Source organism: Salmo trutta, chromosome 40, assembly GCF_901001165.1.
Source record: "Salmo trutta chromosome 40, fSalTru1.1, whole genome shotgun sequence".
Classification (NCBI taxonomy): domain Eukaryota; kingdom Metazoa; phylum Chordata; class Actinopteri; order Salmoniformes; family Salmonidae; genus Salmo; species Salmo trutta.
In genome coordinates this window covers 6220467-6364645 of record NC_042996.1, presented here as the reverse complement: position 1 = coordinate 6364645, position 144179 = coordinate 6220467, and positions in this window count along the sequence as shown.

The window sequence follows — 144179 nt, the reverse complement described above, 5'->3', positions numbered from 1 at the left end:
TATGTATTATTAAACATTAACACAATACCACACCCTTCCATTAGATATGTATTATTAAACATTAACACAATACCACACCCGTCCATTAGATATGTATTATTAAACATGAACACAATACCACACCCGTCCATTAGATATGTATTATTAAACATGAACACAATACCACACCCGTCCATTAGATATGTATTATTAAACATTAACACAATACCACACCCTTCCATTAGATATGTATTATTAAACATGAACACAATACCACCACACCCGTCCATTAGATATGTATTATTAAACATGAACACAATACCACACCCTTCCATTAGATATGTATTATTAAACATTAACACAATACCACACCACACCCGTCCATTAGATATGTATTATTAAACATGAACACAATACCACACCCGTCCATTAGATATGTATTATTAAACATTAACACAATACCACACCCGTCCATTAGATATGTATTATTAAACATTACCACAATACCACACCACACCCATCCATTAGATATGTATTATTAAACATTAACACAATACCACACCACACCCGTCCATTAGATATGTATTATTAAACATGAACACAATACCACACCCGTCCATTAGATATGTATTATTAAACATTAACACAATACCACACCACACCCGTCCATTAGATATGTATTATTAAACATTAACACAATACCACACCCGTCCATTAGATATGTATTATTAAACATTAACACAATACCACACCCGTCCATTAGATATGTATTATTAAACCTTAACACAATACCACACCGTCCATTAGATATGTATTATTAAACATTAACACAATACCACACCACACCAGTCCATTAGATATGTATTATTAAACATTAACACAATACCACACCCTTCCATTAGATATGTATTATTAAACATTAACACAATACCACACCACACCCGTCCATTAGATATGTATTATTAAACATTAACACAATACCACACCCGTCCATTAGATATGTATTATTAAACATTAACACAATACCACACCCTTCCATTAGATATGTATTATTAAACATTAACACAATACCACACCCGTCCATTAGATATGTATTATTAAACATTAACACAATACCACACCCTTCCATTAGTAATGTATTATTAAACATGAACACAATACCACACCCGCCCATTAGATATGTATTATTAAACATTAACACAATACCACACCCGTCCATTAGATATGTATTATTAAACATTAACACAATACCACACCACACCCATCCATTAGATATGTATTATTAAACATTAACACAATACCACACCACACCCGTCCATTAGATATGTATTATTAAACATTAACACAATACCACACCCGTCCATTAGATATGTATTATTAAACATTACCACAATACCACACCCGTCCATTAGATATGTATTATTAAACCTTAACACAATACCACACCGTCCATTAGATATGTATTATTAAACATTAACACAATACCACACCACACCCGTCCATTAGATATGTATTATTAAACATTAACACAATACCACACCCTTCTATTAGATATGTATGATTAAACATTAACACAATACCACACACTTCTATTAGATATGTATTATTAAACATGAACACAATACCACACCCGTCCATTAGATATGTATTATTAAACATTAACACAATACCACACCCGTCCATTAGATATGTATTATTAAACATGAACACAATACCACACCCATCCATTAGGTATGTATTATTGAACATTAACACAATACCACACCCGTCCATTAGATATGTATTATTAAACATGAACACAATACCACACCCGTCCATTAGATATGTATTATTAAACATTAACACAATACCACACCACACCCGTCCATTAGATAGGTATTATTAAACATTAACACAATACCACAACCGTCCATTAGATATGTATTATTAAACATTAACACAATACCACACCCGTCCATTAGATATGTATTATTAAACCTTAACACAATACCACACCGTCCATTAGATATGTATTATTAAACATTAACACAATACCACACCACACCCGTCCATTAGATATGTATTATTAAACATTAACACAATACCACACCCTTCCATTAGATATGTATTATTAAACATTAACACAATACCACACCACACCCGTCCATTAGACATGTATTATTAAACATTAACACAATACCACACCCGTCCATTAGATATGTATTATTAAACATTAACACAATACCACACCACACCCGTCCATTAGATATGTATTTTTAAACATTAACACAATACCACACCCGTCCATTAGATATGTATTATTAAGCATGAACACAATACCACACCACACCCGTCCATTAGATATGTATTATTAAACATTAACACAATACCACACCCTTCCATTAGATATGTATGATTAAACATTAACACAATACCACACCCGTCCATTAGATATGTATTATTAAACATTAACACAATACCACACCCGTCCATTAGATATGTATTATTAAACATTAACACAATACCACACCCGTCCATTAGATATGTATTATTAAACATTAACACAATACCACACCACACCCGTCCATTAGATATGTATGATTAAACATTAACACAATACCACACCCTTCCATTAGATATGTATTATTAAACATTAACACAATACCACACCCGTCCATTAGATATGTATTATTAAACATGAACACAATACCACACCCGTCCATTAGATATGTATTATTAAACATGAACACAATACCACACCCGTCCATTAGATATGTATTATTAAACATTAACACAATACCACACCCTTCCATTAGATATGTATTATTAAACATGAACACAATACCACCACACCCGTCCATTAGATATGTATTATTAAACATGAACACAATACCACACCCTTCCATTAGATATGTATTATTAAACATTAACACAATACCACACCACACCCGTCCATTAGATATGTATTATTAAACATGAACACAATACCACACCCGTCCATTAGATATGTATTATTAAACATTAACACAATACCACACCCGTCCATTAGATATGTATTATTAAACATTACCACAATACCACACCACACCCATCCATTAGATATGTATTATTAAACATTAACACAATACCACACCACACCCGTCCATTAGATATGTATTATTAAACATGAACACAATACCACACCCGTCCATTAGATATGTATTATTAAACATTAACACAATACCACACCACACCCGTCCATTAGATATGTATTATTAAACATTAACACAATACCACACCCGTCCATTAGATATGTATTATTAAACATTAACACAATACCACACCCGTCCATTAGATATGTATTATTAAACCTTAACACAATACCACACCGTCCATTAGATATGTATTATTAAACATTAACACAATACCACACCACACCAGTCCATTAGATATGTATTATTAAACATTAACACAATACCACACCCTTCCATTAGATATGTATTATTAAACATTAACACAATACCACACCACACCCGTCCATTAGATATGTATTATTAAACATTAACACAATACCACACCCGTCCATTAGATATGTATTATTAAACATTAACACAATACCACACCCTTCCATTAGATATGTATTATTAAACATTAACACAATACCACACCCGTCCATTAGATATGTATTATTAAACATTAACACAATACCACACCCTTCCATTAGTAATGTATTATTAAACATGAACACAATACCACACCCGCCCATTAGATATGTATTATTAAACATTAACACAATACCACACCCGTCCATTAGATATGTATTATTAAACATTAACACAATACCACACCACACCCATCCATTAGATATGTATTATTAAACATTAACACAATACCACACCACACCCGTCCATTAGATATGTATTATTAAACATGAACACAATACCACACCCGTCCATTAGATATGTATTATTAAACATTAACACAATACCACACCACACCCGTCCATTAGATAGGTATTATTAAACATGAACACAATACCACACCCGTCCATTAGATATGTATTATTAAACATTAACACAATACCACACCCGTCCATTAGATATGTATTATTAAACATTAACACAATACCACACCCGTCCATTAGATATGTATTATTAAACATTAACACAATACCACACCACACCCGTCCATTAGATATGTATTTTTAAACATTAACACAATACCACACCCGTCCATTAGATATGTATTATTAAACATTAACACAATACCACACCACACCCGACCATTAGATATGTATTTTTAAACATTAACACAATACCACAACCGTCCATTAGATATGTATTATTAAGCATGAACACAATACCACACCACACCCGTCCATTAGATATGTATTATTAAACATTAACACAATACCACACCCTTCCATTAGATATGTATTATTAAACATGAACACAATACCACACCCGTCCATTAGATATGTATTATTAAACATTAACACAATACCACACCCGTCCATTAGATATGTATTATTAAACATTAACACAATACCACACCCGTCCATTAGATATGTATTATTAAACATTAACACAATACCACACCACACCCGTCCATTAGATATGTATGATTAAACATTAACACAATACCACACCCTTCCATTAGATATGTATTATTAAACATGAACACAATACCACACCCGTCCATTAGATATGTATTATTAAACATGAACACAATACCACACCCGCCCATTAGATATGTATTATTAAACATTAACACAATACCACACCCTTCCATTAGATATGTATTATTAAACATGAACACAATACCACCACACCCGTCCATTAGATATGTATTATTAAACATGAACACAATACCACACCCTTCCATTAGATATGTATTATTAAACATTAACACAATACCACACCACACCCATCCATTAGATATGTATTATTAAACATGAACAAAATACCACACCCGTCCATTAGATATGTATTATTAAACATTAACACAATACCACACCCATCCATTAGATATGTATTATTAAACATTAACACAATACCACACCCGTCCATTAGATATGTATTATTAAACATTAACACAATACCCCACCGTCCATTAGATATGTATTATTAAACATTAACACAATACCACACCCTTCCATTAGATATGTATTATTAAACATTAACACAATACCACACCCGTCGATTAGATATGTATTATTAAACATTAACACAATACCACACCACACCCGTCCATTAGATATATATTATTAAACATTAACACAATACCACACCCTTCCATTAGATATGTATTATTAAATATTAACACAATACCACACCCGTCCATTACATATGTATTATTAAACGTTGACATAACGTTATCCTCAACCACAGTAGATTACTTTTTGAAGTGCTATGAGTGTTGATTGATTTCTAGATGTATTTGCTGATCAATCAGGGGACAAGAGGAAGTGACTCATTGTCCAATGAGGGGGCAAGAGGAAGTTACTCACTGTCCAATGATGGGGCAGGTAGTAGTATCCTGATGAGATGCGGGGGTCCTCTGCAGATACTTTTTGGGGTAAGGGCTTCCTGGCTACTGCCTTATGAACAGCAAGCCCAGACCGCAAAAAGACCCGCAAAGGACAAAACGTACAGACCATACAGCCACTGTTCACCGATCTCAGGCCTGTCCCTACCTGTAAGCAGAAATGAGAAACATGATCCAGGGTGACTTTTTAGACTAGAGATCAACACTGGTGGGCTGCACAATGCACACCTAACCATTGGTTGATGACAAATCATAAGGTAGTGGAACAGTGCTGGAAATGAATTGGCTTTCAGGTGTTCCTTTTTATCTGTCAGTTTAATTTGTAATTAGAATTTGGAAATGTTTCTGTATGGTTCTAAATTGGTTGTTAATTTTCAATGTTTAATCAAACATGACCTCAAAGGAATATGTTCTCATTAGATTATATTATTGTTGCCCTGGCCGGCTAGAAATGTTGTAATAATGTCTTTCCTGCATTTCCCCTTGAAAAAAACCTAACAAAACACATTTGAAAAATGGGACAAATGTAAATACATTTTGGGGGCTATATAACTGTTTGATGTAATGTCATCTCTGCCAATGATTTGATTGACCCCTTGCAATTTCACTGTGTGTGTGTGAGTGTGTGTGTGTGTGTGTGTGTGTGTGTGTGTGTGTGTGTGTGTGTGTGTGTGTGTGTGTGTGTGTGTGTGTGTGTGTGTGTGTGTGTGTGTGTGTAAATGTGTGTGTGTAAATGTGTGGCGCACGGGCATGTGTGTGTTTGTTTGTTCACCCCAAAGGCATGACCCATTTCTCCCTCTAAATGTATTTCTACAGCTACACTGTATTGTGCCACAATAATGTGTTAGGCCAACAAATCACTACTAAACAAACAGGAGAACCAGGAATCTGCCTCACAGCAGTCCATACAGACACATCTTTCAAATTGGTTTATCTACAAGTTGTGACAAAAGTGTTTTCTCTTGACTTTACAGATTATGTTCATGTGGCTAGGATCCGTGACTCTTTCCACTTTGCTAAAAAAAAAAAAAAAAAAAAACGTATTTGATGTTCAGGCATTGACATTTAGATATAATTAGATTACATAATTAAATTCATGTGCAATAAATATATTTATCAAGACGTTTTAAAAGGCGGGCCTCAAAGTTGTTTCAGGGATGCACATTAGGGCACATCTGGAGAATGTGTCCTTGTGTGTGACGACAAGTCAAAGGCAGTCGAGGAACGCAAGAGCAGGCCATCTGTAGACATAGGCATCTGCCACGCTTACCTCACCACATTCGTCATATGTGGAAAAAGTGTCATATCCCCTACCGCTTCGCTTCTAAATATGTCCTGGTTGCGTCCCATTTTATTACGTTCTACTGACTTTTTTCTGTTGTGCCACGGGTGAAGTGCAATTTTTCATTCATTTTCGAGTTAAATAAACGACATTTTATATCTCTAAACAATCCCTTTACTTAATGATATGATAGTGGCTTCATGACGTTACACCCAAGCGCTCTAAATCAGTACCACAAGCCCCCGAAGTAACTTAGTTGGTTGTACTTGTGTTTAAATGCATTTTTTGCTGTTGAACGATGAGCACATAATATTGCTTATTACTAGCCAACTAAGGAGAACGCTGTCCATGGTGCTGAAACGTAATGGCCTTAGCTTCGAGGCGCTGCCGGAGCTGTGGGAGTTGTTCATGGTGCTGAAACGCAATGGCCTCGGCTCCGAGGCGCTGACGGCGCTGTGGGAGTTGTCCATGGTGCTGAACAGTGGAGCGCTAAATCCGCCGCGGTGAACGCCCTCGCCCTGCTGAAGCCCAGTTTGTGAATGAGGAGAAACATGGAGTGCAACAATAATAATAATAACAACAACAACAATAATAATTTAACAATAATAGGCCCCTAATAATGTATTTTGTATTTCATATTAAGTTGGCTTTAGTGCAATCAACAAGTATGTGTGTGTGTGTGTGTCTGTGTGTGTGTGTGCGTTGTATTAACATTGTATAAATGACAATGGAATCTGTCGATAAGTATTATAGGCTATAGGCTATAGCACTTGTTGCTTACGCATTTGTGCTCCTCGGATCGGTAATGCTATATGATTGGGTTTAGGTAAGAGTATGCATACTGGTGTGTGTGTGTATGTGCGTGTGTGTGTGTGTGTGTGTGTGTGTGTGTGTGTGTGTGTGTGTGTGTGTGTGTGTGTGTGTGTGTGTGTGTGTGTGTGTGTGTGTGAGAGAGAGAGAGAGAGAGAGAGAGAGAGAGAGAGAGAGAGAGAGAGAGAGAGAGAGCGGGTGTTTGAGCCCAGATAGAATAGCCTAATCTTCTCTACTCCACGCGCACGACTGCCCCCCCACCCCAGCCGTAAAGTATATCTCAGCACCACATACCAGACACTCGATTAAAACAGATTCAAAGGATTTACATAGTCATGAATAGTTTAATAGTTCAGAAATAGACAAAAAACGATATAAAATGGAAAATACAATCGATTATTGATCATTTTTTGTGTAGCCTATGGGACGACAATAGACATTTACATTTTCATTAACAAGATTATGATTGATCTACAAAAGGATGAACACAACCATATGTTTTGTTATTGAAATCGTATAGTATGCTGGAAACAAAGTAGGCATTGAGGCTTTGCAAATGCATCGAAATCTAGACGGAGCACGTCCTGGCGTTATAACCACTTATGCACGTTTACAAGCGGTGGTCACTTCAACTCAAATTAAGAGGAGTTTGAGATCTGATATTTTTATTTTACCTTTATCTGTTCAGTTCATTATCGCGGGAGAAGCAAAAACAATCCACTCACGCTTCACCATCAAACTCGGAAAAAACATATATCTTAATGGTCCTATCGCACAAAAACAGAACCGCACGACACGAAACGCGCATTTCTATTTCTGAATGCACTAATCTGTGAAAAAAAATGAAATAGGCTCACCCAATAGCCACTGATCCGAAGTGTGCATCATTTCCCAGCTCTCTCCTCCTGTTTTTGCATAATCCCCGGGAATTTGGACGAACACATCCCAGTGACATGCAATATTTAGCTTTTCTTGAGATGTCCGTCGTTGACACTCCCTATTCACTCTATTGTTTATATTTCTATGCATTTTCAACTAATCCATTTGGTCCTTTCCGCGTTTCTGGAAAATACTGCAAAATCTAATGGAAGCACTCAATTCCTCCAGTCTACTGGTGACCTGCATTGACGTCATTGCGTCATTAGGTTTCCCCTGGAAACACAGGAGATCCAAAAATAGTAACACATTAATTCAACTCGGGCTGGGGTTGGTGCGAGTGACTATTTGTATCAATCCATAATCTTCAGTTTTTTCCCTTCATCTCTCTCATTTTCATACAATGCTAGCCTCCGAAGGACGTGTTACTCACGGCATGCAACACTATTTTAAGACTAGCAGGCCTACCAGGTTATAGGAGAGAGAAATATGGTTAGAGAGAGAGAGACATAGAGAGAGGGTGGGTGTCTTAGTTTTATTTGATCCCTTCCTGCAATATAAAAAACGTTCTAAGAGGAGAAACAGCGCCACGGGGATAAAAATAGAAAGTGCCGAGCAGTCATCTGTCAGCCACAGGAGCTCGTGCTATTGGGGTAGTGCGCCACGCGAGGTAAAATTCCGGGCATACCGACCCCGCACACCGCTGCCTGAGCATCCAATCCCGTACGGGAATATGGTAGCAGTAATATGTTCGTAATATTGGCACCCGTTTAAGAACCATGTCTGGTGAACACCTAACTGGGCAAAATGTGAAGTGGAATTGTTCATTCAAAATAAAACTATGGCGATGCCCAAGATCTCAACACCTACATAGTCAAACCACCAAACACGTCTCATAGAAATAGGCATGGCTCATCTGTCAAGCTACACTCATTGTTTCCTCAAGTTCAAGTTTAGAATCGCCTGGCTTACAAAACCGCTGCTCTACTTCTACCCCACCGACTCAAGCATTCGTTCATTCATTCATCCTCCATTCATCGATCTAGTCATTCATCCACTCTTTTAATCTATTCACCCATCCAGCCACCCATCCAGTGGTGATGCATAGCCTCCCTAGCGATCTATCTGCGGCATCTTTAGACTTCCGGGCTGCCTATGAACCAACCAGTCCGCACTGATGTGGCGAGATATCAGATGACATGCGCCATATGCACTCTGGACCGCACACTCCCAATGCCTAGTGACTCCAAAAGCAGGCGCTCGCTCACATAAGCGCCATGGGCTCCCTAATAGCCTCGCAACCTGGTCTCAGAGGATTTCATATTATTCTGTACTTAAATCCGAAACATTCCATTTAGTATGATATGTTACAAATCACAATTTGTGTTTTATGTTATCAATTTGTATACCGTACAATATGTTACGAATTTACAAAAAAGCATTTTAAGTTATGAATTTGCAAAAGGTACAATATGTTACGAATTCTCAAAACCTATGAAATGTTACAAAATCTAGCTAGGTGGCAAACATATGGGTTAGGCTAGGCTATGTGTTAGGGTTAGAGGTTAGATTTAAGGTTAGTGTTAAGTTTAGGAGTTAGGTAAAAGGGTTAAGGTAAGGGTTAAGTGAAGGATTATCTAAAAGAGTTAAGGTTAGGTTTAGGTGACAGGGTAAGGTAAAGGTTAGGTGAAGGGTTAGCTAAAAGAGTTAAGGTTAGGTTTAGGTGACGGGTTAAGGTAAAGGTTAGGTGAAGGGTTATCTAAAAGAGTTAAGGTTAGGTTTAGGTGACGGGTTAAGGTAAAGGTTAGGTGAAGGGTTATCTAAAAGAGTTAAGGTTAGGTTTAGGTGACAGGTTAAGGTAAAGCTTAGGTGAAGGGTTATCTAAAAGAGTTAAGGTTAGGTTTAGGTGACGGGTTAAGGTAAAGCTTAGGTGAAGGGTTATCTAAAAGAGTTAAGGTTAGGTTTAGGTGACGGGTTAAGGTAAAGGTTAGGTGAAGGGTTATCTAAAAGAGTTAAGGTTAGGTTTAGGTGACGGGTTAAGGTAAAGGTTAGGTGAAGGGTTATCTAAAAGAGTTAAGGTTAGGTTTAGGTGACGGGTTAAGGTAAAGGTTAGGTGAAGGGTTAGCTAACATGCTAAGGAGTTGCAAAGTATCTAAAAAGTAGTAAGTAATCGAAAAGTTGATAATTAGCTAAAATGCTATAGTTGTCCGTGATGAGATTCAAGCTCGCAACCTTTGGTTTCTTAAAATGTTTCGTTATACACCCACCCACCCTAACCATCATGTAACCATACCAAACTTAACATATCATACTAAATGGAGTGTCTTGGTTTTACGTACAGAATAATACAAAATTATCTGAGACCAGGCTGAGCCCCCACAATATGCCCACCCCATCCAGCGCTATATATTAATTACACAAGAAGGATGAAATAGTGGAATAGTATAATTAAAATATACTATTGATTTCATTTTGACTATATACTTAATACTTTATGTTCAAACAGGGTACGAGTTTGGAGTGGGCACAAATCGGCATACTGTATTTCCATTGCACCAGATGCGGGTTATGATTTAGGAATGAACAGAGTCAGTGGTGCACATGCGCGGGGTCGGAGTTCACAGATACTGCAGCCGTTTAAAAAAATAGAGGAGACATTCGATAGACAGAGGCATGGAACGGACAGACGGACGGACGGACGGACGGACGGACAGACAGACAGACAGACAGACAGACAGACAGACAGACAGACAGACAGTAAGGCAGGGTTTGACCCCATAAGTAAGATTGAATCCAAAACTAAAATGCGACATTTGAACAGATAACCCCAAATGAACAATGCTAAATGCAAAGTTGATCTAATAGACTTTATTTCACATTTTATTTTACTTGTGAAGTTAAACTAAAGGCAATGTTCCATCCCTGGACTGGCATCATATTCTATTCTAGTCTATTGTAGTGTAGTTTAGTCCATTCTGTTCTAGTCCAGTCTAGTATTAGGAGTGATTGTATTCTGTTCTATTCTAGTCTATGAAACAACTACTCACTGTTTACTGCTCACAGTAAGTGATCATTAACCAGCTACCATGATATAATAACCATGTTTCAGCAGCATGGTCTTAGTCAGGAGAATATTAGTAATTGGGTTCTGATGGGTATGACAGTTGAAATAAGCTCATGAGGCATTAATAAGTTATATTCTTCAAGAATCAATGAGTACATATCGTTCATTTATAAGTCTAAAAATGGATGCAGCAACTGCAGATAGGAAAATCACTTGAGTTTGCTTGTTGCAGGTGCGTAGGAGTAATTAGATCATATGTTGAAAAAACTTGCTTACTGCTCTTGCCAGTATCACTTTAGTTGACTAAACTTAGGTATCGGCCTCTCAACCTTTGGTCGGAGCTTTACTTTACCTTAGATGATCCATTGTTTCTGACGTTTCCATCCAAGTATTCCCACAGTCTCTGCAAACATACCAGAGTTGTTCAATACTCTTATAGGAGGAAAACAGGAAGTGCAGGCTTTTGTCTTAGCCCAGGACTAACACCCCAGATTTAATCAACTAGTCATCAATCCCTTGATTAGTTGAATCAGGTGTGTTAGTGATGCTGGTCTGGAACAAAAGCCTGCACAGTGCACACCCTGCCGATCCAGAGAGTCACGATACAGGCTTGAAGAATAAGTCAGCTCTCGGGGGCTAACTCACGGCGTGAATAGAAACTGCTGGGGAATGGGAAGAGTTAGTGTGGGCTAGTATTTTAGCACCTCAGGCTTCAATTACAGGAACATTGACCACACTTGGACTATTTCTCATCTATCATGTTGTCAACTATTTTGTAGAAAACATTTGAGATGCCACGCGGTTCTTAGGGGTGTTGAACCCACATGTGTACTGCCGGTAGGGCAACGTTTCAACCGAAGCTGTCGATCACTACGCTTGAATTGGATTCTTTCAGAGGATTGATATTGCCGTCATTACAATAATTGTTTTGATGTATAACCCCAGGCTATTTATCATGTCCATACCTAAGCACCATGCTGTGAGGCAGTTCCATCACAATCCCAGTGCATTCAGTAATTGAACTGAACTCTTGAATGGAGGCCTTCCTTGCCTTACTCAACACCCAGGGATTGAAATGGAATTGAGCCCAACTCTGGTAACCCTTTTGTCTGTGCGTTGGTAATGGCTGTGTCTCCACCTCACTATGGTCTCATTGTTCCCCTAGTCTCCAGTGTTGAGTGGGGTGTGGTGGAAGGGGGTGAGGACAGTGGGTGCGTTCCAGGTCGTTTTGTTTGGAGTTGCACAACACCTGGAGAAGAGGTAGACAACTCAGGGACTATGTTGATATGATATAGCGATCTTCTCAGATGAGAAGGTGGACTGCTAAAAATAGTTATTACTTCAGTAGGAGGTCATTGTTTACCGTAGGCCACGGTGTTGACTGGGGAAAGTCCAAAAGGGGATTGTGGTAAAGATGGCCACATCACTTTGTTGATAGTTGGTTAGTTGTTGTGAGTTGAATTAAACAAGTGGTCCCTAGCATAGCTTTAAACTCTGTATTGTTGGAAAATGACCCGTAAGTAAACATGTCACTGTTAGTCTACACCTGTTGTTTACAAAGCATGTGACGAATAAAGTTTGATTAGATTTTTTTATTAGATTTTATTTGATTTAGATTTAAGTTGTACAGGCTTTTGTTTCAGCCTGGCACTAAGACACCTGACTCAACCAATCAACTAATCATCATCAATCCCTTGATTGTCTTAACCTTTTACTGCAGTGGGCTAAATCAGGGTCACACAGAGTGTTTCTTGGTAGTTTTAAACAAATCTACTTTGAAACCAAAGTATACACCTCACACACCTGGTTATGGGCTTAACAAAAGAAGACACCTGTACTATGTCAGATATAGAGTTGAAATATATTACATTTTGAGTTTGCATCCCAATATGAGACTTTATATACATCACAGAAGACTGAAATATAACAAAACTGTTTGATATAGAAACACCGGATTTCTGGCATTAAAAAAAGTTATGTTTATTAATTATGAAATGATGAAAAATATGAATAACATACAAGCCATGAGGCCACTAGAGGGTGTTTTGGTCCTTTGACTGTACAGTACTGTAGGTACTGCTGGGCTGGAACAAAAACATGCACATCCTATAGGGCCACAGAACCTGTTCTGAAGAATGCTGCATATCATCTAGATATATTGGGGGAAAAAGTATTTGATCCCCTGCTGATTTTGTATGTTTGCCCACTGACAAAGAAATGATCAGTCTATAATTTTAAAAGTAGGTTTATTTGAACAGTGAGAAAAGCATGTCAAAAATGTTATAAAATGATTTGCATTTTAATGAGGGAAATAAGTATTTGACCCCTCTGCAAAACATGACTTAGTACTTGGTAGCAAAACCCTTGTTGGCAATCACAGAGGTCAGACGTTTCTTGTAGTTGGCCACCAGGTTTGCACACATCTCAGGAGGGATTTTGTCCCACTCCTCTTTGCAGATCTTCTCCAAGTCATTAAGGTTTCGAGGCTGACGTTTGGCAACTCGAACCTTCAGCTCCCTCCACAGATTTTCTATGGGATTCAGGTCTGGAGACTGGCTAGGCCACTACAGGACCTTAATGTACTTCTTCTTGAGCCACTCCTTTGTTGCCTTGGCCGTGTGTTTTGGGTCATTGTCATGCTGGAATACCCATCCACAACCCATTTTCAATGCCCTGGCTGAGGGAAGGAGGTTCTCACTCAAGATTTGACGGTACATGGCCCCGTCCATCGTCCATTTGATGCGGTGAAGTTGTCCTGTCCCCTTAGCAGAAAAACACCCCCAAAGCATAATGTTTCCACCTCCATGTTTGACGGTGGAGATGGTGTTATTGGGGTCATAGGCAGCATTCCTCCTCCTCCAAACATGGCGAGTTGAGTTGATGTCAAAGAGCTCCATTTTGGTCTCATCTGACCACAACACTTTCACCAGTTGTCCTCCAAGTCATTCAGATGTTCATTGGCAAACTTCAGACGGGCAAGTATATGCATTCTTGAGCAGGGGGACCTTGCGGGCGCTGCAGGATTTCAGTCCTTCACGGTGTAGTGTGTTACCAATTGTTTTCTTGGTGACTATGGTCCCAGCTGCCTTGAGATCATTGACAAGATCCTCTCCTGTAGTACTGGGCTGATTCCTAACTGTTCTCATGATCATTGCAACTCCACGAGGTGAGATCTTGCATGGAGCCCCAGGCCGAGGGATATTGACAGTTCTTTTGTGTTTCTTCCATTTGCGAATAATCGCACCAAATGTTGTCACCTTCTCACCAAGCTGCTTGGCGATGGTCTTGTAGCCCATTCCAGCCTTGTGTAGGTCTACAATCTTGTCCCTGACATCCTTGGAGAGCTCTTTGGTCTTGGCCATGGTGGAGAGTTTGGAATCTGATTGATTGATTGCTTCTGTGGACAGGTGTTTTTTTTTTTACAGTTAACAAGCTGCGGTTAGGAGCACTCCCTTTAAGAGTGTGCTCCTAATCTCAGCTCGTTACCTGTATAAAAGACACCTGGGAGCCAGAAATCTTTCTGATTGTGAGGGGGTCAAATACTTATTTCCCTCATTAAAATGCAAATCAATTTATAACATTTTTGACATGCGTTTTTCTGGATTTTTTTGTTGTTATTCTGTCTCTCACTGTTCAAATAAACCTACCATTAAAATTATAGACTGATCCTTTCTTTGTCACTGGGCAACCGTACAAAATCAGCAGGGGATCAAATACTTTTCCCCCCCACTGTATGTTACAGAAGCACGATTGCAAATCTGTATCATAGGATAGTTTAGAGTCCAATCTAGGTATCTCTGCTCCATGGGTGTTCTGGGTTAATTGGCAGAAATGGGGAGAGAGGAAGCACAGGGGTTATTGCTTTTAATAGTTTGCCTTTTGCTTCACTATTGAAACACCAGCGTAGACGTAAGCCCCACAGCACATGCAGACACTGATGCAAGCAACCTCACACTTGGCTACAGGCTACAGTACACAAACACTCACCCAAATACACACTGAAATATCAACCCATAACACACCACTTCAAGGCACTCATGTAGACATATGGAATCATATCATTCATGATTATTACACATAACCTCCATGAACACACACACACACACACACACACACACACACACACACACACACACACACACACACACACACACACACACACACACACACACACACACACACACACACACACACACACACATACACATACACACACACACACACACACACACGCAAACATTTCTTATCTACTGAAGGGTGAAAAATGCCCCCCAGGTTTACATGGCCCCATGTAACTACTCAGAGATGAAATCACTAGTTGGCCAAATAGCATTTTTCCACCCTCACTCCATTACCCAGGTCAATATTGAATCTTTTTTTGCCGTGTTCATATTGATTCCAGAGGCATGTTTTACTAGGATGCTTTAGCATGTGTGTCAATGGTGGATAGATCCACTGGCAGGGTACAGGGACGATGAAAGGCACGTTCACACCTGTAGGACAGAGAGGGATGGATCAAGTGTGTGTGTGTGTGAGAGAGAGAAAGAGAGAGAGAGAGAGAGGTGTAGGGTGAGATGGAGAGATGGAGATAATTAGAATGTGGGTAGAGAAGGTTGTAAGATATAACCTACAGTCAAGAAGGTGAGAGAAAAGAGAGGGAGAACTTATCAGAGAGAGAAATAAGTGAGACTGATAGCAAGTGTGTGTGTGTGTGTGTGTGCGTGTGTGTGTGTGCATGTATGTGTGTGCGTGCGTGTGTGCGTGTGCGTGCGTGCGTGTATGTGTGTGTGTGTATGTGTGTGTGTGTGTGTGTGTGCGTGCGTGCGTGTATGTGTGTGTGTATGTGTGTGTGCATGTATGTGTGTGTGTGTGTGTGTGTGTGTGTGCGTGTGTGTGTGTGTGTGTGCTGTATATTCATGAATATGTGTTTGACTGAACAGATCAATGACGAACCACTACACACTACCACAGACCAGACAGACAGCAGGTTGGGTGCATGCTGCGCTTTAACTGTTAACGCCATCTACTGGGGCAAAAGACAAACTACATACAGACACCACACTCCAATCAGATCCTTTAGAGAGGACACTGAGTGCATCTCAACGCTCTGAAGTGGTTTCCTCTTCTCGTCTCCTTTCCTTGTCTCCTTTCCCCCACCCACATTTATTCAGAGAAGTGAACAGGTGAAATCACATAATCTAGCTGGTTTCCAGTAGACACTGAGGGGACAAAACATTAGGAACACCTGCTCATTCCTTGACATAGACTGACCAGGTGAATCCAAGCTATGATCCCTTATTGATTTGTTAAATCCACTTTAATCAGTGTAGATGAAGGGGAGGAGACAGGTTAAAGAAGGATTTTTAAGCCTTGAGACAATTGAAACGTGGATTGTGTATGTGTGCCATTCAGATGGTGAATGGGCAAGACAAAAGATTTAAGTGCCTTAGAACGGGGTATGGTAGTAGGTGCCAGGCACACCGGTTTTTGTCAAGAACTGCAACGCTGCTGGGTTTTTCAACACTCAACAGTTTTCCATGTGTATCAAGAATGGTCCACCACCCAATGGACATCCAGCCAACTTGACAGCTTTGGGAAGCATTGGAGTCAACATGGACCAGCATCCCTGTGGAATGCATTCAACACCTTGTAGAGTCCATGCCCCCATGAATTGAGGCTGTTCTGAGGGCAAAACAAAGGTGTTCCTAATGTTTTGTACACTCAGTGTACGTCTACCCTTCCAACAGAACACAGCCACTCTTTTCTTCACCAGAGATGGTCCTAGTTGTTCACCACTGTAGTGACTATCACTATCACGACAATAGACAACACACAACCATAGATTAATGCAACAAGATCAGCATTTTGGTAATGTCCCTAAAGTGACCCAACAAGATAGTATGAAGAGCATCCAAAGCATCAAGATTCCCCAATATTTGAAATACATAACAAATACTACATGTTGGCACAATGCATCTTTCATCTTTCTACTTTTTAGTTTTGAAATGCAAAATGAGAAAATCCCCATGGGTGTGTCGTCTTTTCTTTTTTCTTTTTCACCAGATCAAAGTGCCGATTGAGGCGACTGAGGTGGTGCAATAAGGAGAAATTCCCTGTTCTTGAGTTACTTCAGCGCTTGACTCAGTTCAGCCCAGCTCCTACTGTGATGGTGTTGTTACAAATAGCCACCAGGGGGCAGGAGTGGTCATTAAGAAACCAGAGGCTTTCTCTCTTCAACTAGCTTTTTTCTACGGTATCTGCTTCTCTATATCTCTTGTGGGGCGAATACTTATATACACACACACACACACACACACACACACACACACACACACACACACACACACACACACACACACACACACACACACACACACACACACACACACACACACACACACACACACATTTGAATTACTTTATTTGAATCCACCAATAAAATGTTTCCAAAAAAAGGATCCAAACCTTTCAAAGGCCCCTGTATGCATGGCCCTCAAGGGTACAGAAAGCACCACCTTCTCCAAACAAACACACACACACACCCTTGAGGGGCCAGGATGACACTGTTTGTTTTTCCGAAGTCACATCACTGGAAATGCACAACTCATTCTCCCAACACATCTAAACTACTCTCTACATAAATCCCAGCTGTGGCATCACAAGTTCACGACCTCTCCACTCATCACAGTTTATCTCACAACACCACCAGTTCAGAGTTCGCCCCGCATTACACGCCCAGAGCGGCCCAAAGTCACATGTTTACAGGCGTTCGCACACAAACTGGGAATTGACTTCCCCTTCATCTCATCTGGGGCGAGAGAGCAAGGCTTAATTCTCTGTAACTGTACACATATGGGGCTCAACCTTCAAAAGATTCTACAATGGGGGTTTTAGCAACTCAGCCGTAGCCTCAGAGGATGGAGAGAAAAGAGAGCGCTAGAGAGAGAGAGAGTAATGGAGGGAGATGGAGAGTGAGAGATCAAGAGAGAGAGAGAGTGATGGAGATAGATGGAGAGTGAGAGAGCAAGAGAGAGAGAGAGTGATGGAGGGAGATGGAGAGTGAGAGTCAGAGAGAGAGGCAGGGAGATGGAGACAGAGAAAAAGAAAGAAAGAAAGAACGAAAGAGAGTCTAGGAGAGAAAGGGACAGAGAGGGAGAATTAAATTATATCAAAGAGGTCTTTCTTCCAACCTCCTTGAGCAGCCAGTGGATCAGACATGGAGCAGCGGACCTTGAGGACCTTGAGAGGGGAATTGAATGCTTACCATGCAGAACGCTATCTTCAAGGCTCTTTGCCTCAGACTTTTCTGTTTTATCATTAATTAATTCTTGCTAATTGCCAGGATTAGGAAAAGAGAGAGAGAGCGAGAACACGGTTCTCTAGTCCCAGAGTCTCTCGACCGCAGTGTGTGTCAGTGTGTGTGTCTGTTTGTGTCAGTGTGTGGGTTGGTGTGTCTGTGTGTAGGTTGGTGTGTATGTGTCTTAGTATCTGTGTGTATGCACACCCTTGACCCTGATAGGGAGTGAAATGAGAATTGAACCCTCCTGGTCAGCAAGGTCGTCAGGCCTTAAGTATTTCCATTACACTCGGGAAGGTGGCCCAAGCTGTTTAACATTCCTATCTGTGGTCGAGTTGCGGTAGAAATGTTTTATGAATGCTTTATGTGTTCCTTTACGGTTCACTCGGCTACGGAGCTCGTTTCATGCAGTTGTCAGAGGCAGAGCCTGAACAAGGAATTCCAAGGAAACTTTCCATCATTATTTTATGTAAGCGTGTGAGTTACACAAGCTGTTGCCCTATGGGCCCTGGTCAAATGTAGTGCACTATATAGGGAATAGGGTTCTATAAGGCCCTGGTCAAAAGTAGTGCACTATATAGGGAATAGGGTGCTATTTGGGACACAGACACAAACCGCAGTGCAGCGCCCAGGAGCAGTTTAGGGGTTATGTAAGTGCCTTGCTCAAGGGCACAATGGCAGATGATGGCATTAGACTGGTACATACTGCACTATATATGAAGTTAGGATCATGGCCCATAGCGATAGAGCAAAGAATATGAACTGATTATCAAGTCCAGGGAACCATAAGCAACCAATGAAAAGTAGTCTGTATTCGATGCTTATTTTATAAAATGCTGTTTGCCAGTGTGTGTGTGTGTGTGTGTGTGTGTGTGTGTGTGTGTGTGTGTGTGTGTGTGTGTGCGTGCGTGCATGTGTACAAACACAGTTTACTGTTAGCTGGATGAGCAGTAAAGCACAGCCATAGCATTAGCCCCCTACCTGAGCTCTAGACAGGGCTGTGATTTGGGTTAGCTTAGCGTCATGCTCTCCTGTTAGGTATTTCTTTGGCTTTAGCCCCCGCGGCGTGCTGACATTTCAAGATTAGGGCCCCCGTCATAGCACAGGGGAGTCAACCATAATGTCCTTACATTCCATGACAGCACATTGTGGGATTATGTGTGTATGTGTATGTGTATGTGTATGTGTGTGTGTGTGTGTGTGTGTGTGTGTGTGTGTGTGTGCGTGTGCGTGTGCGTGTGCGTGTGCGTGTGCGTGTGCGTGTGCGTGTGCGTGTGTGTGTGTGTGCAGATGTACATGCCCCCTCAGATTTGTTCAAAAATTATAACAATTAATTTTTGTTGTTGTTTCTCTGTAATACAACTAGCCACCTACAGATGTAGAATCTTAATTTGAGCCAGTTTGCTACATCAGGAAAATAATCCTGCAGCAATAGGAAATGTGAATTATTATGTGGATTATAATTAATGGACATTTCTTTAGGGGTTGATCAATTGTTTGTAAGGCAAAATCATGTCTGTAATTTCAAAGTGGAAAATACAAACTTCAGAAACCTTTTAAAACCTCAAATACACAACTGCAACAAATGTAGATCCTATTTTAGAAAGTTCCCAATCTCCCAACCTAGGTTCCCAATCTCCCAACCTAGGTTCCCAATCTCCCAACCTAGGTTCCCAATCTCCCAACCTAGGTTTCCAATCTCCCAACCTAGGTTCCCAATCTCCCAACCTAGGTTCCCAATCTCCCAACCTAGGTTCCCAATCTCCCAACCTAGGTTCCCAATCTCACAACCTAGGTTCCCAACCTAGGTTCCCAATCTCCCAACCTAGGTTCCCAATCTCCCAACCTAGGTTCCCAATCTCACAACCTAGGTTCCCAACCTAGGTTCCCAATCTCCCAACCTAGGTTCCCAATCTCACAACCTAGGTTCCCAATCTCACAACCTAGGTTCCCAATCTCACAACCTAGGTTCCCAATCTCCCAACCTAGGTTCCCAATCTCACAACCTAGGTTCCCAATCTCACAACCTAGGTTCCCAATCTCCCAACCTAGGTTCCCAATCTCCCAACCTAGGTTCCCAATCTCCCAACCTAGGTTCCCAACCTAGGTTCCCAACCTAGGTTCCCAATCTCCCAACCTAGGTTCCCAATCTCACAACCTAGGTTCCCAATCTCCCAACCTAAGTTCCCAATCTCCCAACCTAGGTTCCCAATCTCACAACCTAGGTCCCCAATCTCACAACCTAGGTTCCCAATCTCCCAACCTAAATTCCCAATCTCCCAACCTAGGTTCCCAATCTCCCAACCTAGGTTCCCAATCTCACAACCTAGGTTCCCAATCTCCCAACCTAGGTTCCCAATCTCCCAACCTAAGTTCCCAATCTCCCAACCTAGGTTCCCAATCTCCCAACCTAGGTTCCCAATCTCCCAACCTAGGTTCCCAATCTCCCAACCTAGGTTCCCAATCTCCCAACCTAGGTTCCCAATCTCCCAACCTAGGTTCCCAATCTCCCAACCTAGGTTCCCAATCTCACAACCTAGGTTCCCAATCTCCCAACCTAAGTTCCCAATCTCCCAACCTAGGTTCCCAATCTCACAACCTAGGTCCCCAATCTCACAACCTAGGTTCCCAATCTCCCAACCTAAATTCCCAATCTCCCAACCTAGGTTCCCAATCTCCCAACCTAGGTTCCCAATCTCCCAACCTAGGTTCCCAATCTCCCAACCTAGGTTCCCAATCTCCCAACCTAGGTTCCCAATCTCCCAACCTAGGTTCCCAATCTCCCAACCTAGGTTCCCAATCTCCCAACCTAGGTTCCCAATCTCCCAACCTAGGTTCCCAATCTCCCAACCTAGGTTCCCAATCTCCCAACCTAGGTTCCCAATCTCCCAACCTAGGTTCCCAATATCCCAACCTAGGTTCCCAATCTCCCAACCTAGGTTCCCAATCTCCCAACCTAGGTTCCCAATCTCCCAACCTAGGTTCCCAATCTCCCAACCTAGGTTCCCAACCTAGGTTCCCAATCTCCCAACCTCGGTTCCCAATCTCCCAACCTAGGTTCCCAATCTCCCAACCTAGGTTCCCAATCTCACAACCTAGGTTCCCAATCTCCCAACCTAGGTTCCCAATCTCCCAACCTAGGTTCCCAATCTCCCAACCTAGGTTTCCAATCTCCCAACCTAGGTTCCCAATATCCCAACCTAGGTTCCCAATCTCACAACCTAGGTTCCCAATCTCACAACCTAGGTTCCCAATCTCCCAACCTAGGTTCCCAATCTCCCAACCTAGGTTCCCAATCTCCCAACCTAGGTTCCCAATCTCCCAACCTAGGTTCCCAATGTCCCAACCTAGGTTCCCAATCTCACAACCTAGGTTCCCAATCTCCCAACCTAGGTTCCCAATATCCCAACCTAGGTTCCCAATCTCCCAACCTAGGTTCCCAATCATACAACCTAGGTTCCCAATCTCCCAACCTAGGTTCCCAATCTCCCAACCTAGGTTCCCAATCTCCCAACCTAGGTTCCCAATCTCCCAACCTAGGTTCCCAATCTCACAACCTAGGTTCCCAATCTCCCAACCTAGGTTCCCAATCTCCCAACCTAGGTTCCCAATCTCCCAACCTAGGTTCCCAATCTCCCAACCTCAAAACTAGCTACCAAGAAGACATTGTAGGCTATCAATCAAGTTAGAGTAGCTGGCTTGTCTAACTATCTTAGCTGGCCTGCCTGCTGGCAGTGTTGGTAGACTTTATAATAGCAAGCAATAACTAAATGAACTGAATAAGACTCACATTCCTTTCAATCTTTTACCCAGATTTTAGCAGAGATGCAGAGAAGCATATTTAGTTTCTTTATAATAAGAACCACCAGTCAGGAGGATACAGACAGATCAAGAGGTATGTTTAGAGATGCTGAAAAATTAACATATTTTGAACATAGCGTAACGATTATGGCTCTAGATTGTGGGAAAAAGCTGTTTCAGGTTTTTAAAATGCAAAGTTCTTCAACTTCCAGATGAGGGACTAGTCCCCAAGCCAACCTCACATACTTTGTGCCCCCACAGATTTCCAGGGCACATGGCACCCTTGTGTGTGTGTATGTATGTGTGTGTGTGAGACAGCATGCACGGGTGTGTGTTTGTGACATGCTCTGTGTATCAGTCTGTGTGTATATCACTCCCTATGAGACAGCATGCACAGGAGTGTGTGTTTGTGACATGCTCTGTGTATCAGTCTGTGTGTATATCACTCCCCATGTGTTTCAATGACTGTCGCACTATGGCAGAGGAAGAGGTTTATATACAATACCATCATCTCTCTCTCTTTCTCTCTCTCTCTCTCTCTCCTCTCTCTCTCTCTCCTCTCCTCTCTCTCTCTATCCTTTCTCTCTCTCTCTCTATCTACATTACCAAAGCAAGTGAAATAGATAATAAACAAAAGTGAAAATAACAATACAAATGTACAAATAATTAAAGTACAAAAGGGAAAATAAATAAACATAAATATGGGTTGTATTTACAATGGTGTTTGTTCTTCACTGGTTGTCCTTGTGGTAACAGGTTACAAATCTTGCTGCTGTGATGGTACACTGTGGTATTTCACCCAGTAGATATGTGAGTTTATAAAAATTGGGTTGATTTTCAAATTCTTTGTGGATCTGTGTAATCTGAGGGAATACATGTTTCTAATATGGTCATACATTTGACAGGAGGTTAGGAAGTGCAGTTCAGATTCCACCTCATTTTGTGGGCAGTGCGCACATAGCCTGTCTTCTCTTGAGAGCCAGGTCTGCCAAAGGCGGCCTTTCTCAATAGCAAGGCTATGCTCACTGAGTCTGTACATATCCAAAGTTTTCCTTAAGTTTGGGTCAGTCACAGTGGTCAGGTATTCTGCCACTGTGTACTCTCTGTTTAGGGCCAAAAAGCATTCTAGTTTGCTCAGTGATTTTGTAAATTCTTTCCGATGTGTGAAGTAATTATCGTTTTGTTTTCTCATGATTTGGTTGGGTCTAATTGTGTTGGTGTCCTGGGGCTCTGTGGGGTCTGTTTGTGTTTGTGAACAGAGCCCCAGGACCAGCTTGCAGACTTCTCCAGGTTCATCTCTCTGTAGGTGATGGCTTTGTTATGGATGGTTTGGGAATTGCTTCCTTTGAGGTGGTTGTGGAATTTAACAGCTCTTTTCTGGATTCTGACCATTAGCGTATTACCTAATTCTGCTTTGCATGCATTATTTGGTGTTTTACGTTGTACACAGAGGTAATTTTTGCAGAATTCTGCATGCAGAGTCTCAATTTGATGTTTGTCCCATTTTGTGAATTATTGGTTGGCGGACCCCAGACCTCATAACCATAAAGGGCAATGGGTTCTATAACTGATTCAAGTATTTTTAGCCAGATCCTAATTGGTATGTCAGATTTTATGTTCCTTTTGATGGCATAGAAAGCCCTTCTTGCTCTCTCTCTCTCTCTCTCGCTCTGACGTTCTCCTACCTGACTACCTGATCATTTGTAGTCATAGAGTACACTGAATTCCTAAGCGACTCCTAGCCTCTACCCCCATGAGCACTCCTGTAGATCGGAAACTGTTGGATAGGTGTTAGCAATATGGCAGAATTTCCAGTCAGTCAATCAGAAGGCAAGGTGAAGAAGCATTACTTAAACCTGTGAGAGACAGCAGTTGTACAGGAGTGTCCTGCAAGGTCTGGTAGTTGATTTAGAATTCAGCATTACTCTGATCCTTGGTGACGTCATATATGGTGTCATACAGATGTAGGATCTTAATTTGATCACTCTTCTGTTGCTGAGAAATACAAACTTGTAGTGTATTATTCAAGCTTTCAAAAGTATTCCAAAGTTTGAAATGTCCAGTTTAAAATGTCAGACTTGATTTGCCCTAATGAAAAATGTATCAACCCCTACAAAAAAATGTCCACTAATTATAATCCACATAATAATTCACATTTCCTATTGCTGCAGGATTATTTTCCTGCTGTAGTAAACTGGCTCAAATTAAGATCCTACATCTGTATGGAACCAGCAGTAAGGCCTTGTGGGCCACTTGCAAATCATAGACATTGTGCACGTACAGCGTTCATCACACTAGCACATGCAGCGTTCACGACACTTTAGAGCATGCAGCCTGTGCAGCAAATTAGGTTGAAACACAGAGAGCCCAGATGGCCTTTTGCAGGGCTATGCACACAGCTGTATAATTTAATGTGGTCGTGTGTGTGTTTGTGTGTGTGTGTGTGCGCTCCTCCATCCAGTCAGCTGTGTAATCTAATGTGGTTTAAAGGAGAGAGTGTGTGTATGTGTCTGTGTGCTCATCTATATAATGTACTATGTTAGACAAGTGGGTTCATAAGAGGGGTAATCTGTGTGTGCACATTGCTGGGAAATGCTTAGCTGTCAGAAGAGCAGGAAGACAGTCCCTTGTGACTAGGGACTGTATGTGTTTGTAGTCTTAGGCATTCAATTGCAATGTGTGTTTGTGTGTTTTTGTGTGTGTATGTGTAGTCAGTCAGGTATTAAAGTGTAATGTGTGTGTCAGGAGTTGAAGTGCAGTGTGTGTGTGTGTGTGTGTCAGGTGGTGTAATGTGTTCAGGCACGTGGCCCTGCCTGTCTCCTGTGCTTATTGTCAGGGTGCAGAGTGCCTGGGTAGAGTAGCCTGACATTGGTTGGCATGGGGGGGCATGCCCTCTCTACCCTGCAGGGGCTCTCTAAAAAGCACATATCCCACACAAATGTCACTGTGAATCTGATTGCCATTCTATAGACACACACACACACACACACACACACACACACACACACACACACACACACACACACACACACACACACACACACACACACACACACACACACACACACACACACACACACACACACACACACACACACACACACACACAGCTAGATCCCCAGCCAGAGGCCTGACACATCTCAGGGAAAGGCAAATATAAATGCCATGATCACAACTGGGATGTAACTGCATCACAGTTACACCAGAAAAAATCGAGTTGTTTCAACTAACTGGTTCCACAGCGTTATTTTTGTTTACTCAACTTTTCAGTCCAAGTGTTACCTGAACAACAAAACAATGACTTGGCCCAAACTTAGCTCCAACTTGAGAAAAATGATGTGTTTGCTCAACTAGAATTATACTATACTAAACATACTTGATACAGTATTTATTATTCAAACATGTCCTCAGCAGGGATTTGAACGTACTTTCTTGGTTCATGGGCTCCTGAGCTTCCTGCTCGTCCACCATGTCTGTGACAATTATCAATGAATCTGACTATTGGCTCATCATTGATTTGATTGACTTCTTACAGCAGGTTTAGTTTGTTGTCTAATGTTGCTGGGTCATATTACTATGTTTTAATGGTACTCCTTAATCACTATGATTAATACAATCCTTTTCTTGAGTGTACTTTTAACAGAGTTCAGATTTACTTTGACATGCAAAGGGTAGAAATACAGGTGAAATCAGCTATTTTCTCAGACATGGTGGCGTAGCAGGAAGTTTGGGATGCTGTAAACCAAGCGGTTGTGAGTTCAAATCCCAGGTGAGGATGTGTTGAATAATAGTTATTGTGTACATGAACAATGTAATCATGTACATCAAATATGTAAGTGGAAAGCACTGTGTGTAATAGGCCCACAGCCTTGATTTCAGGTAAAATGTCCAAGTAATAATCTCTGTATCAATCAACATTTGAGTAAAAACATAATTATAAATGTTTACCTACAATTTCTCATGTTGGAGCTAGGTTTGGGCCAACTTAAAATGTTAAGTTCAGGTAACACTTTGACCGAAAAATGTAGTAATCAAAAAAAGCCTGTGGAACCAGTAACTAAATAATATTTAATTAAAACAACTAGATAGAAACTAGATATTTTCACTGTAGTTTTTTACAGTGAAACGTGTTTGGACTGTGTGTATGTTTGTGATGATGTACAGTACATTGTTTTTGTTAATCTTACCATCAGAATGATTGAAGTTGAATCAATGACTCATAAGAACTCATTCATTCAAGCATGTAGCATACCCTGTAAAGTGGTAAGATCCTCAGAGGATCCAACTAAAGGATTCCAATGTTTGTGGAATTGCCTGTATGGGTGTGCCAGTGCCTTCTCGTGTGTGTGTGTGTGTGTGTGTGTGTGTGTGTGTGTGTGTGTGTGTGTGTGTGTGTGTGTGTGTCATAATGCTCATAATCCGTTTATAACCTGCCATTGACAGGAAGTGTGCATCCCAAATAGGCTGTGACCCTATTCCCTACTTAACACTATTTCAGACCAGAGCCCAATAGGGGGCCATTTTGGACAGGACCTATGTGTCTCTGGGGGGAAATGTGACAGTCTGGGCTCTGGGGATAATTTGTCTGTGGACTGGTTAATGCGACCTTATTGGCTGGATGACATCTCTGAAATCTTTTTCATTGGGTCGCTGACAGCTCGTCATCCTGCTGGCTCTGGGCTAATGGCTTTGGTTGGGAGATCTGCTGAGAGGGAATAGATTAGGGAGGATTCTCTCTCTCTCTCTGCGTTAGTGTTCATTCGCTCTTCTCTGTGGGAAGCTGTCAGTCACAGCACTACTTCCTGTGCTTTCAATGGGTGTGCTTTAAAATGTCAACCCTTTGCTTCCTCCAACCTGGTTTCCTCAAGGACCTTGGATTGAACTCCTCCAATGTGCTTTGAAAGGAATTGAGGAAACAAGGTCAGAGGAAGTATGGGTTTGTCGACACAGCCCATGTTTCCTCGTCACAGCGATGGTAGAGGTGCAGCTGGACCACAGTATGTTCACTAACTTCTGTTGCATTCAATTTAGCTCCATTTCTATGCTTATGGACACAATCTATATCCATTTCTATGGTTATGGACACAATCAGTGTCCGTTTCTATGGTTACCAACTCCCTGTCCCTGTAAATTCTATAGTTGCTGCAACCTTGTTCATTTCCGTGGTTACAGTTTAAAGTCCCTCTCCATTTCCATGGTTATGGTTATGATTTATGTCCATTTCTGTGATGACAACTCCATTTCACATCCTATCTCCATGGTAATGGCTATCGTATATCTGTCCATCATATCTGTCCATTCCACGCCATGGCCAGAAAGCTTTGACCCTCAAACCCCAGTCAAAAATCCCTACCCCTATGTCTTTCTATCTGTTATTGGACACTACTTTCTATGAACCAATGTACTGGCCATGCAATTTAAGAAGCAGTTTTGTAAATAGTATTCTGAGCAGTGGAGGCTCCTCAGAGGAGGAAGGGGAGGACCATCCCCCTTCAGTGAAATTCATAATAATACAAATGGTGAAACACTAAAAAAGTTATCATTTTTAGATAAAACTATACTAAACATATTCATATGTCACCAAATAATTGATTAAAATCACACTGTTTTGCAATGGTCAATAGTAACTTCAACAGCACCCTCTGGTATAGCACCATGGTGTAGCCAGCTAGATTCTGTCCTCCTCTGGGTACATTGGCTGCTGTACAAACTCATAAAAGACACACCCTTGTCCACTTACCCTCGCCTTTGGAGGGAATCCCCGTCACCACTTGGAGGGCAGTCCAAATGATTAGCAAAGCAAGGGAAGTTTCCAATATAAGCCCCCTATAAGCCCCCGAGTGTACAATTATGTTCACTCTGGGGCCTGAAAATCCCCATAATTCAATTTGCGACGATTGTACATCCGCTAAGAAAAGTCAGCGAAAACTTTAAAACAACATCAATGGAGAAGTCCACATACAAGTGTAAGTAAAAATGTATGCAAATAAGCTAGAAATTGTGCTACTAATGTACATGAAGGCACAAACACATCTCGTAAAAAGTAAATATGTTTTTGTTTGGTTATCTTTTGGAAATTGTAGAAATAAAACATGTTCCTTCTTCTTCAGTTCCAGCTAGGCAGGCTAATGTTAGTTAGCTAATTAATTTGCTAGCTATCATACAGTAGGGGAATGTATTAATAATTATATGTTTAATATAAGTAGACATGCACTAATAATTGACTGTAGCGCATATAAAGCACCCACAAGCTATCAGTGGCTGAAAACACAATCATTGCGAGATGACCAAGTGCCGAATTTCCTGCCAAGGTGGTCCATTTAAAAATCATTCCTTCCTCCCTCGCCCCTCGCCCTGCAAGTGTATACAGTACTCCTCAGACGTCATGATACGTCATCAGAAGTGTCCACTTCATTTGACGGCTGAGGGGATAGGGTGTCTTTTAAGTGTTTGGACTGCAATCATTGACTTCAATACAAAACCTAGGAGGCTCGTAGGCCTCATCCCCTTCCATAGATCTACATGGTAATTATGACTACATCCGGGGGATGACCTCCAACCAATCAAAGCTTTTCAGTATGTTGTTTTAGGATTGTGCCGCAAAGCATGATGGGGGCGGTGTCACACCCTGACCTGTGAGAGCCGTTTTTCTCTGTTTAGTTAGGTCAGGGTGTGATATGGGGTGGGCATTCTATGTAGTTTATTTCTATGTTTTGGCCAGGTATGGTTTCCAATCAGAGGCAGCTGTCTATCGTTGTCTCTGATTGGGAACCATACTTAGTCAGCCCTTTTTCTTTCCTTGAGTTGTGGGATCTTGTTTTTGTGCAGCTGCCTTTGAGCAGCCCCAGAGCGTCACGGTTCTTTCTGTTTTACCTGTTTATTGTTTTGTTTGGTTTTTCTTCAATAAAGTATGTGGAATTACCTTGGCTGATCTATGACAGGGAGTTTGAGGACAGTGAACGTGACAGGCGATTGGTTATATGCATTGAGAAGCTTGGTGAAAGTATTGGATAGAGATTTAAAAATGATAATTGAGCATTTTTGGGATATTATTCAATTCAAATTAGTTTTTTCAAATTACAGGAGACTGAGGAGGTCGATTATAAATAGTTTTTTTGTTTTTATATCTTTATTTTTGTGTCCAGTTAGTGCAATTTATTTAAATTTGCCATTCTAACTTCAGTAGCAAGTAGAGGAAGCTAGCTAGCTAAATTACCAGCTCGAGTGTGCAGTTTTCACTGCCAACACTACAGCAAATGTTGTTGACTTTTTGTTGAAGAACCCCATTCATTCTCTGGTGTACACGGAAAAGGTGCGAATTAAAACCGAGCGTTGACCTCTGCCTGAGATCAGTTTCATGAAGAAGGATGAAAAGGTGAGGGAGTTCAATACCAACTGGTATCAAAAGTATAGCTGGTTAACAGGGAGCCTTTTATCAAGCTGCCTCAATTGCTGGCCTTGCCTGCTTTTTGGAAAGACTGAACCTTGGGCGAAAGACGGGTACAGTGACTTGAAGAACATTGATCTTTCAGCTAAACGGATAAAACAAAAGCAGGGAGCATAAATGCCCACTTCAGATTCAAGCTTCTGGGAAAAAGCCGCATCGATCATGACGAAGGTCTGCGCATTCTAACGGCGCAACACGACAAGAAAGTAAGAAGAAACAGGGATGTTCTCAAGCGGTTTATCAAAACCACTGCGTTTTTGGGCATGCAAGCATTGGCTTTTAGAGGACACACATCGAGAGGGAAAGTTCCGCTAACAAGTGCAACAACAAGGAGCTTGCAGCGGTAATTGCGCGTTACGAGGCTTTACTTGCTGAACATGTGGAACTTTCTACTGTCTCTTCTGGGATGTCGAAATCAATTCAGAATGATTTGAAAGCTTCCATTGCATCATCCATTAAAAGTTAGATTAAAGAGAGAGGTTGACGCAGTGCATTTTCTCTCGTGCGCTCAAGTAGGCTTTCCACTTTCCTCTGGTATTTATTTAGCAAAGATAACATATAATCACTCCGGACAGACACAAGCAACAACTCATTACATAAATGTTACAGCAGCCTCGGCTACACCTTAACGTTAGCGATCTGACATGCTGAAAACTAGTCGCATTTTCAGTGTGATCAACTGTAGGCTCCTAATAAGAGCAGCTGCATACAGCCTATGCGCCCTGTTCATCTGGTCAGGGTAACTAATTGGTAACGTTATGGATTTATTGTCCATTTGTGTGTCCGGAGAAAATGTGAATGTGATAAAAAAAAGATTATATTCGAATATGTGTTTTCAATCTAAAATTATTAACTGGAATGAATCAATCAACATAATAGTGATGACAGATGTGAGTTAATGTTTTATAAGGCCTACAGCTGCATAGGCCTGCATGATGCAAACACGCACAAAGCAAGCTCAGCCCTGTGAGTTCTATTGTCTACCAGAATGTTGTCTCTGTGTCTGGGTAGAGGGAATCTCCCTCCTAATCTCGTCTAAATGTAATTCATATGATATAAGTATAAGGTTGCTGCAGTTTGGCAGGGTTTTCATCCCCATTGATTAATCACTGTCATATTTTAGAGGGTCCGTAGTTTTCCTGGTTAGGTTAACAGATAAGGAACAACTCCAGGCCCCAGGGGGTAAACACTTTCCCACTGGTCTGGGACCTATGGTGCCACCAGTCAGTTATCGTCAGGTATGTGGATGATCAGGAATTTATTCAGGAACGTTTCTTGGGATACTTTGATGTGTGAAGTGGGCGAGATGCGCAGTCTGTGTTTGACTGTGAGTTTTGAGATGTCTGAGTTTAACTTCATGGAGAAACTTGTTGTTCAAACCTACAATGTCACAGCTGTAATGGAATGTATCTGCTATTTGTATTTCCAGCCAAGTCCCCTCCTGCTCCCTGATTAAGAGGTGATGACCACTCCACTAGCATCGTCAACTCTCTCCTGACATCAACTGAAGCCACGTCTCATGTGCCCTCTCATCCACTGGCACATTGAATGTTTTCTCTCCCAGCACTGTGAGCACCCCTGTCAATTTTCCCTTCCCAACACTGTAAGTAGCCCTCTCATCCTCATTCCCCATAATAGTGTATTATAAATGTCTTTATTAAATGCTTTAAGTTAAATAATAACTCTTTGTCGGTTTTTGACGTCTCCGTGCGTTCCGGGCCTATACCGTGGGTCTCCCATCCTCCTCCATTTTCAAGTCACCAGCCTCCACTGATTCTGAGTGAATATTGAGACATTCTGTTGCTTGTGATCTGCTGGAGGCGAATGAAATGCACACCTGTTTGAAAAATGAAAGGAGAGCCGCACACTCTAGGAGCTCAGATTTAATAATTTAATATCCAACATTTCAACAGACAAGCTGTCTTCATCAGGGTATATGAGATGTGTTAGGAGCAAATGCTGCCGTTAACAGTTCCCATGTGATGTTTTACTTGACTGTCTGTACTGTATATTCAAGGGCGTATTGAAAGCTTAACATTTTTCACCAGGCACAGTTCAAAGCATGTGTGTGAAATTATAATATTCGCTTGAAGTCCCTGATCTCTTGTTTATTGAATTCAAGTGGCCCCCTAGTGTAGCCTTGAGGGCTCCTATCTTTCTGTTCTCACTGTGTGTGTGTGTGTGTGTGTGTGTGTGTGTGTGTGTGTGTGTGTGTGTGTGTGTGTGCGTGTGTGTGTGTGTGTGTGTGCGTGCATGCGTGCGTGCATGCGTGTGTGACCTCTATAGATCTGGTTATTTGCCTGGCTTATTTTAAAAGTGAAACTGCCCTCAGCACTGTGTGTGTGTGAGAGAGAGAGAGTGTGTTTGTGTGTCTGACCTCTATCTGTAAATCCATATGCTTACCTCTTGTCTCCCATTTATTGAGTAAAGTTTGCCTAACAACTTTAAGTGTGTGTGTGTGTGTGACCTCTGTGAATCCATAATGCTCAGCACTGAGTTTCTGTTATTTAAAGAGTGAAGGGGTCTGCAGGACTGGGGAACATTCTGAGATGAATTCAGCACCACCCAGACACACACTGATTGAGATTGGTTTGGAGTTCATTGCCACGCAGACTGACAGTAACACGTTCGTCAGTTATTGGGAACATATTTAAATGCTAATTACACCAACATGTCTCACCCACCCACCCCCACACATACCAATCCATATTCATAAGGAGAGATTGTATCTTGCATGGTTGCACCTCATATGTTTACTGATATCCTTGGAAAGGAGAAAGGTCTTGATGTGTAGATAAAGGCCTTAGTGACATACAGCTAAATGGGATGTCTACTTTTGATCAGCGATGCCCTGCCAAGAGCCTCTCTGTTTATTGGTATGGTAATAAAGGCTTGGTCCAGTCCATGATATCTTGATGATAGAAAATGATAATACTAACTTAAATCCTACAGTGCAGACATACTGTATGCAGTATGATGACGTTACAAAGCATTATAACACTTCCCACTTTCCCTCACTCTCTCTGACAGAGCTCTTCCTCTCTCTCTCTCTCTCTCTCTCTCTCTCTCTCTCTCTCTCTCTCTCACTTCACTCACTCGCTTTCTCGTTCCCTCTCTCAAACCCAAGGTTATACTGTGGCAATTAGTAGCATCGGGGGTAGCTCACTAACGAGTGATTACTTTGCTTATCTCTCGCCGAGTGATCATCGCTTTCTCCCTCTGCTGCCTGCCGCTGACTTCCTCCCTCCCTCTCAGTCCGTCTCTTCTTTAGCTCCCCTTTGCTCTCTCATTCCTAATGATCAATACAATCTAATTACACAATATTTGTATGCTTGGTAGAGTTCCCTGTGATCCTATATCTCTACCTCTATACAAGCAAATATTATTACACTGAAGAAAAGGGGGGTGAAGAAAGGTTTACAAAAAGGTTTATTTAGCTTTATTTTCCTTTAGCCGCAGGCTAGCATCTGGTGGAGATAGGGAGACTGAGGGAGAGGTAGTGAAAGAGAGAGAGAGGTAGAGAAAGATTACGAGAGAGTGAGAGAAAACAGCTGGTGAGGTCTGGGAGTGCTGTGTGTGCAGAAACGGCAGGCAAGCTGCTGACCCAGAAATCCTCTCCTTCTTTCACCCAGGACCTATAGCGGAAGCATTGCTGGGGAGGAGAGGGGCTAGCTATGCACTGTACTACTTTACTGTAGTGGTTGAATTACCTAGAACTGAGGGGGGAAAGCAGACTCAAGAGCTTTAAACGCTTTAAACACAGACGTAAGAGCTTTAAACACAGGCTTTAAACACAGACGTAAGAGCTTTAAACACAGATGCAAGAGCTTTAAACACAGGCTTTAAACACAGACGTAAGAGCTTTAAACACAGGCTTTAAACACAGGCTTTAAACACAGACGTAAGAGCTTTAAACACAGATGCAAGAGCTTTAAACACAGGCTTTAAACACAGACGTTAGAGCTTTAAACACAGACGCAAGAGCTTTAAACACAGGCTTTAAACACAGACCTAAGAGCTTTAAACGCAGACGTAAGAGCTTTAAACGCAGACGTAAGAGCTGTACAGTATTTGTATTGTGTTATCAGAATGGTCTAAAATTGTTTGCTTAGCTTTTACTATTTGATGTTATCACTGGTTCAGAATGTAGGCTGTGCCTCTGTTTCTTTACACCATAGTAATTACCTAAGCCAAACCAATACACAAAATGCAGACATTTAAACTGTCTTGTAACAATGTGATGATCGTTTACACAGCTTCTCCTGTTTGATGGAATTTTGACAGTGAGCAGGAAGTTTGTACAGCACTTACACAGGACCTCAAGTCTACTTTGTACACCACTTACACATCACCTCAACTCTACTTTGTATACAGCACTTACACATCACCTCAAGTCTACTTTGTACAGCACTTACACAGCACCTCAACTCTACTTTGTACAGCACTTACACATCACCTCAACTCTACTTTGTACAGCACTTACACAGCACCTCAACTCTACTTTGTACAGCACTTACACAGCACCTCAACTCTACTTTGTACAGCACTTACACATCACCCCAAGTCTACTTTGTACACCACTTACACATCACCTCAACTCTACTTTGTATACAGCACTTACACATCACCTCAACTCTACTTTGTACAGCACTTACACATCACCTCAAGTCTACTTTGTACAGCACTTACACAGCACCTCAACTCTACTTTGTACAGCACTTACACATCACCTCAACTCTACTTTGTACAGCACTTACACAGCACCTCAACTCTACTTTGTACAGCACTTACACATCACCTCAACTCTACTTTGTACAGCACTTACACAGCACCTCAACTCTACTTTGTACACCACTTACACATCACCTCAACTCTACTTTGCACAGCACTTACACAGCACCTCAACTCTACTTTGTACAGCACTTACACAGCACCTCAACTCTACTTTGTACACCACTTACACAGGACCTCAACTCTACTTTGCACAACACTTACACATCACCTCAACTCTACTTTGTACACCACTTACACAGGACCTCAACTCTACTTTGAACTTAATTACCTTGTGGAAAAGAGGATGAAACACTGCATCATACCAGTTCCACAGTATTTAATTTACTTCATTATTCAATATTGAATGATTAGTGAATTCAACTTTATTAAATACTTTTGTTATTGCTTTATAGATGTTTAAGGTATTTAATAGCATAGATGCCGTTTTCCTGTTTGATCCATCAACATTAGCTTACAGTAAATGTGTTGTTGTAAGGGGTACTGTATTATTCCAGTAGTTAGTATGGCACTGAATGATATTACTTTATATGATCTACATATTATACTTCAGTTCCTAGACCATTTTTTTGTAGTTCACCTCAACGTTGTCAGTAGCTGCATAGGAACTTAACTACGCATGCATGACTTTGTCACCAAATCAAACTCACAAATGTTTTCAACGTTGTGTCATAGCAAAGTGTGCTTCTAATATTTTTTGCCGTTCCCTCGAGGAAACAGAGGGTAAGGAAGAAAGACGAGAATCCTATTGAGACACACAAATAAATGAACCCTTGTGTGGTGTTCGGGTCTGTGGGAACCGTTTTCAATGTTTACTAAAAGAAAAATGATACAATGAATCATTTTTCAACCTGAGACTCATTGTCCTTGGCTCATTTTCTGTGAAGATGTCAGGTCCTGACCAGTAAAGGGGTTATTTGTTATATTAGTTTGGTCAGGACGTGGCAGGGGGTGTTTGTTTAGAGTGTTTCCGGGTTTGTTGGGCCATGCGTTTATGTAGAGGGGTGTTTGTTTAGAGTGTTCCGGGGTTTTTGGTTATGTTCTATGTTAGTATATTTCTATGTTCTGGTCTAGTCTTTCTAGTTCTATGTTTAGGGTTATTGGTTTGACCTTCAATTGGAGGCAGCTGTTCTTCGTTGCCTCTGATTGAAGGTCCTATATAGAGGTTCTTTTTTTTGTAATGGGTTTTGTGGGAAGTTGTTTTTGCATAGCTGTGTGTGTAGCCTGCATTACTGTTCGTTCGTTTTCTTGTTTAGTTTTTTCAGTGTTCTAATAAAAGTTCATATGAGCACTCAACCCGCTGCGCCTTGGTCTTTCTACATACGACGACCGTTACAGAAGAACATGTAAAAAAAACACATTTTCATTGAGTACACACTACATATGTATATTACATCTGAGGTGTTCGGGTCCACTGGACCGAGGGTAATAAAAGTGTGTGTGTGTGTGTGTGAAAACAAGTAAAAATGAAACAAAAAGGTTTGTTGTGTGCCTTCACTCTGTCTTCCTCCTCCCTGGGCCTGTTGTTTCAACATAGCACCAATAACCTGTCTGTCTCCCGCTTTTCTCGCACTTTTTACCCTTTGTAGTGTGTGAAACTACACAATGTCTTGCGGGAACCTGCACAATGTTATTACAATACATTATTACAATACATTATTTTGATACTTTGTAAAAAACGCAGTATTTTCCCACACTCTATGCCAGCCAGGTGCAAATTGGGGGAGGGACACAACAAATAAATAGCTTTGCATGTGTGGCTCTTTACCACAATCAATCAGAATGGCAAAAATAATATCTGCTCATAGGGCCTTACAAATAACTTTTGCAGGGAGAGAAGCTAGTGTGGAAGAAGCGTCTTCAACTTTTGCAGATGAAGAATTTTCAGAATATGAGGATCATGTCTCTGTCAATTCGGAGTCAGACAGTGAGTTGGAAGAAGAGGATGAGATTGACCCTCAGCCAGCCCCAGGAACAGCCCGTCAGCAACCAGCTCCAGGACCAGCCCGTCAGCAGCCAGCTCATCAGCAGCCTGCAGGAGGAGAAATATGGATGTCAAAAAATTGTGAAATTGAATGGTGTTCTTGCCCACGGAATAAGCCACCCCGCATGGCTGCCAATGTGATGAGGATGCAACCAGGGCCGACGCGGATCGTGAATACTCATGTGCAGGACATAAAGTCTTCTATTGAACTGTTCATCCCAGACACCATCCAGAAAATCATTCTGGACTGCACTAATTTGTAGTGAGGCGTGTTTTTGGAGAGAGATGAAAGGAGATGGACCAAACTCATTTACATGCATACTTTGGGGTTCTTATCCGTGCTGGTGTTTTCAGATCCAATGGGGAATCTACAGAATCCCTGTGGGATGCAGAAACTGGCAGAGAACTTTTCAGTGCAACAATGTCTCTGGAAAACTTCCACATTATTTCCAGGATTATCCGCTTCAATAACTGAGACACCAGACCAGCTCGGTGGCAGAGAGACAAGCTAGCTGCAATCAGGTCAGTGTGGGACAAGTGGGTTGACCGCCTTCCCCTGTTTTACAACCCTGGGCCCAGCGTTACTGTTGATGAGCAGGTCGCTGCCCCTTCAGACAGTACAATATAAACCTGCAAAATATGGAATCAAGATCTGGGCAGCCTGTGATGCTGCTTCATCATATGCGTGGAACTTGCAAGTGTATACGGGGAAGCCAGATGGAGGAGACCCTGAGAAGAACCAAGGGATGCAGGTTGTCCTGGACGTGACATAGGGACTCTGTGGCCACAACATCACATGCAATAACTTATTTACTTCGCCCAAGCTGGGACTGGAGCTCCTCAAGAGGAAGCTGACGATGGTAGGAACAGTACGAAAAAACAAGCCAGAGCTCCCACCTCAGCTGTTGAATACACAGAACAGGCCTATCAATTCCTCTAGGTTCGTGTTCACTGCCGACACATCCCTAGTGTCCTACGTACCAAAGAAAGCCTAAAATGTGGTACTCATGAGTACACTGCATAGGGATGGGAGAATCTTGCCAGGAACATCACAAACCAGAAATCATAATGGATTACAATGCCGCAAAATGAGGGGTGGACAATTTAGACAAGCTGGTGACTGGCTACAGCTGCAAAAGAAAAGCCCTACGCTGGCCACTTCTTGGACATCTCGGCGTAGAACGCGTTTGTCATCAGGACGGCGTTGAACCCAGATTGGAACAGAGGGAAGCTCCAGAGGAGAAGGCTCTTTCTCGAGGAGCTGGGCAAGACATTGGTGAGACCTCAAATCCAGAGGCAACATATCTCAAGGACCCCAGCTTCTGCAGCCATCGTGAGGAGGATTCAGGAGGATGCTGGTGCCCCATCCGCCCTACCCACAGAACCAACAACTCCAATACCGGAGGTAAGTGTGTGTGTGTGTGTGTGTGTGTGTGTGTGTGTGTGTGTGTGTGTGTGTGTGTGTGTGTGTGTGTGTGTGTGTGTGTGTGTGTGTGTGTGTGTGTGTGTGTGTGTGTGTGTGTGTGTGTGTGTGTGTGTCTGACTCTCCTACCTTGGCCTGTTGTAACTATATATGTGAGTGATTGAGATGTTAGTAAAATTCCTGAACTAAGTGTTTTCATCATTCTAGATTGCAGCCGGTAGCAACAACAAGAAGCGCTGTGATGTGTGTGGACCCAAGAAGGACAGGAAGACACAGTACACATGCATAAAGTGGAAGATATACATTTGCAACACACACACACAGTAAAACTCTGTCCCTCATGTGGTGTGTAGACCGACCTTAATTTGTGTTCTTTGGGGCTCATTTTGTCACGCCCTGATTTGTTTCACCTGTCCTTGTGCTTGTCTCCACCCCCTCCAGCTGTCTCCCACCTTCCCTACTTATCCCCTGGGTATTTATACCTGTGTTTTCTGTCTGTCTGTGCCAGTTCGTCTTGTTTGTTGAAGTCAACCAGATTTTTCTCAGCTCCTGTTTTTTCCCCAGTCTCTCTTTTCTCGTCCTCCTGGTTTTGACTTTTGCCTGTCCTGACTCTGAGCCTGCCTGCCTGACCACTCTGCCTGCCCCTGAGCCTGCCTGCCGTCCGGTACTTTTGCTTCTACTCTGGATTATCGACCTCTGCCTGCCTTGACCTGTCATTTGCCTGCCCCTGTTGTTACAATAAACATTGTTACTTCAACACAGTCTGCACTTGGGTCTTACCTGAAACTTGATACATACAGTATTTTATGTAAATTATAAATGTAAAATTTGTCCTGCCAATTTGTTCAGTTCAAAGTAATAAACATAAATAGTAAAGAAAACATTGTTTCATTTATATTTGTTCAAGATAAACACGATTTATTTCACCCATGTCTTGATTATAATTAATTTTTATTGACAAAAATCACATAAAAAAAACAAGTAGCGCTTTTATTGATAAATCTGATCTAGCAGAGGTAAATGGGAAATATTAACCATGTATACGGTCTATATTAACCATGTATACGGTCTATATTAACCACGTATACGGTCTATATTAACCACGTATACGGTCTATATTAACCACGTATACGGTCTATATTAACCACGTATACGGTCTATATTAACCACGTATACGGTCTATATTAACCATGTATACGGTCTATATTAACCATGTATACGGTCTATATTAACCATGTGTACGGTCTATATTAACCATGTATACGGTCTATATTAACCATGTATACGGTCTATATTAACCACGTGTACGGTCTATATTAACCATGTATACGGTCTATATTAACCATGTATCCGGTCTATATTAACCATGTATACGGTCTATATTAACCATGTGTACGGTCTATATTAACCATGTATACGGTCTATATTAACCATGTATACGGTCTATATTAACCACGTGTACGGTCTATATTAACCATGTATACGGTCTATATTAACCATGTATACGGTCTATATTAACCACGTGTACGGTCTATATTAACCATGTATACGGTCTATATTAACCATGTATACGGTCTATATTAACCACGTGTACGGTCTATATTAACCATGTATACGGTCTATATTAACCATGTATACGGTCTATATTAACCACGTGTACGGTCTATATTAACCATGTATACGGTCTATATTAACCACGTGTACGGTCTATATTAACCATGTATACGGTCTATATTAACCATGTATACGGTCTATATTAACCATGTATACGGTCTATATTAACCATGTATACGGTCTATATTAACCACATGTACGGTCTATATTAACCATGTATGCGGTGTATATTAACCATGTATACGGTCTATATTAACCATGTATACGGTCTATATTAACCACGTATACGGTCTATATTAACCATGTATACGGTCTATTTTAACCACGTGTACGGTCTATATTAACCATGTATACGGTCTATATTAACCACGTATACGGTCTATATTAACCATGTATACGGTCTATATTAACCACGTGTACGGTCTATATTAACCATGTATACGGTCTATATTAACCATGTATACGGTCTATATTAACCATGTATACGGTCTATATTAACCATGTATACGGTCTATATTAACCATGTATACGGTCTATATTAACCACGTGTACGGTCTATATTAACCATGTATACGGTGTATATTAACCACGTGTACGGTCTATATTAACCATGTATACGGTCTATATTAACCATGTATACGGTCTATATTAACCACGTGTACGGTCTATATTAACCATGTATACGGTCTATATTAACCATGTATACGGTCTATATTAACCACGTGTACGGTCTATATTAACCATGTATACGGTCTATATTAACCATGTATACGGTCTATATTAACCACGTATACGGTCTATATTAACCATGTATACGGTCTATGTTAACCATGTATACGGTCTATATTAACCATGTATACGGTCTATTTTAACCACGTGTACGGTCTATATTAACCATGTATACGGTCTATATTAACCACGTATACGGTCTATATTAACCTCTCACTCTTTATATCCTCTCACTCTTTTCTCTTTTCATCTCTCCTCCTCTCTCTCCTTTCTCTTTTCATCTCTCCTCCTCTCTCTCCTTTCTCTTTTCATCTCTCATCCTCTCTCTACTTTCTCTTTTCATCTCTCATCCTCTCTCTCCTTTCTCTTTTCATCTCTCCTCCTCTCTCTCCTTTCTCTTTTCATCTCTCATCCTCTCACTCCTTTCTCTTGTCATCTCTCCTCCTCTCTCTCCTTTCTCTTTTCATCTCTCATCCTCTCTCTCCTTTCTCTTTTCATCTCTCCTCCTCTCTCTCCTTTCTCTTTTCATCTCTCCTCCTCTCTCTCCTTTCTCTTTTCATCTCTCCTCCTCTCTCTCCTTTCTCTTTTCATCTCTCATCCTCTCTCTCCTTTCTCTTTTCATCTCTCATCCTGTCTCTCCTTTCTCTTTTCATCTCTCATCCTCTCTCTCCTTTCTCTTTTCATCTCTCCTCCTCTCTCTCCTTTCTCTTTTCATCTCTCCTCCTCTCTCTCCTTTCTCTTTTCATCTCTCCTCCTCTCTCTACTTTCTCTTTTCATCTACCTTGCTCTCTGTCTCCCCCTTTCCCCATCCCCCCTCGCTAGGTAAGCATAACTATTTTTGGAGTGCCGTCTGAAAGATTCAGTCTGTCACCAGAATCATTTCAATGCTAATTTCCCTGGCATCTGTGATAAGTAAATTCACTCTGGCAAACACATTGTCATCAGCTTTTGAGGATTGGATTTTTCTCTCCCCTCCTCCATAGCTTGTGCATAAGGATCTGAAGCGAGGCAGGTTTGATGAACACACACACACTCACATACACAAACACACACGTAAGAGTTTAGCGAGTTGGTTTGATGAACAAACAACAAACTGTGAGCACACACCCCCTGTTCTCTATTCTCTCTCTCTCTCTCGCTCTCTCTCTCTCTCACACACACACAGTCTTGTACAGCTAACCTTGTGGGGACACACAATTCAGTCCCATTCAAAATCCTATTTTCGCTAACCTTAATCCAAAAACCTAACTTTAACCCTAAAACTAACCCTAGCTCCTAACCCTTAATGTAATTCTAAACCTAACACTAATTTTAACCTTAACCCTAAACCCCCTAAAATAATATTTGTCCTTGAGGGGACTAATAAAATGTTTGTTTTTTTACTATTCTTGTGCGGACACACACACACACACACACACACACACACACACACACACACACACACACACACACACACACACACACACACACACACACACACACACACACACAGTGGGCAGAAGATGAAAGTCATGCTAATACATGTGTGACAGCTGTCATTTAACACAGCCTGCTGCATAATGTAGAATTACCTTTCTATCGTGATTCATAAGTGACACTTCTATTACAACACAGCCATTTATACACACCCACTTTAGGCAGTCATGATCTGTTATGTGCCACAGCTTGGCTCACTGGAGTGTGTTAGGGCTGTTTAGAGAGAACCCTTCACTGGAGTGTGTTAGGGCTGTTCAGAGAGAACCCTTCACTGGAGTGTGTTAGGGCTGTTCAGAGAGAACCCTTCACTGGAGTGTGTTAGGGCTGTTTAGAGAGAAGCCTTCACTGGAGTGTGTTAGGGCTGTTCAGAGAGAACCCTTCACTGGAGTGTGTTAGGGCTGTTCAGAGAGAACCCTTCACTGGAGTGTGTTAGGGCTGTTTAGAGAGAACCCTTCACTGGAGTGTGTTAGGGCTGTTCAGAGAGAACCCTTCACTGGAGTGTGTTAGGGCTGTTTAGAGAGAAACCCTTCACTGGAGTGTGTTAGGGCTGTTCAGAGAGAACCCTTCACTGGAGTGTGTTAGGGCTGTTTAGAGAGAACCCTTCACTGGAGTGTGTTAGGGCTGTTCAGAGAGAACCCTTCACTGGAGTGTGTTAGGGCTGTTCAGAGAGAACCCTTCACTGGAGTGTGTTTGGGCTGTTCAGAGAGAACCCTTCACTGGAGTGTGTTAGGGCTTTTCAGAGAGAACCCTTCACTGGAGTGTGTTAGGGCTGTTCAGAGAGAACCCTTCACTGGAGTGTGTTAGGGCTGTTCAGAGAGAACCCTTCACTGGAGTGTGTTAGGGCTGGTCAGAGAGAACCCTTCACTGGAGTGTGTTAGGGCTGTTCAGAGAGAACCCTTCACTGGAGTGTGTTAGGGCTGTTCAGAGAGAACCCTTCACTGGAGTGTGTTAGGGCTGTTCAGAGAGAACCCTTCACTGGAGTGTGTTAGGGCTGTTCAGAGAGAACCCTTCACTGGAGTGTGTTAGGGCTGTTCAGAGAGAACCCTTCACTGGAGTGTGTTAGGGCTGTTCAGAGGGAACCCTTCACAGGAGTGTGTTAGGGCTGTTCAGAGAGAACCCTTCACTGGAGTGTGTTAGGGCTGTTCAGAGAGAACCCTTCACTGGAGTGTGTTAGGGCTGTTCAGAGAGAACCCTTCACTGGAGTGTGTTAGGGCTGTTCAGAGAGAACCCTTCACTGGAGTGTGTTAGGGCTGTTCAGAGAGAACCCTTCACTGGAGTGTGTTAGGGCTGTTCAGAGAGAACCCTTCACTGGAGTGTGTTAGGGCTGTTCAGCGAGAACCCTTCACTGGAGTGTGTTAGGGCTGTTCAGAGAGAACCCTTCACTGGAGTGTGTTAGGGCTGTTCAGAGAGAACCCTTCACTGGAGTGTGTTAGGGCTTTTCAGAGAGAACCCTTCACTGGAGTGTGTTAGGGCTGTTCAGAGAGAACCCTTCACTGGAGTGTGTTAGGGCTGTTCAGAGAGAACCCTTCACTGGAGTGTGTTAGGGCTGTTCAGAGAGAACCCTTCACTGGAGTGTGTTAGGGCTGTTCAGAGAGAACCCTTCACTGGAGTGTGTTAGGGCTGTTCAGAGAGAACCCTTCACTGGAGTGTGTTAGGGCTGTTCAGAGAGAACCCTTCACTGGAGTGTGTTAGGGCTGTTCAGAGAGAACCCTTTACTGGAGTGTGTTAGGGCTGTTCAGAGAGAACCCTTCACTGGAGTGTGTTAGGGCTGTTCAGAGAGAACCCTTCACTGGAGTGTGTTAGGGCTGTTCAGAGAGAACCCTTCACTGGAGTGTGTTAGGGCTGTTCAGAGAGAACCCTTCACTGGAGTGTGTTAGGGCTGTTCAGAGAGAACCCTTCACTGGAGTGTGTTAGGGCTGTTCAGAGAGAACCCTTCACTGGAGTGTGTTAGGGCTGTTCAGCGAGAACCCTTCACTGGAGTGTGTTAGGGCTGTTCAGAGAGAACCCTTCACTGGAGTGTGTTAGGGCTGTTCAGAGAGAACCCTTCACTGGAGTGTGTTAGGGCTGTTCAGAGAGAACCCTTCACTGGAGTGTGTTAGGGCTGTTCAGAGAGAACCCTTCACTGGAGTGTGTTAGGGCTGTTCAGAGAGAACCCTTCACTGGAGTGTGTTAGGGCTGTTCAGAGAGAACCCTTCACTGGAGTGTGTTAGGGCTGTTCAGGGGGAACCCTTCACTGGAGTGTGTTAGGGCTGTTCAGAGAGAACCCTTCACTGGAGTGTGTTAGGGCTGTTCAGAGAGAACCCTTCACTGGAGTGTGTTAGGGCTGTTCAGAGAGAACCCTTCACTGGAGTGTGTTAGGGCTGTTCAGGGAGAACCCTTCACTGAAGTGTGTTAGGGCTGTTCAGAGGGAACCCTTCACTGGAGTGTGTTAGGGCTGTTCAGAGGGAACCCTTCACTGGAGTGTGTTAGGGCTGTTTAGAGAGAACCCTTCACTGGAGTGTGTTAGGGCTGTTCAGAGGGAACCCTTCACTGGAGTGTGTTAGGGCTGTTCAGAGAGAACCCTTCACTGGAGTGTGTTAGGGCTGTTCAGAGAGAACCCTTCACTGGAGTGTGTTAGGGCTGTTCAGAGAGAACCCTTCACTGGAGTGTGTTAGGGCTGTTCAGAGAGAACCCTTCACTGGAGTGTGTTAGGGCTGTTCAGCGAGAACCCTTCACTGGAGTGTGTTAGGGCTGTTCAGAGAGAACCCTTCACTGGAGTGTGTTAGGGCTGTTCAGAGAGAACCCTTCACTGGAGTGTGTTAGGGCTGTTCAGAGAGAACCCTTCACTGGAGTGTGTTAGGGCTGTTCAGAGAGAACCCTTCACTGGAGTGTGTTAGGGCTGTTCAGAGAGAACCCTTCACTGGAGTGTGTTAGGGCTGTTCAGAGAGAACCCTTCACTGGAGTGTGTTAGGGCTGTTCAGAGAGAACCCTTCACTGGATTTCAGTCTTTTGGAGGAGAGTGAACAAACACTCCATATCACACACTGTTGTGTGTTTTGCAGAACAGGGCACCTGCTGGTGTGTAAGACTGGACACAGGTACATACTAGTATGCATGAGTATCACAGCCACACGTGCACGCAGACACACTTTCTTTGACTGTATTATGGAGTAAGGAAGTAAGGAAGGCTGAAGTCTAATGGACTTTAACAGGGTGACTGAGTGCAAGGGCAGAGTGCTCATGAGCACATGCCTGCCCGGACACACAATATTACGCTGTTTACAGAGTTCACAGAGGTGCTTCTCATCTGCATTGCTTGCTGTTTGGGGTTTTAGGCTGGGTTTTTGTATAAGCACTTTGTGACATTTGCTGATGAAGAAAGGGCTTTATAAATATATTGTATTTGATTTGAAATGTACCCTTTGACAGTGCAAGCTTTCATCACATGCACACACAGTACATTTTAGTTGATGACATCCACTGTGACAGAGTGCAGGGTTCGTAGGTCCCTTGGTAAAAGAAGTCTCTTGGTTTCCTTTTCCTCCAGCTGGAGGGCCGAAGAGCCAAGTAACCACAGTTCCCCCAATACCACGAAGTGTTTACCCAAGGAGTCGGAGTTCAAACAGGAGGCACTTTAATTTGATTGGACCAAACCAATCTGTTTGTTGGGGTCTAACGTGCAGCCTCTCTTTCTTTCTTTCTTTCTTTCTTTCTTTCTTTCTTTCTTTCTTTCTTTCTTTCTTTCTTTCTTTCTTTCTCTCTCTCTCTCCCCCTCTCTCTCTCTTTCTCTCTCTCTCTCCCCCTCTCTCTCTCTGTCTCTCTCTCTCCTCGCTCTCTCTCTCTCTCTCTCTCTCTCTATCTCTCTCTCTCTCTCTCTCTCTCTCTCTCTCCCCCTCTCTCTCTCTGTCTCTCTCTCTCTCGCTCTCTCTCTCTCTCTCCCGCTCTGTCTCAGCGGCAGTAATTCTGAGAAATGGAAAGCGCATGAGTCCTTACACAAAACAACAAATGTCGTCTGTGATGAGAAATCAGCCAGGCTGTTGGATATTTCATGCTTGGCTTAAGCCAGGTAATGCTGTGCACCTGAGGTAGGTGTAATTCCTCTTGCACCTTGTTAGTCCCTATGTGCCACTGTGTGTGTTTCTCTGACTCTCTCTCTCTCTCTCTCTCTCTCTCTCTCTCTCTCTCTCTCTCTCTCCCTCTCTCTAACTCTCTCTCTCTTTCTCTCACTCTTTCTCTATCTCTCTCTCTCTGTCTGTCTCTCTCTCTCTCTCTCTCTCCTCTCTCTCTCTCCCCCTCTCTCTAACTCTCTCTCTCTTTCTCTCACTCTTTCTCTATCTCTCTCTCTCTCTGTCTCTCTGTCTTTCTCTCTCTCCCTCTGTCATAGGGGTCATTGAATGGAGACCAAGGTGCAGCGTGTATAGTGTTCATTTTTAGATTTTTAATGAAAACACTTCAACAACAAAACAACAAACGACCGATAACAGTCCCGTCAGGTACACTAAACTAAACGGAAACAACCACCCACAAAACCCCATGAAAAACAGGCTGCCTAAGTATGGCTTCCAATCAGAGACAACGATAGACAGCTGCCTCTGATTGGAAACCATACCCGGCCAAAACATAGAAAATGACAACATAGAATGAAACTCTAGACAACCCACATAGAAAACAGAAAACCCAAAACACATAGACAAAACTCTAGACAACCCACATAGAAAACAGAAAACCCAAAACACATAGACGAAACACCCCCCTGTCACGCCCTGGCCAATCTACTATGGAAAAATGACCTCATACCAGGGTCAGGACGTGACACCCTCTCTGTCTCTATTTTTTTACAATAGTAAGATAATAAGAATCAAAATTGTCAATGGGACAACAGTAACAACAATAACCAAGGGTCAAAATAACCATACATTGAACAATAACAATAAGCATACAGTAGAGGACATGTGCTGGTTGATTGGTTTGTCAGACACTGTCCCTCATCTTATGGCAGGCAGCAATGTAGTGCGCTGCCAACCCACAGCTCTCTGCGTCCTCCCCCAACAGGACAGGTAGCCTACTCTCATCAGAGAGATCTTTGAAACCTTGAATAAGGGTTTCAAATTTGGGGAAATGACACTCTCTAATTGTTTTATATTTTTGACATTTTCTCAGGAAATGCAGCTCTGTCTCAGGTTCTGCTGTGGTGCAGCGGTTGCACAGCCTTTCCTCTAAGGGGAGTCAGATTTTCCTGTGTCTTCCCTTCTCAATGGCAAGGCTGTGCTCACTGAGCCTGTACTTTGTCAAGGTTTTTCTAAGGTTTTGATCAGTAACCATGGTCAAATAATTAACTCTCTCTCTCTCTCTCTCTCTCTCTCTCTCTCTCTCTCTCTCACAGGAGAAATAGAGGGCTGGCTGGGACAAAGAGGAGGAAATGATGGACACAGAGAACACAGGAGAAATAGAACAAGGCAGAGGGGTAATTAAGGTAGATATGTACATTAAAGGTAGGGGTATAAAGCGACTAGCCAACAGGATAGATCATGAGCAGTAGCAGCAGCGTATGTGATGAGACAAAAAAGTAATTGCAAAAATGATCAAAGCAGACAGTCCGGGTAGCTATCTGGCTAACTATTTAACAGACTATAATATCAGTCTTATGGCTTGGGGGTAGAAGCTGTTAGGGTCCTGTTGGTTCCAGATTTGGTGCATCGGTACCACTTGCCGTGCGGCAGCAGAGAGAACAGTGTATGACTTGGGTGGGAGAATGAGAGCAACGGCGGGAGAGAGAGAGAGACAGAGAGAGAGAGAATGTCAGAGAAAATAATCGATGTGTTTGACAGAAATGGCAGAAATGAATCAGTGAAGCAGGCTGGTGTACAAGATGGAGATGCCACACGGTCAATACAGTAGACCGTCATCTTGAAGAGAACAGAACTGAGAATAGCCCTCCCACTCAGGACACACTTGACACAAGTGCACGGGTACACCTTGTGCATTTATATGGCTAACGTCTAGGAAAGCATGCACACGCATGCATGCAGACAAGTTTACACACACGCACACACACACACACACACACACACACACACACACACACACACACACACACACACACACACACACACACACACACGTTAGACCCCAACAGACAGATTGGTTTGGTCCAATCAAATTAAAGTGCCTCCTGTTTGAACTCCGACTCCTTGGGTAAACACTTCGTGGTATTGGGGGAACCGTGGTTACTTGGCTCTTCGGCCCTCCAGCTGGAGGAAAAGGAAACCAAGAGACTTCTTTTACCAAGGGACCTACGAACCCTGCACTCTGTCACAGTGGATGTCACACACACACACACACACAGACACACACACACACACACACTCCCACTCCCTGGCCAACCAAAACACCTGTCCTCCTGCCTTTCTTACCTCTCCACTGCATCTCCAAGGTTACCCCGGCTCAGTGCCGGGCCCCTCTCTTGCTTTAATTTGTTCATCAACACAAATGAATTACACATCAGCGTGGATTGCTTATGTCAGCTGGAAATACACTCGACTGGATTTTTCTCCAATGCGCCAGTCGGCTTAATTTGAAACTTTTTTGACAAGATCTGGGTGGGTGAAAAGCGTTGTCTCTGTTAAGTTGGCTCTGTGTACTTTGGTTGCGTTGCTTTTATTGCTCTCTCCCTCAGACACACTCTCTCTCTATTTCTTTAGCTCTCTCTTTCTCTCTCTTTCTCTCTCAGTCTCTCAGTCTCTCTCTCTCTCTCTTTCTCTCTCTGTGACCAGTGTCCTTCAACCCTTTTAGCTATGCTCCTCTGTCCCCTGACTATCTGGTGTGTGTGTGTGTCCTCTGAGCTCTTAACATTGCTCTCCCTGGCTAAAGTACTATGATGCAGCAGGATACCACTTTAGCCTGGATAGGACTGCAGGCTCTCAGTGCCATGCATCATCATTGTCAAGAGTCCTGAGTGAGTTTACAGTACATTGCCAATGCACAGGAAGACACACACATACACACACACACACACACACACACACACACACACACACACACACACACACACACACACACACACACACACACACAGGACAGGGCAGGACAGGAGATGGATGGAAAGCAAATTGCTGTCAAGGGCAAATAAAGTCATCTTGAACTTCAGCATTTGGAACATGATGTATTTAGTGATGTTTAAAGTGAGAAGTAGGCATGGGTCTGAAGAAAGAAAGGACATTCACATGAGCACCACAATGCCTACTCCACCCATGCTATATACCAAGATTTTCCAGTACACCATTTTGACCTACTACAGTAGCTATGTTGGTCTATTGTACTTCCAACAATGTGTATGCATGTTGCTTAGGATTCAAACCTTCTCAAACAGCCTAATTTAGACTCTTAGAGGAGGTGTTTCCACAATAATGTGGTTATTGGATTCTTCACACATCACACTAATCCCATTTCATTCCTTTTTCAAGCTTTTAAAAAAATTATATGAAAACAAGCTTTGCTTTTATACTTACAAGACCATCATGCTTGATTGAGGGAGCTGTTTTGTCTTGCAGTAATGTGGTGCCTGCCTGTATTTCCTTAAACCTTTATTTTAGCAATACATATCACTTTCTTTGGTCAGTAGGTGTCCAACATAACAACAGGTGGTTGTGTGTTGGACACAGTCACTCATATATAGAGGTCTATAGAGCCTGTTTCTATTCCTGATCTATATAAGCGTTAGCTTACCTGTGTAATATTGACAAGCTCAGAAACACTTGTTTTGCAAACATGGTCCTGTTTTATCAATGAGCAGTTCATTACCTCTGTCAAATGAATATGTAGCTTAAAGTCATGTGTGTATGTCACGTCCTGACCATAGTAAGTTGTTATTTTCTATGGTAGAGTAGGTCAGGGCGTGACAGGGGGTGTTTGTCTATGTTTTGTATTTCTATGTTGAGTTTCTAGTTTGGTATTTCTATGTTGGTTTTGTTTGGTATGATCTCCAATTAGAGGCAGCCGGTTGTCGTTGTCTCTAATTGGAGGTCATATTTAAGTTGATGTTTGTCCCACCTGTTTTTGTGGGTGATTAATTCTTGAGTAGTGTGTTTTCTCTCTGCGTCACGGTTTGTTGTTTTGTGTATTCAAGTATTTAGTGTATTGCATTTTTGTTTCACGGTAAATAAAATATGTGGAACAACGAACACGCTGCATTTTGGTCCGATCCTTTGAACAGCCGTGACAGTGTATTTGTATTTGTTTTACTATAAAGATGGTGACGCTGCAATTATACACATTTACAATAGGCCTATATATAAAAATACATGCGGCCTTATGATATACAGTTGAAGTTGGAAGTTTACATACACCTTAGCCAACTACATTTAAACTCAGTTTTTCACAATTCCTGACATTTAATCCTAGTAAAAATTCCCTGTCTTAGGTCAGTTAGGATCACCAATTTATTTTAAGAATGTGAAATGTCAGAATAATAGTAGAGAGAATGATTTATTTCAGCTTCTGTTTATTTCATCACATTCCCAGTGGGTCAGAAGTTTACGTACACTCAATTAGTATTTGTTTGCATTGCCTTTAAATTGTTTAACTTGGGTCAAACATTTAGGTTAGCCTTCCACAAGCTTCCCACAATAAGTTGGGTGCATTTTGGCCCATTCCTCCTGACAGAGCTGGTGTAACTGAGTCAGGTTTGTAGGCCTCCTTGCTCGCACAGGCTTTTTCAGTTCTGCCCACAAATCTTCTGGCTTCTAAAGCCATGACCAAATCTTTTGGAATTTTCCAAGCTATTTAAAGGCACAGTCAACTTAGTGTATGTAAACTTCTGACCCATTGGAATTGTGATACAATGAATTATAAGTGAAATAATCTGTCTGTAAACAATTGTTGGAAAAATGACTTGTGTCATGCACAAAGTAGATGTCCTAACCGACTTGCCAAAACTGTAGTTTGTTAACAAGAAATTTGTGGAGTGGTTGAAAAACGAGTTTTAATGACTCCAACCTAAGTGTATGTAAACTTCCGACTTCAACTGTATAGGCTGTATATATAGTTGAAGTCGGAAGTTTACATACACTGCTCATCAAACATCTCATTCCAAAATCATTGGCGTTAATATGGAGCTGGTCCCCCCTTTGCTGCTGTAACAGCCTCCACTCTTCTGGGAAGGCTTTCCACTAGATGTTGGAACATTGCTGCGGGGACTTGCTTCCATTCAGCCACAAGAGCATTAGTGAGGTTGGGCACTGATGTTGGGTGATTAGAGCTGGCTCACAGTCGGCATTCCAATTCATCCCAAAGGTGTTTTATGGGGTTGAGGGCTGGGCTCTGTGCAGGCCAGTCAAGTTCTTCCACACCGATCTCGATAAACCATTTCTGTATGTACCTCGCTTTGTGCATGAGGGCATTGTCATGCTGAAACAGAAAAGGTCCTTCCCCAAACTGTTGCCACAATGTTGGAAGCACAGAAATGCTCCGAATGTCATTGTTTACTGTAGCAGTAAGATTTCCCTTCACTGGAACGAAGGGGCCAGAACCATGAAAAACAGCCCCAGGCCGTTATTCCTCCTCCACCAAACTTTACAGTTGGCACTATGCATTAGGGCAGGTAGCGTTGTCCTGGCATCCGCCAAACCCAAATTAATCCGTCTGACCGCCAGATGGTGAATCGTGATCACTCAGGAGAATGCGTTTCCACTGCTCCGGAGTCCAATGGCGCAAGCTTTACACCACTCCAGCCCACGCTTCCCATTGTGCATGGTGATCTTAGGCTTGTGTGTGGCTGCTCGGCCATGGAAACCCACTTTCATGAAGCTCTCGACGAACAATTATTATGCTGACGTTGCTTCCAGAGGCAGTTTGGAACTCGGTAGTGAGTGTTGCAACCGAGGACAGACGATCTTTATGCACTACGCGCTTCAGCACTTGGTGGTCCCATTCTGTGAGCTTGTGTGGCCTACCACTTTGCGGCTGAGCTGTTGTTGCTCCTAGACGTTTCCACTTTACAGTAACAGCACTTACAGTTGACCAGGGCAGCTCTAGCAAGGCAGAAATTTGACGAGCTGACTTGTTGGAAAGGTGGCATCCTATGACGGTGCCACGTTGAAAGTCACTGAGCTCTACAGTATGGCTATTCTACTGCCAATGTTTGTCTATGGAGATTGCATGGCTGTGTGCTCGATTTTATACACCTGTCAGCAACGGGTATGGCTGAAATAGCTGAATCCACTAATTTGAAGAGATGTCCACATACTTTTGTATATATAGTGTATAGTGGCAAGAAAAAGTATGCGAACCCTTCGGAATTACCTGAATTTCTGCATAAATTGGTCATCAAATTTGATTCGATCTTCATCTAGTCACAACAATAGACAAACATAGTGTGCTTAAACTAATCACACACAAATTATTGTATTTTTCTTGTCTATATTGATTACATCATTTCAACATTCACAGTGTAGGTTGGAAAAAGTATGTAAACCCCTAGTCTAATGACTTCTCCAAATGCTAATTGGAGTCAGGAGCTAAACTGGAGTCATATCAATGAGACGAGATTGGAGATGTTGGTTAGCACTGCCTTGCCCTATAAAAACACTCACAAAATTTGAGTTTGCTATTCACAAGAAGCATTGCCTGATGTGAACCATGCCTCGAACAAAGAGATCTCAGAAGACCTAAGATCTAAGAATCGTTGACTTGCATAAAGCTGAGGGTTACCAAAGTATCTCTAAAATCCTTGATGTTCATCAGTCCACGGTAAGACAAATTGTCTATAAATGGAAAAAGTTCAGCACTGTTGCTACTCTCCCTAGAAGTGGCCGTCCTGCAAAGATGACTGCAAGAGCACAGCGAAGAATGTTCAATGAGGTTAAGAAGAATCCTAGAGTGTCAGCTACAGACTTACAGAAATCTCTGGAACATGCTAACATCTTTGTTCACGAGTCTACATTACGTAAAACACTAAACAAGATAAGAATGGTGTTCATGGGAGGACACCACAGATGAAGCCACTGCTGTCCAAAAAAAACATTGATGCACGTCTGAAGTTTGCAAAAGTGAACCTGGATGTTCCACAGCGCTTGTCACGACTGTGACGGATGGTGGCGCCCCTCCTCGGCCGGGCGGGGCTCGGCGGTCGTCGTCGCCGAACTACTAGCTGCCATCGATCCTTGTTTTGTTTCACTTTCGTTTGGTTAGGTCTAGGTAGGCACGCACCTGTTTTGGGTTAGTCATTAGTGGGGGGGTTATTTAGGTTAGCGTAGGATGTATGGTTTTTTGTACGTGATTGTGTTTCTCTGTTTGCTTGCTTGGTGACACTCTGATTTTGTAATTTTCAGTAGTGCGTGTGTTTGCACCAACAGTGTTTTGTCCCCTGTGTTTGGGGCACCTTGTTTTGTTGTGCGCTTTGATCGCTGTGTTTGGGAAGGCTTGTAATTTTGCCGTTGTGCTTATTAAAGCCACTACCCTGCATCGCAGCTTCCTGCATTTGATTCCTCACCCACTACACACAAGCGTGACAGCGCTGCTGGCAAAATATTCTGTGGGCAGATGAAACTACAGTTGAGTTGTTTGGAAGGAACACACAACACTATGTGTGGAGAAAAAAATTCGCAGCACACCAACCTCAAAACCTCATCCCAACTGTAAAGTATGGTGGTGGGAGCATCATGGTTTGGGGCTGCTTTGCTGCCTCAGGGCCAGGAAAACTTGCTATCATCAACAGAAAAATTAATTCCAAAGTTTATCAAGACATTTTGCAGGAGAATGTTAGGCTATCTGTCCGCCAATTGAAGCTCAACAGAAGTTGGGTGACGCAACAGGAAATGTCCCAAAACACAGAAGTAAATCAAAAACAGAATGGCTTCAACAGAAGAAAATACGCCTTCTGGAGTGGCCCAGTCAGAGTCCTGACCTCAACCTGATTGAGATGCTGTGGCATGACCTCAAGAGAGCGGTTCACACCAGACATCCCAAGAATATTGCTGAACTGAAACAGTTTTGTAAAGAGGAACGGTCCAAAATTCAACAGAAGAAATTTGGAAGCACAGGGAAGCACAGCTGCGAGCTGCCCTCTGACACGAGCCTACCAGATGAGCTAAATCACTTCTATGCTCACTTCGAGGCAAGCAACACTGAGGCATGCATGAGCTGTTCCGGACGACTGTGTGATCACCCTCTCCGTAGCCGACGTAAGACCTTTAAATAGGTCAACATACACAAGGCTGCGGGGCCAGATGGATTACCAGGATGTGTGCTCAGGGCATGTGCTGACCAACTGGCAGGTGTCTTTACTGACATTTTCAACATGTCCCTGATTTTGAGTCTGTAATACCAACATGTTTCAAGCAGACCACCATAGTCTCTGTGCCCAAGAACACAAAGGCAACCTGCCTAAATGACTACAAACCCATAGCACTCACGTCCATAACCATGAAGTGCTTTGAAAGGCTGGTAACGGCTCACATCAACACCATTATCCCAGAAACCCTAGACCCACTCCAATTTGCATACAGATCCACAGAGGATGCCATCTCTATTGCACTCCACACTGCCCTTTCCCACCTGGACAAAAGGAACACATATGTGAGAATGCTATTCATTGACTACAGCTCAGTGTTCAACACCATAGAATCCTCAAAGTTCATCACTAAGCTAAGGATTCTGGGACTAAACACCTCCCTCTGCAACTGGATCCTGGACTTCCTGACGGGCCGCCCCCAGGTGGTGAGGGTAGGTAGCAACACACCTGCCACGCTGATCCTCAACACTGGAGCCCCCCAGGGGTGCGTGCTCAATCCCCTCCTGTACTCCCTGTTCACCCTTCTGTATGGCCAGGCACGACTCCAACACCATCATTAAGTTTGAAGACGACACAACAGTGGTAGGCCTGATCACCGACAACGACGAGACAGCCTATAGGGAGGAGGTCAGAGACCTGTCCGGGTGGTGCCAGAATAACAACCTATCCCTCAACGTAACCAAGACTAAGGAGATGATTGTGGACTACAGGAAAAGGAGGACCAAGCACGCCCCCATTCTCATCGATGGGGCTGTAGTGGAGCAGGTTGAGAGCTTCAAGTTCCTTGGTGTCCACATCACCAACAAACTAGAATGGTCCAAACACACCAAGACAGCCGTGAAGAGGGCACGACAAAGCCTCTTCCCCTTCAGGAAACTAAAAAGATTTGGCATGGGTCCTGAGATCCTCAAAAGGTTCTACAGCTGCAACATCGAGAGCATCCTGACTGGTTGCATCACTGCCTGGTACGGCAATTGCTCGGGCTCCGACCGCAAGGCACTACAGAGGGTAGTGCGTACGGCCCAGTACATCACTGGGGCTAAGCTGCCTGCCATCCAGGACCTCTACACCAGGCGGTATCAGAGGCAGGCCCTAAAAATTGTAAAAGACCCCAGTCATAGACTGTTCTCTCTACTACCTCATGGCAAGCGGTACTTCAGTGCCAGGTCTAGGACAAAAAGGCTTCTCAACAGTTTTTACCCCCAAGCCATAAGACTCCTAAATAGGTAATCAAATGGCTACACTGACTATTTGCATTGTGAGCCCCCCCAAACCCTCTTTTACGCTACTACTACCCTCTGTTCATCATATATGCACAGTCACTTTAACCATATCTACAGTCATGGCCAAAAGTTTTGAGAATGACACAAATATTTATTTTCACAAAGTCTGCTGCCTCAGTGTCTTTAGATATTTTTGTCAGATGTTACTATGGAGTATTGAAGTATAATTCAAGCATTTCATAAGTGTCAAAGGCTTTTATTGACAATTACATGAAGTTGATGCAAAGAGTCAATATTTGCAGTGTTGACCCTTCTTTTTCAAGACCTCTGCAATCTGCTCTGGCATGCTGTCAATTAACTTCTGGGCCACATCCTGACTGATGGCAGCCCATTCTTGCATAATCAATGCTTGAAGTTTGTCAGAATTTGTGGGTTTTTGTTTGTCCACCCGCCTCTTGAGGATTGACCACAAGTTCTCAATGGGATTAAGGTCTGGGGAGTTTCCTGGCCATGGACCAAAAATATCGATGTTTTGTTCCCCGAGCCACTTAGTTATCACTTTTGCCTTATGGCAAGGTGCTCCATCATGCTGGAAAAGGCATTGTTTGTCACCAAACTGTTCCTGGATGGTTGGGAGAAGTTGCTCTCGGAAGATGTGTTGGTACCATTCTTTATTCATGGCTGTGTTCTTAGGCAAAATTGTGAGTGAGCCCACTCCCTTGGCTGAGAAACAACCCCACACATGAATGGTCTCAGGATGCTTTACTGTTGGCATGACACAGGACTGATGGTAACACTCACCTTGTCTTCTCTGGACAAGCTTTTTTCCGGATGCCCCAAACAATCGGAAAGGGGATTCATCAGAGAAAATGACTTTACCCCAGTCCTCAGCAGTCCAATCCCTGTACCCTTTGCAGAATATCAGTCTGTCCCTGATGTTTTTCCTGGAGAGAAGTGGCTTCTTTGTTGCCCTTCTTGACACCAAGCCATCCTCCAAAAGTCTTCGCCTCACTGTGCGTGCAGATGCACTCACACCTGCCTGCTTCCATTCCTGAGCAAGCTCTGTACTGGTGGTGCCTCGATCCTGCAGCTGAATCAACTTTAGGAGACGGTCCTGGCGCTTGATGGACTTTCTTGGGTGCCCTGAAGCCTTCTTCACAACAATTGAACCGCTCTCCTTGAAGTTCTTGATGATCCGATAAATGGTTGATTTAGGTGCAATCTTACTGGCAGCAATATCCTTGCCTGTGAAGCCCTTTTTGTGCAAAGCAATGATGACAGCATGTGTTTCCTTGCAGGTAACCATGGTTGACAGAGGAAGAACAATGATTCCAAGCACCACCCTACTTTTGAAGCTTCCAGTCTGTTATTCAAACTCAATCAGCATGACAGAGTGATCTCCAGCCTTGTCAACACTCACACCTGTGTTAACGAGAGAATCACTGACATGATGTCAGCTGGTCCTTTTGTGGCAGGGCTGAAATGCAGTGGAAATGTTTTTTGGGGATGCAGTTCATTTGTGTAGAAAAGAGGGACTTTGCAATTAATTGCAATTCATCTGATCACTCTTCATAACATTCTGAAGTATATGCAAATTGCCATCATACAAACTGAGGCAGCAGACTTCGTGAAAATTAATATTTGTGTCATTCTCAAAACTTTTGGCCACGACTGTACATGTACATACTACCTCAACCAGCCTGCACTATTGGTTAGCCTGTAAGTAAGCCTGTAAGTAAGCATTTCACTGTAAGGTCTACACCTGTTGTATTCGGATCACGTGACAAATAAACTTTGATTTGATTTAAAATTCCTTCTGACTACAGAACACGTTTGGTTGAGGTTATTGCTGCCAAAGGAGGGTCAACCAGTTATTGAATCCAGGAGGTCACATACTTTCCCCACCCTGCACTGTGAATGTTTACATGGTGTGTTCAATAAAGACGTGAAAACGTATCATTGTTTGTGTGTTATTAGTTTAAGGCTGTTTGAGATCTGTCCGTCCGTCTGTCTGTCCGTCCGTCCGTCCGTCAGTTCCTGTCTGTTGATCTTTCTCCATGTGCTTGTCCCTCCTCGCCCCATTCTCTAACTTTCCCTCCATCTAATTCCCTCCTTCCTCTCAGTCACTGTCTCTTTCTTCATCTCTTACCCTCTCTGTGCTCTTTGTTCTCCTCTCCTCCCCCTCTCTCTCTCTCTCTCTCTCTCTCTCCCTATAGTGTTGTTTTGCATTCCCTCTCAGGCCTGTCCACGTTGAGGACAAACTGTCAGACTCTACCTCATCATTATTCTGCAGGGTTTCAGTATCATGCTACGTTTCCCCCTCTCAGTCCTGTGTGTGTTATAGCTTCAGAGCTGGCTTTGTTGAGAGACTTACACAACAGTGTGGTCTGGAAAGTGCTGACTACTTACTGGAGCCGACATGGGCTCTCTCTGCGTGCGTGTGTGTGTGTGTGTGTGTGTGTGAAGAATAGGGTTTAATGAAGCATTCTTAACTCAGCACATTTACTGCTGCATGGGAGACCAGGGGCAAGGCTGTCACAGTTTGCATGAATAACCCGGCAAAAGATTGCATTAGTTCCACAGTGAAATATAATAGCAGAGAAAAGAAACGCCAATGAAATCCCCATCTTACCTCCTAATCCACGTTTTATTGCCGGTCTGAGACGAGGGGTGTGTGTTGGCGAGGGGTTGTGATCTCCAGACTTGCGTGCACACATGCAAGAACATACGCACACAATCAGACACACTCACACACACAGACAGGCAGACAGACAGACAGACAGACAGACAGACAGACGCGCACACACACACACACACACACACACACACACACACACACACACACACACACACACACACACACACACTCTGATCCTCAGGGCTCAGTCAGACATCTCAACAGAGGCCCAGTTCATATTTCACGGCACAGGATCAATGAGTGAGTTATCTAACTTTTAACTTAATTATGGAAACTGGAAAAATCTTCTTTCAGAAGACGGAGATAGAGAGAGCGAGCGAGAAGGCGAGAGAGAGAGAGAGAAAATGAGAGAGGGAGAAAAAGTGAAAGTGAGATGGAGCGAGGGAGAGGAGGAGGGTGTGTTAGAGTAGATCAAAGGCAGACCACAGGCTGTCTCTGTGAGCTGATTAGTATAGCACGCAGATTGTGACACAGAATGTGTGTGTGCATATGCATAAGCATGTCTTGGTAATCTGTCTTTATGAGCACTCCTTATCCCCTCTAGCGTATGTCACTGAGCGCCCGCTGCCCAGAGGTGGTCCAGATGGTATGACGGTGCCAATGTAACGTCTAACGACAGGACTTAATCATAATCACTTTGGGAATATCTTTGCCTAGCCTTAGTTTTCACTTTCACTCAAATCGGTCCATATTATAATTACAATCATAGAGCAGTCAGCTGGCTAGTCATTTCTGGAGTAGGTTAAGTCAGGTGTCTTGGACTAGTCATTAAGAAGTTATGTCAGGTGTCTTGGACTAGTCATTAGGAAGTTATGTCAGGTGTCTTGGACTAGTCATTAGGAGGTTATGTCAGGTGTCTTGGGCTAGTCATTAGGAGGTTAAGTCAGGTGTCTTCGACTAGTCATTAGGAGGTTAAGTCAGGTGTCTTGGACTAGTCATTAGGAGGTTAAGTCAGGTGTCTTTGACTGGTCATTAGGAGGTTATGTCAGGTGTCTTGGACTAGTCATTAGGAGGTTAAGTCAGGTGTCTTGGACTAGTCATTAGGAGGTTAAGTCAGGTGTCTTGGACTAGTCATTAGGAAGTTATGTCAGGTGTCTTGGACTAGTCATTAGGAGGTTAAGTCAGGTGTCTTGGACTAGTCATTAGGAGGTTCAGTCAGGTGTCTTGGACTAGTCATTAGGAGGTTATGTCAGGTGTCTTGGACTAGTCATTAGGAGGTTCAGTCAGGTGTCTTGGACTAGTCATTAGGAGGTTAAGTCAGGTGTCTTGGACTAGTCATTAGGAGGTTCAGCCAGGTGTCTTGGACTAGTCATTAGGAGGTTAAGTCAGGTGTCTTGGACTAGTCATTAGGAGGTTCAGTCAGGTGTCTTGGACTAGTCATTAGGAGGTTAAGTCAGGTGTCTTGGACTAGTCATTAGGAGGTTCAGTCAGGTGTCTTGGACTAGTCATTAGGAGGTTATGTCAGGTGTCTTGGACTAGTCATTAGGAGGTTCAGTCAGGTGTCTTGGACTAGTCATTAGGAGGTTAAGTCAGGTGTCTTGGACTAGTCATTAGGAGGTTCAGCCAGGTGTCTTGGACTAGTCATTAGGAGGTTAAGTCAGGTGTCTTGGACTAGTCATTAGGAGGTTCAGTCAGGTGTCTTTGACTAGTCATTAGGAGGTTAAGTCAGGTGTCTTGGACTAGTCATTAGGAGGTGAAGTCAGGTGTCTTGGACTAGTCATTAGGAGGTTAAGTCAGGTGTCTTGGACTAGTCATTAGGAGGTTAAGTCAGGTGTCTTGGACTAGTCATTAGGAGGTTAAGTCAGGTGTCTTGGACTAGTCATTAGGAGGTTAAGTCAGGTGTCTTGGACTAGTCATTAGGAGGTTAAGTCAGGTGTCTTGGACTAGTCATTAGGAGGTTAAGTCAGGTGTCTTGGACTAGTCATTAGGAGGTTATGTCAGGTGTCTTGGACTAGTCATTAGGAGGTTAAGTCAGGTGTCTTGGACTAGTCATTAGGAGGTTAAGTCAGGTGTCTTGGACTGGTCATTAGGAGGTTAAGTCAGGTGTCTTGGACTAGTCGTTAGGAGGTTAAGTCAGGTGTCTTGGACTAGTCATTAGGAGGTTATGTCAGGTGTCTTGGACTAGTCATTAGGAGGTTAAGTCAGGTGTCTTGGACTAGTCATTAGTCAGCTGGCCAAGGTCACACCAGAGGTAAGGCTATCAGCTACTTGAACCAGATGCCTTCTTGTTACTAAACTACCCCTCTAAAGGGATAGTTCACTCAAAATACAAATAGATATATGATTTCCACTGGCCTCTATGGCTTTCATAGAATTTTGCTCCAGTGAAGCCTGTGATAGTCAGAGGCAGCTACAATGTTTATTTTGGAGTGAACTATCCCATTGGTGCTTAATCCACACATTCAAGTACTTGATACTCAACTAGCACACTGAATGACAGGCATGTCCAAATGGGCTCCCTAGAGAGAGAGTAAGTGTCAGGGCCCAGTTAGTTTGGGTGGTAAACGCTGTGATTACAGTGAAGACGTCAACCCTTCATAAGTAATTGGACACACCATGAAGGGCAGTGATTCACAGAGTCAAACTGGGGGCATAACCTTTTTTTGGGAGCGTGAGAAAAGAAGAGAAGAAGAGATGTTTTCTCTTTTTACTAATTTGTAGAAAGTGAAATAGAGAGAGGGAAGTAGAGAGAGAGACAGGGATGGGGGAGAAGAGACGGGAAGGGAGATGGGGATGGATGGAGTAAGAGAGAGGGATGAAGAAAGAGAGAAAAGAGGGGAGACGACATTAAGAGAGAGAGGATGGAGAGGAGGAATCAGAGAGAGGGGATGGGAGAGCTACAGAGGGGAAAGATGGTGTGTAACGTTTGTGCTAGCCCGAGGAGAAGTCCGGGGGCCTGTGTTCTGCGTGTTAATTGATTCTCTCAGTGCTGTCTCCAGCTCCACTCTAAACCCCCTCTACTCCACTCTACCCCGCCTCAGGGATTTTTGTGATGCCAGCAGAGTTCTACTTAAAAAGATTCTCAAAAACACCCAGATATCTGCAGGAATACACACGCACAAACACAAACACACGCACACACACACACACACTCACACACACACACACACACACACACACACACACACACACACACACACACACACACACACACACACACACACACACACACACACACACACACACACACACACACACACACACACACACACAACATCACCTCAGACAGAATAGAAAATCAGCATATTTTCTCACATCTCTTCAAGGGGTGTCCTTGTCACTGCCAGGGCCCAGTGTGTAGCCAAACAACACTTGAACAGCAGGAACATTGCTCCCTTGGTGTGAGGATATAGTGGTCGCAAGGCAGCGCTGTGTCCTCTGCTCTCTTTTCAAGTCCTGACTGACTGAGTGATCTTGTTGCTGCTGGAGCTCTTGGTGGGTTCAGTAGTTTCTGCAGAGATGGGTCATACACAGTTGATGGGTGATTCTTCGATGTGTTGTTTTCTATTGGGAATCACCCACAGAATAGAAAGCTTTTCCAAAACGTGTTCTAGCCACAATGGCTGGCTCAAGCTCAGCTGACCATTTTGGAAACTCTGTTCTTGTGTACTCCCTATTCTCCTCAAAGAGACTCATAAAAACTAAATGGCGGAAGATAAGGTCACAGTGCATTATACCCCATTAATTGATCCAGGGCCAGTTTGAGTTTTACGCTTAATGTTATACAGATGGATGGACCGGCATAAGAAGAACTGATCCCACATCAGTTCTGTCAGAGCATCGGTGGAGTTTCTCCTTGGATGCTGGAAGAAACAATATGGCTTTACTGTCGTTAGAGGGAGGTTGATAGTGGGGAACGGGCTAAGTTTGTTACTGTACTCCCTTCTGGGAGGAAGTGACATAATTACAGCTGGGAGGGATGGCAAGGGAGGGTAGGAGGGGGAGAGAGAGGGAGGAAAAGAGAGGGAGAGAGGAGGGGAGCGATGGGGGTGAAAGAGGGGAGGGAGGGGTGGAAGAAGTGTGATTTTTTTTAAGTGACACTAGGGTAGTAGAGAGGGTAAAGAGAGAGAGTAGTAGAGACCGTAGTAGAGAGAGGGTAGAGAGAGAGTAAAGAGACAGGGTAGTAGAGAGAGTAGAGAGAGATTAAAGAGACAGGGTAGTAGAGAGAGGGTAGAGAGAGAGATTAAAGAGACAGGGTAGTAGAGAGAGTAAAGAGACAGGGTAGTAGAGAGAGGGTAGAGAGAGATTAAAGAGACAGGGTAGTAGAGAGAGGGTAGAGAGAGATTAAAGAGACAGGGTAGTAGAGAGAGTAAAGAGACAGGGTAGTAGAGAGAGTAAAGAGACAGGGTAGTAGAGAGAGGGTAGAGAGAGATTAAAGAGACAGGGTAGTAGAGAGAGTAAAGAGACAGGGTAGTAGAGAGAGTAAAGAGACAGGGTAGTAGAGAGAGGGTAGAGAGAGATTAAAGAGACAGGGTAGTAGAGAGAGGGTAGAGAGAGATTAAAGAGACAGGGTAGTAGAGAGAGGGTAGAGAGAGATTAAAGAGACAGGGTAGTAGAGAGAGTAGAGAGAGAGTAAAGAGACAGGGTAATAGAGAGAGTAGAGAGAGAGGGTAGAGAGACAGGGTAGTAGAGAGAGGGTAGAGAGAGATTAAAGAGACAGGGTAATAGAGAGGGTAGAGAGACAGGGTAGTAGAGAGAGGGTAGAGAGAGATTAAAGAGACAGGGTAATAGAGAGAGTAGAGAGAGAGGGTAGAGAGACAGGGTAGTAGAGAGAGGGTAGAGAGAGATTAAAGAGACAGGGTAGTAGAGAGAGGGTAGAGAGAGATTAAAGAGACAGGGTAATAGAGAGAGTAGAGAGAGAGAGTAAAGAGACAGGGTAGTAGAGAGAGAGTAGAGAGAGATTAAAGAGACAGGGTAATAGAGAGAGTAGAGAGAGAGGGAAGAGAGACAGGGTAGTAGAGAGAGGGTAGAGAGAGATTAAAGAGACAGGGTAATAGAGAGAGTAGAGAGAGAGGGTAGAGAGACAGGGTAGTAGAGAGAGGGTAGAGAGAGAGTAAAGAGACAGGGTAGTAGAGAGAGGGTAGAGAGAGATTAAAGAGACAGGGTAGTAGAGAGAGGGTAGAGAGAGAGTAAAGAGACAGGGTAATAGAGAGAGGGTAGAGAGAGATTAAAGAGACAGGGTAATAGAGAGAGTAGAGAGAGATTAAAGAGACAGGGTAATAGAGAGAGGGTAGAGAGACAGGGTAGTAGAGAGAGGGTAGAGAGAGATTAAAGAGACAGGGTAGTAGAGAGAGGGTAGAGAGAGATTAAAGAGACAGGGTAATAGAGAGGGTAGAGAGACAGGGTAGTAGAGAGAGTAGAGAGAGAGAGTAAAGAGACAGGGTAGTAGAGAGAGTAGAGAGAGAGAGTAAAGAGACAGGGTAATAGAGAGAGTAGAGAGACAGGGTAGTAGAGAGAGTAGAGAGAGAGTAAAGAGACAGGGTAGTAGAGAGAGGGTAGAGAGAGATTAAAGAGACAGGGTAATAGAGAGAGTAGAGAGACAGGGTAGTAGAGAGAGTAGAGAGAGAGAGTAAAGAGACAGGGTAGTAGAGAGAGTAGAGAGAGAGAGTAAAGAGACAGGGTAATAGAGAGAGTAGAGAGAGAGAGTAAAGAGACAGGGTAGTAGAGAGAGGGTAGAGAGAGATTAAAGAGACAGGGTAATAGAGAGAGTAGAGAGAGAGTAAAGAGACAGGGTAGTAGAGAGAGTAGAGAGAGAGGGTAGAGAGACAGGGTAGTAGAGAGAGGGTAGAGAGAGATTAAAGAGACAGGGTAATAGAGAGAGGGTAGAGAGAGATTAAAGAGACAGGGTAATAGAGAGAGGGTAGAGAGAGATTAAAGAGACAGGGTAATAGAGAGGGTAGAGAGAGATTAAAGAGACAGGGTAGTAGAGAGAGGGTAGAGAGAGATTAAAGAGACAGGGTAATAGAGAGAGGGTAAACAGAGAGAGTAGTAGAGACCGTAGTAGAGAGAGGGTAAACAGAGAGAGTAGTAGAGACCGTAGTAGAGAGAGGGTAGAGAGACAGGGTAGTAGAGAGAGGGTAAACAGAGAGAGTAGTAGAGACCGTAGTAGAGAGAGGGTAAACAGAGAGAGTAGTAGAGACCGTAGTAGAGAGACAGGGTAGTAGAGAGAGGGTAAACAGAGAGAGTAGTAGAGACCGTAGTAGAGAGAGGGTAGAGAGACAGGGTAGTAGAGAGAGGGTAAACAGAGAGAGTAGTAGAGACCGTAGTAGAGAGAGGGTAGAGAGACAGGGTAGTAGAGAGGGTAAAGAGAGAGGGCAGAGAGAGAGTAAAGAGACAGGGAAGTAGAGAGAGGGTAGAGAGAGATTAAAGAGACAGGGAAGTAGAGAGAGGGAAAACAGAGAGAGTAGTAGAGAGAGGGTAGAGAGAGAGATTAAAGAGACAGGGTAGTAGAGAGAGGGTAGAGAGAGAGATTAAAGAGAGAGGGTAGTAGGGGTAGACAGAGAGTGAAGAGACAGGGTAGTAGAGAGAGGGTAAACAGAGAGAGTAGAGAGAGAGAGTAGAAGAGAAAGGGTAGTAGAGAGAGTAGTAGAGAGAGGGTAAACAGAGAGAGTAGTAGAGACGGTAGTAGAGAGAGGGTAAAGAGAGAGGGTAAAGAGAGAGGGTATAGAGAGAGGGTAGAAAGAGAGGGTAAACAGAGAGAGTAGTAGAGAGAGGGTAGAAGAGAGAGGGTAGTAGAGAGAGTAGTAGAGAGAGGGTAAACAGAGAGAGTAGTAGAGATGGTAGTGGAGAGAGGGTAAACAGAGAGAGTAGTAGAGACGGTAGTGGAGAGAGGGTAAAGCGAGAGGGTAGAGAGAGAGGGTAAAGAGAGAGGGTAGTAGAGAGAGGGTAAAGAGAGAGGGTAGAGAGAGAGGGTAGAGAGAGGGTAGTAGAGAGAAGGTAAACAGAGAGAGTAGTAGAGAGAGTAGAAGAGAAAGGGTAGTAGAGAGAGGGTAGTAGAGAGAGGGTAGTAGAGAGAGTAGAAGAGAGAGGGTAGAGAGAGGCTAGTAGAGAGAGGTTAGTAGAGAGAGGGTAGTAGAGAGAGGGTAGTAGAGAGAGGGTAGTAGAGAGAGTAGAAGAGAGAGGGTAGAGAGAGGCTAGTAGAGAGAGGGCAGTAGAGAGAGGGTAGTAGAGAGAAGGTTGTAGAGAGAACATAGTAGAGAGAGGGTAGTAGAGAGAGGGTAGTAGAGAGAGGGTAAAGAGAGAGGGCAGTAGAGAGAGGGTAGTAGAGAGAAGGTTGTAGAGAGAACATAGTAGAGAGAGGGTAAAGAGAGAGGGTAGTAGTGAGAGGGTTGTAGAAAGAGGGTAAAGTGACAGAGTAGAAGAGGGAGAGTAGTAGAGAGGGGGTAGAAGAGAGTGTAAAGAGAGAGGGTAGTAACGAGAGGGTAGAAGAGAGGGTAGTAGAGAGAGGGTAAAGAGAGAGGGTAGTAATTAGAGGGTAGTAGAAAGACGGTATAAAGTGAGAGGGTAGAAGAGGGAGAGTAGTAAAGAGAGCTGGTAGCATATAGAGGGTAGTAGAGAGTGTAAAGAGAGATTGTAGTAGAGAGAGGGTAGTGGAGAGAGGGTATTACGGAGAGGGTAGTAGAGAGAGGGTAAAGAGAGAGGGTAGTAGAGAGAGGGTAGTAGAGAGAGGGTATTACGGAGAGGGTAGTAGAGAGAGGGTAAAGAGAGAGGGTAGTAGAGAGAGGGTAGTAGAGAGAGGGTAGTAGAGAGAGGGTATTAGAGAGAGAGTAGTAGAGAGTGGGTAAAGAGAGAGGGTAGTAGAGAGAGAGTAGTAGAGAGAGGGTAAAGAGAGAGGGTAGTAGAGAGAGGGTAGTAGCAAGAGAGTACTAGAGAGAGGGTAAAGAGAGAGGTTAGTAGAGAGAGGGTAGTAGAGAGAGGGTATTAGAGAGAGGGTAGTAGAGAGAGGGTATTAGAGAGAGAGTAGTAGAGAGAGGGTAAAGAGAGAGGGTAAAGAGAGAGGGTAGTAGAGAGAGGGTATTAGAGAGAGGGTAGTAGAGAGAGGGTAGTAGAGAGAGGGTAGTAGAGAGAGAGTACTAGAGAGAGAGTAGTAGAGAGTGGGTAAAGAGAGAGGGTAGTAGAGAGAGAGTAGTAGAGAGAGGGTAAAGAGAGAGGGTAAAGAGAGAGGGTAGTAGAGAGAGGGTAGTAGCAAGAGAGTACTAGAGAGAGGGTAAAGAGAGAGGTTAGTAGAGAGAGGGTAGTAGAGAGAGGGTATTAGAGAGAGGGTAGTAGAGAGAGGGTATTAGAGAGAGAGTACTAGAGAGAGAGTAGTAGAGAGAGGGTAAAGAGAGAGGTTAGTAGAGAGAGGGTAGTAGAGAGAGGGTAGTAGAGAGAGGGTAGTAGAGAGAGGGTAGTAGAGAGAGAGTACTAGAGAGAGAGTAGTAGAGAGAGGGTAAAGAGAGAGGTTAGTAGAGAGTGGGTATAGAGAGAGGGTAGTAAAGAGAGGGTAGTATAGAGGGTATTAGAGATAGGGTAAATAGAGAGGGTAGTAGAGAGAGAGTAGTAGAGAGAGGGTAAAGAGAGAGGGTAGTAGAGAGAGGGTATAGAGAGAGGGAAGTAGAGAGAGGGTAGTAGAGAGAGGGTAGTAGAGAGAGGGTAGTATAGAGGGTATTAGAGATAGGGTAAATAGAGAGGGTAGTAGAGAGAGAGTAGTAGAGAGAGGGTAAAGAGAGAGGGTAGTAGAGAGAGGGTATAGAGAGAGGGTAGTAGAGAGAGGGTAGTAGAGAGAGGGTAGTAGAAAGAGGGTAAAGTGAGAGAGTAGAAGAGGGAGAGTTGTAGAGAGGGTGGTAGAGAGAGGGTAGTAGAGTGGGGGTAGTAGAGAGAGGGTAGTAGAGAGAGGGTAGTAGAGAGAAGGTTGTAGAAAGAAGATTTGGAGAGAGGGTAGTAGAGAGAGGTTAGTAGAGAGAGGATAGAAGAGAGAGGGTAGTAGAGAGAAGGTAGTAGAGAGAGGGTAGAAAAGAGAGGGTAGTAGAGAGAGGGTAGTAGAGAGAGTGTAGTAGAGAGAAGGTTGTCGAAATAGGATATAGGATATAGAGAGAGGGTAGTGGAGAGAGGGTAAAGAGAGAGGGTAGTAGAGAGAGGGTGGTAGAGAGGGGATAGAAGAGAGAGGTTAGTAGAGCGAGGGTGGTAGAGAGAAGGTTGTAGAAAGAGGATATGGAGAGAGGGTAGTAGAGAGAGGGTAGTAGAGAGAGGGTAGTAGAGAGAGGGTAGTAGAGAGAGGGTAGTAGAGAGAGGTTAAAGAGAGAGGGTAGTAGAGAGAGAGTACTAGAGAGAGGGTAGTAGAGAGAGGGTAGTAGAGAGAAGGTTGTAGAAAGAGGATATGGAGAGAGGGTAGTAGAGAGAGGGTAGTAGAGAGAGGTTAAAGAGAGAGGGTAGTAGAGAGAGGGTATAGAGAGAGGGTAGTAGAGAGAGGGTAAAGAGAGAGGGTAGTAGAAAGAGGGTAAAGAGAGAGGGTAGTAGAGAGAGGGTATAGAGAGAGGGTAGTAGAGAGAGGGTAAAGAGAGAGGGTAGTAGAGAGAGGGTAAAGAGAGATGGTAGAGAGAGAGAGTAAAGAGAGAGATGGGTAAATTGAGAGACAAAAAACAGAGACAAAGAGGAAGCAAAGAAGGGGAGTTTTGGAGTTGTCTTCTGCTGCAGAGAGAGCTGTATGATGCCTACTGGGGGAGGGAGGGGCGGGGGGGGGGGGGGCTAAGTCGAAAGGTCCGCAGGCTATCACAGTATGTTGGCCTGACTGATGGAGTCTAGCACACTGCCCTGTGCTAGACTGACACACACACAACAATTTAGGACCTCCCTCTCCTCAAAAGTTACCATCCCTCATATCTAAAGTCTGAGCTACGTTTAAGATCTCTGCCAACTAAACTGTGAAGTCTGTGTTGTCAACATTGTGGAGGCCTATAGGATACAGTGTTGTTCTGTGTTTGTAAGGCTGCCGTGCTCTTTGGGTGCTGAGGGTATTGGAGTTGTGTGGATCCCCCGTTGTGTTGCAGCTCCACTCTGCCCCGCGGATGTTTAACCAACCCTGGAGCTCCTTACTCCCAGAGGAAGCGAGCGGCGCCCAATCAGAAGGCGGTGCGAATACTAACATGCAAACAGACAGCAGCTGCCAAAGTCAGGCTTCCTACTAATTAGAGAGAGAGACACAGAGAGACACAGAGAGACACAGAGAGTGACAGACAGAGAGAGAATTTCATAGAGAGAGAGACACAGAGGAGAGAGAGACAGAGAGAGAGAGAGACAGAGAGAGAGAGAGAGAGAGAGAGAGAGAGAGAGACAGAGAGAGAGAGAGTGACAGACAGAGAGAGAATTTCATAGAGAGAGAGACACAGAGAGAGAGACAGAGAGTGACAGAGACAGAGACAGAGATATGTGTGTGTGTGTGTCTGTGGAAGTGTTGTTGGGATGTTTTCCACACTCCCGCTCTGGGGAATCTGTGTGTGTGTGTGTGTGTGTGTGTGTGTGTGTGTTTTTTTTTTTTTGTAATGTATTCACCAGTGACAGATTCCCCATTCCAGTATTTAGTCAGACGTCAGAGCGTGTTTGTGCTAGCCCTCCTATTGTGTGTCATTTTGACTCCCCTTTGAGTTTCACGGGGGTTCTTGTGGAAACGTCCAAGTCATTGGAAACACAGATAAACACAGCTGCAGTTAAAATTCACATCTGCTAATGTTTTCCTGAGAGGGTTTTGGCACTTGAATGGCCCTTGTTGCCTAGCTGGCAGCATAACAGACGTCCAAAAATATACTGTTCCTAAACCTCTGACTCTGACTGTTTCTAAACCTCTGACTGTTTCTAAACCTCTGACTGACTGTTTCTAAACCTCTGACTCTGACTGTTGCTAAACCTCTGACTGTTTATAAACCTCTGACTGTTTCTAAACCTCTGACTGTTTCTAAACCTCTGACTCGGACTGTTTCTAAACCTCTGAATCTGACTGTTTCTAAACCTCTGACTGACTGTTTCTAAACCTCTGACTCTGACTGTTCCTAAACCTCTGACTGACTGTTTCTAAACCTCTGACTCAGACTGTTTCTAAACCTCTGACTGTTTCTAAACCTCTGACTGACTGTTTCTAAACCTCTGACTGTTTCTAAACCTCTGACTATGACTGTTTCTAAACCTCGGACTGTTTCTAAACATCTGACTCTGACTGTTTCTAAACCTCTGACTGTTTCTAAACCTCTGACTCGGACTGTTTCTAAACCTCTGACTGACTGTTTCTAAACCTCTGACTGTTTCTAAACCTCTGACTGTCTCTAAACCTCTGACTCTGACTGTTTCTAAACCTCTGACTCTGACTGTTTCTAAACCTCTGACTGTTTCTAAACCTCTGACTCTGACTATTTCTAAACCTCTGACTGTTTCTAAACCTCTGACTGACTGTTTCTAAACCTCTGACTCTGACTGTTTCTAAATCTCTGACTCTGACTGTTTCTAAACCTCTGACTGTTTCTAAACCTCTGACTCGGACTGTTTCTAAACCTCTGACTCTGACTGTTTCTAAACCTCTGACTGTTTCTAAACCTCTGACTGTTTCTAAACCTCTGACTCGGACTGCTTCTAAACCTCTGACTCTGACTGTTTCTAAACCTCTGACTCTGACTGTTTCTAAACCTCTGACTCTGACTGTTTCTAAACCTCTGTCACAGGATCCAACGAAAGTGGCGCCCCTCCTCGGTCGGGCGGCGCTCGCCGGTCGTCGTCGCCGGCCTATTAGCTGCCACCGATCGTTGTTTCAGTTTCGTTTAGTTTGTCTGTCTGTTCCGCACCTGTTTTGTGTATGTCATTAGTGGGGACTTATTTAATGTGTGTTTTCAGTTGGGATTTTTGTGCGGGATTGTTTGTTGTCCACTCAGGACGGTGGGCCTGTGAATGTAGTTGCTTCGCTAGTTGTATTTTGGATGTTTTTGTGTTTTGGTGTTTTGTGCTGGCTGACGTCTTATTTTCTCTCTTCGGACCGTTTTGCCCTGTGTTTTGGGTTGGTCATTATTATTACGCGCCCTTCTGTTTTGGCGTGACCAGTTTGTTGCCGGAGAAAATAAAGACTGTATACTTTACCTCTGCTCTCTGCGCCTGACTCCAACCACCACTCCTAGAATCATCTGACAACCTCTGACTCTGACTGTTTCTAAACCTCTGACTCTGACTGTTTCTAAACCTCTGACTGTTTCTAAACCTCTGACTCTGACTGTTGCTAAACCTCTGACTCTGACTGTTTCTAAACCTCTGACTCGGACTGTTTCTAAACCTCTGACTCGGACTGTTCCTAAACCTCTGACTCTGACTGTTCCTAAACCTCTGACTCTGACTGTTTCTAAACCTCTGACTGTTTCTAAACCTCTGACTCAGACTGTTTCTAAACCTCTGACTCGGACTGTTTCTAAACCTCTGACTGTTTCTAAACCTCTGACTGTTTCTAAACCTCTGACTCTGACTGTTTCTAAACCTCTGACTCTGACTGTTTCTAAACCTCTGACTGTTTCTAAACCTTTGACTGTTTCTAAACCTCTGACTCGGACTGTTTCTAAACCTCTGACTCTGACTGTTTCTAACCTCTGACTGTTTCTAAACCTCTGACTGTTTCTAAACCTCTGACTGTTTCTAAACCTCTGACTCTGACTGTTTCTAAACCTCTGACTCTGACTGTTTCTAAACCTCTGACTGTTTCTAAACCTCTGACTGTTTCTAAACCTCTGACTCGGACTGTTTCTAAACCTCTGACTCTGACTGTTTCTAAACCTCTGACTCGGACTGTTTCTAAACCTCTGACTGTTTCTAAACCTCTGACTGTTTCTAAACCTCTGACTCTGACTGTTTCTAAACCTCTGACTGTTTCTAAACCTCTGACTGTTTCTAAACCTCTGACTCGGACTGTTTCTAAACCTCTGACTCTGACTGTTTCTAAACATCTGACTCGGACTGTTTCTAAACCTCTGACTCTAACTGTTTCTAAACCTCTGACTCGGAGTGTTTCTAAACCTCTGACTGTTTCTAAACCTCTGACTCGGACTGTTTCTAAACCTCTGACTCTGACTGTTTCTAAACCTCTGACTCTGACTGTTTCTAAACCTCTGACTGTTTCTAAACCTCTGACTGTTTCTAAACCTCTGACTCGGACTGTTTCTAAACCTCTGACTCTGACTGTTTCTAAACCTCTGCCTCGGACTGTTTATAAACCTCTGACTCTGACTGTTTCTAAACCTCTGTCACAGGATCCAACGAAAGTGGCGCCCCTCCTCGGTCGGGCGGCGCTCGCCGGTCGTCGTCGCCGGCCTATTAGCTGCCACCGATCGTTGTTTCAGTTTCGTTTAGTTTGTCTGTCTGTTCCGCACCTGTTTTGTGTATGTCATTAGTGGGGACTTATTTAATGTGTGTTTTCAGTTGGGATTTTTGTGCGGGATTGTTTGTTGTCCACTCAGGACGGTGGGCCTGTGAATGTAGTTGCTTCGCTAGTTGTATTTTGGATGTTTTGGTGTTTTGGTGTTTTGTGCTGGCTGACGTCTTATTTTCTCTCTTCGGACCGTTTTGCCCTGTGTTTTGGGTTGGTCATTATTATTACGCGCCCTTCTGTTTTCGCGTGACCACTTTGTTGCCGGAGAAAATAAAGACTGTATACTTTACCTCTGCTCTCTGCGCCTGACTCCAACCACCACTCCTAGAATCATCTGACAACCTCTGACTCTGACTGTTTCTAAACCTCTGACTCTGACTGTTTCTAAACCTCTGACTGTTTCTAAACCTCTGACTCTGACTGTTGCTAAACCTCTGACTCTGACTGTTTCTAAACCTCTGACTCGGACTGTTTCTAAACCTCTGACTCGGACTGTTCCTAAACCTCTGACTCTGACTGTTCCTAAACCTCTGACTCTGACTGTTTCTAAACCTCTGACTGTTTCTAAACCTCTGACTCAGACTGTTTCTAAACCTCTGACTCGGACTGTTTCTAAACCTCTGACTGTTTCTAAACCTCTGACTGTTTCTAAACCTCTGACTGTTTCTAAACCTCTGACTCTGACTGTTTCTAAACCTCTGACTCTGACTGTTTCTAAACCTCTGACTGTTTCTAAACCTTTGACTGTTTCTAAACCTCTGACTCGGACTGTTTCTAAACCTCTGACTCTGACTGTTTCTAAACCTCTGACTGTTTCTAAACCTCTGACTGTTTCTAAACCTCTGACTCTGACTGTTTCTAAACCTCTGACTCTGACTGTTTCTAAACCTCTGACTGTTTCTAAACCTCTGACTGTTTCTAAACCTCTGACTCGGACTGTTTCTAAACCTCTGACTCTGACTGTTTCTAAACCTCTGACTCGGACTGTTTCTAAACCTCTGACTGTTTCTAAACCTCTGACTGTTTCTAAACCTCTGACTCTGACTGTTTCTAAACCTCTGACTGTTTCTAAACCTCTGACTGTTTCTAAACCTCTGACTCGGACTGTTTCTAAACCTCTGACTCTGACTGTTTCTAAACATCTGACTCGGACTGTTTCTAAACCTCTGACTCTAACTGTTTCTAAACCTCTGACTCGGAGTGTTTCTAAACCTCTGACTGTTTCTAAACCTCTGACTCGGACTGTTTCTAAACCTCTGACTCTGACTGTTTCTAAACCTCTGACTCTGACTGTTTCTAAACCTCTGACTGTTTCTAAACCTCTGACTGTTTCTAAACCTCTGACTCGGACTGTTTCTAAACCTCTGACTCTGACTGTTTCTAAACCTCTGCCTCGGACTGTTTATAAACCTCTGACTCTGACTGTTTCTAAACCTCTGACTCGGAGTGTTTCTAAACCTCTGACTGTTTCTAAACCTCTGACTGTTTCTAAACCTCTGACTCGGACTGTTTCTAAACCTCTGACTCTGACTGTTTCTAAACCTCTGACTGTTTCTAAACCTCTGACTGTTCCTAAACCTCTGACTCTGACTGTTTCTAAACCTCTGACTGTTTCTAAACCTCTGACTGTTTCTAAACCTCTGACTCAGACTGTTTCTAAACCTCTGACTCGGACTGTTTCTAAACCTCTGACTGTTTCTAAACCTCTGACTGTTTCTAAACCTCTGACTCTGACTGTTTCTAAACCTCTGACTCTGACTGTTTCTAAACCTCTGACTCTGACTGTTTCTAAACCTCTGACTCTTTCTAAACCTCTGACTGTTTCTAAACCTCTGACTCTGACTGTTTCTAAACCTCTGACTCTGACTGTTTCTAAACCTCTGACTCTGACTGTTTCTAAACCTCTGACTGTTTCTAAACCTCTGACTCGGACTGTTTCTAACCTCTGACTCTGACTGTTTCTAAACCTCTGACTGTTTCTAAACCTCTGACTGTTTCTAAACCTCTGACTCTGACTGTTTCTAAACCTCTGACTGTTTCTAAACCTCTGACTGTTTCTAAACCTCTGACTCGGAGTGTTTCTAAACCTCTGACTCTGACTGTTTCTAAACCTCTGACTCGGACTGTTTCTAAACCTCTGACTCTGACTGTTTCTAAACCTCTGACTGTTTCTAAACCTCTGACTGTTTCTAAACCTCTGACTGTTTCTAAACCTCTGACTCTGACTGTTTCTAAACCTCTGACTCTGACTGTTTCTTAACCTCTGACTGTTTCTAAACCTCTGACTGTTTCTAAACCTCTGACTCGGACTGTTTCTAAACCTCTGACTCTGACTGTTTCTAAACCTCTGACTCTGACTGTTTCTAAACCTCTGACTGTTTCTAAACCTCTGACTGTTTCTAAACCTCTGACTCGGACTGTTTCTAAACCTCTGACTCTGACTGTTTCTAAACCTCTGACTCGGACTGTTTATAAACCTCTGACTCTGACTGTTTCTAAACCTCTGACTCGGACTGTTTATAAACCTCTGACTCTGACTGTTTCTAAACCTCTGACTGTTTCTAAACCTCTGACTGTTTCTAAACCTCTGACTCTGACTGTTTCTAAACCTCTGACTCTGACTGTTTCTAAACCTCTGACTGTTTCTAAACCTCTGACTGTTTCTAACCCTCTGACTCGGAGTGTTTCTAAACCTCTGACTCTGACTGTTTCTAAACCTCTGACTCGGACTGTTTCTAAACCTCTGACTCTGACTGTTTCTAAACCTCTGACTGTTTCTAAACCTCTGACTGTTTCTAAACCTCTGACTGTTTCTAAACCTCTGACTCTGACTGTTTCTTAACCTCTGACTCTGACTGTTTCTAAACCTCTGACTGTTTCTAAACCTCTGACTGTTTCTAAACCTCTGACTCGGACTGTTTCTAAACCTCTGACTCTGACTGTTTCTAAACCTCTGACTCGGACTGTTTCTAAACCTCTGACTCTGACTGTTTCTAAACCTCAGACTCGGACTGTTTCTAAACCTCTGACTCTGACTGTTTCTAAACCTCTGACTCGGAGTGTTTCTAAACCTCTGACTGTTTCTAAACCTCTGACTCGGACTGTTTCTAAACCTCTGACTGTTTCTAAACCTCTGACTCTGACTGTTTCTAAACCTCTGACTGTTTCTAAACCTCTGACTGTTTCTAAACCTCTGACTCGGACTGTTTCTAAACCTCTGACTCTGACTGTTTCTAAACCTCTGACTGTTTCTAAACCTCTGACTCTGACTGTTTCTTAACCTCTGACTGACTGTTTCTAAACCTCTGACTGTTTCTAAACCTCTGACTGTTTCTAAACCTCTGACTATGACTGTTTCCAAAACTCTGAATATGCAGATTCTTGTTTTTATCTCGACCAATTTTCAGCAGTGTTTTTAGACTTAAAATCCCATTTTAAAAAGTTAAGTGATAGTCACACAATTTACAACGGGTCTTGTAAACACCTGTATTAAAACCTGCAGACATCATTATCTCCTTCAACATCCATGTACTTCCATGTTCAACGGAATCGTTTGTTTTGTTTATTGTTTTCCTATTTATCATAGTATCGTCTTTGCACCTTCATGCTGGTGTATTTCTCCCATCCAATCAAAACCTCCAAAACATATTAACGGTGTTGTATTGGGGTCAGCGGTCTCTGGTGTGTCTAATGGGATTTTAATGACATTGTCCTGGTACTGTATGTCGGCTTTCTTTAGGAACGTTATGCAAATCTAAGAGTAACTTGTGTTGCCATTGCCAACTATGTAATAATAATCTCCATAAAGCCAACACATACAAACATTGAAGCATGTCTTTTTTTATTATTTTGTGTGGACTGCTTCCCGGCCATAGTGTTTGATGTGTGAGATGGGAAGTGTTTGTTAACAGTCGTGTGGAGGAATACCAATCCTCTGCTTTCATCCCTCTCTCTGTTGAGAGGAGGAGAGCACCGGATGAAACACAGTCTTTGCTGCATCGCTGCAGTATTATTGGAAACAGTGGCAGTTGGGGGTGGCCAACGGGTTCACTTCATCTCAGCAGAGGGGTCGGGATAGACCCTGCAGAGGTCCCCCAGACCCCCAGGATGTGTAAACCCCATGCCCCCCCTCTCCTCTCCCTCCTTTCCCATCTCCGTCCCTCTCCCTCTCCCCCGCTCCCTCCTCCCTCTCCCCCTCTCCCTCCCTCCCTCTCTCTATCCTCCCTCCCTCTCCCCCGCTCCCTCCTCCCTCTCCCCCTCTCCCTCCCTCTCTCTATCCTCCCTCCCTCTCCCCCGCTCCCTCCTCCCTCTCCCCCTCTCCCTCCCTCCCTCTCTCTATCCTCCCTCCCTCTCCTCGCCCTCCTTCCACATCTCCCTCCTTCCCATCTCCCTCCCCCCTCTCCCCCGCTCCCTCCCTCTCTATCCTCCTTCCCTCTTCCTGCTCCCTCCCTCTCCTCTCCCTCCCTCCCCTCTCCCTCCTCCCTCTCCCCCACTCCCTCCCTCTCTCTATCCTCCCTCCCTCTCCCCCACTCCCTCCCTCCCTCTCCTCTCCCTCCCTCCCTCCCCTCTCCCCCACTCCCTCCCTCTATCTATCCTCCCTCCCTCTCCTCTCCCTCTCTCCCGATCTCTCTCCATCCCCTTGCCCTCCTCCCTCTCCCTCTCCATCCCTCCTCCTCTCCCTCCCCCCTTCCCCTGAGCCAGCTGTGTGAGCATTGCTAATGACGTTGAGAAAGCATGCTGTCAGCACATCCTGGGCTGCAGCTCTGGAGCCGCCCGGGCACCATTATGTAATCCGGTTAAGAGAGCAGGCCTGCTGCCATGTCATCCTCATCATCATTAGTTTAGACACGTGAGTGAGCGTGAGAGAGAGTGAGAGAGAGTGAGAGAGTGGAGAAACAGCAGTCCCTGTATCCTTTGTCTTCTATTTTCTCTCTGTCTCTCTCTCTCTCCCATTCTATCTCTCTCTCTCTCTTACTCTCGCTCTTATTTTCTCTCTCTCTCTTATTTTCTCTCTCATTCTCTCACTCACTCACTCTCACTCATACTCTCACTCACTCTCTCTTTCTTTCTCTCTCTCTCTCTCTCTTATTCTCTCTCTCTCTCTCTGACACACACTCTCTTATTCTCTCTCTTATTTTCTCTCATTCTCTCACTCACTCTCACTGACACACCCTCACTCTCTCACTCTCACTCACCCTCTCTCTCTTATTTTCTCTCTCTCTGTCTTATTTTCTCACTCTTTCTTATTCTCTCGCTCTCTCTGACACACACAATCAAACACATCCACCCCTCTCTCTGGCTGCAGTAGTTAAGAGACACTAGGCAGTATTAGTTGTGATCAGTAATGTAGTGTTAGGAGTGATATTGATATTAGACTAGTGTTCAGTAATGTAGTGTTAGGAGTGATATTGATATTAGACTAGTGTTCAGTAATGTAGTGTTAGGAGTGATATTAATATCAGACTAGTGTTCAGTAATGTAGTGTTAGGAGTGATATTAATATCAGACTAGTGTTCAGTAATGTAGTGTTAGGAGTGATATTGATATCAGACTAGTGTTCAGTAATGTAGTGTTAGGAGTGATATTGAAATCAGACTAGTGTTCAGTAATGTAGTGTTAGGAGTGATATTAATATCAGACTAGTGTTCAGTAATGTAGTGTTAGAAGTGATAATGATATCAGACTAGTGTTCAGTAATGTAGTGTTAGGAGTGATATTGATATCAGACTAGTGTTCAGTAATGTAGTGTTAGGAGTGATATTGATATCAGACTAGTGTTCAGTAATGTAGTGTTAGGAGTGATATTGATATTAGACTAGTGTTCAGTAATGTAGTGTTAGGAGTGATATTGAAATCAGACTAGTGTTCAGTAATGTAGTGTTAGGAGTGATATTAATATCAGACTAGTGTTCAGTAATGTAGTGTTAGAAGTGATAATGATATCAGACTAGTGTTCAGTAATGTAGTGTTAGGAGTGATATTGATATCAGACTAGTGTTCAGTAATGTAGTGTTAGGAGTGATATTGATGTCAGACTAGTGTTCAGTAATGTAGTGTTAGGAGTGATATTGATATCAGACTAGTGTTCAGTAATGTAGTGTTAGGAGTGATATTGATATCAGACTAGTGTTCAGTAATGTAGTGTTAGGAGTGATATTGAAATCAGACTAGTGTTCAGTAATGTAGTGTTAGGAGTGATATTGATATCAGACTAGTGTTCAGTAATGTAGTGTTAGGAGTGATATTAATATCAGACTAGAGCTCAGTAATGTAATGTTAGGAGTGATATTGATATCAGACTAGTGCTGCAGCTGTGAGAACCTCTCCAGAGCCTGTTCCAGTCTCTCATTAACATCCTCAACTTCAGTGTTTCCCAAACTCGGTCCTCAGGACCTTGTCTGGAACACTACATACAGTTGAAGTCGGAAGTTTACATACACCTTAGCCAAATACATGTAAACTCAGTTTTTTACAATTCCTGACAATTCCTGACAATCCTAGTATAAATTCCCTGTCTTAGGTCAGTTAGGATCACCACTTTATTTTAAGGATGTGAAATGTCAGAATAATAGTAGAGAGAATGATTTATTTCAGCTTTTGTTTCTTTCATCACATTCATCACATTCCCAGTGGGTCAGAAGTTTATATACACTCAATTAGTATTTGGTAGCATTGCCTTTAAATTGTTTAATTTGGGCCAAACGTTTCGGGTAGCCTTCCACAAGCTTCCCACAATAAGTTGGGTGAATTTTGGCCCATTCCTCCTGACAGAGCTGGTGTAACTGAGTCAGGTTTGTAGGCCTCCTTGCTCGCACAGGCTTTTTCAGTTCTGCCCACAAATGTTCTATAGGACTGAGGTCAGGGCTTTGTGATGGACACTCCAATACCTTGACTTTGTTGTCCTTAAGCCATTTTGCCACAACTTTGGAAGTATGCTTGGGGTCATTGTCCATTTGGAAGACCCATTTGCGACCAAGCTTTAACTTTAATGTCTTTAATGTCTTTAATGTCTTGAGATGTTGCTTCAATATATCCACATAATTTTCCTTCCTCTTGATGAAATCTATTTTGTGAAGTGTACCAGTCCCTCCTGCAGCAAAGCACCCCCACAACATGATGCTGCCACCCCCGTGCTTCATGGTTGGGATGGTGTTCTTCGGCTTGCAAGCGTAACCCATTTTCCTCCAAATATAACAATGGTCATTATGGCCAAACAGTTCTATTTTTGTTTCATCAGACCAGAGGACATTTCTCCAAGAAGTACGAGCTTTGTCCCCATGTGCAGTTGCAAATCGTAGTCTGGCTTTTTTATGGCGGTTTTGGAACAGTGGCTTCTTCTTTGTTGTGCGGCCTTTCAGGTTATGTCGATATAGGACTCGTTTTACTGTGGATATAGATACTTTTGTATCTGTTTCCTCCAGCATCTTCACAAGGTCCTTTGCTGTTGTTCTGTGATTGATTTGCACTTTTCGCACCAAAGTACATTCATCTCTAGGAGACAGAACACATCTCCTTCCTGAGCGGTATGACGTTTGTGTGGTCCCATGGTGTTTATACTTGCATACTATTGTTTGTACAGATGAACATGGTACATTCAGGCGTTTGGAAATTGCTCCCAAGGATGAACCAGACTTGTGGAGGTCTACAATGTTTTTTCTGAGGTCTTGGCTGATTTCTTTTGATTTTCCCATGATGTCAAGCAAAGAGGCACTGAGTTTGAAGGTAGGCCTTGAAACACATCCACAGGTACACCTCCAATTGACTCAAATTATGCCAATTAGCCTATCAGATGCTTCTAAAGCCATGACATAATTTTCTGGAATTTTCCAAGCTATTTAAAGGCACAGTCAACTTAGTGTATGTAAACTTCTGACCCATTGGAATTGTAAGTAAGTAATGAAAGATTGATGATTAGTTGATTATTTGAATGAGATGTGTAGTACTAGGGCAAATAACTAATCGGGCCCCCCTTGGGGTCCCAGGACCGAGTTTGGGAAACACTGCCTAGAACCTCTAACTAACCTCTAAACCCCTAGACAACACACACAAACACACACAAACACAAACACACCCCCCAAAAAGCAACGAGCTCAACTCGTTCTCCACATTAACGAAGAGAAATCACCTGTTTAGACGGGACAAATTGGTGTACAACCTGAACAAACGGGTGGCACACTAATAAACAAGCCCATCATTGAGCCTTGCCACGCATGACTGCACGTCCTTATGCATGTGTAGAATAGTAATAGTGTGGTTTCATTTAACTCCCAACTGTGTTTAACGAGATTTGGGACTAAGAGTGTACGATGTGCTAAGCTAATGACACATTTTTAATTCGTTGCTATTCAGTGAGAGCCTGAACTGTTCTTTTGGAGTTTTGCCCCCTAGTGTAGTTCCCACGGGAAGCCATACTGTTTCGGAATTGGATTGAGTAACAGTGACAGTCAGTGCTATCTCTGTGTGTGTGTGTATGTGTATGTGTGTGTGTGTGTGTGTGTGTATGTGTGTGTGTGTGTGTGTGTGTGTGTGTGTGTGTGTGTGTGTGTATGTGTATGTGTATGTGTGTGTGTGTGTGTGTGTGTGTGTGTGTGTGTGTGTGTGTGTGTGTGTGTGTGTGTGTGTGTGTGTGTGTGTGTGTATTTGTGTATTTGTGTATGTCTGTGTGGGGTGTGTGTGTGTGTGTGAGCATGTGTGTAGGGAGCAGTGTTGCTAGTCATTTGCTTAAGCTGTGCAGCTGTGCCCTTCAGCTTGGTGTACAGACGTTGCTTTGATGTCGAACACAGGCCGTATCGATTTGTGTGTGTGTGTTCATGTTGTGCACTTAATCTGTGTTGGTTGGTACGTGTGCAGCATAGGATTGCAGTTGTGTGTGTAGCTGCACTTTTAGCCCAAAATGCATTGTGTGTGTTCATGTGTGTGTTTGTATTTAACTTCTTTCACATTATGTAATAAAAATAAATTACAGAACTTCCCCAGGAGGGTAAAGCAGAAAGCTGCAGAACTGAAAGAAAAGCAGGAAAAAAAGAAGCAAAAAAAAGACAGACCTCAACATTCTGAGATATATGGACAGACAGACCTCAACATGATGAGATATATGGACAGACAGACCTCAACATGATGAGATATATGGAGAGACAGACCTCAACATGCTGAGATATATGGAGAGACAGACCTCAACATGCTGAGATATATAGAGAGACAGACCTCAACATGCTGAGATATATGGAGAGACAGACCTCAACATGATGAGATACATGGACAGACAGACCTCAACATTATGAGATATATGGAGAGACAGACCTCAACATGCTGAAGATATATGGAGAGACAGACCTCAACATGATGAGATATATGGAGAGACAGACCTCAACATGCTGAGATATATGGAGAGACAGACCTCAACATGCTGAGATATATGAAGAGACAGACCTCAACATGCTGAGATATATGGAGAGACAGACCTCAACATGCTGAGATATATGGAGAGACAGACCTCAACATGCTGAGATATATAGAGAGACAGACCTCAACATGCTGAGATATATGGAGAGACAGACCTCAACATGTTGAGATATATGACGGAGGGGAATATTCATCACTACAGTGCATAGGCATACAGAGACAGAGAAGAGGGATGCTTTCTTCATTAAGCAAATTAAATCTCCCTAATGCTCTCCTCTTTCCTAAATGGATGTCCCTCTATTATCCCTGTGTGTGTGTATATGTGTGTGTGTGTGTGTGTGTATATATGTGTGTGTGTGTGTGTGTGTGTGTGTGTGTGTGTGTGTGTGTGTGTGTGTGTGTGTGTGTGTGTGTGTGTGTGTGTGTGTGTGTTTATCCGAAAACTGCCTAAGGCTCTGCTTTTGCTGTTTGCTGTAGCAGTTTTGAGTCTTTTTACCGTGCAGTAAAATGTTCAGAACCACAGACAGCTCCCTTAAACCACGTCTAATGTTTTCACCACCACAGAAAGGTCCTTTTAGCCTCTGTGGTCTTTTCAGGAACCCGGAGAGCTCCTTTCAACCTAATGTTGTTTTTCCAGGTCACAACCAAGCTGAGCCAATTTTAACTGCATGGTGCCTTAGACCCTGGACAGCTCTTCTTACCCTCTGGTAGTCAGTTTAGGACCACGGAGGGCTTCTCAAAACGTCATGTTGTGTCTCTAGGAACATCCACTTAAAGTGAGCTTTATCTCTATGGGGCCTTTTCAAGACCCAGGACAACTCTTTTTAGCCTCTTGTAATCTGCTCAGGACCACGGAGAGCTAATTTTAGATTCTTTTCAGGACCATGGAGAGCACCAACGGCTACTCACACTGTTTCTCCTGTTGACGCTTTACATGCTGACTACACTGGGCACGTTGATTTTGCCCATTTACACCAGACATGATCAGGACACGCAGGTTAAAAAATATCAAAACAAACTCTGAACCAACTATATTAATTTGGGACAGGTCGAAAAGCATTAAACATATAAGGCAATTTAGCTAGCTAGCTTGCTGTTGCTAGCTAATTTGTTCTGGGATATAAACATTGGGTTGTTATTTTACCTGAAATGCACAATGTCTTCTAGATCTTTGCAGAATTAAGACCCATTTGGAGTCACACAAAATCGTATGTTCTCTACTCTGACAATGAATCCACAGATAAAAGGGGAAACCTAGTTAGTTTCTAGTAATCTCTCCTCCGTAAGTCTTCTTTTTCTTCTTCTGTGGACGTTATATGGCGGTGGGCAACCAACTTTAAGGTGCATTACCACCACCAACTGGAGTGGAGTTCATCTTTCAATCACCGATCTTGGTATATGCTCCTAAAAGCCAATGAGGGGATGGGAGAGGCGGGACCTGCAGCGCGTCAAGCATCTAAAATATAACCAAGTTCTATTTTATCACCTGGCTACGCAGACGCTCGTTGACGCGTGCGAGCACTTTGGATGAAATGATTGAATAACATATAAGTGTACATTTATTTAGCAAAGCTTGCACATGTAACGTGAGCGGTGTGGTCAGCATGTTAAGTACCTTACCTAGCTCTATAAGGATCTTCAGGGCTCATAGTCACCATATTATTTCCTTAAGTGGTGCAGCTCACTGGGGATTGGTTAGTGTTGCACGTCTCTCTTGATGTTAGCTACTGAATAACTGAGAGAGAGAGACTATCGAGCGAGAGCGTGTGGAGTAATGAGTGAGGGAAAGCGAGGGAGAAACTGACTATGACTTACAGAATGGAAGACAGAGGGCTATGCCAAGGAACATCAGCCCAGCTTCCTCCTCCACCACTCTACCTGCAGTTCCATGTCAGCTCCTGTGAGGGGCAGCAGAGATACAGCTCTCCTGCAGGCCACCATCTTCCTGCCAACCACCCTGTACAAACCAGACACGCTAAAGCCCACTGCAAACACACCATCCAGAGAAACCGCAGTGTATCTCTCACACTGAACACGACAGCGCCATAGAAGTGTCTCTGTGAACTCAGTCAGAGGCCCCCCCACCTCGCCTCACTCCTCCATTCGAGCGGAGAGGGTGGGAGGTAGTGGGGTGTGCGAGAGGGATTGATCCTAACTAGTGTCTGTCTCACCTGGGTTCAGAGAGAGGAGAGGAGCTGGCGGGTGGGCTTCTGCTAGTCTGTGCTACTGGGTTACCTCTCAGCTACAGGCTACAGCTAATTGCTGAAGACTCACTACAGCTGAAGACTAGCCAGGACAGGTGTGGAAATGTGGAAGACAGAGGAGCTATAGGCTATGACGGTAGGGAGAGGGTTGTATACCACACACACACACACACACACACACACACACACACACACACACACACACACACACACACACACACACACACACACACACACACACACACACACACACACACACAGTCCATGTACACCACCCTCTGCAAACATCCCCGCACACACACTTAAAGCCGGGTAAACCCAGCTAGGTCACCTGTGATACAAGTCAGTATTCAACGTCCATCCATGTCTGTGGATGTCGGGAGATGACGTGGAAACCTGCCACTAGGGGCAACAGTGAGTGCTGTTACCTTCGAGTAGGTTTTGGTTTTGCTCTGGCGTTGTGGACTGGGATGGTAGATGGGTGTAAGGATCTGCCTCTGATTCCAAAGGTTGCATGTTTGAATCCAGCAATAGAAAATACTTTTTTTAAGCCTATCCCAAACCTTAAACCTTACCTTAATCTTTCGGAGTTAATGCCTAACCTTAAGAACCTGAACTTATCCCTGACTACACATTCAGAGTTAATGCCTGAATTTATCCCTGACTACACATTCAGAGTTAATGCCTGAACTTATCCCTGACTACACATTCAGAGTTAATGCCTGAACTTATCCCTGACTACACATTCAGAGTTAATGCCTGAACTTATCCCTGACTACACATTCAGAGTTAATGCCTGAACTTATCCCTGACTACACATTCAGAGTTAATGCCTGAACTTATCCCTGACTACACATTCAGAGTTAATGCCTGAACTTATCCCTGACTACATATTCAGAGTTAATGCCTGAACTTATCCCTGACTACACATTCAGAGTTAATGCCTGAATTTATCCCTGACTACACATTCAGAGTTAATGCCTGAACTTATCCCTGACTACATATTCAGAGTTAATGCCTGAACTTATCCCTGACTACACATTCAGAGTTAATGCCTGAACTTATCCCTGACTACATATTCAGAGTTAATGCCTGAACTTATCCCTGACTACATATTCAGAGTTAATGCCTGAACTTATCCCTGACTACACATTCAGAGTTAATGCCTGAACTTATTCCTGACTACACATTCAGAGTTAATGCCTGAACTTATCCCTGACTACACATTCAGAGTTAATGCCTGAACTTATCCCTGACTACACATTCAGAGTTAATGCCTGAACTTATCCCTGACTACACATTCAGAGTTAATGCCTGAACTTAGCCCTGACTACACATTCAGAGTTAATGCCTGAACTTATCCCTGACTACACATTCAGAGTTAATGCCTGAACTTATCCCTGACTACACATTCAGAGTTAATGCCTGAACTTATCCCTAATTTTACACATTCGGAGTTAATGCCTGAACTTATCCCTGACTACACATTCAGAGTTAATGCCTGAACTTATCCCTGACTACACATTCTGAGTTAATGCCTGAACTTATCCCTGACTACACATTCAGAGTTAATGCCTGAACTTATCCCTGACTACACATTCAGAGTTAATGCCTGAACTTATCCCTAATTTTACACATTCGGAGTTAATGCCTGAACTTATCCCTAATTTTACACATTCGGAGTTAATGCCTGAACTTATCTTTAAACACTTTGACGTTTGGAACAACTTAGAAATTTGACGTTTGTGAAACATGGATGAAAGTCTAAATCTGACGTGAGACTTTGACAGCTGGTTTGGCTACCCCCCCACACATATGCACAGGGCATCAATGTACAAAACCCTTGACAGTTTTTAAAGGTTCCGCTGATTTGACACTTGCTGATGGGAGTGGAACACGTAATGGCTGGGAGGAAGGTGTGTATGTCCACTATCTTCCATACTGACACGCACGCACGCACGCACGCACGCACGCACACACACACACACACACACACACACACACACACACACACACACAGACACACACACACAGACACACACACACACACAGACACACACACACACACACAGTTGGAACGTCTACTTCTCTCCCAGCTCTGCCTATGGGCTATACTCTACATACAGTACACTGCAGGGCACACTCAGAGGAGCAGCCTGTGAGAGTCAGGGATGTAAACTATGGGGGGTTTGGGATGTGTCAGAGCGAATGGCTGGATGGAGTCATGGAGTATACTGTATCCCTATACCTATATATATCAGACCTGGGACATGCTGTACGTCCATGACTAGAAAGTGTTTGAGGTGTGCTTGACTGGGCTCCCGAGTGGCGCAGCGGTCTAAGGCACTGCATCTCAGTGCTAGAGGCGTCACTACAGACCCTGGCTCGATTCCAGGCTATATCACAACTGGCCGTGATTGGGAATCCCTTAGGGCGGTGTACAATTGGCCCAGCACTGTCCGGGATAGGGTTTGGCCGGGGTAGGCTGTCATTGTAAATAAAAATGTGTTCTTAACTGACTTGCCTAGTTAAATTAAGGTTAAATAAAAAACCTTGGGGTTTGCATGTGGGACCATTCCATTTGTTCTAGTGCAAACAAGTGTTTGAAAATATTGATACTCTATTTTGATATTGTATCTTTATCTATATTTATATCTATATTTATGTTATTTCTATATCTACATCTATATGTATATACACTGCTCAAAAAAACAAGGGAACACTTAAACAAAACAATGTAACTCCAAGTCAATCACACTTCTGTGAAATCAAACTGTCCACTTAGGAAGTAACACTGATTGACAATACATTTCACATGCTGTTGTGCAAATGGAATTGACAACAGGTGGAAATTATAGGCAATTAGCAAGACACCCCCAATAAAGGAGTGGTTCTGCAGGTGGGGACCACAGACCACTTCTCAGTTCCTATGCTTCCTGGCTCATGTTTTGGTCACTTTTGAATGCTGGCAGTGCTTTCACTCTATTGGTAGCATGAGACGGAGTCTACAACCCACACAAGTGGCTCAGGTAGTGCAGCTCATCCAGGATGGCACATCAATGCGAGCTGTGGCAAGAAGGTTTGCTGTGTCTGTCAGCGTAGTGTCCAGAGCATGGAGGCGCTACCAGGAGACAGGCCAGTACACCAGGAGACGTGGAGGAGGCCGTAGGAGGGCAACAACCCAGCAGCAGGACCGCTACCTCCGCCTTTGTGCAAGGAGGAGCAGGAGGAGCACTGCCAAAGCCCTGCAAAATGACCTCCAGCAGGCCACAAATGTGCAGGTCACAAATGTGCATGTGTCTGCTCAAACGGTCTGAAACAGACTCCATGAGGGTGGTATGAGGGCCCGACGTCCACAGGTGGGGGTTGTGCTTACAGCCCAACACCGTGCAGGACGTTTGGCATTTGCCAGAGAACACCAAGATTGGCAAATTCGCCACTGGCGCCCTGTGCTCTTCACAGATGAAAGCAGGTTCACACTGAGCACATGTGACAGACGTGACAGAGTCTGGAGACGCCGTGGAGAACATTCTGCTGCCTGCAAAATCCTCCAGCATGACCGGTTTGGCGGTGGGTCAGTCATGGTGTGGGGTGGCATTTCTTTGGGGGGCCGCACAGCCCTCCATGTGCTCGCCAGAGGTAGCCTGACTGCCATTAGGTACCGAGATGAGATCCTCAGACCCCTTGTGAGACCATATGCTGGTGCGGTTGGCCCTGGGTTCCTCCTAATGCAAGACAATGCTAGACCTCATGTGGCTGGAGTGTGTCAGCAGTTCCTGCAAGAGGAAGGCATTGATGCTATGACCGTTCCCCAGACCTGAATCCAATTGAGCACATCTGGGACATCATGTCTCGCTCCATCCACCAACGCCACGTTGCACCACAGACTGTCCAGGAGTTGGCGGACCTCATCAGGAGCATGCCCAGGCGTTGTAGGGAGGTCATACAGGCATGTGGAGGCCACACACACTACTGAGCCTCATTTTGACTTGTTTTAAGGACATTACATCAAAGTTGGATCAGCCTGTAGTGTGGTTTTCCACTTTGATTTTGAGTGTGACTCCAAATCCAGACCTCCCTGGGTTGATACATTGGATTCCATTGATTAAATTTGTGTGATTTTGTTGTCAGCACATTCAACTATATAAAGAAAAACGTATTTAATAAGATTATTTTATTCATTCAGATCTAGGATGTGTTATTTTAGTGTTCCCTTTATTTTTTTGAGCAGTATATATATAGACGCTACACTACAGGACTGTTTTGCTAGCACAGACTGAAATATGTTCCGGGATTCATCCAATGGCAATGAGGAATACACCACCTCAGTCATCGGCTTCATCAATAAGTGCATCGATGACGTTGTCCCCACAGTGACTGTACGTACATATCCCAACCAGAAGCCATGGATTACAGGCAACATCCGCATCGAGCTAAAGGCTGCCGCTTTCAAGGAGCGGGAGACTAATCCGGACGCTTATAAGAAATCCCACTATGCCCTCAGACGAACCATCAAACAAGCAAAGCGTCAATATAGGATTAAGATTGAATCCTACTACACCGGCTCTGATGCTCGTCAGATGTGGCAGAGCTTGAAAACTATTACGGACTACAAAGGGAAACCCAGACGCGAGCTGTGCAGTGACACAAGCCTACCAGACGAGCTAATGCCTTTTATGCTTGCTTCGAGGCAAGTAACACTGAAGCAGGCACGAGAGCACCAGCTGTTCTGAATGACTGTGTGATAATGCTCTCGGTAGCCGATGTGAACAAAACCTTTGAACAGGTCAACATTCACAAAGCCGCTGGGCCAGACAGATTACTAGGACGTGTACTCAAAGCATGCACAGACCAACTGTCAAGTGACTTCACTGACATTTTCAACCTCTCCCTGACTGAGTCTGTAATACCTACATGTTTCAAGCAGACCACCATAGTCCCTGTGCCCAAGGAAGTGAAGGTAGCCTTCCTAAATGATTACCCCCCCGTGTCACTCACGTCGGTAGCAATGAAGTGATTTGAAAGGCTGGTCATGGCTCACATCAACAGCATCCTCCCGGACACCCTAGACCCACTCCAATTCGCATACAGCCCCAACAGATCCACAGATGACTCAATCTCAATCGCACTCCACACCGCCCTTTCTCACGTGGACAAATTCTATGTGAGAATGCTGTTCATCGACTACAGCTCAATGTTCAACACCATTGTCCCCATGAAGCTCATCACTAAGCTAAGGACTCTGGGACTAAACACCTCCCTCTGCAACTGGATCCTGGACTTCCTGATGGGCCGCCCCCAGGTGGTAAGAGTAGCCAACAACACATCTGCCACGCTGATCCTTAACACTGGGGCCCCTCAGGGGTGTGTACTTAATCCCCTCCTGTATTCCCTGTTCACCCACGACTGCATGGCCAAACACGACTCCAAGACCATCATTAAGTTTGCTGACGACACAACAGTGGTAGGCCTGATCACCAACAATGATGAGACAGCCTATAGGGAGGAGGTCAGAGCACTGGCAGTGTGGTGCCAGGACAACAACCACTCCCTTAATGTGAGCAAGACCACGGAGCTGAACGTGGACTACAGGAAAAGGCAGGCCGAACAGGGCTGAAGTGGAGCGGGTCGAGAGTTCACATCACCAACAAACTATCATGGTCCAAACATACCAAGACAGTCGTGAAGAGGGCATAACAAAAACTTTTCCCCCTCAGGAGACTGAAAAGATTTGGCATGGGTCCCCAGATCCTCAAAAGTTTCTACAGCTGCACCATCGAGAGCATCCTGACCGGTTGCGTCACCGCCTGATATGGCAACTGCTCGGCATCTGACCGTAAGGTGCTACAGAGGGTATTGCGAACGGCCCAGTACATCACTGAGGCCAAGCTTCCTGCCATCCAGGACCTATTTAATAAGTGGTGTCAGACTCCAGTCACCCAAGTTCTAGACTGTTTTCTCTGCTACCGCACGGCAAGCGGTACCGGAGCGCATAGACAACAGTTGTTTCTGTTCGACAAAGGTGGATTTTTCTTTTGTGAACTGTCTTTACTGTGTGTGTGCGTGCGTGCGTGCGTGCGTGTGTGTGTGTGTGTGTGCATGCATGTGTGTAGGTGTGTCACAGTTCTGATTCTATTTGGTTTCCATAACAACAGGTATACAATGTAGTCTTCAATACAATGTGATTAAATGATGAATGACTACCATCCTACTCCACTCTGCCTCCTCCTTCCTCACCTACTCTCTGCCTCCTCCTCCTTCCTCACCCCTCTCTACCTCCTCCTTCCTCACCCCTCTCTCCCTCCTCCTTCCTCACCCCTCTCTGCCTCCTCTTTCCTCACCTCCTCTCTGCCTCCTCCTTCCTCACCTCCTCTCTGCCTCCTCCTCCTTCCTCACCCCTCTCTCCCTCCTCCTTCCTGACCCCTCTCTGCCTCCTCTTTCCTAACCTCCTCTCTGCCCCCTCCTCCTTCCTCACCTCCTCTCTGCCTCCTTCTTCCTCACCTTCTCTCTGCCTCCTCCTTCCTCACCCCTCTCTGCCTCCTCCTTCCTAACCTCCTCTCTGCCTCCTCCTCCTTCCTCACCCCTCTCTCCCTCCTCCTTCTTCACCCCTCTCTACCTCCTCTTTCCTCACCCCTCTCTCCCTCCTCCTTCCATGTTTGCAAACACACACACATATAGACAGCCCCCTCATTACACACACACACACATATAGACACCCCCTCCTATAACACAAACATATAGACACCCCCCTCCTATAACACAAACATATAGACACCCCCTCCTATAACACAAACATATAGACACCCCCCTCCCATAACACAAACATATAGACACCCCCCTCCCATAACACAAACTTATAGACAGCCCCCTCATTACACACACACATATAGACACCCCCTCCCATAACACAAACATATAGACACCCCCCTCCCATAACACAAACATATAGACACCCCCCTCCCATAACACACACATATAGACACCCCCTCCCATAACACAAACATATAGACACCCCCCTCCCATAACACAAACATATAGACACCCCCTCCCATAACACAAACATATAGACACCCCCTCCCATAACACAAACATATAGACACCCCCCTCCCATAACACAAACATATAGACACCCCCTCCCATAACACAAACATATAGACACCCCCCTCCCATAACACAAACATATAGACACCCCCTCCCATAACACAAACATATAGACACCCCCCTCCCATAACACAAACATATAGACACCCCCTCCCATAACACAAACATATAGACACCCCCTCCCATAACACAAACATATAGACACCCCCCTCCCATAACACAAACATATAGACACCCCCCTCCCATAACACAAACATGCAAACATACTCCATACTCTCTCACTGCACACCACATTCCTCAGATTAAATGAACCTGACACGTATACATAAACAAGCAATCCTCATGTAGCCCTGTGAGATTTATGCATGTGAATCTACAGAGCGTTTTTTAATGAAGGATTTGTCAGCCTAGATAAGCGCTGCTCGGCACGCGGTGAGGGACTGGCATGGGGCGGTCGTGGCTGCCGCATAGTGAGTTAGCGTGCAAGTCGTTGGTGGGAGGTTGCGAGGTTTGCTTGATGTTCTATCGCTCATTCATGCCACGTTACCTGGATTACATAGACAAGGGGGCTTTGAGACGCTTCAATGGTAACCCTTACTTTGGTCTGTCACAGAAAAGCATGGAAAAGAGGAGAAGAGACTCTTTCGCTCCCTCAACCGCATTCAATCCCCCTCATAATTTATTTCTTGCTTCCTGTTGTTTGCCTTGCCCTCTTTCTCATCCCCTCTTTCCCCTCTCTATATTCCCTGTCCTGTATATCTCTCTTTCTCTCTCTCTCTGTCCCTCCCTCCCTCTCTCTCTTGCTCTCTCTATGTCTCACCATCCCTCCATTATTTTTGCTTTCACCACTCTCACCTCCCTGTCACTGCACCCCTCCCTCCCTCATCTCCTCTCTGTGGAGCTTACTGTGTGTATGTCTCCAGGCTTACAGTACCTTGGCCTCAGATCATTGGAGTAGAGGAATTTACTGTCATACAGAGCCATGGAGATGACTCACTACTTCCTACACACATCTGCATCCCAAATGGCACCCTATTCCCTACATACTGCACTGCTTTTGACCATGGCCCTATGGGTGTGTATGGGCCCTAGTCAAAAGTAGCACACTGTATTTATTTATTTAACCTTTATTTAACTTTAAACTTCATTTAATGCCCCCATATAGGGAATAGGGTGCCATTTGGGATGCATAGTGACTATTGATTATTTTCCTCCTACTGTACCAACAACTGGATGACTCCATAGTCTACGTCTTTAGAATCCAACTGGATGACTGCATAGTCTACGTCTTTAGAATCCAACTGGATGACTCCATAGTCTACGTCTTTAGAATCCAACTGGATGACTGCATAGTCTACGTCTTTAGAATCCAACTGGATGACTCCATAGTCTACGTCTTTAGAATCCAACTGGATGACTGCATAGTCTACGTCTTTAGAATCCAACTGGATGACTCCATAGTCTACATCTTTAGAATCCAACTGGATGACTGCATAGTCTACGTCTTTAGAATCCAACTGGATGACTCCATAGTCTACATCTTTAGAATCCAACTGGATGACTCCATAGTCTACGTCTTTAGAATCCAACTGCATGACTGCATAGTCTACGTCTTTAGAATCCAACTGGATGACTCCATAGTCTACATCTTTAGAATCCAACTGGATGACTCCATAGTCTACGTCTTTAGAATCCAACTGGATGACTCCATAGTCTACGTCTTTAGAATCCAACTGGATGACTGCATAGTCTACGTCTTTAGAATCCAACTGGATGACTCCATAGTCTACATCTTTAGAATCCAACTGGATGACTCCATAGTCTACGTCTTTAGAATCCAACTGGATGACTCCATAGTCTACATCTTTAGAATCCAACTGGATGACTCCATAGTCTACGTCTTTAGAATCCAACTGGATGACTCCATAGTCTACATCTTTAGAATCCAACTGGATGACTGCATAGTCTACGTCTTTAGAATCCAACTGGATGACTCCATAGTCTACGTATTTAGAATCCAACTGGATGACTGCATAGTCTACGTCTTTAGAATCCAACTGCATGACTGCATAGTCTACGTCTTTAGAATCCAACTGGATGACTCCATAGTCTACGTCTTTAGAATCCAACTGGATGACTCCATAGTCTACATCTTTAGAATCCAACTGGATGACTCCATAGTCTACGTCTTTAGAATCCAACTGCATGACTGCATAGCCTACGTCTTTAGAATCCAACTGGATGACTGCATAGTCTACATCTTTAGAATCCAACTGGATGACTCCATAGTCTACGTCTTTAGAATCCAACTGGATGACTGCATAGTCTACGTCTTTAGAATCCAACTGGATGACTCCATAGTCTACGTCTTTAGAATCCAACTGCATGACTGCATAGTCTACGTCTTTAGAATCCAACTGGATGACTGCATAGTCTACGTCTTTAGAATCCAACTGGATGACTCCATAGTCTACGTCTTTAGAATCCAACTGGATGACTGCATAGTCTACATCTTTAGAATCCAACTGGATGACTGCATAGTCTACGTCTTTAGAATCCAACTGGATGACTGCATAGTCTACGTCTTTAGAATCCAACTGGATGACTCCATAGTCTACGTCTTTAGAATCCAATCTACTGCACCACATTGATTGTTTGCTAAAGGGCTTAATCCTAACTTTTGTGTGAAAGATGCAATCAATTGATGTCAATATGAAATTAATTCAGGGGCGGAAAAGCATGAATTATAGGTTCTTAATGCTTAGTTGATAGTGCTGATTGATAGTGTTTCCAAACTTTCCCAGTCACTCATAACCAAGGAATTACTCCTGCAATGCCTCAAGCACTAATATTTTTCAATGTACAGTACCAGTCAAAAGTTTGGACACACCTACTCATTCTAGGGTTTTTCTTTATTTTTACTATTTTCTACATTGTAGAATAATAGTGAAGACATCAAAACTATGAAATAACACATTTGGAATCATGCAGTAAACAATAAAGGTTTTAACAAATCAAAATATATTTTATATTTGAGATTCTTTTCAAGTAGCCACCTGTAACGATGTACGCTGAGAGTCGGGAAGCAAGTTCAGGGAGTGAATACATTTAATAAATAAATAAACACAACAAGAAACACGAACAGCGCACCAACATGACACAGAAACAGAAACAATGACGACTGGGGAAGAAATCAAAGGGTGTGAAATATAAAGGGCAGGTAATCAAGGAGGTGATGGAGTCCAGGTGAGTGTCATTATGCGCAGATGCGCATAACGCTGGCGACAGGTGTGCGCCATAACGAGCAGCCTGGTGACCTAGAGGCCGGAGAGGGAGCACACATGACACCAACCTTTACCTTGATGACAGCTTTGCACACTCTTGTCATTCTCTAATCCAGCTTCATGAGGTAGTGCATTTCAATTAACAGGTGGGCCTTGTTAAAAGTTAATTTGTGGAATTTCTTCTTAATGTGTTTGAGCCAATCAGTTATGTTGTGAGAAGGTAGGGGTGGTATACAGAAGATAGCCCTATTTGGTAAAAGACCAAGTCCATTTTATGGCAAGAACAGCTCAAATAAGCAAAGAGAAACGACAGTCCATCATTACTTTAAAACATGAAGGTCAGTCAATGCGGATAATTTCAAGAACTTTGAAAGTTTCTTCAAGTGCAGTCGCAAACACCATCAAACGCTGTGATGAAACTGGCTCTCATTAGGACCGCCATAGGAAAGGAAGACACAGAGTTACCTCTGCTTCAGAGGATAAGTTCATTAGAGTTACCAGCGTCAGAAATTGCTGGCCAAATAAATGCTTCACAGAGTTCTAGTAACAGACACATCTCAACATCAACTGTTCAGAGGAGACTGCGTGGATCAGGCCTTCATGGTTAAATTGCTGCAAAGAAACCACTACTAAAGGACACCAATAAGAAGAAGAGACTTGTTTGGGCCAATAAACATGAGCAATGGACATTAGACCAGGGGAAATCTGTCCTTTGGTCTGATTAGTCCAATTTTGAGATTTTTAGTTCCAACCACCGTGTCTTTGTGAGACGCAGAGTAGGGGAACGGATGATCTCCACATGTGTGGTTCCTACCATAAAGCATGGAGGAGGAGGTGTGATGGTGTGGGGGTGCTTTGTTGGTGAGACTGTCAGTGATTTATTTAGAATTCAAGGCACACTTAACCAGCATGGGTACCACAGCATTCTGCAGCGATACGCCATCCCATCTGCACTTAGTGGGACCAGTGGTGACCTGTCATTCAGGGCAGGTGGGGCAGAGCCCCATATGTTTTGCGCACCACATTTTTAGCAAAATACATAAAAAATAAATATATATATAATTTAACTTTTTTGGGGGGGGGCTTGCCTGTGTTGGATGTTATTTTGGCATTAATACATGTCACATATCAGTTTGCAAACAATGTTAAAGAAATATATATACTGCTCAAAAAAATAAAGGGAACACTTAAACAACATCCTAGATCTGAATGAAAGAAATAATGTTATTAAATACTTTTTTCTTTACATAGTTGAATGTGCTGACAACAAAATCACACAAAAATAATCAATGGAAATCCAATTTATCAACCCATGGAGGTCTAGATTTGGAGTCACACTCAAAATTAAAGTGGAAAACCACACTACAGGCTGATCCAACTTTGATGTAATGTCCTTAAAACAAGTCAAAATGAGGCTCAGTAGTGTGTGTGGCCTCCATGTGCCTGTATGACCTCCCTACAATGCCTGGGCATGCTCCTGATGAGGTGGCGGATGGTCTCCTGAGGGATCTCCTCCCAGACCTGGACTAAAGCATCCGCCAACTCCTGGACAGTCTGTGGTGCAATGTGGCGTTGGTGGATGGAGCGAGACATGATGTCCCAGATGTGCTCAATTGGATTCAGGTCTGGGGAACGGGCAGGCCAGTCCATAGCATCAATGCCTTCCTCTTGCAGGAACTGCTGACACACTCCAGCCACATGAGGTCTAGCATTGTCTTGCATTAGGATGAGCCCAGGGCCAACAACACCAGCATATGGTCTCACAAGGGGTCTGAGGAGCTCATCTCGGTACCTAATGGCAGTCAGGCTACCTCTAGCGAGCACATGGAGGGCTGTGCGGCCCCCCCCTAAAGAAATGCCACCCCACACCATGACTGACCCACCGCCAAACCGGTCATGCTGGAGGATGTTGCAGGCAGCAGAACGTTCTCCACGGCGTCTCCAGACTCTGTCACGTCTGTCACGTGCTCAGTGTGAACCTGCTTTCATCTGTGAAGAGCACAGGGCGCCAGTGGCGAATTTGCCAATCTTGGTGTTCTCTGGCAAATGCCAAACGTCCTGCATGGGGTTGGGCTGTAAGCACAACCCCCACCTGTGGACGTCGGGCCCTCATACCACCCTCATGGAGTCTGTTTCTGACCGTTTGAGCAGACACATGCACTTTTGTGGCCTGCTGGAGGTCATTTTGCAGGGCTCTGGCAGTGCTTCTCCTGCTCCTCCTTGCACAAAGGCGGAGGTAGCGGTCCTGCTGCTGGGTTGTTGCCCTCATACGGCCTCCTCCACATCTCCTCATGTACTGGCCTGTCTCCTGGTAGTGCCTCCATGCTATGGACACTACGCTGACAGACACAATAAACCTTCTTGCCACAGCTCGCATTGATGGGCCATCCTGGATGAGCTGCACTACCTGAGCCACTTGTGTGGGTTGTAGACTCCGTTTCATGCTACCACTAGAGTGAAAGCACCGCCAGCATTCAAAAGTGACCAAAACATCAGCCAGGAAGCATAGGAACTGAGAAGTGGTCTGTGGTCTCCACCTGCAGAACCACTCCTTTATTGGGGGTGTCTTGCTAATTGCCTATAATTTCCACCTGTTGTCTATTCCATTTGCACAACAGCATGTGAAATGTATTGTCAATCAGTGTTGCTTCCTAAGTGGACAGTTTGATTTCACAGAAGTGTGATTGACTTGGAGTTACATTGTGTTGTTTCAGTGTTCCCTTTATTTTTTTGAGCAGTGTATATTATTGAGTTAATAAAGCCGCATACGAACATGGTCTGTTTCTTTTTTCTTGAGTAAGGCAGCTCCAAGATACAGGTGTTTCAGCCTAGCTCAGTGCATTCTGTGGTGGTGGGGAGAGCCAGCAGAAAATACGAGCATTGTGCCGTGATTGGCTCAGTGTTCTGTCACTCATGGGGACACTACGTCATCGCCAAGATTAAGTCCTTAGTAAGGGTAGATATCCAAGGTTTCAGCACTTTGGGTCCTGCCATACAGTTATTTTACAAGTGCCCTTCCAAGAAGGCTCAAGATCATTGGCCACAGATAAAATAACGTCAGATCACATTATATGTACAGTAGCTTTGATTGGACTGATCATGTAAACATCTTACTTTCAAAGTCTTAGCTAGCAGTCATCATCATGAATCAAGTAGACAATCTACTGGCAAATAATTTTTAATCCTTGTCATATGAAGAGAAATAATGAAGAGAAATTATAGATAAAACGTATCGGTGCTCATCGGCCATTGGACATAAAGATTGCACAACAAGTTGGAAATCGCAAATTCAATAATGAGTGGTTTGGAAGGAATCGTAACAGTGGCTAACCGCAAGCGTTGCAACTGGGAAGTGGGGAATAAACAAGCTCAGACTGGTAAAATACGTTTTGAACGGTCATCCAACTCGGAATTGTAAATCTTTCTCTTTCTTTGATGGCTAAATTTGCCCACGAAGGACCGCCGCACCACCTTCCTGTTTAAGTGAGCACAGCACAACAAGGTGAGTCCAAAAATGTCTTATATGCTGCTGCATAAATGATGTAATATGCCATGGAGATATGTATACTGTAGCTAAGAAAGTAATACTAAGTGTTTGTTGTGTAGTAAGCTGTTAGTAGCCCATGTGCCTCACCCCTAATAATTTGGTCTATTTTCACCTCTTAATTTACTGTTCTGACTCGGTGGGACATGTAACCTATAACCTGTTTTTGAGAAATGTCAACATCTTATATTGTAAGAGCTTTCATTGTCTGCTCACATGCCTCCTTTACTTATCTATGGTTCTGATACTTTAAATACTTTAAGAGCAGCCCATGTTCTGCTTTCTGTCACTGTAAATTTCAAAAGTGTTGAACACATAGTTATATTGACTACGTCCATCTTAGCTCGCTCATTAATGTCTTAATAGAAATTACGGAATGCCTCTTATCCACTCATCGTTCCCTTATGCCATAGTTTGTATATCTCAATTGTCATTAGAAACCACATTTGTTTAAGCAAGTCATCCATATCAGCTATGTTTTTTTTAAAGGCAGTAAATGAGGCTGAATGAACTGTTTCGCTGCCAGACAAGGCTCCGCTGATAGCCAGGTGTAGTGGTGGTAAGGTGTTGGGACTGCTGTTGGGACTGTGCTGTTGGGACTGTGCTGTTGGGACTCTGCTGTTGGGACAGCTTTATGTACGCCCTAACAGTTTGTGGGCACCGTTTGTTGCCGTTATAGTGCAATTCATGTATTGTTTAGTGTTGTGTTGTGTAGTGTAGTGGCTTTGCTGGCATGCATCTAAAACATATATATTTTTTAACCTCTCTAGGGTAGGGGGCAGTATTTGCACGGCTGGATAAAAAACATACCCGATTTAATCTGGTTATTACTACTGCCCAGAAACTAGAATATGCATATAATTGTTTGATTTGGATAGAAAACACCCTAAAGTTTCTAAAACTGTTTGAATGGTGTCTGTGAGTATAACAGAACTCATATGGCAGGCAAAAACCTGAGAAGATTCCTTACAGGAAGTGCCCTCTCTGACCATTTCTTGGCCTTCTACACTCTCTTTATTGAAAACTGAGGATCTCTGCTGTAACGTGATACTTCCTACGGCTCCCATAGGCTTTCAGAAGGCGGCAGAACGGGGAATGATGACTTTGCAGGCCCAGGCTGAAAAACAGTAGCGCATTTGGATAGTGGTCGATCAGAGAACAATGAGACTGGGGGCGCGTGCACGAGCCGACACCATGTTTTTATTTTTTCGTCTTTGAACGAAAACAGGGTTTCCCGGTCGGAATATTATCGCTTTTTTACGAGAAAAATCGCATAAAAATTGATTTTAAACAGCGGTTGACATGCTTCGAAGTACGGTAATGGAATATTTAGAATTTTTTTGTCACGAAACGCGTCGGGTACGTAACCCTTCGTCACCCTTCGGATAGTGTCTTGAACGCACAAACAAAACAGAGGATATTTGAACATAACTATGGATTATTTTGAACCAAACCAACATTTGTTATTGAAGTAGAAGTCCTGGGAGTGCATTCTGACGAAGAACAGCAAAGGTAGTCAAATTTTTCTTATAGTAAATCGGAGTTTGGTGAGGGCCAAACTTGGTGGGTGTCAAAATAGCTAGCCCGTGATGGCGAGCTATCTACTCCGAATATTGCAAAATGTGCTTTTGCCGAAAAGCTATTTTAAAATTGGACATAGCGAGTGCATAAAGGAGTTCTGTATCTATAATTCTTAAAATAATTGTTATGTTTTTTGTGAACGTTTATCGTGAGTAATTTAGTAAATTCACCGGAAGTTTGCGGTGGGTATGCTAGTTCTGAACGTCACATGCTAATGTAAAAAGCTGGTTTTTGATATAAATATGAACTTCATTGAACAAAACATGCATGTATTGTATAATATAATGTCCTAGGAGTGTCATCTGATGAAGATCATCAAAGGTTAGTGCTGCATTTAGCTGGGGTTTGGGTTTATGTGACATTATATGCTAGCTTGAAAAATGGGTGTCTGATTATTTCTGGCTGGGTACTCTGCTGACATAATCTAATGTTTTGCTTTCGTTGTAAAGCCTTTTTGAAATCGGACAGTGTGGTTAGATTAACGAGTCTTGTCTTTAAAATGGTGTAAAATAGTCATATGTTTGAGAAATTGAAGTAATAGCATTTCTAAGGTATTTGAATATCGCGCCACGGGATTCCACTGGCTGTTGAGTAGGTGGGACGATTTCGTCCCACATACCCTAGAGAGGTTAATTTGCCCCAGATTTACATGCTAAAATCGCCACTGAGTGGGACTATAATTTTCTTTCAACAGGACAATGACCCAACACACCTCCAGGCTGTGTAAGGGCTATTTGACCAAGAAGGAGAGTGATGGAGTGCTGCATAAGATGACCTTGCCTCCACAATCAAGCGACCTAAACCCAATTGAGATGGTTTGGGATGAGTTGGACCAACTCCTTCACAGAGTGAAGGAAAAGCAGCCGACAAGTGCTCAGCATATGTGGGAACTCCTTCAAGATTGTTTGAAAAGCATTCCTCATGAAGCTGGTTGAGAGAATGCCAAGATTTTGCAAACCTGTCATCAACGCAAAGGGTGGCTACTTTGAAGAATCAAAAATATTAAATATAACACTTTTTTGGTTACTACATGATTCCATGTGTTATTTCATAGTTTTGATGTCTTCACGATTACTCTACAATGTAGAAAATAGTAAAAATAAAGAAAAACCCTTGAATGAGTAGGTGTGTCCAAACTTTTGACTGGTACTGTATTTTTCATATCAAAAGATTCGGCCCACCCCCGAATATCTACCTCCCACTATATTTATTGAAGATAAAAGATTGCAATAGGTATATTTATTCACTATTAGTACATCAAATACTGCGTATGCATATTCTATAATTTTTTCTAATTGAATTAATAAAAACTAATACATGTAACAGATTATCTACAAAAGGTTTGAAATTGCCCACTTCCCTCCTCTCCTCTCCTCCCGCCCTCCTTTCCTCTGTTTATGTTAATGCTAAGCCCAGCCCGAGGCTGGGACCTATAGCTCTTGTGCGTTCCATTCTAATTCATCTGATCCTGGGCCTGGGGATTTGGCAGGGCTCTGAACACAAAGCCCCACCGTGTCCGCCTTTGGATCTGACCTCAGCGCAACGTTTACATCCGCTGAATATGCCTATGAGGGCCCGGGGCCGACTCTACCTCTGCATACCATAAACACAGGGCTCCAAGGTGACCTTTACCTGACCTCAGTACAGAAGATAGTGGATCTATATACTGTATTTGTAATTTATTTGTTTTCACTTCCTACTGTAGGCTGCTTCCCCCCCACTCTATATTTCTCTCTCTTTGTCTTTCTTTCTCTGCCTGTTTTTTCCTCTTTCATTTGCACTATCTAGTATCTCTGTGTATAACCCTCTCCTCTAATCCTTCACCCCCATTACTGAGTACTCTCACACTAGTGTAGTTGTTCAAGGCCTTTACTTTTTGACATGAAGAATAAACAAAGAAATTATCTAGCTCTCACCGTTTGTGTCCATCTCTCTTTCCCCATCTCACTGTCTCTCTCACTGTCTGTCTATCTGTCTCTGCCTTTGTCTCTCTCTCCTTCCCTCCCAGCTTCTCCCTCCTCCTCTTTCCAACACCCATCTCTCTCTCTCTCTCTCTCTCTCTCTCTCTCTCTCTCTCTCTCTCTCTCTGCCTGTCAGCCAAATTAAGTGTGAATGGTGAAAAGGTACCAAGGTGTAGAAGTCTCGATATTGCCTATTCCCATCTTGCCTCACCGTGTACAGGTCTCTGCCCAATGACCACAGGGACCAGCATGAGTCACAGACCGCCAGCCATATTAATTCTTTATACTTGTAGATTCCCCTGCAATCACTCTGACCAGCCGGCGCTACAGTATAAGGTGCCTTCCGCCCAGGGAGGAGAGAATGTCAGAGGTTACTAGAGGAAACCACTCCTGAAAGAAGCGGCTGCAGGGGAGAGAGGCGTACTGACAAGGTGACAGGCTGTGGATGAAACGGTGTGAGGTTCTATTAGAGGTTCTATTAATCAGCTACAGTCAAGAGAATCTAGGAAGTCTGCGAAGGCCACAGATACAGACACAACTATACACACACAGGCATTCAGGCACACGTATTCACATAGATATGCACACACACACACACACACACACACACACACACATACACACACACACACACACACACACACACACACACACACACACACACACACACACACACACACACACACACACACACACACACACACACACACACACACATACACACAACCTACTCCCCCAGGCCACACTTGTGCTACACACCAATTTCCAACATACCCGAACACAGACATGCACTAACACAGTGAACACAGACATGCACTAACACAGTGAACACAGACATGCACTAACAAAGCGAACACAGACATGCACTAACAAAGCGAACACAGACATGCACTAACAAAGTGAACACAGACATGCACTAACACAGTGAACACAGACATGCACTAACACAGTGAACACAGACATGCACTAACACAGAGAACACAGACATGCACTAACACAGCGAACACAGACATGCACTAACACAGCGAACACAGACATGCACTAACACAGCGAACACAGACATGCACTAACACAGTGAACACAGACATGCACTAACACAGCGAACACAGAAATGCTAACAAAGCGAACACAGACATGCACTAACAAAGCCAACACAGACATGCACTAACAAAGCCACATAATTAGCAAGATAATGCAGTTGTAATTAAGGGTGCAGCCGCGCTCAAAGAGCTAGCAGGCAGATGTTTCATTAGTGGTGGTGGGGCAGAGGAACTTAACAGATGCCTGGGGTCAGCAGTCAGCAGGCTAGGGAGACAGAGTCGAAGACAACGCAAAGTCTTGTTTGTCTTGTTCACAGAACAGATATGATCGGTTTAGTCACAAGTAAGGTGTTTAATCATAAATATATTGAATATTGAATGCCGTTTGACAGTATACGTACTTACACACACATGAAGCACACCAGAACGCAGATGCAAATACACACAGCGCATGCACTCACGCACACGCAAGAAGCACACACGCATACATGTACACTTCCCTCCACAAGCCACTTCTTCTCTCAGTGAATCCATGACCTTATAAAAGGAGAATTTAGGTTTGAGTTGAACATGCTCGTTTTTATGGTCCCCAACAACGCTGTTAAATGTTTACTGCTCACTGAGCTCCCTAAAGCCAGACAAAGCTTTCCATATTTCAGCTGGGAGAGGAATAGGACAGCATCTGAGAGAGAGAGAGAGAGAGAGAGAGAGAGAGAGATCATCCTTCAGAGAGAGAGAGAGAGAGAGAGAGAGAGAGATCATCCTTCAGAGAGGGAGACAGAGAGAGAGAGAGAGAGAGAGAGAGAGAGAGAGAGAGAGATCATCCTTCAGAGAGGGAGACAGAGAGAGAGAGATTCAGAGAGAGAGATCATCCTTCAGAGAGTGAGACAGAGAGGGAGATTCAGAGAGAGAGATCATCCTTCAGAGAGAGAGACAGAGAGAGAGATTCAGAGAAAGAGATCATCCTTCAGAGAGGGAGACAGAGAGAGAGAGATCATCCTTCAGAGAGGGAGACAGAGAGGGAGATTCAGAGAGAGAGATCATCCTTCAGAGAGAGAGACAGAGAGAGAGCGAGAGAGAGATCATCCTTCAGAGAGAGAGACAGAGAGAGAGAGACAGAGAGAGAGATCATCCTTCAGAGAGGGAGACAGAGAGAGAGAGAGATTCAGAGAGAGAGATCATCCTTCAGAGAGTGAGACAGAGAGGAAATTCAGAGAGAGAGATCATCCTTCAGCGAGAGAGACAAAGAGAGAGATTCAGAGAGAGATCATCCTTCAGAGAGGGAGACACAGAGAGAGATTCAGAGAGAGAGCTCATCCTTCAGAGAGAGAGAGACAGAGAGAGATTCAGAGAGAGAGATCATCCTTCAGAGAGGGAGACAGAGAGAGAGATTCAGAGAGAGAGAGAGCGAAAGATCATCCTTCAGAGAGAGAGACAGAGAGAGAGATTAAGAGAGAGAGAGAGAGATCATCCTTCAGAGAGAGAGACAGAGAGAGATTCAGAGAGAGAGAGATCATCATTCAGAGAGAGAGACAGAGAGAAAGAGAGAAAGAGAGACAGAGAGAGAGAGAGATCATCCTTCAGAGAGAGATCATCCTTCAGAGAGAGAGATTCAGAGAGAAAGATAGAGAGAGAGAGATCATCCTTCAGAGAGAGGGAGATCATCCTTCAGAGAGAGGGAGAGATAATGAATTAGAGTCTGTTTCAACTTTTAAAATCACTTCATTTTAACCATTCATGTGGAATGAGAGAGAGAGAGAGAGAGAGAGAGAGAGAGAGAGAGAGAGAGAGAGAGAGAACATAATAGCCTGTTTCGACTTTTAAGGCATTTAGTTCACCAGGCTATACAGATGAGTATTACAAAAGAATTAGAGAGAGAACAATAGGATTTGTCCCGTCACCAACCTGAGAGACAGAGAGATGGTAGATAAACAACACCTAATTGATTTCTTCTCTCTCCTCTCCTCTACATTTTCTCATTACTGCTCCTCATTTGGTTCTCCTAAGTGTTGTTGTCAAGGTTATTGCTATTATGGCTCCTAACTATGTTTGTGTACCTGCCTCTGCCTCACCAGTATAGTCTAGTTCACCACTTGTATCACTCTTTTTTGGTTTTCATAACATCTTTTATTCATTGCCAATAAAGCGTAATGAAGTCGAAATTGAATTGAATTGATAGAGTGAGTGTGTGTGTGTGAGAGAGAGAGAGAGAGAGAGAGTGAGGGAGGGAGAGAGAGAGAGATGCAGAGAGAGCGAGAGAAAGATCGAGATCTAAGAGAGGTCAATAGAGAGAAAGTTCAGAGAGAGAGCTAGAGAGAGAGAGCTAGATAGAGAGAGCTAGAGAGAGAGAGAGATGCAGAGATAGAGATAGAGAGATGCAGACAGAGAGAGATCTGAGAGAGAGGGAGGGAGAGAGAGAGATGCAGAGAGAGATAGAGAGAGAGAGATGTGAGAGAGAGCGATAGAGAAAGATCGGAGAGAGAGAGAGAGATGCAGAGAGATGCAGAGAGAGAGAGATCTGAGAGAGAGGGAGGGAGATAGAGAGAGAGAGATTTGAGAGAGAGAGATTTGAGAGAGAGAGATAGAGAAAGATCAGAGAGAGAGCTAGAGAGAGAGAGATAGAGAGAGAGATGCAGAGAGAGAGAGAGATCTGAGAGAGACGGATAGGGAGAGAGAGAGATAGAGAGTGAGAGAGAGATTTGAGAGAGAGATAGAGATAGATGCAGAGAGAGAGAGATCTGAGAGAGACGGATAGTGAGAGAGAGAGAGAGAGAGAGAGAGAGAGAGAGAGATAAAGAGAGATAAAGAGAGATAAAGTGAGATAAAGAGATATCATGGGGGAAACACTGGGATGGAGACAGATCAATAGACATCAGTAAACAATAGAGATCTGATATGGTTGTATCTATTCTTCCAAGACATTTAATAGATCAAACAACATGCTATCATATCATCCATATGGAGGATTGGATCAATGGGCTCCTATTGGCTGTGTTATGTTGTTGCCTGCAGTGCAGCAGTGGTTGGATACAGCATGCAAATACTCCTCCTTACTCACCTGTGTTGTGCTGAGTGAAAGGGATGTATCTGGGTTGAGCTTTGTTCTTCTGCTGGGAGATTTAGAGCCCTCATGTCCTTGTGTACAGCACAGTTTCCTGGTTTACCCTGGCATATGTGGAAACTATGCCCGACTGAGCACATCAACCAACCTGCCCGTGGAAAATGGCGTCCCAACGGCAGGGGCATAGACAACAGAAGCAAGCTGTTCAGTCTGGCAGTAACAGCTTCCAAAAGAGTCTGGTGCCCTCTCGCCAACCTCAGTCAGTGCTCGTCTTACCTCTCGCCCACCCTCACCCACCCATGACCTCTCTGTGTCCTCTTTGACATCTTGCCCGAAATCGCCCCTTTGCCCACACCTTTATTCTCACCTGGCATAGTCCTTTTGTGATTCACTTCCTCATCCACACCCTCTCAATGGCCCCTTACATTATCTACCCTTCTCTGATGATAGAAGTACACATGGACATCAAACAGATGTTTCTAGTTTTCCCAAAGAAACTCACTGTATTTAACTCACCTATCCCACAGTAGTGGATGATATGGGCATTGAACCCACAACGTTGTTCATGCACCAAAAGTTAGAGACATATACATCTTTATTTCCTTTCCTTTCTACTCTCCTCTCCTCACATTCCCCATGTTCCTCTCACCTATTCCTCCAACTTTCCTTCCTCAGTTAATCCATTTGACATCCCTCCCGCATCAATTTGGTAGCCACTTACATCTCTCTCTCTCCTTATTTTAATGGATCCCAGGCCCTCTCATGTCTGGGAGACCTGCGTCAGTAACATACTTCAAACCCACTCTCACCTCTCTACCCCTACCCCAAAAAGCAGGGTTTTTAGTAAAGTTGTGCTTGTACCTTTCTCTTACATCCACCTCTACCTCTGCCACCTCTACCCATATACTTCTTTCCATCTCTTGTTTCTCTTTCATTCCTCATCTGTCCCTCTCCTTCTCCTCTTTCATATCTTTCTTTTTTTATTTTTCCCTCACACTCTCGTTTTGCCTCTATCCTCCTTGTTCTCTCTCTCTCTCTGTATTCCTCGTCATTCTTCCCCCCTCTCGCTCTCTCTCTCTCTCTCTCTCTCTTTCTCTTTCTCTCTCTCTCTCTCTCTCTCTCTCTCTGTTGGGACAGACAGTGAGATGAGTGGTCCATCTCTCCTCTCATCCTCTCATATCAGACAGAGAGTGGATCAAAGTCTTCCCACTGACATTTGTTGAAATACCACAGTGTCTGCCCACCTCTCTGGACTAGCACAACCTCATTAAAGTTTCAGCCCTCTCAATGTCCCTGGTAGAGTGGGGGTGTTGTTATTTAGTCTAGCTCTGAGGGGATGGGACAGGTGTAAACAACCTCTGTATGGAGGAGACATGTGTAGGCCCATAGACGCTCTTCTTCCTTTCCTATAGCCTTCTGCCATAACAATACCGTAGCGATGCCATCACAGGAGGTTCAGGGTTTTGTAGCTCTATGTGGCTCAAAGTGGCTTGATCTGCTCTCTGACAAATGCTTGGCCTTATCTAGAGGTCAAAGGTTTTCCAACATAGTGAAACTGTAAGAATCGGAGCCCTAATGGCGGTAATTTGTCTCTGCCATATTGGATGGGCATTGGATTCCTTCACAGAGGAGGAAGCCATTCCGGGCCATAGTTAAGGGCCATCCTTTATGCTGGGCCCCGGTCATACATCATGAGGGTAATCTCATAGAAAACACAGAGAGAATATAAAGAGAACCATCTGAAAAGCTCAAGGCTAATGGTCCAGCGCTCCATAAGACTGCTTCTAATCAACGTTCCCTTGAATGAGGTCTGTGTGTGTGTGTGTGTGTGTGTGTGTGTGTGTGTGTGTGTGTGTGTGTGTGTGTGTGTGTGTGGGTGTGGGTGGGTGTGTGTGTTCTGATAGCAATGACAATTGCCTATGTCAAGAAAGAGACAGAAATAGAGCCACACACACACAGCAATAGCCCTATAGCGGTGGTCCAAGCCTCCCTACAGTAAGTATGATAAACGCAGGGAGATTATCAGTAGCTCCTTGACTGGGGGGGAAAAGCCTCACATTTCATGTAAATGACATGCCATGCCCAGCTGTCGGGAAGAAATGCTGTCAATCAATAATCCAGAACTCACTGCAGCTGAATAGCAGTCATTTGATTCTATTTCCCCAGTTTGACCTTCCCAGTCATCGCCACACACACACACACACACACACACACACACACACACACACAGACACACACACACACACACACACACACACACACACACACACACACACACACACACACACACACACACACACACACACACACACTCACACACTGACACATGCATACACATACACGCATGCATACACACACATGCATACATGCATTCACACATACATATGAATACATGCACACATATGCACATGCATAGACACACACACACACACAGCATGTGTGAATGTATTACAGTGTGGAGAGTGGTGGGAGCTCTTCTTCATGGAGTAATACATGTATATCCTCTGTCAGCAGCAGTCTAGGACAGAAGCATTGGTTTAGACTATAACTAAAATTGCTGCGAAACGCAGACGCGCACACACACGCACACATGCGCGCGGACACACACACACACACCTCCAGCAAACGCACCAAAAATACCCCAACATGTGGCAATTTCATCCAAAAAAGATAAGTCCCCTTCACATAGAGGCAAAATTCAGATGTAACAGAATATTGACACAACCACATGGCCCTGAAATGAAACCCAGCTCCCTCACTGCTCTCCACTAGAACATACTGCTCCCTCCTAGTACATACTGCTCCCTCCGAGTACATACTGCTCCCCACTAGTACATACTGCTCCCTCCTAGTACATACTGCTCCCTCCTAGTACATACTGCTCCCTCCTAGTACATACTGCTCCCTCCGAGTACATACTGCTCCCTCCGAGTACATACTGCTCCCCACTAGTACATACTGCTCCCTCCTAGTACACACTGCTCCCCACTAGTACATACTGCTCCCTCCTAGTACATACTGTTCCCTCCTAGCACATACTGCTCCCAACTAGTACATACTGCTCCCTCCTAGTACACACTGCTCCCTCCTAGTACATACTGATCCCTCCTAGCACATACTGCTCCCTCCGAGTGCATACTGCTCCCTCCTAGTACATACTGCTCCCTCCTAGTACATACTGCTCCCTCCTAGCACATACTGCTCCCTCCTAGTACATACTGCTCCCCACTAGTACACACTGCTCCCTCCTAGTACATACTGCTCCCTCCTAGTGCATACTGCTCCCTCCTAGTGCATACTGCTCCCCACTAGTACATACTGCTCCCTCCTAATACATACTGCTCCCTCCTAGTACATACTGCTCCCAACTAGTACATACTGATCCCCACTAGTAGACACTGCTCCCCACTAGTACCTACTGCTCCCTCCTAGTACATACTGCTCCCCCTAGTACTAACTGCTCCCCACTAGTACATACTGCTCCCTCCTAGTACATACTGCTCCCTCCTAGTACATACTGCTCCCTCCTAGTACATACTGCTCCCCACTAGTACATACTGCTCCCTCCTAGTACATACTGCTCCCTCCTAGTACAAACTGCTCCCCACTAGTACACACTGCTCCCCCTAGTACATACTGCTCCCTCCGAGTACACACTGCTCCCCACTAGTACATACTGCTCCCTCCTAGTACATACTGCTCCCCACTAGTACGTACTGCTCCCCACTAGTACACACTGCTCCCCACTAGTACATACTGCTCCCTCCTAGTACATACTGCTCCCTCCTAGAACATACTGCTCCCTCCTAGTACATACTGCTCCCTCCTAGTACATACTGCTCCCTCCTAGTACATACTGCTCTCTCCTAGTACATACTGCTCCCTCCTAGTACATACTGCTCCCCACTAGTACATACTGCTCCCCAGTAGTACATACTGCTCCCTCCTATTATATACTGCTCCCTCCTAGTACACACTGCTCCCTCCTAGCTGGATGTATAATCCATGACCATAGCCTTTTCTAGCCAGTGTCCATGGAGCCATGCTCTCTCTCTTTACCTAGGAAAGGAATGGACTCATTTGTAACCGTGAACGACCTTGGTCGTCACACCTGGGGGATGACAACATAACTGAGAGAGAGAGAGGGGATTGTTATTTGTTATTCCAAGTAACATAAGATCCATCTCTAAGCACTGTAACCAGAGAGTTGAGCTGAGGTTATGGATTTGTCACAACCCTTTTCTCAATAACTACATTTTACAGGCCTACAAACTGCCTGTGTGAAAACAGAACAATAACACTCATCCGCTATACAAGTCTGGACCAGAATGAAAGAGAAACCAAGAGAATGGTGTGAGAAGAGAGAGAGATCTGAGAGCGAGAGAGAGGAATAGAGATTGTGTGAGTGAGAGAAGTGGGGTATGGGAGGGAGGGAGTGAGGGAGAGAGAGAGAGAGATAAAAAAAGAAGAGACAGGAAGTTGATTTTGTTCCTGGTTGTTTTCCACCTGTATACGTGCTCTTTCTACCCAATGACTTCATGCACCAACTGTAGAATGAAATGTGGCAATTTTCTAACTATTGTGTCTCTAATGTCTGTAACAACACCTCTGATATTTGTGAAAATGTTTTCAGCCGTAAATAAAAGTTAGAAGTTTATTGATTTGTGTTATTTTCTATCTTATGGTGGTATTGGCACTGCATTGATAGGGTGTGTTTAAGGACATATTCAATCTCTCCCTATCCCAGTCTGCTGCCCCCACATGCTTCAAGATGGCCACCATTGTTCCTGTACCCAAGAAAGCAAAGGTAACTGAACTAAATGACTATCGCCCCATAGCACTCACCTCTGTCACCATGAAGTGCCTTGAGAGACTAGTCAACGATCAAATCACCTTTACACTACCAGTCACCCTAGGCCCACTTCAATTTGCTTACCGCCCCAATAGATCCCCAGGTGGTGAAGGTAGGAAACAACACCTCCACTTCGCAGATCCTCAACACTGGGGCCCCACAAGTGTGTGAGCTCAGCCCCTTCCTGTACTCCCTGTTCACCCATGACTGCGTGGCCATGCACGCATCCAACTCAATCATCAAGTTTGCAGACGACACTACAGTGGTAGGCTTGATTACCAACAACAACGAGACGGCCTACAGGGAGGAGGTGAGGGCACTCGGAGTGTGGTGTCAGGAAAATAACCTCTCACTCAACATCAACAAAACAAAGGAGATGATTGTGGACTTCAGGAAACAGCAGAGGGAGCACCCCCCTATTCACATAGACGGAGCCGCAGTGGAGAATGTGGAAAGCTTCAAGTTCCTCGGCTTACACATCACTGACAAACTGAAATGGTCAATCCACACAGACAGTGTGGTGAATAAGGCGCAACAGCGCCTCTTCAACCTCAGGAGGCTGAAGAAATTTGGCTTGGCATCTAAATCCTTCACAAACTGAGCTCAGCCCCTCCTGGACTCCCTGTTCACCCATGACTGCGAGGCCAAGCACGCCTCCAACTCAATCATCAAGCTTGCAGACAACACAACAGTAGTAGGCTTGATTACCAACAACGATGAGCCGTCTCAACGATGAGACGGCTCTAGGAGTGTGGTGCAAGGAAAATAACCTCTCACTCAACATCAACAAAACAAAGGCGAGGTCAGTACAGGTGCATCAAAACTGGGACCGCGGGACTGAAAAACAGCTTCTATCTCAAGGCCATCAGACTATTAAATAGCCACCACTAGCACATTAGAGGCTGCTGCCTATAGGCATAGACTAGAAATCATTGGCCACTTTAATAAATGGAACACTAGTCACTTAAATGTTTACATGTTTTGCATTACTCATGTCATAAGTATATACTGTATTCTATTCTACTGTATATTAGTCTATGCTGCCCTGACATTGCTTGTCTATAGAAACTCAGCAAAAAAAGAAACATCCCTTTTTCAGGACCCTGTCTTTGAAAGACAATTCATAAAAATCCAAATAACTTCACAGATCTTCATTGTAAAGGGTTTAAATGAATGAACATGCACCTGTGGAACGGTCGTTAAGACACTAACAGCTTACAGAAGGTAGGCAATTAAGGTCACAGTTATGAAATCTTAGAACACTAAAGATGCCTTTCTACTGACTCTGAAAAACATCAAAATAAAGATGCCCAGGGTCCCTGCTCATCTGTGTGATCATGCCTTAGGCATGCTGCAAGGAGGCATGAGGACTGCAGATGTGTCCGGGGCAATAAATTGCAATGTCCGTACTGTGAGACGTCTAAGACAGCGCTACAGGGAGACAGGACAGACAGCTGATCATCCTCACAGTGGCAGACCACGTGTAACAACACCTGCACAAAATCGGTACATCCGAACAGTACACCTGCGGGACAGGTACAGGATGCCAACAACAACTGAGTTACACCAGAAACGCACGATCCCTCCATCAGTGCTCAGACTGTCCGCAATAGGCTGAGAGAGGCTGGACTGAGGGCTTGTAGGCCTGTTGTAAGGCAGGTCCTCACCAGACATCACCGGCAACAACGTTCTTAATTCCTTTCTATGGGCACAAACCCACCGTTGCTGAACCAGACAGGACTGTCAAAAAGTGCTCTTCACTGACGAGTCGCGGTTTTGTCTCACCAGAAGTGATGGTCAGATTCGCGTTTATTGTCGAAGGAATGAGCGTTACACCGAGGCCTGTACTCTGGCTCGGGATCGATTTGGAGGTGGAGGGTCCGTCATGGTCTGGGGCGATGTGTCACAGCTTCATCGGACTGAGCTTGATGTCATTGCAGGCAATCTCAACGCTGTGCGTTACAGGGAAAACATCCTCCTCCCTCATGTGGTACCCTTCCTGCAGGCTCATCCTGACATGACCCTCCAGCATGACAATGCCAACAGCCATACTGCTTGTTCTGTGTGTGATTTCCTGCAAGACAGGAATGTCAGTGTTCTGCCATGGCCAGCCAAGATCTCAATCCCATTGAGCACGTCTGGGACCTGTTGGATCGGAGGGTGAGGGCTAGGGCCATTCCCCCCAGAAATGTCCGGGAACTTGCAGGTGCCTTGGTGGAAGAGTGGGGTCACATCTCACAGCAAAAACGACAAATCTGGTGCAGTCCATGAGGAGGAGATGCACTGCAGTACTTAATGCAGCTGGTGGCCACACCAGATACTGACTGTTACTTTTGATTTCTGCCTTCTCCCCTGCCTTCTCCTCTGCCTTCTCCTCTGCCTTCTCCCCTATCTTTTCCCCTGCCTTCTCCCCTGCCTTCTCCTCTGCCTTCTCCTCTGTCTTCTCCCCTGCCTTCTCCCCTGCCTTCTCCTCTGCCTTCTCCTCTGCCGTCTCCCCTGCCTTCTCTTCTGCCTTCTCCTCTGCCTTCTCCCCTATCTTCTCCCCTATCTTCTCCCCTGCCTTCTCCTCTGCCTTCTCCCCTATCTTCTCCCTTGCCTTCTCCCCTGCCTTCTCTTCGGCCTTCTCCCCTGTCTTCTCCTCTGCCTTCTCCCCTGCCTTTTCCTCTGCCATCCAGTACTATGTGTGTTTGTGTGTTGTATGGTGCAGGGATAAACCACTCTTGCCCTGTAACACTGCCACACAATACAAGCTGTAATTGAATGACGCTGGGCTGGAATAAAAAGATCCAGGGCTGTTGAACAGGCCTACCTACACCCACTCTAATCCAATTGTAAATCATACAAACACAAAACGCTCGCTGGCTATTGTGCAACCGTACAAGCTTTCTCCCCTGCAAAAAGCTGTCCATTTTGTCTGCCTGCGACGGTGGAGAGAGGATAATCCCACAAGACTGCAATGGAGGGAGGGAGGGAAATAGGAAAGAGGAGAGGGGTGGAGATAGTGAACTGCCAGAGACCTCTTCGTGTCTTCATGGGGGGTGTATAGAGAGTCAGGAATCTCTTCTGTAGATGTCAAAGGTGACTGGAACAGTATTTGCATGTGTGGATCTGTGTGTATGTCAATGTATGCATGTGTGGATCTGTGTGTATGTCAATGTATGCATGTGTGGATCTGTGTGCATGTCAATGTATGCATGTGTGGATCTGTGTGTATGTCAATGTATGCATGTGTGGATCTGTGTGTATGTCAATGTATGCATGTGTGGATCTGTGTGCATGTCAATGTATGCATGTGTGGATCTGTGTGTATGTCAATGTATGCATGTGTGGATCTGTGTGTATGTCAATGTATGCATGTGCGGTCTATGAAATAGGGACATTTAATGGAGAGGTTTATTTTGACAGGGCGAATAAAATGCAGTTATGTTAATAGGAACCGTATTCACTCAAAAGTCTAAGATTTAGACATTGTTTTATGCATATAATGTCATTGAATCTCACACTATGCATAGATTCCTGTCCATGGATAGATGACACACAACGATGTAATCTTTCAACTGTTTTGAGGGATTGTAAACTCAGCGTATATTATTTACATTTACATTTACGTCATTTAGCAGACGCTCTTATCCAGAGCGACTTACAAATTGGTGCATTCACCTTATGATATCCAGTGGAACAACCACTTTACAATAGTACATCTATATCTTTTTTGGGGGGAGGGTGGGGGGGGGTTAGAAGGATTACTTAATCCTATCCCAGGTATTCCTTAAAGAGGTGGGGTTTCAGGTGTCTCCGGAAGGTGGTGATTGACTCCGCTGTCCTGGCGTCGTGAGGGAGCTTGTTCCACCATTGGGATGCCAGAGCAGCGAACAGTTTTGACTGGACTGAGCGGGAACTGTGCTTCCGCAGATGTAGGGAGGCGAGCAGGCCAGAGGTGGATGAACGCAGTGCCCTTGTTTGGGTGTAGGGCCTGATCAGAGCCTGAAGGTACGGAGGTGTCGTTCCCCTCACAGCTCCGTAGGCAAGCACCATGGTCTTGTAGCAGATGCGAGCTTCAACTGGAAGCCAGTGGAGTGTGCAGAGGAGCGGGGTGATGTGAGAGAACTTGGGAAGGTTGAACACCACACGGGCTGCGGCGTTCTGGATGAGTTGTAGGGGTTCAATGGCACAGGCAGGGAGCCCCGCCAACAGCGAGTTGCAGTAATCCAGACGGGAGATGACAAGTGCCTGGATTAGGACCTGCGCCGCTTCCTGTGTGAGGCAGGGTCGTACTCTGCGAATGTTGTAGAGCATGAACCTACAGGATCGGGTCACCGCCTTGATGTTAGCGGAGAATGACAGGGTGTTGTCCAGGGTCACGCCAAGGCTCTTAGCACTCTGGGAGGAGGACACAATGGAGTTGTCAACCATGATGGCGAGAACAGGCAGTCTTTCCCCGGGGGGAAGAGCAGCTCTGTCTTGCCAAGGTTCAGCTTGAGGTGGTGATCCGTCATCCACACTGATATGTCTGGCAGACATGCAGAGATGCGATTCGCCACCTGGTTATCAGAAGGGGGAAAGGAGAAGATTAATTGTGTGTCGTCTGCGTAGCAATGATAGGAGAGACCACGTGAGGATATGACAGAGCCAAGTGACTTTGTGTATAGCGAGAATAGGAGAGGGCCTAGAACTGAGCCCTGGGGGACACCAGTGGTGAGAGCACGTGGTGCGGAGACGGATTCTCGCCACGCCACCTGGTAGGAGCGACCTGTCAGGTAGGATACAATCCAAGAGCGAGCCGCGCCGGAGATGCCCAACTCGGAGAGGGTGGAGAGGAGGATCTGATGGTTCACAGTATCAAAGGCAGCAGATAGGTCTAGAAGGATGAGAGCAGAGGAGAGAGAGTTTGCTTTAGCATTGCGGAGAGCCTCCGTGACACAGAGAAGAGCAGTCTCAGTTGAATGACCAGTCTTGAAACCTGACTGATTTGGATCAAGAAGGTCATTCTGAGAGAAATAGCAAGAGAGCTGGCAAAGGACGGCACGCTCAAGAGTTTTGGAGAGGAAAGAAAGAATGGATACTGGTCTGTAGTTGTTGACATCGGAGGGATCGAGTGTAGGTTTTTTGAGAAGGGGTGCAACTCTCGCTCTCTTGAAGACGGAAGGGACGTAGCCAGCTGTCAAGGATGAGTTGATGAGCAAGGTGAGGTAAGGGAGAAGGTCTCCGGAAATGGTCTGGAGAAGAGAGGAGGGGATAGGGTCAAGCGGGCAGGTTGTTGGGCGGCCGGCCGTCACAAGTCGCAAGATTTCATCTGGAGAGAGAGGGGAGAAAGAGGTCAAAGCATAGGGTAGGGCAATGTGAGCAGGGCCAGCGGTGTCGTTTGACTTAACAAACGAGGATCAGATGTCGTCAACCTTCTTTTCAAAATGGTTGACAAAGTCATCCGCAGAGAGGGGGGAGGATTCAGGAGGGAGGAGAAGGTGGCAAAGAGCTTCCTAGGGTTAGAGGCAGATGCTTGGAATTTAGAGTGGTAGAAAGTGGCTTTAGCAGCAGAAACAGAGGAAGAAAATGTGGAGAGGAGGGAGTGAAAAGATGACAGGTCCGCAGGGAGGCTAGTTTTCCTCCATTTCCGCTCGGCTGCCCGGAGCCCTGTTCTGTGAGCTCGCAATGAGTCGTCAAGCCACGAAGCAGGAGGGGAGGACCGAGCCGGCCAGGAGGATAGGGGACATAGAGAGTCAAAGGATGCAGAAAGGGAGGAGAGGAGGGTTGAGGAGGCAGAATCTGGAGATTGGTTGGAGAAGGCTTGAGCAGAGGGAAGAGCTGATAGGATGGAAGAGGAGAGAGAAGCAGGAGAGAGAGAGTGAAGGTTGCGACGGGCAATACCATCTGAGTAGGGGCAAAGTGAGTAGTGTTGGAGGAGAGCGAGAGGGAAAAGGATACAAGGTAGTGGTCGGAGACTTGGAGGGGAGTTGCAGTGAGATTAGTTGAAGAACAGCATCTAGTAAAGATGAGGTCAAGCGTATTGCCTGCCTTGTGAGTAGGGGGGGAAGGTGAGAGGGTGAGGCCAAAAGAGGAGAGGAGTGGAAAGAAGGAGGCAGAGAGGAATGAGTCAAAGATAGACGTAGGGAGGTTAAAGTCACCCAGAACTGTGAGGGGTGAGCCATCCTCAGGAAAGGAGCTTATCAAGGCGTCAAGCTCATTGATGAACTCTCCAAGGGAACCTGGAGGGCGATAAATGATAAGGATGTTAAGCTTGAATGGGCTATTGACTGTGACAGCATGGAATTCAAAGGAGGAGATAGACAGATGGGTCAGGGGAGAAAGAGAGAATGTCCACTTGGGAGAGATGAGGATTCCAGTCCCACCACCCCACTGATCAGATGCTCTCGGGGTATGCGAGAACACGTGGTCAGACGAGGAGAGAGCAGTAGGAGTAGCAGTGTTTTCTGTAGTAATCCATGTTTCCGTCAGCGCCAAGAAGTCGAGGGACTGGAGGGTAGCGTAGGCTGAGATGAACTCTGCCTTGTTGGCCGCAGACCGACAGTTCCAGAGGCTGCCGGAGACCTGGAACTCCACGTGGGTCAAGCGCGCTGGGACCACCAGGTTAGAGTGGCAGCGGCCATGCGGTGTGAAGCGTTTGTATGGCCTGTGCAGAGAGGAGAGAACAGGGATAGACAGACACATAGTTGACAGGCTACAGGAGAGGCTATGCAAATGCAAAGGAGATTGGAATGAAAATTAACTAAACAACTGGGGAAGCGAGAGAGCAGGGCCTCCCTCACTAACCATTCACTGAAACACTCAAATATAACTATTCCAACTTCCACTTAGAAATGATAATTGATGTAAACTACAGTGGTTCAATGTTTCCAGGAATAGGCTCAAACTTGAGGTACTAATCTTACGGCAGTGTGTCAAACACAGGAGGTTGTTGGCTCCTTAATTGGGGAGGACAGGCTTGTGGTAATGGCTGGAGCGGAATAGGTGGAATGGTATCAAATACATTAAACACATGGTTTCCATGGTTTCCAGGTGTTTGATTTTATTCCATTCGCTCCGTTCCAGCCATTATTTTGATCTGTCCTCCCCTCAGCAGCCTCCACTGGTGTCAAAGTGTGTGTGTGTGTGAGTCATAGAATACTGTATAAGGCATGTGTGTGTGTTGGTGTGTGTGCTTGTATGCGTGCTTGATGGTATGTGTGTTGTGGTGTTCTCAGTATGCCCAGCCAGTCAGTGAGTTAGGCAGCAGACAGACACCGTTGACTACAGATCTCCAGGCTGCTTCGGTATTCCAGTCTCTCTCTCTCTCTCTCTCTCTCTCACCTTTCCACTCTGCCCCTTAGTCACAACCTGGCCTTGGTGCTGGAATATTGACCCTCTTCATTCTTTGGTGGTGTATGTGTGTGTGTTTGGGGTTTGACCATTCCTCTCCCCTCTGTGTGTTGATGAAGAGTCTTTCTTTCTCTCTCTCTGTATCTCTTTCTCTCTCTCTGGGGTTAGCGTTCTGCGTGGCACCCTATCCACACAGCTTATCCATAACTCCAGCAGGTAAGGGGACAAAACCTCCACTGCCAAATTAACCAGGCCAAGGGATCAATACCACTTTATTTCAGGGACAAACAATGGTGTCTCTCTCTCATTCTCTCACTTTCTCTCTCTCTCTGCTTCTGTCTCTCTCTGTTTCTTTCTCATTATGGTACCAGAAAAGCTTGTAAGAAAAACTAAAGCTCTCTCCCAATCTTGTTCACTCTTTCTTTTAGTCTCTCACCTCCTTTCTCTCTTCTCGCTCTCTCTCTCTTTCTTTCCTTCTCTCTCTCTCTCACTCTCTGACTCTCTCTCTCTCTTTCCTTCTCTCTCTCTCTCTCTCTTCCTTTACTTCTCTCTCTCTCTCTCTCTCTCTGACTCTCTCTCTTTCCTTCTCTCTCTCTCTCTCTTTCACTTTTTTCCTCCTTTCTCTCTCTCTTTCCTTCTCTCACTCTCTCACTCTCTCCTTTTCTCTCTCTCTTTTTTTCTATTTCTCCCCATTCTCTTGCATTTGTTGTCATTGAGCTGTTTTCTTCACACAGGCAGTTTGTATGCCAGTAAAATGTAGTGACAAATCCATAAGAGCAGCCTGTTCACCTCAGCTCAACTGTCTGGTTACAGTGCTTAGAGATGGATCTTATGTTATTTGGAATAGCATTGGACAATCCATAGAATGTATCAGATGAATGTAGAGTTATGTACACCTAGGTATCTATTGGAAGTTATGGATACTTGGTCGCCCTCTATGTCTTTCTTTCTCTTTATCTCTGTATCTCATTCTCTCTCTGTCTCTCTCTTTCTCGGTATCGCTCAGTTTGAAGTTGAATGGATAGTTACCCCCCGTCTCTCCCTCTTTGTCTCTGTGTAGAACATAGGGTCTATTGGATGAGAGAGCAGAGAGGAGAGATAAGGACGATCCTGATCAGATCTCAGGGACACTCTCTCAGAGGAGAGCTACTGTGTAATTATAGACTGAATCCTACAGATATTGGCCTTTATCGGCCTTTGTAGACTCATGCTGGTGTGTGTGTGTGTCAGTGGAGGCTCCTCAGAGGGGGAAAGAGAGGAAATTCCTCAGCGAATTTAATAAAACATGTAAATAGTGAAACATTTAAAAGTTCTACTTTTTAGATAAAACTATACTGAATATATTCACGTCACCAAATAATTGATTAAAGCACACTGTTTTGCAATGAAGGTCTACAGTAGCCTCAACAACACTCTGTAGGGTAGCACCACGGTGTAGCTGGAGGACAGCTAGTTTCTGTCCTCTTGGTACATTGACTTCAATACAAAACCTAGGAGGCTAATGGTTCTCACCCCCTTCCATAGACTTACACAGTAATTATGACAACTTCCAGAGGACGTCCTCCAACGTTTCAAAGCTCTTCCAGCATGAACTGACATGTTTTCCAGCCAATCAAAGAATCAGAGAATGAATCTAGTACTGAAAGCATAAGCTACAGCAGTGCATAAAATGTGGTAAGTAGCTGACTCAAAGAGGAAGAAAGACAATAGTTGAACAGTTTTAAACAAATTCATTTCTACCAAAATGAAAGAAAAGCAAGAGTGAGAGAGAGAGAGAGATTTACTTGTATTTTTTTTCACTTTCACATACTTTGCTGGTCAATGCAGCTAACTGGGTTAGCCTACTCAAACACCTCAAACAGAGAGGGATGCTATGTTAACTAGCTGCCTGTGGCTATCCAACACTGGAACTCTTCCAAGTCAAGGTAACCTTTTGGTTTTATTGATTTATTGCCACCAGGTCTGCTCAACTGCTTGCTGACTGTACACTGTACTCCATGATTGTAGCGGGTTTACTAACACATTCATTCTATTAGCGATGTTGACTATGACGTTAGCTAATTTGATGACAACAATGTAGGCTGTGTGTAGAGGTTAGAGGTTAGGATATAAAGATTTGGCTTGGAAAGTTTATTTTACTAAAGTGTTGTACACTGAAGTCCACAAGTGAAGGAAAAAGGTGAGAGGAGAGCAGCGTGTAGATACGAGAAGGAATTATACAACGAACAAAGTGATCATGCTGTTTGTATGCGGCGGCTACGAAAGTGAACTGTGTTTGCGTGTGATCAGGGGTGTATTCATTGCGCCAATTCTGTTGAAAAAACGTTTCTTAAACGGAAGCAAACTAAAAGAAAGGTGGATAAACATACCTGAATTTGTACAATAGAAATTCTCATTTGCAACTGTTGGACTAATGATTACACCCTAGATCAGCTAGATGCAGGCAAGAGTGTGTAAGGCAGTATTGAATCTGTCACTGTCTGTCACCATGATTACTTCAATTTTTCTCTCTCATTCATAGGCTAGGTTGTAACGACCTCATGATGAGTAAAGGGAAAATTGTAGTATCATGTAATAGCCTAAACTTATCGCTGTTACATTGAACTGGGTGAATGGAATATGACTGACATTTATCCAATATTCTGTAATAGAAATAATTGTTTTTATGCAGATTCTAGAATATTCACATTAAAATCTCTCTCTCTGTATCTCTCTCTCTCTCTCTCTCTCTCTCTCTGTATCTCTCTTTCTCTTTCTTTCTTTCTCTCTCTCTGTATCTCTCTCTCTCTCTGTATCTCTCTCTTTCTTTCTTTCTTTCTTTCTTTCTTTCTTTCTTTCTTTCTTTCTTTCTCTCTCTCTCTCTCTTTGTATCTCTCTCTCTCTCTCTCTGTATCTCTCTCACTTTCTCTCTCTCTCTTTCTCTGTATCTCTCTCTTTCTTTCTCTCTCTTTCTCTCTCTCTTTGTATCTTTCTTTCTCAGAACTAAGAGAAATAAGGAGTCTGTAGCCTAACGTGCTAGTGGATTGTGCAGGTAATTTCATTTTTCTCCCATGAAGCACAGACAGCCAAATTAATTCAAGAGCATAATGTCCCACTTTTCCTTCAAACAGATCTCATTTCACAGGCCTGTTTGCTCAACCAAATCCGGCTTGAACAGGGACCAAGGCTCAGCTCAGTCTTGCAGAAGGAAAGTATAGACACAGTAAACGTTTTAATACCTTTTTATTGGGCAATCTCTGGGTTTCAGCGACCTATTGAGACTGTTGAGTCTGAGTAAGGCATCATCAGCTGAACCAGAGCTGCCGAACCCACCGCTGGGTTTGATTGAGGCTACCTGCGGGGTCCCTGAGGAGAGAGAGAGCAGCAGTGGTGCTCGGCTGATGATGCCTGGGCTCTTTCGGAGGTTAGGAGACTCAGGAGAGGTGAAGGTAGATGGTAGATGCATAATGAGATGTTATCCTGCTGCCGTCACCGTATACCCATGCCCCTGTAGTACACTTAAGGACACACACACACACCGTAAGAAACACACTCAGAGTTACGCAGGGACCAACTTTCATAATTCATTGTATTTAATTAGCGTTTCTTAATACCGACGACGGAAACTCCACTTAAGCGATGGGGGAGAACAGGGGAGCTTATGTTCAATTCTGACAGAGGTTTTCACATTCTGCATATCCCGGCACCCTGGAACTCACTCACTCATCCATAATGGAGGCGCTCCCCGTGTCTGAGGGAAGCAGTGAAATGTTGGGCTACCCCGCCGCATGATTTAATAAATGGTGACACGCTGTGGGTAAATGAAGGACACCTCCCGGCAGGGCTAGCTCCGCCGCCGCTGCCATGGTTACCTGGGACTAACTGTCATGAATGCTTAAAGGTGCATTAGGTAGGATTCTCTGTTGCTAATATCTAGCCTTCTAACTCACAAGGCTTAGGATCACTTAGAATCAATGTTTGTGAAGGAGGTTATTTTGGGCCATGTCGGTGGGAGAGAGCAAAGATCGAAGATGAGCTAAAAGTAAAAAAAAGTTGTTCTGTTCTTTATTGGTATGCTTACTAAAGTTAAGCATAATATCCTGCAGTGTGTATCCAACATTAAATCCATACCTTTAGAGACTATCAATTCTACCTGGCATTTTGGCCTTTGAAAGAGAAGTATTTTTCCTCACTGATCTCAGAGAGGAAAAGACAGGACAGGAAGGATCAACGTTTTTTTTCTCTTTCCCCTTCTCCGCTCACAGATTGTTGATGAGTTGGCCTAGCAAGGTACAGTGCAATCAAATGCATCACTACATACCTCCGTTTGAAATCTCCTAAGAGAGGGGGAGAGAGAGGGATGAAGGGGAGTATGGAGGAAAGGGAGAAAGAAGGGGAAGAGTCTGGGGAAGATGATGCCATGTGAATTGATCTGGACACAGAGCCGTAAAAGGCCAGAGTGGTCGCCCATGAAATGGCTGCCAGTCCCTAGAGTGAGCCACACCGTCACATGTACACACTCCCCCCTTCTCTCTTCTCTTATCCTCTTCTCTCCTCTGGCTGTCTGAACTCAACCCAGGGCACTGCTGGGATAGCAGTTTTTCAGAGTGTGATGCCTACAAGTGTGCTCTGAGTGACCTGTGTGAGTATGTGTGGCTCTTCCTGGGGTTCAAATAGGAAAAAAATAATATTAATACATAATACTACATAATACTACATAACACTACATAATACTACATAACACTACATAATACTACATAACACTACATAATACTACATAACACTACATCATCTCCTGCCTCTGTCTCACGCTTCAGAAACAGGAGATGGCTAATACAATACATAATACAATACACTGCTCAAAAAAATAAAGGGAACACTAAAATAACACATCCTAGATCTGAATGAATGAAATAATCTTATGAAATACTTTTTTCTTTACATAGTTGAATGTGCTGACAACAAAATCACACAAAAATAATCAATGAAAATCCAATTTATCAACCCATGGAGGTCTGGATTTGGAGTCACACTCAAAATTAAAGTGGAAAACCACACTACAGGCTGATCCAACTTTGATGTAATGTCCTTAAAACAAGTCAAAATGAGGCTCAGTAGTGTGTGTGGCCTCCACGTGCCTGTATGACCTCCCTACAACGCCTGGGCATGCTCCTGATGAGGTCCGCCAACTCCTGGACAGTCTGTGGTGCAACGTGGCATTGGTGGATGGAGCGAGACATGATGTCCCAGATGTGCTCAATTGGATTCAGGTCTGGGGAACGGGCGGGCCAGTCCATAGCATCAATGCCTTCCTCTTGCAGGAACTGCTGACACACTCCAGCCACATGAGGTCTAGCATTGTCTTGCATTAGGAGGAACCCAGGGCCAACCGCACCAGCATATGGTCTCTCAAGGGGTCTGTGGATCTCATCTCGGTACCTAATGGCAGTCAGGCTACCTCTGGCGAGCACATGGAGGGTTGTGCGGCCACCCAAAGAAATGCCACCCCACACCATGACTGACCCACCGCCAAACCGGTCATGCTGGAGGATGTTGCAGGCAGCAGAACGTTCTCCACGGCGTCTCCAGACTCTGTCACGTCTGTCACATGTGCTCAGTGTGAACCTGCTTTCATCTGTGAAGAGCACAGGGCGCCAGTGGCGAATTTGCCAATCTTGGTGTTCTCTGGCAAATGCCAAACGTCCTGCACGGTGTTGGGCTGTAAGCACAACCCCCACCTGTGGACGTCGGGCCCTCATACCACCCTCATGGAGTCTGTTTCTGACCGTTTGAGCAGACACATGCACATTTGTGGCCTGCTGGAGGTCATTTTCCATGCTCTGGACACTACACTGACAGACACAGCAAACCTTCTTGTCACAGCTCGCATTGATGTGCCATCCTGGATGAGCTGCACTACCTGAGCCACTTGTGTGGGTTGTAGACTCCGTCTCATGCTACCACTAGAGTGAAAGCACCGCCAACATTCAAAAGTGACCAAAACATCAGCCAGGAAGCATAGGAACTGAGAAGTGGTCTGTGGTCCCCACCTGCAGAACCACTCCTTTATTGGGGGTGTCTTGCTTATTGCCTATAATTTCCACCTGTTGTCTATTCCATTTGCACAACAGCATGTGAAATGTATTGTCAATCAGTGTTGCTTCCTAAGTGGACAGTTTGATTTCACAGAAGTGTGATTGACTTGGAGTTACATTGTGTTGTTTAATAAGTGTTCCCTTTATTTTTTTGAGCAGTATATATGAAAATGGCTGTGTCTCTTCACACTCCTCGTTGTTCCGTAAGGTGTTTTTTTAATGTTTTTTCATCTGGTTTTATTGCTAGCTTGAGTTACATGAGGTGGCAGAGAGTTCCATGTAGTCATGTCTATATTTAATACTATGTTTCCCAGCCTCTGTTCTGGACCTGGGGTTTGTGAAGAGACCTCAGATTGCATGTCTTGTGTTGTACCGATGAGTGTTCGAACTGTGTGCCAACTGATGGAACAGACAGTTCGGTACCTTCAACACATCAACACCTCACACAAAGACCAATAGTGATGCAGTTAATCTCTCCTCAACTTTGAGCCAGGAGAGATTGACAGGCATGTTACTGACATTCACCCTCCATGCACATCGAAATACAATATGTGCTGCTCTGTTCTGGACCAACTGCCTTTGATCTACAGTACCAGTCAAAACTTTGGACACACCTACTCATTCAAGGTTTTTTCTTTATCTTTACTATTTTCTATGTTGTAGAATAATAATGAAGACATCAGAACTATGAAATAACACATATGGAATCATGTAGTAACCAAAAAAGTGTTAAACAAATCAAAATATATTTTATATTCTTCAAAGTAGCCACCCTTTGCCTTGATGACAGCTTTGCACACTCTTGGCATTCTCTCAAACAGCTCCTTGAGGAATGCTTTTCCAACAGTCTTGAAGGAGTTCCCACATATGCTGAGCACTTGTTGGCTGCTTTTCCTTCACTCTGACGGTCCAACTAATCCCAAACCATCTCAATTGGGTTGAGGTCGGGTGATTGTGGAGGCCAGGTCATCTGATGCAACACTCCATCACTCTCCTTCTTGGCCAAATAGCCCTTACACAGCCTGGAGGTGAAAAACAGTAAGCGCAAACTAGATGGGATGGCGTATGGCTGCAGAATGCTGTGGTCACCATGCTGGTTTAAGTGTGCCTTGAATTCTAAATAGATCACAGACAGTGTCACCAGCAAGCACCCCCACACCATCCCCCTCCTCCATGCTTCACGGTGGGAGCCACACATTCTGTGTACCTGAGCTGCATCTAAATACTAAGAAAACACATGTTGTTTTTCCCGCAGCTGAGCTAGCAGCCGGAGAATCTCTACCCTAAGCTGCTTGATGAGGATGCATCTGGGACAGATAAAGAATTCATGTTCATTCATCAGTTTCAGCTTAGCTTCCTTCTCTTGAGTAGAGATCATCTCGCACCTAGTGCATTTGAGCCCAGACATAGACACAAATCCCACCGGTGTTTTGACTCTAGCACTGTTAGCATTAGCTTTCTCTGTTTGCTCTGTTAGCATGATGGCTAACCGCTAACTATTGTGCTGTTTTAGCTGGAATCAGTAACACAAATAGCGGTCCCAGCCGAAAAAGACAAAGATAAAACATTTTCCGTAAAAACAGTTTAACTGTGTGTGTGTGTGTCCATTTGTGCCGTGTTTGTGTGTGTGTGCGTGCGTGTATGTGTGTGTGTGTGTGTGTGTGTGTGTGTGTGTGTGTGTGTGTGTGCGTGTGTGTGTGCATGCGCATGTTTGGTAGAGAGCACACTTCGCTTATAAGAGACACTTATAGAAAAATCAATGGGCCAGAAATATTCCCTTCACGCTTTACTCTCATAATATAATGTTTAGCACTGTCAGCACTGCATCTGTTACAATCCACTTGTTAAAGTCAACAGTCATAGAAGGAACAAGATGCCCTCCGTCAGGCTTCACCCTCTGAAAGCCCCTCTGTGAACAGACGAGTTCCCCGGGCCCGTTGACATTTCTCCAGACGCCTTTGAGGAGATCATACCCCATAGTGGACAATCTCCCTTCAGTTGTCGTAGCGTGTGGCACGCACACACCACCGTGTGAATAAGTAATGTCTTCCCGATATACCAACCCATCAAGTTCACATCATTGAGATTTCACTTGCCTGTCACACTGCATGCTTATGGCTGGCAGGGGTGCAATTCCAATGCATATTATAATTACCCATCAAGGATCCACCCCTATATTTTACGGTAGGTATGGTGCTCCGTTCTGCATATGCATCTTTCTTTCGATGCCAACCCCACCACTGGCGTGGGTGGAACAATAGCTCTATTTTCATGTCATCTGACCATAGAACCAGTTCTAATCCAAGAGCAAACTCCAGACATTCACATTTATTGGATGAAATGAAAATAGAGCTCTTTAATGAACATTACATTTTTCAATCGGTAGGTAGATCAGACAGGTGGACCCAGTCGGCCAGACAGGTAGGTCCGGCATGCCCGCCAGATGGCTAGGTCTGGTCGGCCATATTGGTAGGTCCGGTCGGCCAGACAGGTAGGTCTGGCCGGCCATATAGGTAGGTCCGGTCGGCCAGACAGGTAGGTCCGGCATGCCCTCCAGATGGCTAGGTCTGGCCGGCCATATAGGTAGGTCCGGTCGGCCAGACAGGTAGGTCCGGTCGGCCAGATAGGCCTATGTAACTGTGTCCTGTTTATGCCATATTTCAAATGAGTTTTCCACTAGGATGCCATCGAACTCTTGTGACTATTACTCCTTTGTCTCTAAAGTGTTCCACTGTTTTGCATTGTGAGTGAGGCACTCTGCAGACAGTGTCCAGGGCCCGTACATCAGTACTCCTACACTGTTTTGCATTGTGAGTGAGGCACTCTGCAGACAGTGTCCAGGGCCCGTACATCAGTACTCCTACACTGTTTTGCATTGTGAGTGAGGCACTCTGCAGACAGTGTCCAGGGCCCGTACATCAGTACTCCTACACTGTTTTGTATTGTGAGTGAGGCACTCTGCAGACAGTGTCCAGGGCCCGTACATCAGTACTCTGAGATGCTTTGTGGATATGGTCCAGATGTCGCTGTGCAGGACAGAGGGGAGCTTGCTGCCCTCTCTGTAGTGACAGAGAGCTTGGAGAAGTCTGTTGACTCTGTAACTTTCTAAGTCTTGCAGTAGGCTCCCCTCCCCCACTAGACATAGCAGGGGGGGTCGTATACTGGCCCTACACACCTCGCCACTGCAGGAGTTCAACATTTAGACAGTTTGTCTCTGAGAGTGGGCTGTGACATGGTGTGATAAAAGTCATCTGACTGGGTGTTATCTTCTACTATATTGCATTTGCATGACAGTAATGTTGTTTTCTAAAATTAATCAACTGTAAATATGCTTCATGTTTTAAGTTTCTTTCAGCAGTATTAATCCCTTTATATCCCTTGATTTTATTCCCCACAGAGGATGATGAGGATGATGAGGATGATGACGTTTGGGAGCCAAGCGCCCCGCCGCTGGTCAAGGTCTTCACCCCCCACTGCCAGATCCACAACACCCACTGCTGTCTCTACTGATGGTTCAAGCTCCACCACTCCACAAAGGCCCCATTCCTCTTCCACTACCCCCACTACAGGCCCTGGCTCTCTGCCGGTTCAGCTAAAGGTGCGGGGGCAGGGGGGACACCTCAGCGTCAACAGAGAAGAGGGAGAAGAAGATGATAGGGGCACTGGAAACAGCCCTGGTCCCAGCACAACAGAGGGAGATGAACCTGAGGACAGATTGGTCATTGAAGATTATGTGGAGCCAGTACCACCCAGGTTCAGATCCTGGGGACACTAGTTTCCAATAGCAACAAGTGTGGGGACAAAAAGCAGCAAAATGCAGTACATTTACATTTTAGTCATTTAGCAGACGCTCTTATCCAGAGCGACTTACATTTCATACATTTTTTTTCTGGGCTGGCCCCCCGTGGGAATCGAACCCACAACCCTGGCGTTGCAAACACCATGCTCTACCAACTGAGCACTTGTACATTTCCCTGGTAATATACATGGGACTGAAATAGGTATCAAGACTAGTTGACTAGTGCAGCATCACCGCTCTACCGATTCAGGTTCCCTGCCTCCATTATCAGGGAAAAGTGTTTCTTAGCCGTCAACCGTACTCTTCATGAGGGACCCACAGAAGAATGAAGAGAATGAAGGGGTCTTCAGGGTCTGATCGTCTCGCTGAGTCCAGACACATTACATTTCTAATGTATATCTGTTGTCATTATTTTTCCTCTAAATAGTTCTTATTAATGTGGGACCGATACCTTTTAGGCTTATTCCGAAGTGTAAGAGCAGTGGAATTACCCCATGCGGACACTTTGGAGAGGATGAAATGACACTTGGACGTCCCCTGACACCACCACAATGTTTGAGAGAGGTTAATATTGTAGAAATTGTGTTTTTATAGTGACCAATAACTTTTAGGCCGAATTTATGTAAATGAGGTAATTCCACTGCTATTCCACATTGAATATGCCTGAAAGGTATTGGTCACTATAAAACCACAATGTGTCCTATGTGCTTAAGACACTTTGGGGAGGTTGAGAGGACACCTGACAGCCCTTACTAAAGAGTGTAAAGTTCTAGCTGTTGTGTCTAGCAATCCCATTATTTCCTCCAGAAGTTGTTGACTTGTTGTGGAAGCCTTCTGAAGCCAAAGCGAAGGCCCCATACAACATGAACAACAGAGCGGCAAAGATCCACCAGATAAGGCAGGAGTTGAGAACAGTTCAAGGAGGTGAGTGAGGAAGAAAGAGCAGCCTTGTCAGAGCTACGTAACATCCTCAGGACCTTGCAGAGAGCTGAGGGGCATAGAAGGCGCCGGAAAGAGGGGGCTGTCTTAGCAAGTTCATTTGGATTCACCTAACAGCTGGTAGGGCAGATGGACAGTGGCCACCTTACCTGCTCCAAAGATGAGATCGACAACCATCTCCGCACCACGTACAGCTGTAGATATATTTTTAGGGCTGAAAGGTCTTTGTACCTCCCAGGTCAGCCCTCATTCCCTTCACCTTCTGCAGAGCCTCATCCATAGTCTTCCGGCTGTACTCCTCACGCTTATTGAAGTCCAGAGTTCCTGGGAGGGAGGGGGGAGAGAGAGGAGAGGAGAGACTGGTCCTATCAGGCTGGCCGACTGGTACTATCTGGCCAACTGTTCCTATCTGGCAGGCCGACTGTTCCTATCTGGCAGGCCGACTGTTCCTATCTGGCAGGCCAACTGTTCCTATCTGGCAGGCTGACTGGTCCTTTCTGGCAGGCCGACTGGTACTATCTGGCCAACTGTTCCTTTCTGGCTGGCCGACTGTTCCTATCTGGCCAGCCGACTATGACGTTAGCTAATTTTTTCAGGCCGGTCGACTTGTCCGGCAGACTGGTCTTATCTGGGAACAGCTTGTGACACTCCGCGCGGTAAGACTCATCCAGCTCCTTCGACTCTAAGCATCTCAGAGCAGATCTGATAGGAGGATGGGAGAGAGAAAGGTATTATAGGTAAATTATGTAATCAATGTTTTTTTTTCTGCTCTGGAGCTCAGTTTTTATATTGAAAAAGTCAAATAAAATCGAAGTAATAAAGAATATAACAAAAAAAGGATTCATTATACAAACTGAGGTATTAAATATGATATGAAAGCATCTGGTCATCCGTTAGCGATGTACATGAACAACCCAACCCACTAGACTAGAACAGCAAAACTGAGAAACTAACTTTAGCTTTTCACAGATTACCCAAACCAAGTCACACAAAGACATAACATGCAGACAGGCATACCGTGATGCTTCTGTTGCTGAATGATTGGTCTACAGCGGTGTGAATGATTAGTCTACAGCGGTGGCCGCTCTTTGGTTTCTGTTGAAGATTCCAGACACACCATCAGTTTGCCCACTGCAGGAAAGAGAAGAGAGTGATGATGGAGAGAGTGTCACACCTGAGAAATTATTTATTTTATTTTCTATTTAACCTTTATTTAACTAGGCAAGTCAGTTAAGAACAAATTCTTATTTACAATGACGGCCTACCAAAAGGCAAAAGTCCTCCTGCAGGGACGGGGGCTGGGATTAAAAATGTAAAATAAATATAGGACAAAAGACACATCACTACATAAAGAGAGACCTAAGACAACAACATAGCATGGTAGCAACACATGACAACACAGCACGGTAGCAACACAACATGACAACAATATGGTAGTAACACAACATGGTAGCAGCACAAAACATGGCACGGACATTATTGGGCACAGACAACAGCTCAAAGGGCAAGAAGGTAGAGACAACAATACATCACACAAAGCAGCCACAACTGTCAGTAAATCAGTGTCAGTGAGATTCAGTTTGAGATCTGCATCTGTGTGTATGACACTACGTGTGTGTGTGTGTGTGTGTAGATGTGTGAGTGTGTGTAGATGTGCGTGTGTGTGTAGATGTGTGAGTGTGTGTAGATGTGTGAGTGTGTGTAGATGTGTGAGTGTGTGTAGATGTGCGTGTGTGTGTAGATGTGTGAGTGTGTGTAGATGTGTGAGTGTGTGTAGATGTGTGAGTGTGTGTAGATGTGCGTGTGTGTGTAGATGTGTGAGTGTGTGTAGATGTGTGAGTGTGTATAGATGTGTGAGTGTGTGTAGATGTGTGAGTGTGTGTAGATGTGTGAGTGTGTGTAGATGTGTGAGTGTGTGTGTGTGTGTAGATGTGTGAGTGTGTGTAGATGTGCGTGTGTGTGTAGATGTGTGAGTGTGTGTAGATGTGTGAGTGTGTGTAGATGTGTGAGTGTGTGTAGATGTATGAGTGTGTGTGAGTGTGTGTAGATGTGTGAGTGTGTGTAGATGTGTGAGTGTGTGTAGATGTGTGAGTGTGTGTAGATGTGCGTGTGTGTGTAGATGTGAGTGTGTGTAGATGTGTGAGTGTGTGTAGATGTGTGAGTGTGTGTAGATGTGTGAGTGTGTGTAGATGTGTGAGTGTGTGTGAGTGTGTGTAGATGTGTGAGTGTGTGTAGATGTGTGAGTGTGTGTGTGTGTGTAGATGTGTGAGTGTGTGTAGATGTGCGTGTAGATGTGAGTGTGTGTAGATGTGTGAGTGTGTGTAGATGTGTGTGTGTGTAGATGTGCGTGTGTGTGTAGATGTGCGTGTGTGTGTGTAGATGTGCGTGTGTGTGTAGATGTGTGAGTGTGTGTAGATGTGTGAGTGTGTGTAGATGTGTGAGTGTGTGTAGATGTGTGAGTGTGTGTAGATGTGTGTGTATAGGTCTTTATTCTTGTCTGTTTTATAAATGTACTTATCCTCTAAGCTGTCAGAACTGTAGAGCCATCAGTTCATAGTTATTCATGTCATTGTGTTGTGGATATTACGGCCCAGCAAATGCTTGAATGGTTCTCCAGTGCGCCTTTCATTAAAATAAATCCATAGAAAAGTAAGTAGAGAGAGAGGGAGAGAAAGAGGGGGGGAAGAAAATGAGAGGGAAAGGGACAAGTAAAGAGAGAGTGAGTGAGCGAGCGAGAGAGAAGGTAAGACAAAGGGAGAGAGATGTCGAGGGAAATAGAATAGAGAGACTAAGTGAAAGAGAGACAGGGAGCAAGTGAGCAGAGAGAGAGAGCGAGAGAGAGAAAGGGTGAGTGAGAGAGAAATAGAAAGGGGGAGTGAGAGAGGGAGAGAAGGAGAGAGAGAAGGTCCAGAAATGAAATGGGTTTTTCTATCAGTGGGAGCTCTCATAAATATTTTAATTTTGTGGTTATAGAAAGGAGCAGAGGAGAGAGAGAGAGAAAGAGAGGAGTGAGAGAAAAGAGGAGAGAGACAGGAGAGAGAGACAGAGGAAAGAGACAGAGGAGAGGAGGGAGACAGGAGAGAGAGAGAGAGGACAGACAGGAGAGGAGAGGAGAGAGACAGAGGAGAGAGAGAGGAGAGGACAGAGACAAAGGAAATGAGAGGAGAGAAGAGGAGAGAGACAGGTGAGAGGAGAGAGACAGAGGAAAGAGAGACAGAGGAGAGAGACAGAGAAGTTTAGAGGAGAGGAGACAGAGGAGAGGAGAGAGAAAGGAAATGAGAGGAGAGAGACAAAGGAGAGGAGAGAGACAGAGACAGGAGAGGAGAGAGACAGAGAAAAGAGACAGAGGAGAGAGGCAGAGGATATGAGAGGAGAGAGACAAAGGAGAGGAGAGAGACAGAGACAGAGGAGAGGAGAGAGACAGAGACAGAGGAGAGGAGAGAGACAGAGAAAAGAGACAGAGGAGAGAGGCAGAGGATATGAGAGGAGAGAGACAAAGGAGAGGAAAAGAGAGAGACAGGAGAGAGAGGAGAGAAGAGAGACAGGAGAAGAGATGAGAGAGCGATAGAGGAGAGGACAGAGACAAAGGAGATGAGAGGAAAGGGGAGAGACCGAGGAGATGCTAGGAGAGAGACAGGAGAGGAGAGAGACAGAGGAAAGGAGAGAGACAGGAGCGGAGCGAGACAGAGGAGAGGAAAGAGACAGAGGAGAGGGGAGAGAGAGAAGAGAGAGACAAAGGAAATGATAGGAGAGGAGAGAGACAAAGGAGAGGAGAGGAGAGAAACAGAGGAGTGAGAGATGAGAGGAGAGAGACAGAGCAGTGATTGACCGTGACTCCCATGTCCCCGTCCCTTGCTGGCTCGCCAATGCTTTTGCCTTTAACCTGTTGAGGACAGACGTTCCGCTAGCGGAACCCCGTTCCGCCTGCGGAACCCCTAGCCAACAGCCAATGGCATCGCACGGTGCGAAATACAAAACCAACTAAAATACCACAATTCAATTTTCTCAAACAATCAACTATTTTACACCATTTTAAAGATAAGACTCTCGTTAATCTAACCACATTGTCCGATTTCAAAAAGGCTTTACAGCGAAAGCAAAACATTAGATTATGTTAGGAGAGTACATAGACACAAATAATCACAAAGTCATTTTTCAAGCAAGCATATATGTCACATAAACCCAAACCACAGCTAAATGCAGCACTAACCTTTGATGATCTTCATCAGATGACACTCCTAGGACATTATGTTATACAATAAATGCATGTTTTGTTCAATCAAGTTCATATTTATATCAAAAACCAGCTTTTTACATTAGCGTGTGATGTCAGAACTAGCATACCCACCGAAAACTTCCGGTGAATTTACAAAATTACTCATGATAAACGTTTCCAAAATACATAACAACTATTTTAAGAATTATAGATACAGAACTCCTTTATGCAATCGCGGTGTCAGATTTTAAAATAGCTTTTCGGCGAAAGCACATTTTGCAATATTCTGAGTACATTGCTCGGCCATCACGGCTAGCTATTTTGACACCCACCAAGTTTGGGGCTCACTAAACTCAGAATTACTATTAGAAAAATTGGATTACCTTTGCTGTTCTTCGTCAGAATGCACTCCCAGGACTTCTACTTCAACAACAAATGTTGTTTTGGTTCCAAATAATCCAGTGTTATATTCAAATAGCTCCGTTTTGTTTGTGCGTTCAGGTCACTATCCGAAGGGTGATGCGCAAGCGCATTTCGTGACAAAAAAAATCTAAATATTCCATTACCGTACTTAGAAGCATATCAAACGCTGTTTAAAATCAATTTTTATGCTATTTTTCTCATAAAATAGCGATAATATTCCAACCAGGCAACGTTGTATTCATTCAAAGGCAGAAAGAAAAAAATGGAGTAGTCTCGTGAACGCGCATCTCAGTCTCACTGTCCCCAGGCTGACCACTTACAAATTCTGCTGCTGTTCTTTGCCCAGAGACAGCAGACACCCCATTCCACTTTCTGGCGGCTTTAGAGAGCCAATGGAAGCCTTAGAAAATGTCACGTTACAGCACAGTATTTTCGATAGAGATGCAACAGAAGGACAACAAATTGTCAGACAGGGCACTTCCTGTATGGAATCTTCTCAGGTTTTGGCCTGCCATATGAGTTCTGTTATACTCACAGACACCATTCCAACAGTTTTAGAAACTTTAGAGTGTTTTCTATCCAAATCCACTAATTATATGCATATTCTCGTTTCTGGGCAGGAGTAGTAACCAGATTAAATCGGGTACATTTCTTATCCGGCCGTGAAGATACTGCCCCCTATCCCAAAGAAGTTAAACGTTACCATTCCAACGTTGCCCTGCCATCGACACCTGTGAGACAAAATGGCTGCCACACTAATCGGTCACAGCTAAAACCTCGACAACGTCCGGTGAAATTGCAGAGCGCGACATTCAAAATACAAAAATCGTAATATTAAACATTCATGAAAATACAAGTGTCTTACATCGTTTAAAAGCTTAACTTGTTGATCCAACCACGTTGTCAGATTTCAAAAAGGCTTTACGGAGAAAGCTTACCATGCGGTTATCTGAGGACAGCGCCCCGCATACACCAGCATTGAAATTTTTTTTCAAACCAGCAGAGGCGTCACAAAAGTCAGAAATAGTGATAAAATAATACACTTACCTTTGAAGATCTTCCTCTGTTTGCAATCCCAAGGGTCCCAGCTACACAACAAATTGGCGTTTTGTTCGGTAAAGTCCTTCTTTATATCCCAAAAAGTCTGTTTAGTTGGCACGTTTAAACATGCGAAAACCTCAGGCTAACATGTTCGACTTAATCAGTAACTATGCTTCAGACTTGCTCCAGGACAAGGCTGAGTACCCAGTCACTCTACCCATCCGTATCCTCTCCTAATGGGGCTTGAGTGCCTGCCGAAGAGGCCTCTCCTGTCTCCTGAAGACACAGGCATGAGTGATTCCCTGAGTGAAGCACCAATCTCCAAGTTCCTTCTAACTCCTGTATGGCCTCTGATTTGACACCGGTCTTGCAGATAATTGGTCGTTCAATGTGCCTAGCCTGGGGAGATGGTAAGAGTTGTAAAGTTGTAACTTTTTCAGAGGGGAAAACTAAATCGATTGTCCTCAGTCCCCCCTGTCCTAGAGTCAGACAGTTGTTTGTGAGTTTTACTTGCAACCTTTCATCAAAGTTTGGCAAAAGTTGTTCTGGGGGAGTCGGACCAAACAAAGCAAGTCATAGAGGCCTGCCCTTCTCTTTATTGGTACACAATAAAGAGAAGGGTGGTTCAAATTGGGGGGGGGGGGGCTTTCATCGAATCAGATTAAAGTTACTGGTCACTAATAAAGCCCGTGAATGATATGAAGAACAAATAAGATCAAGAAATCAAAGCAGTCCAAAAACAAGAGTGGCACCAGTTAGTAACTCAAGGACATAGCATAAACACTAAATTGGCAGATTATTTTTTTTTTACAAAGTTCTCCCTCAATGTAAAACTGTATTCCCCAATCACTGGCTATAATACCACCCTATCAGATCATATATTCTCTTTCGGATCACAGTTTCATCTTGATTTACTTGATTCTTATTTACTTGATTTTTCGCTTTAAGAAATATGAAGGCATCGATCTGCTGGGGATTCAAAGAATTAGCATGAAATTACTTTGATACAAAGAGCTGAAGGTTTGCCACTGTAAATGTTTAATGAGTTAGCAGGACCTATGTATATTGGTGTGAGCCAGACAGATCGAGTCACACGCATGCATAGTCTGTTTAATGAATTCACCCCAAATCATCTTTAGGTCTTCGCTGCAGACACTTATTCATTCAGATGTCTGTACACAAGTATTAGTGTACTTGAGATTTACCAGTGATTTATTTCAGAGTGCACTATTTTCCACAGTTCTTTTCTCTACTGAGGCACATGTGCGCGTCTCGCACAGATATAGGTCTACGTGCACACACACACACACACACACACACACACACACACACACACACAGCTCTATCCCCTCCCACCAACCACAACAGATTTTATTCATGTTTACTCTCGGTCCCATGAATCTAGGGTTCTATTTTTCATTTTCCTTAATTATCTTCCATATTCATGGCTGTGGGCTGGGTGGGAGCTGTGTGTGTGTAGCCAGCGTCTGCACCCTGCGCCCTGCATGGCAATTAGTGTGTTACATAACACATAGCCACACACACAAACACTCTGCAGATGGGAGGCTCTCAGACACTCTTCTCCATCCATCTCTCTCTCTCTCTCTCTCTCTCTCTCTCTCTCTCTCTATATATATATATATATATATATATATATATATATATATATAGAGAGAGAGAGAGAGAGATGGATGGATGGATGGATGGATGGATGGAGAAGAGTTAGAGATGCTGTAGTTAAGTTGCACCACCTTCTCTTTCTGAAGATATGTCTGCATTGCACTGTTTTTCCCAGTGTATATTTGTTTGTATGTGTAGGGCGTAGCTTGTTACTAGGGTAGTATTGAGCAGGTCATGTTCAGTCTTCTTCCCAATGGGCCGCAATAAATGGGGGGGGGGATGCAGGTTCTCCTGGTCGGCCATGCCTGCAGGCATCCTGTGATTGTGTGTTGGCTGTGAAGGCTCACTTACCCTTTTAAGAAAATTCCGATGAGCTCGATGGAGAGACAGGACCAGGGACTAATTGCTTGTGGCTGGATGGTGGGAAGGAGAGGAGAGGGAGGGGGGGAGAATGAAATGATGGGGGTAGCGGGAAACGACATTACAGTAAAAAGGGGAGGAAAGGGGGAAGGGAAGAGACGGAGAAGGTGAAGGGTGGTTGAGAGGGAAAGAGAGAGAGAGCGGGAGAGAAAACGATTGTGTGTTGTAGAGGGGGAGAGAGAGAGAGAACATTTTCTCACTCGTTCGTTTGTTCCCTTGGTGATCTGAGTCACAAGATTGACAGGACGTGGTGCAGTATCAGGAATGTATTAATTGTACACAGAGGTGTGTGTGTTTGTCGAAAGAGAGAGAGCTACCGAGGTACTATTGACTAGGAAAGTGGGTTATATTAATAATAGGAGAGAATCCTGAGGAACACTTTTACTTTCATCTTTATTCTCACCACCTGAGACCTCAAATACTGAGTGCTTCCAAGTGTTTGTGCGTGTATGTGTGCTTGCGTATGTGTGTGTGCATGACCGTGTGTGAGCTGAATGTGTGTGAGAGTGTGTGTCTGTGCACACATACCTTCCTGCTTTAATTTTAACAGGAGATTTGCAGTCAAATGCTCCGTTTCTATTTCGGTTCGATAACTTTCTGAAAATTGGATGCCGGGGTAAAGGATTCGTTATTTTCCAGCCTAGCAGTCCACGGCTCATGATTGGTATTTTCAGTGCTGTTGTATCGCTGTTTTTATTATTGTGTTGCCTGTATTGAGTGCAGTGTTGAATGTATTCCTATGGATTGCATACAATGGTGTGTCGTTTGGAATGTATGATTTGTATGTGTGTGTGTGTCTGTGTGTGTGCGGTGTACAGTATGCCTTCTACAGTTGCCTCTGATAATAAATTTGTATATGTGTGTGTGATTTATTGACTGTGCAGGTTATGCATTTAGCTGATCACTTTCCCTCTGGTCCAAACTACATCGGCATGCCCTCTGTCCGAAATCTTCCCCCTACCCACCTCCTCTCCACCTCTCCATCTCCTCCTCTCCTCCTTTCATCCCAGTCGCCAGGAAATGATTGCGGTCCCCATAAAGGGTGCGGGCACCAAAGCCAAAGCGGTGGTTGGGAACAACAAAGGCAAAGCGGGGAACAGAGAGAAGGAACATGTCGCCTTTGGCTGCCTCACTCTGAACGCCCTCTCTCTCTCTCTCTCTCTCTCTCTCTCTCTCTCTCTCTCTCTCTCTCTCTTCCTCTCTCCATCTCTCGCTCCCTCTCTTCAGGCTTAAGATAACGTAATACAAAGTGATGGGCCCTCCTCCCCTCTCTCCTTATCCCCCTCTCATTCTCTCTCTTCTCTTGCTTTAATGTTTTCATTTACTGCTTTGGTTTAAGTCAACTCTCACACTCTTTGACCTAGAAGAAGAGAAGAAAAAGCAACTTGAAACTTTTATTTAATGGATTTGTTGCTTTCTGAAAGGGTTTTGAAGCCGTGATATCAACGGCCAATCAGAACGGTTATTAATAACCGTTGTGGATCATTATATTTCTATTACAGTGAATGTTTTATACCCCCGGTCGGGTTGATGAAAAAAGAGGGTAATTTCAGCATATGAAATGCAAATAAATCCTTATAGTGATTTGGAAAGAGTGTCACGTCCTGACCAGTAAAGGGGGTTATTTGTCATTATAGTTGGTCAGGGCGTGGCAGGGGGGTGTTTGTTTTGTGTGTTTGGGTATTGTGGGTTTAGGTTCTAGTTTTCCTATTTCTATGTTTAATCTAGCTTTTCTATTTCTATGTGAGTTTTGGCAATGACCTCCAATTAGAGGCAGCTGGTTGATGTTGTCTCTAATTGGAGGCCATATTTAGTTGTGTTTGTTTTCACTTGTGTTTGTGGGTGGTTGTTTCTAGTATAGTCTGTGCACCTTACTGGACTGTTTTTGTCGTTTGTTTATTTTGATTAAGTGTTTTCTTTAATAAAATTAAGAAGATGAGCACTTTACCCGCTGCGTTTTGGTCCACTCAATACGACCCTTGTGACAAAGAGCCCTTTCATTTAACACGCATATAATTCAATCTGTTTTTGATTTCAGATGAGCAGACTTATCTAACTGAAGTCAAATCATCTTTTCAACTCCCCAACGTTATGCAGGAGGGCTGAAGAGACTAACAGTCACACAGTTGCAGGAGGGCTGAAGAGACTAACAGTCACACAGTTTCAGGAGGGCTGAAGAGACTAACAGTCACACAGTTTCAGGAGGGCTGAAGAGACTAACAGCCACACAGTTTCAGGAGGGCTGAAGAGACTAACAGTCACACAGTTTCAGGAGGGCTGAAGATACTAACAGTCACACAGTTTCAGGAGGGCTGAAGAGACTAACAGTCACACAGTTTCAGGAGGGCTGAAGAGATGAACAGCCATGCAGCTTCAGGAGGGCTGAAGAGACGAACAGCCACACAGTTTCAGGAGGGCTGAAGAGACTAACAGTCACACAGTTTCAGGAGGGCTGAAGAGACGAACAGCCATGCAGCTTCAGGAGGGCTGAAGAGACTAACAGCCACGCAGTTTCAGGAGGGCTGAAGAGACTAACAGTCACACAGTTTCAGGAGGGCTGAAGAGACTAACAGTCACACAGTTTCAGGAGGGCTGAAGAGACTAACAGTCACACAGTTTCAGGAGAGCTGAAGAGACTAACAGTCACAGTTTCAGGAGGGCTGAAGAGACTAACAGTCACACAGTTTCAGGAGGGCTGAAGAGACTAACAGTCACACAGTTTCAGGAGGGCTGAAGAGACTAACAGTCACGCAGTTTCAGGAGGGCTGAAGAGACTAACAGCCACGCAGTTTCAGGACGGCTGAAGAGACTAACAGTCACACAGCTCCAGGAGGGCTGAAGAGACTAACAGTCACACAGTTTCAGGAGGGCTGAAGAGACTAACAGTCACGCAGTTTCAGGAGGGCTGAAGAGACTAACAGTCACGCAGTTTCAGGAGGGCTGAAGAGACTAACAGTCACACAGTTTCAGGAGGGCTGAAGAGACTAACAGTCACACAGTTTCAGGAGGGCTGAAGAGACTAACAGCCATGCAGCTTCAGGAGGGCTGAAGAGACGAACAGCCACGCAGTTTCAGGAGGGCTGAAGAGACTAACAGTCACACAGTTTCAGGAGGGCTGAAGAGACTAACAGCCACACAGTTTCAGGAGGGCTGAAGAGACTAACAGTCACACAGTTTCAGGAGGGCTGAAGAGACTAACAGTCACACAGTTTCAGGAGGGCTGAAGAGATGAACAGCCATGCAGCTTCAGGAGGGCTGAAGAGACGAACAGCCACACAGTTTCAGGAGGGCTGAAGAGACTAACAGTCACACAGTTTCAGGAGGGCTGAAGAGACGAACAGCCATGCAGCTTCAGGAGGGCTGAAGAGACTAACAGCCACGCAGTTTCAGGAGGGCTGAAGAGACTAACAGTCACACAGTTTCAGGAGGGCTGAAGAGACTAACAGTCACACAGTTTCAGGAGGGCTGAAGAGACTAACAGTCACACAGTTTCAGGAGGGCTGAAGAGACTAACAGTCACACAGTTTCAGGAGGGCTGAAAAGACTAACAGTCACACAGTTTCAGGAGGGCTGAAGAGACTAACAGTCACACAGTTTCAGGAGGGCTGAAGAGACTAACAGTCACACAGTTTCAGGAGGGCTGAAGAGACTAACAGTCACACAGTTTCAGGAAGGCTGAAGAGACTAACAGTCACACAGTTTCAGGAGGGCTGAAGAGACTAACAGTCACACAGTTTCAGGAGGGCTAAAGAGACTAACAGTCACACAGTTTCAGGAGGGCTGAAGAGACGAACAGCCACACAGTTTCAGGAGGGCTGAAGAGACGAACAGCCACACAGTTTCAGGAGGGCTGAAGAGACTAACAGCCACACAGTTTCAGGATTGAGAGTGTCCTTTCACACTGTCTCTAATCAAATTGACAAGGTGCTTCCCTCCACAAGGACAAAATCAGTTTTGTGGCCTAATTGCTTACCTCCCTCCCACCCTTCCTCCCTCCCTCCCTCCGTCTTGCTCTTTGTCTCTCTCTCTCGCTCTCTCTCTCCCACACTTTCTCTGTCTCCCTCCCTCCCTCAATCCCTTTCTCTCTCGCTTCCTCTCTTCCTCCCACTCGCTCTCTCAGCTGGTGAAGGAACCACTTCTCCCCTTTTGAGATCAAAGTCAGTCTCGCCACGATTAACGAGAAAATGGAGAAGAAAGATGAAAAATTAGGGCCTGTTATTTCAACGGGAAATAGAAACTTTCATTGAACCCAACTGTCCCATAATGCTTTTATTCTCACTGTCTCAACCATGACCAATAAAATGTCATAAGCTCTTATAACCTCCATTGACAGCAGCCTGACTAATGGTTATGACAAGCAAGGAGTTAGCTTGGCTTGCTAGCTAGCCGATAAGAGTTAGCTAGCATATAGCTACATATTGCTACAGAAATAACACTAAACTTCTTATTGCAATGCTTACAGCAGTGTTATAACAGCTTATGAGGGTTTGATATGATATGCTTATAACACAGGGAATCATATTGTTCTGATACTGAGGTGTTGCCAGGACAATCAAACCCCCTCCATTAGCTCTGGGGTGGTGATGATTGATGTTTGTGTTTGTTGTTTGTGCGATGTGATTTTTTGGCATGCAATGCTGCGGCTCGTCTAAGAACTCACATTAATAACAGTGTCATTTAGATTAATGGGCTTTGCACTGCGTCACCATCGCCCCTTGTTTCCTTAACAGCTGTTTTTGGAAAACTGAAAAGTGGATCGCGCAGACACACAGTCTCATCTGAATAGAGCTCACTATTTGGAGGAGTTTCTCAACTATTGCGAGAAAATAAGAGGACGAGTCACAAGAGAGATGATCTGTGAATCCCCAAGTAAACACACATCAAGGCTAGGAGTTGTGTATGTGTGTTCTGAATCTTCCGTTAGGAGCGCTCACATATGGGACTTTGCATAGGTGTTTTAATCATGTTTGCTGTGTAGGACTACAAAATAAGAGTTGTTTTTGATGTTCTATATGTTAAAGGTTATAGCATTTCAAAGCAAAACAACTTGCAACCAAGTTATCAAGTTTGTCCCTCCTCGGGCCATGCCCCCTTAGGTCAGCATAGGGGAGGATTTGACTCTTGGGAAGAAGAAATATAAGATGCAAAGCAAAATGGACTATTTTTGGCTATTTTGGGTGAGGCATGTCTACATTCGCTTGGCTCCAAGGCTCTGAGTGATTCGGACTAAAGAAACTGATGTAGGGGAGGAAGACACGTCGGCCCCAGCATAGAAGACCTACAGAATATTTGCCATCTTCTGAGTGAGTAACTTCAAACCTTAAGGATGTCATGTACTGTGCAAACAAACAAACACAGCCATTTAGTAGAGGAAAAGGTCTTCCACCATACTTCAGGTAAGTGTCGTTACCTCCATTCAGTGTGTTTCCGGGGATGGAGTGTGTACTCTACTATCAAACCTGACACGGAGTCAGGATATATATCCAATATTTACCTTTAACCATTCTCACTTTAAAGCTGAAGTTTTTTTGGGGACAAAAGCCCATTCCGAGGCTTCACTTAATGTAGCTTCCCTTCAAATAGGCAACAAGCGGTGGACTCGTCGCCAGCCGTTTGTTTTCAATTTATTTGCTGGGAAGCAGAAGGGATGTGCAAAATAACGCCTCTTACGCAGACCACTTTTTGTCCCGCCAAGTCGCCACAGGCCTTCTTAGAACCTATGAGTGACTTTGAGATACTGAATGACTCAGGAACCAGAATGTCAAGCACGGCCCTGCAGAACTCAGGTAGGATGAAAAAGCTTATTAAAAAAAATTACTTGAAGGGGAAATTAGAAGAAAAAGGAGAGGCTGTGTGTTTGTGCTCTCTGGGGAGTTGTTACTGACTGGCTGGGATGCTGGCAGTTATCTGGGGAGTTGTTACTGACTGGCTGGGTTGCTGGAAGTTCTCTGGGGAGTTGTTACTGACTGGCTGGGATGCTGGCAGTTATCTGGGGAGTTGTTACTGACTGGCTGGGTTGCTGGAAGTTCTCTGGGGAGTTGTTACTGACTGGCTGGGATGCTGGCAGTTATCTGGGGAGTTGTTACTGACTGGCTGGGTTGCTGGAAGTTCTCTGGGGAGTTGTTACTGACTGGCTGGGATGCTGGCAGTTATCTGGGGAGTTGTTACTGACTGGCTGGGTTGCTGGAAGTTCTCTGGGGAGTTGTTACTGACTGGCTGGGATGCTGGCAGTTATCTGGGGAGTTGTTACTGACTGGCTGGGTTGCTGGAAGTTCTCTGGGGAGTTGTTACTGACTGGCTGGGATGCTGGCAGTTCTCTGGGGAGTTGTTACTGACTGGCTGGGTTGCTGGAAGTTCTCTGGGGAGTTGTTACTGACTGGCTGGGATGCTGGCAGTTATCTGGGGAGTTGTTACTGACTGGCTGGGTTGCTGGATGTTCTCTGGGGAGTTGTTACTGACTGGCTGGGATGCTGGCAGTTCTCTGGGGAGTTGTTACTGACTGGCTGGGTTGCTGGAAGTTCTCTGGGGAGTTGTTACTGACTGGCTGGGATGCTGGCAGTTCTCTGGGGAGTTGTTACTGATTGATTGGGTTGCTGGAAGTTCTCTGGGGAGTTGTTACTGACTGGCTGGGATGCTGGCAGTTCTCTGGGGAGTTGTTACTGACTGGCTGGGTTGCTGGAAGTTCTCTGGGGAGTTGTTACTGACTGGCTGGGATGCTGGCAGTTCTCTGGGGAGTTGTTACTGATTGACTGGGTTGCTGGAAGTTCTCTGGGGAGTTGTTACTGACTGGCTGGGATGCTGGCAGTTCTCTGGGGAGTTGTTACTGACTGGCTGGGATGCTAGCAGTTATCTGGGGAGTTGTTACTGACTGGCTGGGTTGCTGGAAATTCTCTGGGGAGTTGTTACTGACTGGCTGGGATACTGGCAGTTCTCTGGGGAGTTGTTACTGACTGGCTGGGTTGCTGGAAGTTCTCTGGGGAGTTGTTACTGACTGGCTGGGATGCTGGAAGTTCTCTGGGGAGTTGTGACTGATTGACTGGGTTGATGGAAGTTCTCTGGGGAGTTGTTACTGACTGGCTGGGATGCTGGCAGTTCTCTGGGGAGTTGTTACTGACTGGCTGGGATGCTAGCAGTTATCTGGGGAGTTGTTACTGACTGGCTGGGTTGCTGGCAGTTCTCTGGGGAGTTGTTACTGACTGGCTGGGATGCTGGCAGTTCTCTGGGGAGTTGTTACTGATTGACTGGGTTGCTGGAAGTTCTCTGGGGAGTTGTTACTAACTGGCTGGGATGCTGGCAGTTCTCTGGGGAGTTGTTACTAACTGGCTGGGATGCTGGCAGTTCTCTGGGGAGTTGTTACTGACTGTCTGGGATGCTGGCAGTTCTCTGGGGAGATGTTACTGACTGGCTGGGATGCTGGCAGTTCTCTGGGGAGTTGTTACTGATTGACTGGGTTGCTGGAAGTTCTCTGGGGAGTTGTTACTGACTGGCTGGGATGCTGGCAGTTCTCTGGGGAGTTGTTACTAACTGGCTTGGATGCTGGCAGTTCTCTGGGGAGTTGTTACTGACTGGCTGGGATGCTGGCAGTTCTCTGGAGAGTTGTTACTGACTGGCTGGGATGCTGGAAGTTCTCTGGGGAGTTGTTACTAACTGGCTGGGATGCTGGAAGTTCTCTGGGGAGTTGTTACTGACTGGCTGGGATGCTGGCAGTTCTCTGGGGAGTTGTTACTGATTAACTGGGATGCTGGCAGTTCTCTGGGGAGTGGTTACTGATTGACTGGGATGCTGGAAGTTCTCTGGGGAGTTGTTACTGATTGACTGGGATGCTGGCAGTTATCTGGGGAGTTGTTACTGATTGACTGGGATGCTGGCAGTTATCTGGGGAGTTGTTACTGATTGGCTGGGATGCTGGCAGTTCTCTGGGGAGTTGTTACTGATTGACTGGGATGCTGGCAGTTCTCTGGGGAGTTGTTACTGACTGGCTGGGATGCTGGCAGTTCTCTGGGGAGTTGTTACTGACTGGCTGGGATGCTGGCGGTTCTCTGGGGAGTTGTTACTGATTGACTGGGTTGCTGGAAGTTCTCTGGGGAGTTGTTACTGACTGGCTGGGATGCTGGCAGTTCTCTGGGGAGTTGTTACTGACTGGCTGGGATGCTGGCAGTTCTCTGGGGAGTTGTTACTGACTGGCTGGGATGCTGGCAGTTCTCTGGGGAGTTGTTACTGATTGACTGGGTTGCTGGAAGTTCTCTGGGGAGTTGTTACTGACTGGCTGGGATGCTGGCAGTTCTCTGGGGAGTTGTTACTAACTGGCTTGGATGCTGGCAGTTCTCTGGGGAGTTGTTACTGACTGGCTGGGATGCTGGCAGTTCTCTGGGGAGTTGGTACTGACTGGCTGGGATGCTGGAAGTTATCTGGGGAGTTGTTACTGACTGGCTGGGATGCTGGCAGTTCTTTGGGGAGTTGTTACTGATTAACTGGGATGCTGGCAGTTCTCTGGGGAGTGGTTACTGATTGACTGGGATGCTGGAAGTTCTCTGGGGAGTTGTTACTGATTGACTGGGATGCTGGCAGTTCTCTGGGGAGTTGTTACTGATTGACTGGGAGGCTGGCAGTTCTCTGGGGAGTTGTTACTGACTGGCTGGGATGCTGGCAGTTCTCTGGGGAGTTGTTACT